We start from the raw sequence: 144,179 nt of genomic DNA, 5'->3' as shown, positions 1-144,179 counted from the left end.
TATTTTTTCGGACTCCCGTGAATATCGATATAACGAGACTTTACTGTAGTTAAAATGTTCTGTTCCAAATTATTTTGCACAGCACTGTTTTGAAATGTTTTATAGATTTTCAACAAACAAAAAATAGTCACGTGTTGCATGTACAAGGTTAGGAGGGTGTCCTTGCAGCACACCAATGATATTTCAATTAAAACATCTGAACATATCAAGTTTTATTACGTCTGTGTAAGCTCTCAGTCGTACAGGAGTGGTCCATCGATGAGAAGGTTTCTTCAGCCGTCATCTGTACAAAAGTGAAGGTTTCGGACGTTTCGCCTCCTATCCAAGAGGCTTCGTCAGCGAACTAAAGTCTGACTGGTCGTATCGGCCCCATTTATATATCCCTGATGTCCAGACCTGGTGGCGCCGGACACAGCTATGATAGGAAACTTTGGCATCATACGATGTGACTTCTCTCTTTACATCTGTCCCAACCCCAGCAGCAGTCTCAGTGGTGAGGACGAGGCTGCTGGCGGATGTTTCTCTGCATGAAAGAACCAAACTGAAACCGGATCACATCTGCCAATTATTAGAAATCTGCCTTAATACTACGTATTTTCAATTTCGGGAAAAATTTTATAAACAAATCCATGGTTGTGCTATGGGCTCACCAGTTTCACCCATAGTGGCTAATCTTTACATGGAAGAGATGGAGAAACAGGCCCTCACATCCTTCCCAGGGACAAAACCTAGACACTGGTTTAGATATGTGGACGATACTTTTGTCATAATTAAGAAACAAGAAATTCAATCCTTCACAGATCATCTCAACTCTGTAGACTTCAACATTAAATTTACTCGTGAGGACATTCAAGAGAACCAACTAGCCTTCTTGGATTGTAAAGTAATTATAAAAGAGGACAGAGCGCTAAAAACAGAAGTCTTTAGGAAGGCTACGCACACTGACCAATACTTACTTTTTGACTCTAACCACCCTTTACAACATAAACTAGGAGTTATCAGAACCCTCCAGCATAGGGCTAAACTAATACCAACTAGCACTGAAGGTAGAGAAAAGGAGTCAAAACATATCAGGAGAGCACTCACTAACTGTGGGTACCCTCAGTGGTCATTCAACAAATGTCAGAAAGAAAGAATAGCGAACGAAACCAATAATTCTCAAGATTCTAAAAGGAGAGGAGTAGCAGTACCGTACATTGCAGGAGTTTCTGAAAAATTACAAAGAGTCCTTTGGCAACATAAAATTCCTACTTATTTCAAACCGATAAACACGTTAAGGCAAAAATTAGTGCATCCAAAAGATAGGCTACCAAATGAAAAACAAAGTAATGTAGTTTATTCCATACATTGTAAGAATGAAAATTGTAAAGAGCAGTACATTGGGGAGACTCAACAAATTCTCAAAAAAAGACTTTATCAACATCGCAGGGATAATACTAGTGGGCCTCAATCGGCAGTACATTTGCACCTAAAAGCTACTAACCACTCATTTGACGACAATGAGGTTAAAATCTTAGCGAAAGAACATAGATGGTTTGAAAGGGGGGTAAAAGAGGCGATTCTTATAAAACAACAAAATCCTTCATTAAACCGGTCTGGTGGTGTGAGGTTCAATTTGGATCGTTCATACAATAGCCTGCTCAGGCAAAACAGGTTAGGCAACTTTCGCAATGCTGATGAGGGTCGTTATGCTGATGAGGTGATACCGGGGGGAGTGGGTGTAATAGGCCAATCGTTAGTCAGGAATGTAGGAACAATCAGTGGGGCCACAGGGGGGGGTCCCGCGCCTCCCCCAACCTGAGAGTAGGGACCTATCATAGCTGTGTCCGGCGCCACCAGGTCTGGACATCAGGGATATATAAATGGGGCCGATACGACCAGTCAGACTTTAGTTCGCTGACGAAGCCTCTTGGATAGGAGGCGAAACGTCCGAAACCTTCACTTTTGTACAGATGACGGCTGAAGAAACCTTCTCATCGATCAAGTTTTATTGTAACTTAAAGGACAACCAACACCTCCGGATAAGTTGCGGCCATGATTTTTAAAATCACTTCAAATGACTTCTATTGACTGCATTTTACAAAGATTCAAAGGCATATGGCGATATTTTACATTTTAAAACTCACGCCGAATATTCATGATGTCTTGTTTTTGAGTTGATGACAATGCTGGGAGTGACGTCACATTTGGTACGCCCCTGACCGAGAAAGTGATACACAGTGCATTTTGGGTACTTTGTTTCATCTGAAAACACCGTGTTGATCGCGAAATTAGAAGGAAAACTACATAAATAATGCGATGGTGAATCATTGTGTGGCAGCCAATTGTGGTAACACGCATAAAGATTGTGTAAGTTTACACAAATTCCCAGCGGACAAACCAGCCATTTCCAATGGACCAGAGCAGTATAGCGCCAGCTGCAGACGAACAAGGAGCTCCCCGCAGTGCACAAATAACCGCTGTCATCCTCTCAGCCTGACAATTGGTAGAAAGTTGCTTCCAGTGGTGAAAGAGAGCAATCACCATATTAGCAGAGCAAACCGAACTGCTGTCATTCATACGTAAGTTCGTAACTCTTCATCTGGAAAGTTTAAACAACTTTTTGCATGCACAACCAGTAAACAATCTGCATTGAAGTTGACATCTTGTAGCTTATTATTTGTTATTCATGTCCTTATATGCCACAATTGATGCTATATTGCTTATTAACGGAGCTTCATATATGCTTCATATGTCGTGTCCCTCACCAGTTTCGTCGCTCACGGCTCGAATTGATATGGAAGGACTTCTTTAATCGATCACAAACACATACTTTCCTCTTCAGAACTATTTGAATCATATTCATATCTGGATGAGTAACAAGAAAGGATGTTTTTCCGAATCTGAACTCTCTGAAGCCATTGTTTTGATTCTGGAGCAAGGCAGTTTGTGAAGGAGTATCCTGATGAAACGTTACGAACTGGGGGCGGGACTTTCTGAATCTCTCCAGTTTTGAGCTCATTAGTGGCAGTTTTGGACAACTTTAAATCATTGGTGTTTTGCATTTGACTAAAAATATCAATTGGGTATTTTAGATGCTATAAAACATTTTTTCTGATGTCAGTTAGAAAACAAAAACATTGTGTTAAGAACTCTTCTTTGATAACTCTGATATTCTTACATACATTGAACTGGTGAGTTTTTGGACTGCTTTTGTTTGAATTCCTTTCCCCTCAGAGTTCCCATTTGGACGTGAACTGCTTCACACTAACATCAAGCGTTTGTTGGAAAATACTTCAACGGTTCTCAATAGGGTTGATCACCGGCGTAGGATGAGGATCACCCACATGTTCCCTCCTATTATGTCTGGAGCCCATCATGCAGAGGAATTTCTTGTAACATAGGATGGCGCACTGTCAAACATCCAAAGATTTTGTTTCGCAAAGTTGTGTTCTCAATTTTGCAGCATGGAAGAAAGTAGCCAGTCACACACTTTGTGTTATTTTATTTTCTCACCTCCAGGGACATGAGAAGGGGCCAACCCAGTCTCTCAAGAGTGGAAAAAAAATGCTTTCAAATATAAGGTCTTATGTTCCAATGTAACAATGTAACTTTTTTGATTCCAGTAGATTTTCATTTGAGCAAATACAACATTAAAAAGTGACAAATTCTTCAACTGACGACTTCAGTTCTTTAGAACTCATACAATATCTTGAAACACTGCTTTGCTTTTAAAACAGTGCATTTAAAAAAGTAAAAAAAAATGTTTTTATTTGTTTTACATTTTAAATATGTTTTTCACGTCGACTATTTAGCACATTTGCCTCACAGTGCAGAGAAGGAGGGTTTGATTCCATTTGAGTTTACATATTCTCCCCGTTGCCTGAGTGGGTTTTCTCCAGGTACTCCGGTTTCCTCCCACATTCCAAAAATATTAATGGTTGGCTGAATGAACACTTTAAATTGTCCCGAAGTGTAAGTGTGAGAGTGACTGTTGTTTGTCTTTGTGTGTCCTGTGATTGGCTGTCAACCGGTTCAGGGTGTACCTTTCCTACTGCCCAAAAATGGCTGGGATTGGCTCCAGCGCGCCCCGTGACCCTAATGAGGAATAAGCGGTACGGAAAATGGATGGATGGATAGATGGATGGAGATGCTAAAAGTTGGTACACTGTATTTTGTGGTATCCACATCTACTTGAAATATTCACCTTTATAAGACATGACATGTTTGCAACCAACAATCAGAAAATGGATGGATGGATGGAAGGAAGGAAATACTTAAGCATTGAAATTTTTGTTTGAAAACCTGAATGTGGTATATTTTCCGTTCAGCCTGTGCAGATTCGCCTACTCTCAGATTTCTTTCTTGTCGGTGATGTCATGCGGTGGAAGTATCACAGTAGTCTTATTGGTCAGAGGTGGGATGAAAACGTTCAACATGAAGAAAACACTAAACTCCATTGGTCAATTAAAAAGGTCTACACAGTCACTATGTGATGAGCAGAATGATTCCATCCCCTGAATGTTCACTCATTTTTAGCTTAGCATGTAGCCAGCCTGAATGTCGCTTGGTTAGGGAAGCTGATGGCTACTTTTTTCGCTTGGGCTCAGTGCATGCCGCATATTCCTCAAAAGCACTGGAATTGCAAGGGAGAGAGGTTAACACGAGTGCACCAAACTGCTACTGGTAACTGGCGGGAGGTGAGCCTTTCCAATGGCAGAAAGACAAAAAATAATAACAAAAAAACTTTATTTTATTTAAAATTATAACAATAATGCAATTATTGTATTTCATTTTTGAGTGTGGTGGACAATACTTTCTTCTTTTATATCGAAGACTTGAATTTAACAGCAAGATGATATTTTGGCAAACTGACCCAAAGGCCCACATGGCCTTGATTTGTGAATAAAATTTGTGTTGTGGAGTATCGTCTGTCATCTGATGAACGCCCTTCATTCTCATTACGGAGAAAACACACTGACTTTCAGATACAAAATAATACAATACATATTGATTTATATAGCGCTTTAATAACAGCTGAAGCTGTAAGAAAGCGCTTAACGTGGATACAAACAATATTAGGAAAAACAAAAACAAAAAATGGTTTCGGCAATTGGTTGCGTTAGCCAGATCATTACAGTGATTCAAGACTGTGCTTCGAGGAAACCTGTTTTCTGCACTAAATTTTTCAGGGTTAAAATGTGTTTGAATGTGTTTCCAAGCATTTGATAATAAATATTTTTTTTTTTTTTTGGTCACATTGAGCATCATCTTGTCAAGACATCAAAACATAACATAGATCACATGACCATCTCAGTAAAACGTTTTACATTTCTTACAATTCTGCTGATGCAATGTCCTGTTCACAATGCCATATAAGAAAGAAAAGTAAAACAAATAATGAAAAAAAACACAAAAAATAAATCTTTTTAAAATGTTTATGGGATCAAAATTTGTGATCGGACTACTGATTATCACATTAAGGTGAAATTCCTTATTTGCGGATGGGCACGGTCCTTCCCCATGAAAAGTGGTGGTTACTGTACTGTAGTTGCTAATTATTTTATCAACGACCAAACAAAAAAAAACACACACGCACACACGCATGCGCACACACACACACACACACACACACACACACACACACACACACACACACACACACACACACACACACACACACACACACACACACACACACACACACACACACGCACGCACACACACACACACACACGCACACACACACACACACACACAAACTCACACAGCTCAAGCATTGTGTATTGCTGTGACTATAGGAAGACCACCTGGGTAGCTTGCAGGCACACAGATGGAGTGTTTTCCCATGTCTTTGTATTAACTTCAAAGTGAAGTGTGAAGTACCGAATGAACATGCAAACAGACGGTGAAGCATTGCCATTATACTCCACCTCGGCTTGTGTCTCATACATCAGACCAATAAAGCTGAATTAGTCAAAGCACAGAAAAAAAGTTTAAAAAAAGAAATTGAAAAATGAACAGTACTGCATAATCCCGGGCCATAAGAGTGATGACAAGTTAATTAAACTCTTTCACACTTCCTTCCCAGTCACATTATTTTTAGAAGTGGGGAGAGAGAAAGCACATGTTAAATGTCATGGAGGTCGGACATTATTCATTATTACCAATACTTACTTTTTGACTCTAACCACCCTTTACAACATAAACTAGGAGTTATCAGAACCCTCCAGCATAGGGCTAAACTAATACCAACTAGCACTGAAGGTAGAGAAAAGGAGTCAAAACATATCAGGAGAGCACTCACTAACTGTGGGTACCCTCAGTGGTCATTCAACAAATGTCAGAAAGAAAGAATAGCGAACGAAACCAATAATTCTCCAGATTCTAAAAGGAGAGGAGTAGCAGTACCGTACATTGCAGGAGTTTCAGAAAAATTACAAAGAGTCCTTTGGCAACATAAAATTCCTACTTATTTCAAACCGATAAACACGTTAAGGCAAAAATGAGTGCATCCAAAAGATAGGCTACCAAATGAAAAACAAAGTAATGTAGTTTATTCCATACATTGTAAGAATGAAAATTGTAAAGAGCAGTACATTGGGGAGACTCAACAAATTCTCAAAAAAAGACTTTATCAACATCGCAGGGATAATACTAGTGGGCCTCAATCGGCAGTACATTTGCACCTAAAAGCTAGCAACCACTCATTTGACGACAATGAGGTTAAAATCTTAGCGAAAGAACATAGATGGTTTGAAAGGGGGGTAAAAGAAGCGATTCTTATAAAACAACAAAATCCTTCATTAAACCGGTCTGGTGGGGTGAGGTTCAATTTGGATCGTTCATACAATAGCCTGCTCAGGCAAAACAGGTTAGGCTACTTTCGCAATGCTGATGAGGGTCGTTATGCTGATGAGGTGATACCGGGGGGAGTGGGGGTAATAGGCCAGTCGTTAGTCAGGAATGTAGGAACAATCAGTGGGGCCACAGGGAGGGGTCCCGCGCCCCCCCCCCCCCCCCCCAACCTGAGAGTAGGGACCTATCATAGCTGTGTCCGGCGCCACCAGGTCTGGACATTAGGGATATATAAATGGGGCCGATACGACCAGTCAGACTTTAGTTCGCTGACGAAGCCTCCTGGATAGGAGGCGAAACGTCCGAAACCTTCACTTTTGTACAGATGACGGCTGAAGAAACCTTCTCACAATGAAGACATTTTTCATAAGCAGGCAGCATTTTGAGTTGGTTGCTTTTAAAGATGTGTTTAATGAATTTTGGCCCTTAAATGTGTGAGGTTAAAATGGAAACTATCATATTATTCTCCATATATTTATTTAACCTTATGTGGTAAATAAAACTGTAATTGTATTATTAGTTATTCACAGACTCTCATAAATCAGTTATACATGTGTGCGTTAGACATGTGTGCGTGTGTGAGTGTGTGTCTGTATGCACACAAACACAGTCACATAGACACAAAGACACACAGTCACACACACACACACACACACACACACACACACACACACACACACACACACGCACACGCACACGCCCGCACACACACACACACACACACACACACACACACACACACACACACACACACACACACACGCACACACACACACACACACACACACACACACACACACACACACACACACACACACACACACACACACACACACACACACACACACACACACACACACATACAGGGGAAGGTCTCAGATGGATAAATCAATTAATCTTGGCTGAAATTAAATGTACATGGCAATGAAGCCAAGAATGAATTAATGATGATCTGAATAAATCGGCTGCATGTGTTTGAAGGCTCCATGACATTAAAGCTGAAAATGGCAGCACCCACTCCTGACCTTTCTCAATGCGTGATTGCCAAATGGACTTACTTCATTTCAGGTGCAGTTGCGTTAACAGCTATATGCATTGACCGGGGTCACATCACCAGCTTTGGTATTCAATCGGCCTCTGTAAAAATCACACCTGCTCCATGCAAAGAAAAGAAGTAGAGCATCAGAAGATAGGGTTCCAGTTATGGCTGTTGGTTGCAGCCAGCATAGACGTGCTGGTAGCTCTCAGCTGTCCGTCGGCTCCTCCTGAGCGTCCACAGAGCATGAGTCCTGTCCGCTCCGATCAGACCACAGAACAAGTTACTGCAAAGGACCACCTGAATTGTCCCGTCCTGATGTCTGCAGACACCCACCCAAGCGAAATGTAGCCACCACCTCCTGACTCTACTACCCCCCCTCGCCTTTCACATACACACACAGAAAATTACTATCAGCGCTTACAAACACAATCCCTGGGACCCTGCATTCCCTGGACACTGTAATCCCCACTCCCAGACTGATCCACCTCTGTGGAATATGGCAATAATGATGCCCACTAATGGCTCAATATGCAGAGCTTTATATGTAGACATCAGCAATGTTTCTCATCCTGATGGACAGCAGATGGGAGTTCATGCTTACAGTTCTTAGTGATTATGCAACAAAATGTAACATTGTCTGGGTGGTCATTGTCTGGGTGGTCATGAAGGCGAAATGTATACATCACTGAAGCAAGTAAGATGGACGGTCATTAGGCTTGATCAAGTTTATGTAAAACCCTCCAAAAAAATCTTCCCTTGAGCTCCAGTGCACAAATAACGACCATGATTCATGTGACAATGGAGTCACCGTGATTTTTCTCCCATTTCCCAGCAGCATGGGACTCACAAAGTATTCAGCAGTATCACATTATTCAAATTAGGCAATTATTTTGGAAAGCTATTTCCGTTTTCAACAAATAGCCGGCTGCACAACAGAAGACAGTGTAATGTCATCTTTGTCGGCTGTTGTTGCTGTGTCGTGAGAAATCCCCATCCTTCATCCCTTGACATGTCATACCTATTTGAAAGGCTCTCTTGGGGAAAATGTGGCATTTTCATATTATAGTAGAGGGTGCCGAGATGAAGGGGGTCACAGGGAGACACTTTCTCTGATCTCACCACTTCCTCTCAGCCAAAAAAGGGCCTGAGAGGGGCAGGCGGAGGCGGCCATCTCTGCTCTTGGCTGGTGCCATGTGAAACGCTCTGTTTCCTCTCTCTTCATTTTCACGGGCTTTGTTTCACAAGCAAACAGTGGAAGTGCCCCCAAGTTGCCCGGCCAAGCTCTGCATCCAAACTGGCACGGGTGAAAAAAAAACAGAGGGAGGGGGGCGGAGCTCAAATTGGAATATAAGAATACCGCAAGTGGGGAGGGCACGCTGGTTCTTTCAGTCCACTGATGTCATGCCTGTGCCCACCGTGGGAGAGCAGCGGCGAGACCAAGACGCCCCTTTCTCTTTCTCCACTACCACTTTTTCCCCCCAAGATGAATGAATCTTTGAGAAGCCGCGGCTCATTGTGAGCCGTAATCGACGGCGATTATGCCGATTTTATGCAGGCTTCCAAGTGCGTGGAGGTTCCCTGAGTATTGGCTTTGAGGGCTGCTGTGATGCAGCCAGGACCACAAGGGGTAGTCCTGGCAACAGTTTGCAGCTTAGTGAGAAGGGGGTGAAGGGGAAGGAGCGCGCTCCCAGCCACATAAACATGAGCAGACACAACGAATGCGAGAAACCCAGGATGGGGTACAACAAAACTCAATGGCAAATACATGAATGTGAGAATAGGAAAAATTACAGTTAATTAGATTGCAAATGTGTCTGTGATCTGCGCTTAATTGCAAAATCCACTTCGGGATATCGACTGTGTAGCTTTGATTACATAATTAAATACCGTAACTAATGAGATTGTATTCAAGTAAGGCTGTGTGAGTGTCTTAATTTCTTGTCAGTTGTACTTCTGAAAAACAAGCACAACGAGGAAGATCTAAATGAGAAGACGCATTTCCCACTAGTGTCTCTGGGGCCCAATGCCCGTTCTCATGACTGGAGCATCACAATATAATGTGAGGTAAAGACAACTGGAGCTGGGCCAGGCTCCGGATATATCTGCCCCCACTGGGCCTCACAGCTACTTTGTTATGTAGTGGGAAGAAATGGGCTCACACATTCTGGCTGCCCAGGAGCTGTGAAAAGAAAAATGAAGCCCTCAGCAAACACTGAGGGTTGTGCGGTGCATGGAAGTGGGAGATCAATTACAACATCTCAAGAAAGGGAGCCTTTGTCATTTTGCCTTTTTATTTCACTTTCGACTCAGAGTGACATGAGTCAAAGTCATTATAGTTATGAAACACTGTCAATTACACCTGCAGGTGTGAGCCTTTGTAGTCAGCATATATCACATGGCTGGAACCAATAAGAAGAAGCAATTCTGCATATAAAAATATGACAGTGATCCAGAGGTAGATCACCATAGCTGTTTGATAAAATGATTTTTCAATCTATCGATTCATTATTTAAATCCGTCATCCACACGAGGGCATACTGGAGCCTATCCCAGCCCCCTTTGAGCAGCAGGCGGGTTTGCCGGCCAAACGCAGCACAAAGACACACCATTCACGATAACGTCCACACCTTGGGACAATTTAGAGCGATCAATTATTCCCCGATCCAATTATTCTTGGAATGTGGGAGGAAACTGGAGAAAACCCACACGGACAAGGGGAGAACATGCAAACAGGAGTATTTTTTTGCAACACAAAGAAAATCCCATGATGAATGTCCTCCAACGTTCTCTTTTGTTTAGCTTGTAATGCTTCTTTTTCCCCGCCCCTAAAATGTATGCATTAAACTGTGTTGCTCTGCTATAATGTCACACAACGGACTGAAAATCTCATCAGCATACCAAGATCTTGCCTTCCTCCACTGTGTGTTTACGGTGGTACGTACCATTGCAGTGCCATGACAATCTACGACATGCTTCTGAGACTGTTAGTGAGGCCAGAATTCAGTACCACGGTCAGTGACTACCTCGTGCTGGAGGAGCCCACCAACTTTCTTGAGGTACAGAAAGAAATTGAAAGATTTAGAGGACAAACATATCCACACAAACTTTACATGCATTGCATTACTGCTCGACCCAAACTTCCGACTGTGAGACTGAGAGTATCATCTACACCAGGGGTGTCAAAGTCATTTTTTTCCGCGGGCCACATTGTAGTTATGGTTTCCTCTCGAAGGCCGTTATGAATTTGGGGAACCCATTAGAATGTTTAAATCCCTTCAAATATTACATATAGAGCACACAGCAAATTAATGAATAACTCGTTTTCAAATCTGAAGTCAAGAATAATGACTTTTATTGTGGTTGACATCCAAAAATATGAAATTTTGGCTCAGATTTTAGCAATCATCATGGAATTTAACAAGTTTAATTTGCTTTCGCGGGCCGAAAAAAATGATGTGGCGGGCCGGATTTGGCCCGCGGGCCTTGACTTTGACACCTGTGATCTACACCAACTTTCAATGCAACATCTCTGCTGAATGTCCCACAAACATGTTTTTGTATATTTTCATTATTTTCATTCCATTTTTATCGTTCAATCCACGAACCGGCTGCCTTTCATCCGGGCGACATATGACTGATGGGTATTTCTCTGCCTGTCAGTGTCCTCAAAATGTACTCTTTGTTTGTGTTCATAATGAGGTAGTCATTAGAGACAGAGCCTCTGGGAATCCTGAAGCTCGTGTTGTAGTCTGTGTCGGTCTCTCGGATGTGACCAGTTCAGCTCTAATTACGTGCTAACGGCCTATTACGCTGAAGAGGGTTTGGGGTAGACTGAATTGGATAATTCCTATTCATTTCCATGAAGGACCAGAGATACGAGAGTTGATAATGTAATCCAACCACAGCCCTCTTCACTGCTGCATCTGCAGTTAAGTGATTTCCAATTACTGTCTGCACATCACTTGACCGCGCCGTACATTTGTTATTTTCTCTTTTGTTGTGGCTGTCGTTGAATCTGAATCCTTCTGGTAGTATTGAGATCAACTTTCTTTTTTTTCCAGGATATTCCTCGAAAACGGTCTTTATTACCCAGATCTGAACTGTTATCAATCTCTGACTGCGGCATAGATAAAAGGCCAATGGGGAAAAGAAGAAAATCCATATTCATGGTTACTTTCTCTCAGCACTGTGGAGGGCTTCCATGCGTACTGCTGGCGTTGTCGTCTCTTTCTTTATAGCTGTACGGCCGATCATGCAAATACAAAGCACTTCTACTATCATTAGCACAAAGCAGGTCTGTGAGAAAAAAAATCTGGCTATACCGAATGGCATCACACAGCTAGTGATGGCTTCAGCCGATTTCCCACAGGAGCTCATTAAATCAGCCAGTAAGGCAGGACTACCCCACCCCTACTACAGCACCAATATTATCCACCACATAACTAAGAGAGAAATGACAGGGGATGATGGAGAGGTGTATAGAAGACAGGGGGAAACATAGAAGGGGGCAGGCAGAAATGCTGCATAAAGAGAAATACATGTTCAACCATGCATGGAGGAAAGGGACAAACAAAAGGGAGCGGGGATGAAAGGTGTGGCTGCCTGTGAATGAAGGGATTGAGAGTTGAGAATATAACTGACATTCGAGAGCTGGTGAAATTAATCATGAGAAGTGTTGCACATGGACAGTTCATTGAGGGAGTCCTTGTTATTGGGTAATCTGTTTGCTATGTAAAGAGCTGACAGCTGTGTTGGTGAGGTCCGCCTGTGAAATGGCATTACCGCGCAAATCTCATTTCATACATCAATAGACTCACCTGCCACAAGCAAAAAGAGACACACGGAAACATCACATGCCTTTACACGGACTCTCTCCCACATTCCCTGCATGTTAACATGTAATTATAGGCAATACATTGCATTGCTCAGCCGTCCACTGTCAAAAATCTCGGTCCGACCTGGTCTCAGCTTCATTCGGAACTTGCCAGTGAGAGGACTAAGGAGGATGGACGTTCTCTCACTAATTAAACACCGGAGTCTGTTGGGACGGAGCGCCACCAGCAGCAGTAGCAATGCCAGGCTCTCCTTACACCACCCCACGGTATTTAGAGTAAAAGCATGCTTCCCCACACATGCACAACTCAAAGATTAAACACACACGCAAGCGCGTGCACACACAAACACACACACACCCTCCGACGATTACTGTGCGAACCCCCGAGGACATCGCACACAGCTTGCTTGAACATGACAAACCCTTACTTCAAGCACGATCATATTTACTGTAATAGCGAACACCACCCTGGAAATAATATTCAATCATCTGCTATTTCTGTTTCCTCTGAGATTTTATGTGAAAGGTCCATAATAACCCACAGGCGAGGCTGTAACATTTACAGATACAATAATTGTACATTATTTATTTTAATTTACACATGATAATAGAACTATTTTTAATCATGATTATTAAACTTTGTTGACCATTAAAATTAACCATCAAACAAAATATTCTTATACCTTTTTCCTGAATGGGGATATTTATTTATTGAGCAACTTTCAGTATTAAAAAGTCAACATATTGCCCATAATGAATTTAATGAATACCTAAACACATTTGGCCACTTGGATTGAGTAACGACTAATCATGGTCCAGCTTGTGAATGTCACATGAGCCATAGTATGTTGTTAAAGTCATGAAAGTCATTATTTGATGCTGAAAATGGCAAAATTTGTGATGTATCCCTTTCACCTTTTCTCACTAATCCTTCTTATGGGGGATTCTCCCACAAAATATTGATATACAGCAGTGTTTTTCAACCAGTGTGCCGCGGCACACCACTGTGCCGCGAGATATTGTCAGGTGTGCCGCGGGAAATTATCCGATTTGTGTGCCTGTGCAGTCTAGCACCTGGCACAGTAATCATGTAGTACTTTTCCATACCAGCAGGTGGCAACAGCGGGTAATTGTGCGTCACTAATTCGCTTTGAGACAAGCGAATTAGTGACGCATGGATAGCGCGGCAAGTGCAGATTGTGGCTAGCGGGACGACGGTGAAAGTGAGTACTCTTTGTTTGTGTTCATAATGAGGTAGTCATTAGAGACAGAGCCTCTGGGAATCCTGAAGCTCGTGTTGTAGTCTGTGTCGGTCTCTCGGATGTGACCAGTTCAGCTCTAATTACGTGCTAACGGCCTATTACGCTGAAGAGGGTTTGGGGTAGACTGAATTGGATAATTCCTATTCATTTCCATGAAGGACCAGAGATACGAGAGTTGATAATGTAATCCAACCACAGCCCTCTTCACTGCTGCATCTGCAGTTAAGTGATTTCCAATTACTGTCTGCACATCACTTGACCGCGCCGTACATTTGTTATTTTCTCTTTTGTTGTGGCTGTCGTTGAATCTGAATCCTTCTGGTAGTATTGAGATCAACTTTCTTTTTTTTCCAGGATATTCCTCGAAAACGGTCTTTATTACCCAGATCTGAACTGTTATCAATCTCTGACTGCGGCATAGATAAAAGGCCAATGGGGAAAAGAAGAAAATCCATATTCATGGTTACTTTCTCTCAGCACTGTGGAGGGCTTCCATGCGTACTGCTGGCGTTGTCGTCTCTTTCTTTATAGCTGTACGGCCGATCATGCAAATACAAAGCACTTCTACTATCATTAGCACAAAGCAGGTCTGTGAGAAAAAAAATCTGGCTATACCGAATGGCATCACACAGCTAGTGATGGCTTCAGCCGATTTCCCACAGGAGCTCATTAAATCAGCCAGTAAGGCAGGACTACCCCACCCCTACTACAGCACCAATATTATCCACCACATAACTAAGAGAGAAATGACAGGGGATGATGGAGAGGTGTATAGAAGACAGGGGGAAACATAGAAGGGGGCAGGCAGAAATGCTGCATAAAGAGAAATACATGTTCAACCATGCATGGAGGAAAGGGACAAACAAAAGGGAGCGGGGATGAAAGGTGTGGCTGCCTGTGAATGAAGGGATTGAGAGTTGAGAATATAACTGACATTCGAGAGCTGGTGAAATTAATCATGAGAAGTGTTGCACATGGACAGTTCATTGAGGGAGTCCTTGTTATTAGGTAATCTGTTTGCTATGTAAAGAGCTGACAGCTGTGTTGGTGAGGTCCGCCTGTGAAATGGCATTACCGCGCAAATCTCATTTCATACATCAATAGACTCACCTGCCACAAGCAAAAAGAGACACACGGAAACATCACATGCCTTTACACGGACTCTCTCCCACATTCCCTGCATGTTAACATGTAATTATAGGCAATACATTGCATTGCTCAGCCGTCCACTGTCAAAAATCTCGGTCCGACCTGGTCTCAGCTTCATTCGGAACTTGCCAGTGAGAGGACTAAGGAGGATGGACGTTCTCTCACTAATTAAACACCGGAGTCTGTTGGGACGGAGCGCCACCAGCAGCAGTAGCAATGCCAGGCTCTCCTTACACCACCCCACGGTATTTAGAGTAAAAGCATGCTTCCCCACACATGCACAACTCAAAGATTAAACACACACGCAAGCGCGTGCACACACAAACACACACACACCCTCCGACGATTACTGTGCGAACCCCCGAGGACATCGCACACAGCTTGCTTGAACATGACAAACCCTTACTTCAAGCACGATCATATTTACTGTAATAGCGAACACCACCCTGGAAATAATATTCAATCATCTGCTATTTCTGTTTCCTCTGAGATTTTATGTGAAAGGTCCATAATAACCCACAGGCGAGGCTGTAACATTTACAGATACAATAATTGTACATTATTTATTTTAATTTACACATGATAATAGAACTATTTTTAATCATGATTATTAAACTTTGTTGACCATTAAAATTAACCATCAAACAAAATATTCTTATACCTTTTTCCTGAATGGGGATATTTATTTATTGAGCAACTTTCAGTATTAAAAAGTCAACATATTGCCCATAATGAATTTAATGAATACCTAAACACATTTGGCCACTTGGATTGAGTAACGACTAATCATGGTCCAGCTTGTGAATGTCACATGAGCCATAGTATGTTGTTAAAGTCATGAAAGTCATTATTTGATGCTGAAAATGGCAAAATTTGTGATGTATCCCTTTCACCTTTTCTCACTAATCCTTCTTATGGGGGATTCTCCCACAAAATATTGATATACAGCAGTGTTTTTCAACCAGTGTGCCGCGGCACACCACTGTGCCGCGAGATATTGTCAGGTGTGCCGCGGGAAATTATCCGATTTGTGTGCCTGTGCAGTCTAGCACCTGGCACAGTAATCATGTAGTACTTTTCCATACCAGCAGGTGGCAACAGCGGGTAATTGTGCGTCACTAATTCGCTTTGAGACAAGCGAATTAGTGACGCATGGATAGCGCGGCAAGTGCAGATTGTGGCTAGCGGGACGACGGTGAAAGTGATGGAGAGGTTTTTGAAGAGGAAAAATGCTGACTCAGAAGTGGAGCCTGGACAAAACCCAGGCCCAAATGAAGGCCCTAGTATGGATGGAGGTCAAAAAAAAGCAAAGACAGTGACGTCGAGCAAAGTTTCTGGCGCGAGGCAATACAACGAAAGCTATGTTTAATTTGGATTTACTTTTACCGGAGATGCAGCGGCACCGACTCCATTGTGCTTGGTCTGTGGTGAAAAGCTCTCCATGCTGGCTAACAAAGCTATTTGACATGAATGATAATGAATTTGATCCATACTAACAGTCATGGCTCTCTACTTTTGTCCCGTCCTTGTCTGGAGCATAGTGTAAGTATGAATGGGTTTTCAAGTCAAGCGCAAAGTGTGACGTTGTGAAGTTATACCCATTTTCAACGCATCAGCACCACCTGATCAAAATTAGGCCTGAAGTGTTGTGCCAACTTGTTGCAGTTAGAAACTGGGTGTTCTAAAATGATGTAGATATAAACACAATGGAACAACGGAACCTGCTTCCTGCATTCCCTTCGGGAGGCCCGAGCGCGGCAAAATCTGTGACGGGATGGAAGCCTTTCCCAATTTTCAGGAGTCAGTGGAGGTGGTCAAAGTGCACAAAAGAATTTGATGAGGAATGCAGACTTCAATGGGCAGATGATGTTATAATCTGTGCAGTGCACATTTGGAGACTGTCTTCCACCATTATAGGACACGTCCATGTGTGAGTACCGCAGACCCACGATCACTTTGCCGCAGCCCAGAGTATTATTTATAATGTGACAACAAAAGGGACATACAGATATTTTCAACCAATTGATTTTCAAGAACAATTCACATGCATCATTACACGCTATTATTTTATTTCTGAATGAAATATGACATCACCACAAGCATTCGATCACCTTTGCCAGGTCCGAACACCAATAAATCACTGGCCTTAATCTACTCATTAGAAACTGAAGCCACTTCAGTAGTGTCACGTTTTGCGAGGTGGTGATGGCGGGTTCGGATCCCAAAAAGCAGGCAGGAGGGAGCAGGAGGTTGTTTGACAAATTGTATTAAAATAAAGTCAGCAGGAACAAAATGTAAAACATCAAAATGATCTGAATGGAAAAAATACAAAGTAGCAAAAGAAGACCGCCAAGGTTAAACAAACACGTACACGATGCATGCTGCAACCAAGCAGAAAACAAACAATGAATCGGCACCGGATGATCATGCCAGGTGTCCTTTTAAGTGTTATTGATTATAACGACCAGCACCTGCGAGGCTGCCGGCAGGGCTGACGTCGCTACCCGCTGGTCGCCAATCTGATCGGGACGACCAGCACCTGTGAGGTGTGGGCGGGGGCGACAACGACCCCCGTTGGTCGTCAACCAGATCATGACAGTACCCCCCCTTCAAGGGGCTGCTTCCAGAAGTCCCAACAGTCTCCCAAAAAGGTCCACTCGCCAGGGAACGGTCGGTGGAGAGGGCAACCGCTGCCTCTCCAGCACACGACGGGCGGCGGCCTGATGGGAACGGGACTCGGCCTGGGGTGGACGAAGACGCGGCACGGATCGTCGTGGGCGTGATTGCGATCCCTCTCGCACATTCACGCGACGGCGCATGGCTCTGCGTGGACGTCGAACTGCCAGGCGCAGAATGGCACCCCGTACGGCCGTATGGGACCAGGTCTCGGCCGGACGCCGACGTGGGCGTGAACTGCCCGGCTCCGGGGGAACGAGACCAGTCCAGAGCCGCTCCGGGATCCAGCGGTGAGTGGGGTCTCGGACTGACATTGACGCGGACGTTGCACGGCTCGTCGTGGATGAGACTCAATTCGTCATGCACGACGACAGCGTGGCTGGACGTGGGCGTGCAATGCCAGTCACCCAGGGTCACCCTGGACGGCCACCTGGAAGGAGGTCTCGGCCGGACGTTTACGTGGACGTTGCGGCTCGTCGAGTGACGCGATTCAAACGCGACGAGGCTTGCGCTAACGTGGACGTAGCATTGCCAGGCACAGGGTGGAAATGAGACGGGTCCGATGTACCTGCGGGATCCGATGGTTGGCCGATTCATTCTGTCACGTTTTGCGAGGTGGTGATGGCGGGTTCGGATCCCAAAAAGCAGGCAGGAGGGAGCAGGAGGTTGTTTGACAAATTGTATTAAAATAAAGGTCAGCAGGAACAAAATGTAAAACATCAAAATGATCTGAATGGGAAAAAAATACAAAGTAGCAAAAGAAGACCAAAAGTAAAAGCCCGCCAAGGTTAAACAAACACGTACACGATGCATGCTGCAACCAAGCAGCAAACAAACAATGAATCGGCACCGGATGATCGTGCCAGGTGTCCTTTTAAGTGTCATTGATTATAACGACCAGCACCTGCGAGGCTGCCGGCAGGGCTGACGTCGCTACCCGCTGGTCGCCAATCTGATCGGGATGACCAGCACCTGTGCAGGTGCAGGCAGGGCCGACAGCGCCCCCCGTTGGTCGCCAACCAGATCATGACAAGTAGAGTAGTGAGCTTACAAGACAAATTCCACGAAATCCCGCTTGACCATTTTTCTACGGAATTTTGGGTGATTAAAAATGGATTCACCTGTCACAGCGCAAAATCTATTTTGTAAATTATTATTTTTTGTTCATATCTGTTCAACGTAATCTTAATGGTTAAACGCAAGGATGAGGTGGAAAAAGTAGGCTATACACTTGCCGTATGGATGTGTGGATGAACGCAGTTTGGTAGAACGAGAGAGAGAGAGAGAGAGAGAGAGAGAGAGAGAGAGAGAGAGAGAGAGAGAGAGAGAGAGAGAGAGAGAGAGAGAGAGAGACGGAGAGAGTGGGAGACAGGGAGAGGGAGAGAGAGATGGGGTGGATGGATGAATATATCCATCTACTTGTGTATATATACTGTAGATCGATAGAGACAGATGGAAGGACGGACGGACGGACAGACAGACAGACAGACAGACAGACAGACAGACAGACAGACAGACAGACAGACAGATAGATAGATAGATAGATAGATAGATAGATAGATAGATAGATAGATAGATAGATAGATAGATAGATCTTAGTCCTAATTAGGCAGTGTAGAACGCAGTGAGCCAAACGCTCCAAACAAAAACCCCTCTGTGTTAATCAGCCATTGAGGCAGAGCACTCTTGGAACACGCCACCCCGACCAGAATAATGGGCCACTTTACAGGCCTCCAAGTTAGTTCACAGAATATCGAGCTGGGAAACCGCTAGCACAGGGTACATGGGGAGGAGGGGTGATGTTAATTGTTTCCTTCGTTTTTGTTTTTGCAGGCCCCTCCACTCCCTTCGCCTTTCACCTCTTTTGGTTCTGAAAGGGGGTTCTGACAGGGTGTTCCGTTGCGCAAGTGGGTGAGGTAAACAAACTAGACAGTATGCTCCATCAACTGGATTGTGGGGATGGTGATAGGCTGAGCGGTGGTGGGTGCACACAAAGTGAAGGATGATTGGTTCAGCATCGCAGGGTGAGATAGGTATAGGCTAAGGGGGAGAGAAAGAGAAGATTAGTGGGTTATAAAAGGTGACGGCATACGCTCCTAGGGTAAGCTTAAAAGGTGGTTATTCCGGAAGAAGTTGGTTTGTGTGTGTGGATGTGTGGAGGGCATAGATGGACGCAGGGGTCTCTCCTCCAAGTGTGGTCATTGTGTTCATTGCCGCACTTCTCATGCATGGAATCCCTTTGGCTTCCGAAAACGTCCACAAGTGATGAAGCACTCCCAAATCTGAGCAGACAAGTGGCAGCTCGTCTCTTTGCTCCCGCAGCTCGAGGCTGTTAAGATTCTCAAGAGCAACATTTATGCCTACCGATAAACAAAGAAGCACACACACCCTGCTCGCAAGCCCATTGCACGCTTAATTGAGGATTTGGGAAGAAGGAAAGGTGGGTCAGGAAAGCCTTGCTAAAAAAAAGACTTACTTATATTATTTAAAAAGTACTTGATTATAGTATTTTAATATTTATTTTTTGAGATGGATAAAAAGCTGTTCTTTGCATTGAATCTTCATCATTATAGATCTTTTCTTTCATGGTTTCTTGAAGGTACATGAAGGTACAGTTTCCCTCTCAAGACGGAGTTTATCAAAAGAGTGTATAATAATTTAATAATTCTTGCTGAGGCAAAAAAACACTTGGGTCCTAAGTTTAGGGCAAACATGTCCAATTCTGGACATGGAGGGATACTTGTTTTCCAGCTCTCCAGGGTGCAACACACCCAATTCGTATAATCGGCTCATCATTCAGCTCTGAAAAAGCATTAGAATAATACTGAATATTTGAATCAGGTCTGTTCATCAGTTACTGTATTTAACGAACTGAATTTGCCACATCTCAACTATTGTAGTTTTCTATTGTATTTTATTTATTCCCCATTCATTCAAGTGTTATTTCAGTCTGCACTGAACATAAACATGAGAACAATGCCTATTACGATATTGTTACTGTACTTGAAGTCTTCTCTTTGTTTTGGAAAAAAATCAATGATGAATCTTCATTTAGTATTCTTGGTTTAAACATAAAGAGAGTATGGTTCCCACAAACTTGCTCTTTGGTGTCAGGAGGGAAAAAACAACAAAATTAGAGCCCCCCCCCCCCACCACATCCCCACCATTTAGCCTCAACCTCTTTTACCATTCATTCTCCGGGCAATTCCATGACTCAAACGGCTGACATGCATTTTGATAGAGCAGGTGCCAAAGGGTTGTGGACAGCGGTTAAAGCTTTCGTCTGCAGTATTACAGTACGACATATACCCGTGTTCAATCTTGCGTTCAAAATTTATGAGTGACTCACTCTGTTTACGGCCAGGAAGTTTGCCACATTTCTCGTAAAAGTGAATTTGTGGTTGAATTGGCATATTCCGGCTTGAAATGCAACATGAAAGGGGGAATACTTTTGCTTCAGGAAAGACAAATGTAAACATATCTAAGCTGCTTTCATTGTTTTTACAATTCTGACAAAAGTTACTCATTCTCAGGAAAGGATGTATGTCTCAAACGTTTGAAGGCACGTTTGATAATGGTGTTGTAGAGTCACAGTTCATTAAAAATATAACCTACCAGTAGTCATTTACATGAATATTTCTTGGACAATTTCATTTCCTTGCCCATTTTTTGATATCCCCCCTCCTGCTAGAAATAATGTCATCTATATTGCTTGAGGGGCAACATGGTTCAGTACTGTTGTGGCCATTTCCCAACACAGAGGTCGGTGGTTCAATCTTCAGCCACCGCAACCAAGTGTCCTTGAGCAAGATATAGAACCCATAGTCGAATGACGTAGCAGTCTGAAGCGCTTTAAGTACTTAAGGTAGAAAAGTGCTACACACGTGATAGCCCATTCAGCAAAGGCGCTTTCACTTTAATTGACAATTTTTCCCAACTGTGAATCATTTCAGTTTTCCATGTGTTTAATATACTATATGGTCATAATGTGAAATGTCTCAGCGGAACTCAACAACCAAGGCTATGTATAGCCTTGATTGCAATATATCCCATATATTATTGTTCATTTTGTATTCTTTGAATGAGGTACTTGCGACTGAGCAGTTTTTGTTGGGTGTTCGCATATGTCCTAAGATTTTCTTCCGGTCTTTTGACAGTGTAACAGTTCACAGAGTAGATGTTTGTACGGCTGCCAAGGGTCAACGGCCACTTTATGACCTGTTCACCAGGGCCTGTTGATCGAGTAGCAATCTGTGCAGGATTTAATCTGCCTTTCATCCTACATCACTTAAAAGATGTTCCACACTGTATTCTGACCTTGCGCAGATATATAAGTCAAGAAAGAATATTAATGTTATGAAATAAGATTTTCATTTATTATCTGTATCTGGTCAGTTAGGTAGCAGTTATCTAATGGAAAAAACTAAAGTAAAGCCTTAACCATGGCCATCAAGGGGGCTATCAGCCTCTGTGGTGAATGCTTGTGTTGTCCTGTTCCTGTGCAGTCAAACAGAAGTGAAGGGAGCCAGGCTCTTTGTTTGGTCAAGCCATGGGAAAGACCCCACTCCGTGCAGACCTCTGAGAACTAAAACACTGATTATATAGGTGGGGACTGCATTGGCAAAATCAAAAAGAAAAAAGAAAAAAGAAGAGGGCACAGCATAGATTGGATGATCCACACGAGGAATCCGGAGAACATAAATTCCAAGAATTTAGACCCAAGCAAATGAGCATACTTTGAAATAGGATCATGTGAATGCAAATATGCAAACAACGGAGAAATTAAAGGAAAGAGAAAAACAATTAAGAAATGTCATTAGTACATGAAAATGAGAAGCAGGACGGGAAAACAAGATGGTGTTGGAGAATGAAACAAGGAGTTGGATGTTACTTTGGCATCTTCCGCGTGTTCCCAGGAGGATTACACAAGCTGCGCAAACCACACAATGACAGGAGGAACTCCATGAATCGAAAGATCGGACATTCGATGATGGTGAATTCTTGAACTTAATTTTAAATGAGGCATATTTTTTCTTCAATCAAGCTTCAATTTAAAAGTTCTGGTTGCCCCCACATGGGTAACATCTTGCACCTGCATGCTTCTTGTGGTATTTTTTTGACCCTACAGTGGAGACGGGCCAGAAGCCTCTCTGATATACATAATAAGTCCACATTCGATCATTTACAGTGAAGATTTCTTCCGATATCTGCATATTTTTTTGTCTCTCCCTCTTTTACACCCACATTTTGTCACACTCTTGCCAGTGTTACATCTAAGTTTTTTGTCTGGCAGAAAAAGTTAAAAATAGGATGAGTAAGAAAAAACACATAGGTGTTGGCTTTCGTAAAGAATAAACATTTAATTGACTCAGTCGTAAATATTGTGTGCAACGTATCCTGTATGATAATCATTTGCAAATGTATTTAAGCTTCATTTGCAGTGTGAAATTTTGATACTACATATTCCTTTTTTGAGGCATCTTTGTTCCCTGACATAATTTACTCTTGGGTGACTTGTGTGCTTCACTCATAGCCCCCTACGTTCGTTCAACTACATCCTTCACACACGCACACACACACACACACACACACGCACACACACACACACACACACACACACACACACACACACACACACACACACACACACACAAACACACAAACACACAAGCACATTCTTGTAAACAGACAAGTTACCCTGAGCAATGTCTACCCTAATTAAAGCACTGTTTACCCAGATGGCTGGCATGAATATGTGGATGCTCCGTAGGGTTGAAATGTTCATATATACTTTTCATATATTCTTTGTTTATTATGGTTGACGTTACCAGCATTTCTGCACATCTAATTTATACACACACACATGCACAGACGCTCTTATACACGAATGCTGCATTATTTTTCTTACATACAGTAAAGTCTCGTTATATCGATATCGGTTATATTGATAGTACTGCTTATTACAATACTTTATTTTCATTTCCCGGCAAATTTCTAGTCTTTTATGTATAATTAGTTCCGTTTAGTACGATACAGGTTATTACAATAATCCAGTTACTATGATGCCCTTTTCATCTCCCGCTAGCCATTTTGCTCTGCTTATATCGATACAAAAGCATCTTAAGATGAATCGATATTTGCTTCAGGATTTCTATACAGTACCACCATTAGCGATATCTGTATCGGTCACACCGTTGGTGACGTGACCCACTTTTGTGTTTTGCACTGTGTAGCAGAGCTGCAATAGCAATTGAAACATACTGTTGTCTTCTTATACAGGATACAGTTGTTCAACACCAATTTCAACCATGGGGAAACATAAGAATTGTGACCTTGGAACGAAGTACAAGGCAATAGTGGCTGTGGAGGAGAATCCAACTAGGAGCAAATCCTCCATCACGAAAGAGTTTGACGTGCCAGGGAATACATTATCAACGTAAGTAATGTAAATGTTGCAGTTTTTGTTTTCCATACATATATTTGATTGTGTTGTATTCAAATATCATTATCGCTTGCAATAATCACTGTTTTTCATACAGTATGTACATGCTGGTGTTCGTGGTGTCTCTCGTGTGTATAGAACAATGTCGAGTGCTACTCAGAGTCACAATTGCAAGTGTGTTATGAAAATAATAAATGACGTTTTTATTTAATGCACACGTTTATTTTTCACTTCACGAGAGTACAAAAGCATGCTAGATACGCAATCCATGAACTCAAGGAGAAAATTATATGCCATATCAAAGATCCCCCATTTATTGCCCCCTTTTAATGCAGTTCGGCGCAGGATCGGATATATCGATAGTATGGTTATATAGATATTTTTTCCGATTCCCGAGAATATCGATATAACCAGACTTTACTGTATTTAAAATTCTTGAGATGCTAAAAGAGCGGCCGGCCCACTCCAGCCTCCCTGTGTGGAGTTTGCAAGTTCTCCCTGGGCCCGCGTGGGTTTTCTCGGGATCTTCTGGTTTCCTCCCACATTCCAAAAACATGCATGGCAAGCAGATTGAACATTCCAAACTGTCCCTATGTGTGAGTGTGAGTGTGAGAGTGTCTGTTGTTTGTCTTTGTGTGCCCTGTGATTGACTGGCAACCAATTCAAGGTGTCCCCCTCCTCGTGCCAGAAGACAGCTGGGATTGGCTCCAGCGCCCTCGGCGACTCTAATGAGCAATAAGCGGTATGGAAAATGGATGGATGGATGGATGGATGGATGGATGGATGGATGGAGATACTGTATTTTGTGGTATCCACGTCTACTTGAAATATTCACCTTTACAAAACATGACTGAATGTACAGTACTGTAAATTCAATAGTAAAAAGGGCATCTATGAAAAGCAACTCATTTGTTTCACAGTATTGTTTTTCTCCTCAATAAAGACTTGTACACTCGGTTTTCGAACGTCTCGGTTCTTGACCAATTCGGTATTCAACCACAAATTTAGTATTTTATGTCTCGGTTTGCAACCAAAAGTCGGTTCCCGACCAAACTGAGCATACCTAAATGCACCACTCCCCTCATCTTCCTTATACGTCACCTTCTCGTGTCGTGTCTCATTGTGATCGACGCATTAGTCTTGTTGAATAAAGTTTTTATTAAAAACCTGACGTGTTAGTCTGAGATCACGGCAAATCGGACGTTATCCTTGTGTAGCGTTACATTCTGAGCAGGCGTGTTTGTACTGTTCAATCAAGATTTTTAAAAAAAGCAGATGTGTTTGTTTGAGACCTCTGCAAATCAGACATTATTCACGTATAGTATTCCGTTGAGTCAACGTATTGCTCAAGATTGATAAAAAAAAGCAGACATTGCTTATAATGGAAAATATTTCAGTTTCACAAATCAGTTTTTAAACAAGTTTCCGGAATGGATTATGGTTAAAAACTAAGGTTTGACAATATTATATTTACAAAATGAACTGTCATCGATGCGATTCGGGTCACTGAACAAATGGTTTTTAAACAGATTTCTGTAACAAATGATGGTTAAAAACTAAGGTTTCACTCTATTATATTTCCTAAATGAACTCCCATTGATGCGATTCTGATCAGTCACTATGACAAACACACATACACAAACGTGCGCACATCCACTCAGATATAGGACTTTTATACTTCAAAATGACTCATCCTGCCTTTCAGCATGTGCCTTGGATGTCTGTGCTCATTCATGTAAGGAGAAGATGCCACAGAACAGTAGTTTAGAGAAATGCCTCTGGGAAAAGGACAAAACGTATTAGCTGCCTGGACACGTTTGAATACAGATTCTCCCGGCAATTACACTGAATGCCAGCGCCCTTCAGACTCCGCCCCTGTGACAAAATGGCCATGGTCCAGCCAGTATGTCTCACCAGGCAGAAGGTCTTCTTAATAATCCAGCAACCACACTGATCCCCTCCATGGACGCATCAATGTGCTGTTGTCGGAAGCATCCACTCACACACCCCGCGCACGTTTTATAAATTGATGAGCCGGAGGTGATCAAGTGATGGTGCCAAGACTGCTGGTTTCCATGGTGACCCGGGTGCTACTGTTGGGATAACGGTAATGTGTATGTGTACGCATGTCTATTGCAGTGAATGTGATTTAAAATGAAAGGGGCCAGCCTTTGGCTACTCGAGGTGGGCAGTTTTATATTGGAAATGTTGTGATTCTTCAGTTGTCTTTGCAGGAGTGGTTCCTCCTTTTTTTCCGTGAATAAAAATGCTTGTTCAATGAAATTGTTATGCACACACAGAAGGCTAAAAACCCTGCAGATTTCCAGTCAACATTTACATTTCACACTGGACATGATATTTTACCACAAACCCACATTGAGCTAACTTGTTGATTATCAGAATGCTCTTCTGCAAAGACAGTGAAATAAGTTATCAGAAAATACACCTTGCTGGAAAGCCAAATTCTATATCATTATGTTGTAACCCTAACAAACAGGTCTACCCGTGGATGAGGGGTGGAGGAGATTAATTTACAAACATGCTTTACTCTTAATATCTAAGTTGGATTTCGGTTTTATATTTAAAATGTTGTGTTGGTTTTGCTCCATTTTATGTTGTCATGTGGCACACACAAATAAAATGAACTGGGTTTAGATACAATTTCCCCCTACATTCTGTACATATAGTCTCATGAATTGATGTAAGAACAAAATGGCAAACGGTGCACACATGTCCCATCTTAACATGTCAACTATGTGACAGCTCATACATAAAGGTTAACGTGCATGAATCATCTGCAACAAATTGCTTGCAATTCTACATGGATGTTTGATCATTTTAAATTAAGGACCCGAGATGGATGAAAGTGTTAACAGGGTCTCTGATGGAATTCAATGCGTCGCGCACCTCGACATCACAATGTGTGCGCTGCAATGGGAGAAAATGGAGCAAAAATACTTGGAATAAATGCACAACCGAATGGGATTAAAATGGTTAAAATATCCATTTGTTGTGAGTGTTTTCGTGTTGTTTGTAGATTATGGCACGCAGCGTGGGTCTAGAATAGCTCAAAAGCAGCATCTTACCTTTATTCCACACCTCAACGGAGAAAGTTTTGGGTGCACCCGCTTTGCAGGGTCTTCTTGCATCCGCGTCACGGAGGCTGAGGCAGCAAAGGCGAGCCACTGCAGTTCCACCACAGGAGCTCTTGACGGAGAGATCGTAGTGAGGGTTTTTGTCTCAGTAGAATCCGAGGAGCTGTGCAGCGAAACGCACCCACGGACAGAGCTATGCCTCACCTCACCCCTCGGCGCTTGACTCCCCTTCTCTCGGCGCCGGCCCCCTCCTCTTTGTGTCCTTTTATTGGCGTTGCCATCTCCAGTTGGTGAATGATGCATCTTATCACATCGCTCCCTCACCTTTCTCCCTCGTGCTCTCGTTTGCATATTCCATTTGCGAGTTGATATACAAACGCAAATGATGACTCGCTTGCGGTACGTCGGAGGTCCTCCAATAAAAGTTGCAGGCGTCCATTTTAAGATCTGCTATCAAGGTGAAGTCCTGAACACGCAGACCGTGTTACATTAAAAATTGGACTTGTTAATTCAAAGCCAGAGGGTTGTGGTTCTTAAATAGCCGAAGGTGTACTCTCAATGCACTGAAAGGAGTAAGCCGAAATTTGAACATACCTAAAAATAAACATCCAAGGGAAAAAGAGGATACAATGACAGAATGACAAAGATCCTCTGTGAAGCACAAGAACAAATGTCTCACTAAAATATCTCCCAAAAAGCAGACAGTGGGTTAAGTGGAACAACTTAATTTTCAGCCCAAACAGTTGATAATTCTGTCAGTCATTTTAAGTTTTAAATACATTTTAATCAATATGTTTTCACAGTGATTCTTTTATTGAAATCAAAGTCAATTACCGTATGTTCTGGTGTATAAGGCACCCTAAGGCCTTGATTTTCTTCCAAAGATGACCCTGCACCTTCTTCGCAGGTGCGCCTTATATGTAAACTAATGACCCACAAGAGGTCTCGCAACTCCTGTCAGCAGCCACGACTCCATTTTCCCCTGTAGAAGTCATGAGTAACCTCTGCCTCTACTGTAATGCCTTATAAAGTGGTGTGCCTCATATTGGAAAAAAAAACTTTATATATTTACCGTATTTTCACGACCATAAGGCGCATATAAACATCTCAGAATTTTTTGAAAATGTGCTGTGCGCCCTGTAGTGTGGACGTATTAGAGGCCACCATGAGGCGGACGTGGTAGAGAACATGAGGGGGGGGGGTATGGGCGTGGTTTGTGTATACAAGAACAGGTATGTGCTTTGTGCAGAACATTGCTGTTTCAACAACTCAGAAAATGGCAAAGAGACATGGTTATTAAGCTCAGTTTAAACTGAAGGCTTTCCAAGGAGGTCCGTCTTGGTGCTGGCGTTTTATAAAATATAATTATATTTTGAAAAAAAATTGTCATTCATTGAAGATGTGCTTTATACTCGGGTGCAACTTTGAAAATACACGATTCATTGATAGCATGCCTGTCAACTTGTACGTTTCCCCGTATTTTATTGTATTTTTTTAGCATTTAAAATAATGTATGGCATACTACAACTTTTATACAGGAAAACAAAATTGTGAACCAATCTAACAAAGACCATTTTGGCTCAAATCCAGTTCGTCTCAACTCCTGGTAGCCAGCAACAATGTTTGAAAACCCATGTGTGCTGGAATCCAGAAGGAGTTCACTTCATGTTGATAATTAATTTTATGTGGACAAATCTTGACTTTTAACTAAATTATTTTTCCCTCTTTTTTCATTCATCCATTTTCCACACCGCTTATTCCTCATCTGAGTTGCAGGGGGTGCTGGAAAATGGTGAAAATGTGTGGTCCGTACACCATTTCAGAGCGGATCTGTTTCGCATAATGTAACATTGAATTTCAAACACGCACCTTTGTGGAGATCTTCACTTTCTAGGTGCCACTCTGAGTTCAAAAAAATTACCAAGCTCTTCAGTGTTTCAATAACAGTAATTTCATTCAAAGTTAGTTTGGTAGCAACAATCACATGCTTTATGCAAATGTAGGACGTGAGTGACACTTTTATCCTTTAAAGCAATACCACATATTTTTCTCATGGGTAAAATCACTGTTGATTGCACAAATCGTAATGAGTGTGGAATTGTGTGATAAAAAGAGAATAATAGTATTACTTTAATTAAATCTGTTCTTTGTTCTTGTATTCATACGGAGCCCCTAAGGCAGGTGTTGGGGTAATTCACGATACAAACATCTCTAAACATCGCTTCCTAATCTTTGTTTTCATTTTAGACTTCCTGATACGTCATATTCTTTCATAACCTTTCTGCTGTGAAATGTAAATTTCTCCACTGCGAGACTAATAAAGGCAAATCCAATCCAATCCAATATCCTGCCTTCCTTTACATGATGTCGCATTTACATTACGTCACATCCTATCACGTCACACACTGTGCGCCGCATAAATACTCCCGCAGTCCGTTCTCTCTCTCTCTCTCTCTCTCTCTCTCTCTCTCTCTCTCTCTCTCTCTCTCTCTCTCTCTCTCTCTCTCTCTCTCTCTCTCTCTCTCTCTCTCTCCGCTCTCTTCAAGATTAAACCAACTTTCTGTTCTACACTTGGCTTCCTGATGATTTAACCATCCTCTGCCGTCAACGCCCGTAGAAGCAATGAATCAGGGACGAACGATAAAAAATTAACCCGTCATTATTGGTGCCGTGAAAAACTCCGGGTCCTAGATGATGACTTCGGAAGAGGGGAAGGAGTAAGCCATGTGTCTCTCTTTGTCCTTCGAGAGTGTTTGGAAAGAGTGGGCCCCCTCCCTTCTGGTGTGCGTCTCTCAGGAATGCTTCACGGGTGAGTGCCGCTAGCATGCAGCTATGTTGAGTGAATGTATTGTGGAATTCTTTCAGCCAAAAGTAATTCTGTTCACGGTTAATCTGCGTATCTCAGGCTTGTAATCCGAATTTCGATCGAGTCAAGGCGGACCATCCTAATTTGAGCCTATGTGCGAAGTTTTCGTACGTGACTAGTTGACGCCATTTCGGGTCACTAAGTTTGCGGCCACACGCCGGCTAACGGACCATGAGACCGGAACTCCTAGAATTTATTTTCTGTGTGAGGGCTGGTGAAAGATTGATTTATTAATTATTGATCGATTAATTTTGATCCAGACGATTAAGTGTTCTTTTTTTGTTTAATTGCAGCTGCAATCGATCGTGGATGACTGTAACATTAATGCATTCACCAACATGAAAGTGTGGTCAGCTTTGCTAGCGATGCAGTGCCACAGGGTTTCCAGGGGACAGAGGGTGGTCGGCTGAGGGGGGGGGGGGGCGTTTGGAGGAGCCGTCTTTCTGTGTGTCTTTTTGTCTATTTGTCTTCCCCTTCTGTGTCCTTTGTCTTTTGTCTTTTTATGTTGCATTGTGTGCTTTCATGTATTGTTGTGTATGTACGCGCGTTGTGTGAGCTTCGCTAAGACAAAGGGGGGGAGGGGGGCTGCCAGCAGAGAGAGCGGACAGCCCAGTCCTTCCTCCTTCTTTCTCTGCCCATAAGAGGGGGGGGTAAATTCACAGCCGCATTCTTCGACAGATTGATTTATTCGCGAATAGGTAAATAAATGGAAATAAAATGAATAAGCGGTTGCGTTAACATTAACAAACGTATTTTGCAAAAACATTGTTCCTGCCGCATGTAATTCTGCCGCCAGGTTTCTCTCTTCTTTCACTGGACGAGAGACTGCCTTGTCATTACAAGAGGGTGCCATGCAGACGACTATCCTGTCTCATCGGGAAACCTGTCCAACTATGCAGCGAGGAGACTTTCGTCTCCGCTCGGCGTCCTCATGAATGACATAACACTGTTTTTTCCCATACCTTTTTGACGAATACCGTCTACTTGAAACAAAAACTGAATTAAATAGGCACGCAAATTAGACTGAGTGAAGAAATAAATAAGCCAACAAACAAATGAATAAACAGAGGCTGAACTTGAGTGAATTTGAAGGCAAAAGTAAAGTATTTTTGTTAGATTGGATAAAGTGTTTTCACTAAGAAAATTGAACACCTTGAAGACAGAATTACAATGTTTTTGTCTGCGATCGGGACAAATAATTTTGAAATCGTGATTTGAGCGAATGCAACATGAAATGGAAATTGTATAAAATGACAGAGTCAAAGAGTGAATTTATACAGTTATAGGATTAGTTTTGTTAGATTGGGATAAACTTTGTTTGTACATGGCTTGATTAGGCCATTTGAAAGAATCCAGAGTTATTTACGATGCCTCTTATCAAGGGTTTTTGTCAGCACAGAGCTTCAAAGAGGGGTTTAAAACACCCAGAGACAATTCTGGGGCCCTCACCTCATTCCACTGTGTTGACCTCTCGTAAATGACAGTTCAATTGGAAAAAGTAAATAAAATAGTCAGTAAATTAAGCTAAATAACAGGAACATTTATCTCGAATTGGATGAAATTGGCAAGGTAAATGTAACTAGATTCGCTGGTGATTAATTACTTACAAGAGATTCACCAGTTGGTATCGGACTTTTCACAAAGACAGGTTTATAGATTTATTGAAATAATGATTGTGACATGATCATTACACTCGTTTTGACCTGACAATTGTCATCCCCCTGAAGTCAAAGAACAGATTATTTGATTCATATATACGGTAGCAAATTGAATTTGATCGGATTCACCTTTATTAGTTTCTGAGCGGAGAAATTAATTTGAAGAGGACAAGATTGATTTGCAAAATTTAGTGACTAAACTTTTTTCATTATGCTTTTATGCAGATTATGTGGACCGCAACAATTCGCAAACAGAGCTGGGAGATGGTGGTTGAGAAATTGTTCAATTTGCAGGACGAATTGATGAACTGTGAGATGCACACGCCACTTGCATCCACCCATCCTGTGATTTTCTAGGGGCAGATGCTGCTGAATCACAGTATCATCCGAACTGAATTTTGATTCTTGATGTCTTTGCAAACAAAATTTAATCTCTGCTTCAATTGTCATAGGAGATCCAACAAAGGAGAGGCCGCAACGGCTGGTGGGATTCGCCTGCACAACTAGAGTTGGCACACCCAACTGATGATTTGGGATCGCTGACAAAGCCCCTATTGAGAATAGTTTTGATTTCCAAAAGTATAGTGTTTGGCATTTATTCAAATGCTGACAATTTTTATTTTTTGCATATATTTCTCATCCAATCATCTAGCGAGCAACGAATTGTTACAATTAGGCTTGATCGTATGAAAAACGTTCGCCATTGGAGATGCAATGGCGGAAGTCCAATGTTTATTAAGACAGCCGCAAATGCTAATTTATCTTCTGTCTGCCTTTGCGTACAGTGATGACATTTGTCAGTTCAAAAGTAATTTATAGTTACGACTAAAAGTGCAGGATAACCTGTCAAGATTGATTTGATTGTGAATTATCATTGTTATTATGAATTGGATGCAGTGCACATTAAAGTAATTGACTGCAGTTCACATTAAAGGAATTTCTCGCCGTTAAGAATGAAATTGGCGCATGAGTTGAGTGGGCACCGATGTCAGTCAGAGATTCAGGCGGAATCAGATATATTGTAGAGGGTTTTCCACGCTAACCAGCTTCTTTCACAATTGGGAGAAGGAGATTCTTCAGGAGAGCTCCTGAGGAGTCCATGCCAGGGTGAGCGGAGATGAAGCTGGGTTGCGCGGATGGATGTCCTATGCAGAAGCGAAACTGAATGTCAACTGGTGCCCTCCAACTGAATGACAAAAGGCGAGTATGATGACCATTTACGCAGATTGCCATAATGTTGCTGACCATGTCAACTTGTGCTGAAGAATTGTGGAAGGTTGTCCACCCCCCAAAATTTGGCCTCCAAAATTTCGGAACAATGATTGACAAATGGTTTATACAAATTGATCATCGGTGCAATGTCAAAGACTAATCGTGTTCCACGCAAACACGTTCCCAGTTGGCAAATTGAGACTTCATGTCTCAACAGGGGGGGAGTGACGATAGCTCAGATCATCATTGCCAAAATTTTCACTTTTGGTAGGGAGTGATATTGGCTGTAACGTCATTCACCAAGAAAGTGGTGCCCTCCAGAAATGCAGACTCACTAACCACTAACATTTACTAACCAACTAACATCTAACAATGTCTGCCATTTCTGTGAGAGAATGCATTGCAGAGCCTTAACGATGAGATAGCCTTTGATAGGGAAAGAAACACCAAGAAAGTGTGATGTGTAGAATGAAACCATCTTTTCGACATGTGACCTGGCACAAGTCTTATTTGGTTCTCCACAGGACGGAGCTGCGATCTGAAGGGAATGAAATGGACCACGCCAACGTGGGATGGACCGGTTGTGGAGCTGCTAGGCGTCTTAGCAGCCACAAGCTTCGTCTGATTCGCGAGGACACCGTTCGTCAAGAAGATTCCCGATGCACGTCACTGGAGCCACATCGACAGATCACACAGCTTTTCCCAGTCATCAGCTCATCCGTACCACACCCTGGGGCCTGCTTGCGACAAATGCTGCAAACAATTTCGTTCCTCCTCGTCGTCCTGGTGATCACCATCCAGGATGCCATGAAGATTTGACTGTTGTAGAGATGACATGACTTTGATTTGAAATTGTTTCCATTGTGATTGTCCTATTTTGTGATTTTCTTTTCTTTTTCTTTCTTTTTCTGTTCACCTCCACCGATGTTAAATACAGTAAAGTCTCGTTATATCGATATCAGAATCAGAATCATCTTTATTGCCAAGTATGTAGGACACACAAGGAATTTGTTTCCGGTAGAACACGCTGCACTAGTATCGTTGTCAAAAAAACTGCTAAGTGGCACTATACAGTTCCATTTTGGCTACTGTTGAATATCCAAGGGAGTCCGAAAAAATATCGATATAACCGGGACTATCGATATATCCGACCCTGTTTGCATGTAATTTTCTCAGTGCGTGCATAGAAATAGTATCGATATAACCGGGACTATCGATATATCCGATATCGATATAACGAGACTTTACTGTATGTTCGTCAGGGGGGAGATGTTGGGGTAATCCGCGATACAAACATCTCTAAACATCGCTTCCTAATCTTTGTTTACATTTTAGACTTCCTGATACGTCATATCCTGCCTTCCTTTACATGATGTCGCATTTACATTACGTCACATCCTATCGCGTCACACACTGTGCACCGCATAAATACTCCCGCAGTCCGTTCTGTCTCTCTCTCTCTCTCTCTCACTCTGTCTCTCTCGCCATGCTTCCTCCTTAGCCGACACCGCGATGTCTCCGCTCTCTTCAAGATTAAACCAACTTTCTGTTCTACACCTGGCTTCCTGATGATTTAACCATCATCTGCCGTCAACGCCCGTAGAAGCAATGAATCAGGGACGAACGATCAAAATAAACCCGTCACAGGGGTGGCCAACCCGAGGCTCGTGAGCCGCATGTGGCTCTTTGGCTGCTTCAATGCAGCTCCTGGGCTTTCACACGACAACCAAAACGCCTATTGAATATGGTTAATGATGACTGCAGTGTACCATCACTGATATGAATATGTTAAATTTGTTGAAAATTATCATTAAGTAAACATTTCAAGTATTTATTCTCACAATTTATTTTGCAGGTTGACATGGCAGTAATTTCTATGATGACTGAAGAACAAATGGGAAAATAAATCACTTCTTATGGTGATGGAATAGCTGTCCTGTTCTTTTGTCAGCATTATACAGTCGTGAGAATGAAATGCTCCTCAAAAGACGAAGAGGCAAAATAAGATCAAGATCTCTGATGTGTATAAATGTATACATATGTTGAAGTTGATACATCATAGATTCTTGCAAAAATTTGCACTGTAGAAACAAAAATAGGTATTTTTCTACTTTGTAGAGTGGCATGGGCACCAGGAAATGCTGGAAGCCTTTAACACAGGGGTGTCAAAGTCATTTTTTGCCAGGAGCCACACTGTAGTTGCGGTTTACTCTCGAGGCCTATATGAATTTGGGGAAACCAAATGTTATATATCCTCTACATTTTACATAATGTGAAACAAATTAATGAATAACTCGTTTTCAAGTGTGAAGGCAAGAATAATGATTGTTATTGTGGTTTACATGGGACAATTTTAAATTTTGGTTCAGACTTCAGCAAGCATCTTGCCACTTGAAATGCTTGATTTGCTTTTGCGCGGCAAATAAAATGATGTGGCGGTCAAGATTTGGCCCCCGGGCCTTGACTTTGACACCATGCTTCAACATGACGATTTTCAGTCCCAAGATCAGCTCGAACGATTCGAGTACAACATCCAAAAGGTGCATGACTTCTATTAACTCCAATTAACTGTTGTTGTGGGCCGGGGGCGACAGGCATCTTGTCAGTCCGATTGAAAAAGCGGTTGAGTTCATCTGCCCATTCTTTGTCTTTTTCGTTCAATGTCACTGGGCTTTTGTGGCCTGAGATGTTTTTCAGGCCCTTCCAGACACCAGCGACATTGCTGTCTTGCAGCTGCTCCTCCATTTTCATTCTGGAGGCCTTCTGCCCCTCTTTGATCTTCCTCCTCAGTTGGATCTGCACGCCCTTCAGTTCCTCTCTGTTGCCCGAACCAAAAGCCCTTTTCTTTTCCTTCAGGAGGGATTTTATGTCGGGATTAATCCATGGTTTGTGGTTGGAAAAACACCACACAGTCCGGGTGGGTACGGTTTTTTGTTCACAAAAGTTTGTGTAATCTGTAATGTGGTCGGTGAATGATTCAATGTCCTCCCCATGAATCTCAGTGAAGAGCTCCCACCTGGTTGAATCAAAGCAGTCCCGCAGAGCTTCTTCAGCTTCTGTGGACCATATTCTGACCGTGCGGGTAACAGCTGGTTGCCTATGGACAAGGGGTTCGTACACAGGCAGAAGATACACCATATAGTGGTCTGCTCTTTCGCGAGGGAAGAAGAAGTAGTTACGTCATTTCAGACGTCTTGCTTGCCTGAAGGATACTCCTCTCGGAATTAACTCTTTCAGGACCAGACGAACATCCTCTTTCCTGACAAGATACCCATGTTCTCTGCACTTACTGGATATCCACCTGTAACAGTGTAGTTATAGGGAATTCTGCAATTGGTTGTGAATAAAGTCAACCAGGAAGCCCAAGTCATCGAACGTTTTTCGACGAAATAGTCCTCTTTTGTTCACCATTCGCTTCAAATGTATTTCACTAATTCGTTAACCATATTTAATCTCAATAACGAATGTAATGTATTTGTATTTCAAACCAATTTTAAAATAAAATTGGATTAAACTCACCAACGAGTGAAAAGGCTCCATGTTTGTTGGTTTCGGTTACCCAGACGATGACCCAGAAGTACATAAACCCGCATTTTTGAAAAAAGATTGAGAGATCTCGCATTGTTCGGGAGTGAATGCGAAGTATTGCGAGGAAATGCAAAGGTTTGCGAGGGAATGCAAAGTTTGCATTGTAAGCACTTGATGTGGAAGGCCTCAAGCATCCTGAGGTGGCGACTGTACAGGGTCTATGCTTCGCAGCTGTAGAGAAGGGTTCACATAACAACAGCCCGATAAACTGCAGCCTTGGTGTGGAGTTTGAGATCTTTGATTTCAAAGACTCTCCTCCTAAGTCTGCCAAAAGATGCTGATGCCTGTTTGATCCGGTTTTGTATCTCTCTGTCAATGCTGCAGTCGGCAGAGAGAAAGCTGCCCAGGTATTTGAAAGAGTCCACTATTGCTAGTGGCTTATTGGAGATGGTGAAGGTTGGTGGATGAACTGGAGGAATGGATGCCCACTGACAAATTACCTCAGTCTTTTCCACATTGACAAAGAGGCCCAGTCTACCATAGGCATCTGCAGCAGCTGAGAGACTAGCTTGTAGTGTTCTAGTATGTGGACCACAACTGCACAGTCATCTGCATATTGGAGTTCGATGACTTGCTCTGATCTTACTTTCGTGACTGCCTGGAGCCTCCTAATGTTAAATAGATTTCCATCAAGCCAGAAAACTATGGTAACCCCACTGTTCTTCTCGATCCTCTCGTGGAGCAACAGTGACACACACAAGAGGAAGATGTTGAACAGGACTGGTGCGAGTACACATCCCTGGCCTACACCATTCTGCACCTTGAAGGTTTGTGATTCATGGCCACCGATAGTCACACGTGATGTCATCCCATTGTGAAATTGGCTCAGGATGTTGATAAATTTCTGTGGGCATCCAAACTTCACGAGAATATTCCAGAGAAGCTCCCTGTTGACCGTGTCAAAGGCCTTTGACAGATCAATGAAAGCAACAAAGAGGTTCTGGTGCAGTTCCCTACACTTCTCCTGAAGCTGCGGAGCTGTGAAGATTATGTCTACGGTGCTCCTGTTCTTCCTGAAACAACACTGGGATTCTGGCAGCAGATCTTCTGTGATGCAGTTTATCAATCTATGTAGCATCACTTTAGCCAGGACCTTAACAGCAACAGCCAGAAGTAAGATGCCACGGCTGTTACCACAGAGGGATTTATTCCCCTTGCCTTTGTAGATGTGACAATATTTGCATCTTTCCACTGCTGAGGCACAGTTTCATGCTTCCACACATTGCTGATGAAGAGGAAGAGGGCACGGGTGCAAAGGTCTCTGCACTGTGAAGCCGGCGTGCTAACCACTCAACTACCGGGCCGCTGCTTCCTTCTTTTTTTATTGTTATATCGTTTTTTTTTTTCAGATATCAGTTCCACACTACTCAGTTTTTCTTCATTTTTATTTCATCCTAAAATGCTTTGCGCTACTTCTCGGGGACTTGGCTGGAAAAATATTTCACAGTGAATGTGTCACTGATAAAAGTTTTCGAACCACTGCTATAGTCGTTTAAATGCAGAGTGTCAACCAGCTCAAGATGTACCCAGTTTGTGGTTCCGTTCTGCCAGAGACAGAGAGAGAGAGAGAAAGAGAGAGAGAGAGGGAGGAAGTGAGAAAGAGGTAGGGAGAGAGAGAGAGAATCCAAGAAATAATATGTTTTGACTCCTTTTCCCTACCTTCAACGCTTGTTGGTATTAGTTTAGCTAAGATAGTTTTTAGATATTTGGCTACATTGTGAGTAGAAGAGTCGATGCTACAAACAATGGGTCTGAGCTATCTTATCTCCGTTGGTTGGTAAGACAGAATATCGCATAGAAAACACCACAAGGTTTGTAGGGAGTATCAAAGACCTCATGGAACCTGAGGAAACATTGGCATTTTACGATGTGACTTCTCTCTTTACATCTGTCCCAACCCCAGCAGCAGTCTCAGCGGTGATGACGAGACTACTGGCAGACGTTTCTCTGCATGAAAGAACCAAACTTAAACCGGACCACATCTGCCAATCATTGGAAATCTGCCTTAATATTATATATTTTCAATTTACGGAGAAATGTTACAAACAAATTCATGGTTGTGCTATGGCCTCACCAGTTTCACCCATAGTGGCTAATCTGTACATGGAAGAGATGGAGAAACAGGCCCCCACATCCTTCCCGGGGACAAAACCTCGACACTGGTTTAGATATGTGGATAGTTTTGTCATAATTAAAAAACAAGAAAATCAATCCTTCACAGATCACCTCAACTCGGTAGACATCAACATTAAATTTACTCGTGAGGACATTAAAGAGAACCAACTAGCCTTTTTGGATTGTAAAGTAATTATAAAAGAGGACAGAGCGCTAAAAACTGAAGTTTTTAGGAAGGCTACGCACACTGACCAAAACTTACTTCTCGATTCTAACCACCCTTTACAACACAAACTAGGACTTATCAGAACCCTATAGCATAGGGCTAAACTAATACCAACAAGTGTTGAAGGTATAGACAAGGAGTCAAAACATATCAACAGAGCACTCACAAACTGTGGGTACCCTCAGTGGTCATTTAACAAATGTCAAAAAGAAAGAATAGGGAATGAAACCAAAAATTCTGAAGATACAATAAGTAGAACCTTACATTGCCGGAGTTTCTGAAAAAGTTCTGAAAGAGTCCTTCGGCAACACAAAATTCCTACTTATTTCAAACCGATAAACACTTTAACGCAAAAATTAGTGCATCCAAAAGATAGGCGGCCAAATGAAAAACAAAGTAATGTAGTTTATTCAATACATTGTAAGAATGAAAATTGTAAAGAGCAGTACATTGGGGAGACTAAAAAAATTCTCAAAAAAAGACGATATCAACATCGCAGGGATAATACTAGTGGGCCTCAATCGGCAGTACATATGCACCTAAAAGCTAGCAACCACTCATTTGACGACAATGAGGGTAAAATCTTAGCGAAAGAACATAGATGGTTTGAAAGGGGAGTAAAAAAAGCACTTTTCATAAAACAACAAAATCCTTCATTAAACCGGTTTGGTGGGGTGCGGTTCAATTTTGATCGTTCATACAATAGCCTGCTTAGGCAACATAGGATTAGTAATACTGATGAGGTTATACTGGTCGAAATGGGGCAATCAGGTCAGTCGTTAGTCAGAACGACAGGAACTATCAGTGGAGCAACTGCAGTGGGTAGTCCTCTGCTCCCCCCAACCTGAGAGCAGGGACCAATCATAGCAGAGTCCGGCCCTGCCATGTCTGGACAGTAGGGATATATATATAGGGCCTAAACTACCAGTAAGACTTTAGGTTGCTGACGAAGTCTTTTGGATAAGAAGCGAAACGACCGACACCTTCAAAAAAGTACAGATGACGGCTGAAGAAACCTTTTCATCGATGGACGACTCCTGTACGACTGGGAGCTTACACAGACGTCAGCATAGCCAGGTTCAACAGCAACTTTTCAAAACAACAACGCTCTCAACGTTTTGGTGTCAACAAATGAACAAGTATCCCGTTGTAGCCAAGAAAGCCCTGGATTTTTTGATACCATTTGTGACAACATATCTCTGTGAGCAATAATTTTCAACGATGCTGGACATAAAATCGAAGAAAAGAAACAGACTTTGCTGTGAAAATGACATGAGAGTGGCACTTGCCAAGGTGAAGCCACGCATATCTGAACTGGTCTCAACAGCAGAAGTCACACTGACTTGCAGATACTATGTAATTTGTTGTGAGTTTATTCATTGTGTTGGTTTTGTTCTTAAAGGTGATGTTCATGCACGGTTCATTTTGTGTAGCAATAAAAACATATTGATGTCTTGAATTTAAAAAAAAATATCACAATTTATTTTTCACACAAGAGGGGTTTGGTGAATGCACATATAAAAATGGTAGGGTTCGGTACCTCAAAAAAGGTTAAGAACCACTGGTTTATTGGTTTGAAATAAGTAGGAATTTTGTGTTGTCAAAGGACACTTTGTCCTTTTTCAGAAACCTCTGCAATGTAAGTTACTACTTCTCCTCTCCTTTTAGTATCTTCAGGATTTTTTGTTTCGTTGCTTATTATTTTCTTTTGACATTTGTTAAGACCACTGAGGGTAACCACAGTTTGTGAGTGCTCTCCTGACATGTTTTGACTCCTTTTCAAAGTCAAAAGTCAAAGTCAGCTTTATTGTCAAATATGCTAATGTGCACGACATACAGCACAGAAGAAATTAATGTCCTCGCGGCATGCAAGGCACTTATAATGTGGCTAAAACGACATACAATTGACAACAGACAATACATGTACTCTACATGTTCTCTACATTCGACGCTTGTTGGTATTAGTTTAGCCGTATGCTGGAGGGTTCTGATCACTCATTGATCACAGTTTGTGTTGTAGTGGGTGGTTAGATTCAAAAGGTAAGGATTGGTCAGTGTGCATGGCCTTTCTAAAGACTTCTGTTTTTAGCGTTCTGTCCTCTTTTATAATTACTTTACAATCCAAAAAGGCTAGTTGCTTCTCTTTCATGTCCTCGCGAGTAAATTTAATATTAATATATACGTATACAGAGTTGAGGTGATCTGTGACGGATTGACTTTCTTGTTTTTTAATTATGACGAAAGTGTCGTGCACATATCTAAACCAGTTCCTGGGTTTAAAATGGACATGCCTTATCACCATTAAATTGCAGGGCACAAACAAACAACGATTTTCACTCACATTTTGACCAATGGACAGTAGAGTCATGCATGTTTTGAGAATGTGGGAAGAAGCTGGAGCATTTGGAGAAAACCAAAGCAAGCAAAGAGAGAACTTAAAGAAGGGGCAAAGCTGTATGGATCAGATCCTTTCAAAAATGAAGCAGATGCACATGCACCATCTTGCTGCCCAGTATGCCACTAAGTGGAAGGGTTTCTCTTTAACGAACGCTGGGTGCTTATCTTTAAAGGAATATGCAAGTGCGCTGATGTGAAAATGTTGCAGACATATTATTAGGCTTGCATTTTACATTTGGACTCATCCCTTAAATAATCAAGGAGCTCTTGAAGATAGAATGAAAATGTAATGTTATTGCCTCCTTTTGCAATACGCAAACTGAGTCATTGAAGCCGGTTCGGTTGGAAGTCATTGATTTAATTTGAGCACAGAAGAGTGAAATGATATGTGAATAATATGCGCCGTTTATGGTTGTGGGTATGGTGCTGCTCTGACCTGGATTCATTTGCTTCATAACACAGACGGTGGGCTTCACAGTGCGGGCAGTTCATTTTGTTTGTTGTTGTAGTTTTTTCCTAATCACGCCACCCATGTATTTCAATCATTCTTTTTACACTCACACAAAGTCCTCCTTTTCTTTATTGAAGAATCATCCTGTTTTTCAGTCTTTCAAGAAAATATGTACATCACTTTCATAAAAGTAGTTAATAGAAAAAAAAACATTACCTTACAATATGCTGTACATACAGTACATATAAAACATTACATCCTCTTTTTAAGGATGAAGTTATTTTCAAGTCAATAATTTCAGACTGATGAAGTAGACATCCTCTAATCAAAGACAGATCAAATTAATTTTAATCTGGGAGCATCCCTTTGCTTGGAGCACTGTGTTGTCCAGTGTTACCCTTGTGCAAGAAAAAAAATGTGACTAAAATTTACAGGCAAAACAAAGTAACAGAAATGAAAAGTAAGTGGTACACAATTATTGAGTCAGACAGTAGTAACATTTCTATTTCATACTACTCTCTATCCAGGCTTTGAAGTTTGCTACATTAGTGTAGACTGTATAGAGTTCAGGATCACACTCCCCTTGGTCATAGCCAAAGCTTACAAGTCCCAAAAGTGTCCATCGTCTCTTCTTGTTTCCTTTTGGGGGAAAGCCAACGGAGGGATTTTCCTTGTTGTCAGCAGGAGCAGGAAGGATAAGGATCCCCCCAGTGTCAGAAGGACAAATGGTAGAGGACCCATAATTCGGCTTCTGGCTTGCACACAGCATGTTGTCAGTAACACTGACAGGCACCCCATTACGGGCGTATTGCTTCTCGCATGGGACGATGTCAGCCAGGTGAACAAGGCCAACTCTTGCCTTTTCCTCTGCACCCAAACCTGAGTCAGGAAGTGGAGACCAACCAGTCACAAGCCCATGTCCAGACATCTCACCCTCGTTCGGAATGTCTGACAGACAGAGGGGTTGCACTTTCTCTCCAACCTTTGCTTTGTCCAGTAACTTGAGGACAGCTATGTCCGAGTCAAGGATATGAGGGTCGTAATTTGGGTGAATTATGATGGCAGCCACCTTTAGGAGCAAAAGAGAATGCATTCATTATTAAATAATGTAATCACCAGACTATACGGTAAAAGTTCATCTTGAGCTTACCCTCAAGTGTTGGAGACCTTTATTTTGATCATCACGATAGTGTTTGCCGACAACCACCTTGATTTTAGCTCCATCTAGAGGATAAACCTTCCCCAGCTGTGTCACACAATGAGCTGCGACCACAACACTCCTTTGATTCACAAGAGCCCCACTGCACACCAGCTGCCAGACAGAACCCCAGATATGATTGCTGGCTCTTGTGCCACCATCTTTCTTCATAGTACCAGTGTTATCTGCCTCGGTCAAATTGGTCCCTGCACCATTGGTCGAGCGACGGTAGATGGCCACTAGCCAAGGCCAGTGAGCCTCTCCTGGCCTGTCAGGGTCAAAGGTTGGATGCTTCCCACACACTGCCAAAGAGGTAGTGACAAGGAGGAGAGGATGGAAAGGGAAGACCATGATAAAGAGTGAGGACACAATAAACATGGCTCACATTGAAGTTGTGTCAACTCGAACTATTGTTGAACCTTTTTTGCTTCATTTGTCTTCTAAATGCCCTTTACTCTACAAGGTAAACAGCATTGCTATTTTAAAACACGTTGGCCAAAATGTCAGTATTTCTGGTTAGGTGATGTTGAATGGATCACAAAAACGTCGTGCGTGTCTCAGAAGCATGAAAGGACCACAACGACCATTTGTTCCTGAACCGTGCACTGTGCACTTGGAACAGCCCTTCTGGCCCATAAAAATGATATCCTCAAACTGTATCTACTTGGTAGAGTTGATTTTAGACATAATGTGAGTTTTGTGAAATGAGCCATGTTGGCTGTGGCAAAGTGAAGCAAATTGTGAATATGGTTCCTTCTTGGAGATCGTCTCGCAAAACACAAAATGGATGGTTTTGATTACATTATGTTATCCTTTCTCAGTTTCAGCATTATATGCAGTTACAGTATACTGGACCTTATACAATATGGCAGATGGGTTGACCTTTTTCTGTGACCGAAAAAAGGACAAATTGTAGCAGTCCTTCCATCACGTCAATGCATTTTGCTGTACTTTGGTCTGAAAACGTCATGTAGGACCAAAAAGAGGCAGAAGAGGGCGACAGAGCTCCATATAAGGAATTAATCAGCCTGTGGAAACGGGCTGATTAATTCCTTACACGGCTTTGTCACCATGTTCTGCCTTTTTTGGGTGCGACATTTCCCACCCCTGATGCCTCAAAATGACACGGAATAAATTCTTTAATCGATTGCAAACATGTATGTTTCTTCTTCAGAACTATTTGAATCACAGTCATAACTGGATGAGTAACAAGAAAGCATATTCTCCGAATCTGAAGCCATTGTTTTGATTCTCGAGCAAGGCAAGACGTCTTGCCGTGACAACACGAACATGGGGGCAGGACCTTCTGAAACTGGCCACTTCCGCTTTCCAATTGAAGTACTTTTTAGACACTTTAAGTCATTTTTATTGGTGTTTTGCATTTGACTAAAAATATAATACTGCGTGTTTTGGGTATTTTAGATGCTATAAGATGTTTTTCTGATGTCAGTTATGAAACAAAAAAGTAACGTCAGTTGTCCTCTCCCTGTTGTAACACACCTGATTTAAATGATCAGATCATTAGCAAGTTCTCCAGACGTCTGACATTGAACCTTTAAGTAAACCTCTTTTGTATTTTTCGTTTGCTTTATATTCACTGATTTTTTTATTTTTATGTCCATGGAAATTTTATGGACATAATTGTCCATTTCTTCATTTCCATTTGGATTCTCTGTATTATTGTGGTTAACTTGCATAATGTCAATATGTAGAAAATAAGTTATTAAGAGACACAATGTCAATTTTCCAATTTCTCCAAACACCAGCAATTTAGCTTGAAGTCTTCCATGATGACTGGAGCGTTGCCACGTCATATTATTGACCTCTGCTACCCTCACCTGGTGAACAAGATACATGACGCCCACTCCATTTGCCCGTCTTGAGGCAAGTCCGACGAGGGCTGCCGTTATGCTGGTAGAACGGAGACACGCAGTCATATTCAATGTGTGTGTAAAGGTGGTGGAAACCCGCAGCCAGCTGTGAAAGCACTGGTGGCCCTTTGGTGGGGGCGTCATACTGGATCTGTCGGCCCACTGCAGTCGAGTACAGCTTGTGCACTGGTGTCTTTCTGTGGGCCACAGGGGATACACCGGTTCAAATCATTTAATTGCATCAATTGTTTCGATTGTGAAGAATGAAATGTGATTCAAGTTTTTTTCCCCGTTCTTTTTTCATTATTATTATTATTATTATTATTATTATTATTATTATTATTATTATTATTATTACTCATCCATCCATCCATTTTCCAGATGCAAGTTTTTGTAATGTGGGACTCGGTAAAAAGCCACGAAGGCCTGTGGAGAACATGAAAACTGCACACAGGGAGGCCAAACCGGGTCTTCAACTCATGACCTCTGCATTATGAAGTGCTAACCACACGACTATTATTATTATTATTATTATTATTATTATTATTATTATTATTATTATTATTATTAATAATAATAATAATAATAGTCGTAGTAGTTGTGGTAGTTGTGGTAGTAGTAGTACTAGTAGTAGTAGTATTAATAGTAGTCGTAGTATTTGATGGAGGAAGCTCGAGGTTTCCTCAATGATGGCAATACTTCAATTTAAATTACATTTTAAAGAAACAAGACCGACATAAAAACAAAATGCAAAAATAAACAAACAAGCAATCAAACAAACAAAAATAAACATACAAACCTGAATGGTGCTTGAGGGGGCAGGATTTTCTGTCTGACCAATTCTGAAACTTTGGGCTCCCGACATGCTGCAACAAACAAATTAAATGTGTTCATTTCAGAAGTTCAAGCCAAAGAGTGATGTTGGTATATTAAAGGACAACAGATTAATTCACCAAGAAGCAGCGCAAATACAGTATATGTCCAGCTTCAGTGAGTTTTTTTTTCATGTCATTATACAGCATCATCCATGCCTTAACGACAAATGTAATATGATCCAATATAAGAGCTGTGCAAAGATCTGCAAACATGACCGTGTGTTATGTGTTTTTTTTTTTCATTCCAGATCGGAACTGAAAGTGAAAACCACAAAGTGCAACCACCATAAATGTTGTCCATCCCCACAGACACCTTATGCATTATGCATTTGATGGTATCATCTTCTCTTGGGTCTGTGAAGTAAATATGATAAAGCATTGTCATTACCTCGAACACATTGGGGCTGTTTGCCACTCCAGGTACCATCTGGTTGGCAGCTTCGTAGGGCATCTCCACTCAGAGCGTAGGAGTGATTACAGGAGAACTCCACTGTTTCAGGCTTGGCCCCTGCCATCATCACGTGATAGCCATGGTAGAGGCGAGGGGGAGGTGGGCAGTTCCTCTCTGGAGAACAGCACTTCATGTTCAAGGAAGGTAAATAAGAGTGAAGAGAAACTCACATATTAACATTCTTTCTTACCAACAAAGCTCTGGTTTACATCCTTCTCTTTTTCCTTCGCCTTTCGATCCATATCCCGTTCTTTTGGTTTCTGGGGAGGACTTGTCTCCACTTTGTCTTCTTTAATTGTTGGACTTTCCTTAGGTATCCCACTTTCCTCACCCTCTGCCCTATAAAGGGTATACTGTGTAATATTGATTCTTGAGGGAATAATTTTCCTTCCTGGTAAAGCTGCTGTATTGTTTTTACTTAAGTCATTCAGATCATCCGTGACTGTATTGTTCTTTGCCATTTCCTGTTCAGAGATCTTGACTATGTTCATATTCTGTGAGGACACCCTCCGCAGTTTAGTGTCGTTTGGTCCAACTTTGTCAGAGTCTTTTTTTCCATTCACTTGCTCCTCTTTTCTTTCCTTCTCGCCTTGTCCTTTGTCTTTTATCACCACTACGTCAGTGGTAGCCGTCTCTGACTTTGCGGACTGGCGGTCGTCTTTATTCCCAGATTTTACTATGTCAGCTTCTTTATTCTCGGCTGTATCCAGGCCAGTGTCTGGGTTGACATTATCCACTTTATCTCTTTTACCACTGCTGGTTTTCTCCCGGCCATGACTTGTTTCCTCTTCATTCCTGTCCTCAGCCAGAGTTTTTTCTGTGATAGTACTTGTGTCGTTTGCTGTTGTACTCCAGAGATCACTTTCTTGCGTGACAGCTGTGTTCCCCTGGATTTTTACCTTAGGTTTGCTGTCATTTTTCTCACTGTATTTGTCTTCTTTAGCTGAATCCGTACCTCTTGCAGTCTCTTTTTCGGTGTCCTTGTCTTTTTCTGCTTCATTGAGTGTGTTATTCACTGCAGACGAAGAACATCGAAATATCACTTTCATCATTTATCATTTTTACTGTTGCCGATATTGGCACACAAACAATTTCTAATTTTACAACAAATGCAAAGCTTTAGCACACTATAATGCCGACATATGATAAACTCTTACCTCCTGGGACACATTTGTGCAAATCTATAAAGTGGAAGGTTGTTTTTCCATGTTACAGAATTGCATAGACAGCCCCAAGGACAACACATTATAAGAAATAAAGAGCTTGCCTTTATTCCAAGATATGAGTTTGTTCATGATTATGTTTGCAAATCTCCTGAGAATAAGCTATCATCATATTCTTTTTTAATGTCCCACTAAGGCTAACAAAAAGACTCCTGCAAAACAAATGATTAACCATGATTGATTGTTTACAATTGAGGAATTCGCATAACATGAGAAATACAGGCTCTAAAAAGGAAAATGAAATATTCCAGTTACTCAACCTGACCTTGGGTACAAACAGGTTGAGTTCCGCTCCAGGTGTTGTTCGGAAGGCAGGTCCTTTGGGAGGCTCCACTGAGTTCAAAGGGCTGATTGCAAAGGTACTGGAGAGCAATTAAAACATCATTGGGTCCATAAACCAAGAAGTGGTCCCCATGTCTGGGTTTTGGTGGTAGCGCGCACAGTCTTCCAACTGAAACTTGAGGATATAGAAAAGGTATCCATTAAATGATGGAACGTTCAGTGAGTATTATTTTCCATTGAATCAATGATGAATAAAGCCAAGTTATGTTTTACCACACTGAGGGGCATGTGCACTCCAGATGCCATCACTCAGGCAGATGGCAGTCCGTAATCCCTGCAACTGAAATCCTGCATCACAGTGGAAAGTGATCTTTGCCCCTGCGTGACGAAACACTCCCTGCGTGGATCCATGGGTGGGCACCGGCGGCCTATGACATCCCACCACTAAGCAAAAATACAAAGCGCATGCTCAGATCCTTTTGAAACAAATTCTCGCTGTAAAGAAAATGCTCAATTGTGAGCAGAGACTGTAAACTTGTTATTTTCCATCCTTCAAACACTGATGAAGTGTACTTGCCTGCTGGAAAATACTGCACAAATCCACTAATGTGTGACCTCATTGACTTCTGTTGCTTATTGGCCACTGGTAACATGTAAACCTCACCCTTGGAGACTTAATCTTTTGTCAAGAATGTCAGCACTTTGAAAGCCGTAAATGGCACAGACTCGTTCTTGAATTGTATGAACAGTTAACAGAACAAATTGGAGCATGTGGCTTGTAAATGCAGAAAAAGATGCAATAAAACGGGTTGTAGGGTAGTACCATTTGCAGAGTATCGATGAGAAGGTTTCTTCAGCCGTCATCTGTACAAAAGTGAAGGTTTCGGACGTTTCGCCTCCTATCCAAGAGGCTTCGTCAGCGAACTAAAGTCTGTCGTATCGGCCCCATTTATATATCCCTAATGTCCAGACATGGTGGCGCCGGACACAGCTATGATAGGTCCCTACTCTCAGGTTGGGGGGGGGGGGGCAGGGGAAGCCTCCCTGTGGCCCCACTGATTGTTCCTACATTCCTGACTAACGACTGGCCTATTACCCCCACTCCCCCTGGTATCACCTCATCAGCATAACGACCCTCATCAGCATTGCGAAAGTTGCCTAACCTGTTTTGCCTAAGCAGGCTATTGTATGAACGATCCAAATTGAACCTCACCCCACCAGACCGGTTTAATGAAGGATTTTGTTGTTTTATAAGAATCGCTTCTTTTACCCCCCTTTCAAACCATCTATGTTCTTTCGCTAAGATTTTAACCTCATTGTCGTCAAATGAGTGGTTGCTAGCTTTTAGGTGCAAATGTACTGCCGATTGAGGCCCACTAGTATTATCCCTGCGATGTTGATAAAGTCTTTTTTTGAGAATTTGTTGAGTCTCCCCAATGTACTGCTCTTTACAATTTTCATTCTTACAATGTATGGAATAAACTACATTACTTTGTTTTTCATTTGGTAGCCTATCTTTTGGATGCACTAATCTTTGCCTTAACGTGTTTATCGGTTTGAAATAAGTAGGAATTTTATGTTGCCAAAGGACTCTTTGTAATTTTTCGGAAACTCCTGCAACGTACGGTACTACTACTCCTCTCCTTTTTGAATCTTGAGAGTTATTGGTTTCGTTCGCTATTCTTTCTTTCTGACATTTGTTGAATGACCACTGAGGGTACCCACAGTTAGTGAGTGCTCTCCTGATATGTTTTGACTCCTTTTCTCTACCTTCAGTGCTAGTTGGTATTAGTTTAGCCCTATGCTGGAGGGTTCTGATAACTCCTAGTTTATGTTGTAAAGGGTGGTTAGAGTCAAAAAGTAAGTATTGGTCAGTGTGCGTAGCCTTCCTAAAGACTTCTGTTTTTAGCGCTCTGTCCTCTTTTATAATTACTTTACAATCCAAGAAGGCTAGTTGGTTCTCTTGAATGTCCTCACAAGTAAATTTAATGTTGAAGTCTACAGAGTTGAGGTGATCTGTGAAGGATTGAATTTCTTGTTTCTTAATTATGACAAAAGTATCGTCCACATATCTAAACCAGTGTCTAGGTTTTGTCCCCGGGAAGGATGCGAGGGCCTGTTTCTCCAGCAGTCTCAGTGGTGAGGACGAGGCTGCTGGCGGATGTTTCTCTGCATGAAAGAACCAAACTTAAACCGGATCACATCTGCCAATTATTAGAAATCTGCCTTAATACTACGTATTTTCAATTTCTGGAAAAATTTTATAAACAAATTCATGGTTGTGCTATGGGCTCACCAGTTTCACCCATAGTGGCTAATCTTTACATGGAAGAGATGGAGAAACAGGCCCTCGCATCCTTCCCGGGGACAAAACCTAGAAACGTCCGAAACCTTCACTTTTGTACAGATGACGGCTGAAGAAACCTTCTCATCGATGGACCATTCCTGTACGACTGAGAGCTTACAGAGACGCATTTGCAGAGTAGTAAACGTTGATTGAATGAAGTGCACCGTGAATACTTGATGGAAATGGAAAATTATCTAGACAGCAACAGTAAATAAACACATTATACTATGATACAAAATGTGTAGTTCCAAACATGCTGAAGTTTTTTAATGCATTGAATACAAAATACATACATTTATAGAGTAGGTGTCTCTGTTGCAACAAATTCTTAATGTCAATAAATTTGATGCGCTGTTATCTTTAACTTGACCCGGTCACGGGTGTAGCTTTATAGATCGAAACCACTCATCACCACAATCTTGTATTTTCCAACACATTCAATTTGCAATATTTTACTCTCTGACGGGAGGGAATGTATCTGGCTAACCACGATTGCAAAAAAAAGGTAAATCTGCAGTTGACTTTTTTCAGGGTTGTGAATGGCTTTTAGATCTGAGGTTTGTCCACCGCGGTTCAAGGGTGGAAACGTTTCATTTTAAGAATGTAACACTTAGACGAAAAAGACAGCTACATAGAGTTATCCTGGCAGCGCGTCAGATTAACACTTGCAGTCCTCCAGCAGTGCAGATTCCTTAGCACTGCAATGAAATATCCTTCACGTTTCTCAAAACTCTCTATCTGATGGCATTGGGACAAAAATTAAGACAATTTCTCCATGAAACGTCAGATAGAAACATTACTCGGGTTCCTGAAATAAAAATGACAGGCTGGAATTCTCAATGGACTACAGATGAATGAACCGCTTGGCATTTTATGGGGAGCGATGCAAGAGAGCAATGCAGACTTGTTTTACCATTTATTTTATAGCCTTGTGTGTAACCCGGAAAATGACACCACAGCAAAACTTCTTTTTGCGGACTCTTCTGGGAGATGTGTAAACTATAAAAACACAAGTTAAGTTCCAGACACCCATTAACGCAGGAGAGCCAAAATGAGGGAGCACAAACTCATTTCTTCCACTGCGTTGGGAGTCAGGGGGACTTTGTGATATTAACAGACCAACACACATTCAGGATAATTTTCCTCTTCCTTTGTGTACTTGCCATATTACTTTTACATCTTTTTTATCTTAATTCTACGACAGCCCATCTCTACCCAGTCCAAACTACAGTAAAAGCCTCTTACCTCTTAAAAAACTTTGCCTTCGAATAGCATCATATTCGAGGGTGGAAAATGAATACATGCGGTAGTAGACTTTGCCATAAACACCATAAAAGAAACGTTGAACAAACCACATTCTGTAAGTCCAAGCGAAAATAAAATAATTTACATTTGGCTATAAATGACCACTTGCCTCTCAGAGTCTGCAAGATTTTTCACTCATAAAATTCATTTGAAGTAAAAATCTCACCCAAGAGGTTTACTGACTTGCCACTATTCAACTGAAATTGACTTGCTGCTGGTTACGTGTGTAAATTATCAGACCCAAAAACACATCGGAGATATTTCTCTTTGGGAGTAAAACATCAACAAGCGTTCATTGTTGAGATAGGTGAAGACTATAGAAACAATGTCCGAAATGGAATATACAGTGATACCTCAATTTACGAACGCTTTAGTTTACAAACTTTTCATTTTACAAACATTAAATTTGCGAGAATATAATCTAGGCATACAAACTAGTTTTCGGCAAACGAACCAAACCACACAGAGCGCCACGGTGGCTGGCGGACTAGTATTCAGCGGTAAAACTACAAACCACACGGTGGAACAAGTGGCTGGCGACTAGTTTTTGTCACCCAGTGTTTTGTTATCGAGTGGAGTACTTTTGCTATTAGACCAAGAAAAAAAAACCACCACAGGCAAGTGGTAAGATGAAGAGGACACAAAAGAAAAGTACGGTTGAGCAGAAGAAGCAGCTCATCAGAAAACACAAATGAGTTGTGCGTTTGTGTGACTTCACTGTCCCAGTACCATTACGCATTGACAACTACCATGACAAAGGTAAATAAAATGACTTTATTATATAGTACAGTTTATTTAGTCAATTACAATAAAATAGCACATTTATTGTACGTAAAATAGGGTATATGTTATGTACTTTAAGGCTTATTTAGTAGAAATTTGTTTTATGGGACCTGGGAACGGATTATTCTCATTTTAATGATTTTTTATGGGAAATAAATGTTTGGCAGACAAAGTTTTAGCCTTAGACACGCTTTCTGGGAACCAATTAAATATGTAAGCTGAGGTATCACTGTATTTCTTATTATGAATTTGTGCATTTAAAATATATGTTTCTTCACCATATTAGCCTCCATGTAAGGATGTTTAAATCCGGTTCTTGAGATTAGCTTGTTCTACATGTTTAGGAGATTAATTGATTTAACCCTTTGAAGCACCTTGGAACCTGATAACATGGTAAACTGCCCACTGTCGTAATCTACTTTCCTGAAAGGATGAATAATAACTTCAAAATTTTAAAAGGAACATACAACATTTTCAACTGTAGGTGGTATTCCATCCATCCATCCATCTTCTGCCGCTTATCCGGGGTCGGGTCGCGGGGGCAGCAGCTTCAGTAGGGAAGCCCAGACTTCCATCTCCCCAGCCACTTCTTCCAGCTCGTCCTGGCGGATCCCGAGGCGTTCCCATGCCAGCTGGGAGACATAGTCTCTCCAGCGTGTTCTGGGTCGTCCCCGGGGTCTCCTGCCAGTGGGGCATGCCCGGAACACCTCACGAGGGAGACGTCCCGGGGGCATCCTAATCAGATGCCCGAGCCACCTCATCTGGCTCCTCTCGATGTGGAGGAGAAGCGGCTCGACTTTGAGCCCCTCCCGGATGACCGAGCTTCTCACCTTATCTCTAAGGGAGAGCCCGGACACCCGACGGAGAAAGCTCATTTCGGCCGCTTGCATCCGGGATCTCGTTCTTTCGGACACAACCCATAGCTCGTGACCATAGATGAGGGTTGGGACGTAGATCGACCGGTAGATTGAGAGCTTTGCTTTTTGGCTCAGCTCCTTCTTCACCACGACAGATCGGTACAAAGTCCGCATCACGGCAGACGCCGCACCGATCCGCCTGTCGACCTCTCGATCCCTTTCACCCTCACTCGTGAACAAGACACCCAGATACTTAAACTCCTCCACTTGAGGAAAAATCTCCTCCCCGACCCGGAGAGGGCACTCCACCCTTTTCCGACTGAGAACCATTGTCTCAGATTTGGAGGTGCTGATTCTCATCCCAGCCGCTTCACATTCGGCTGCGAAACGCTCCAGCGAGAGTTGGAGAGCTCCACTTGAAGGCCCCAACAGTACAACATCATCTGCAAAAAGCAGAGATGCTATACTGAGGCTACCAAAACGGAAACCTTCAACGCTTCGGCTGCGCCTAGAAATTCTGTCCATAAAGGTTATGAACAGAATCGGTGACAAAGGGCAGCCTTGGCGGAGCCCAACCCTCACTGGAAACGGTTCCGACTTACTGCCGGCAATGCGAACCAGACTCTGACATCGGTCGTATAGGGACCGAACGGCCCGTATCAGCCGCTCCTGTACCCCATACTCCCGAAGTACCCTCCACAGAACTCCACGAGGGACACGGTCAAACGCTTTCTCCAAGTCCACAAAACACATGTAGAGTGGTTGGGCGAATTCCCATGCGCCCTCGAGGACCCTGCTAAGGGTGTAGAGCTGGTCCACTGTTCCGCGGCTGGGACGAAAACCACACTGTTCCTCCTCAATCTGAGGCTCGACTTTCCGACGGACCCGCCCCTCTAGGACCCCTGAATAGACCTTTCCAGGGAGGCTGAGGAATGTGATCCCTCTGTAGTTGGAACACACCCTCCGGTCCCCCTTTTTAAAAAGGGGGACCACCACCCCAGTCTGCCAATCCAGAGGCACTCTCCCCGATGACCACGCAATGTTGCAGAGGCGTGTCAGCCAGGACAGCCCCACAACATCCAGAGCCTTTAGGAACTCCGGTCGGATCTCATCCACCCCCGGGGCCTTGCCACCGAGGAGCTTTTTAACCACCTCGGTGACTTCAGTCACAAGGATCGGAGGGCCTACCTCGGAGTCCCCAGACACTGCTTCCTCCAAGGAAGGCGTGTTGGTGGAGTTGAGGAGGTCTTCGAAGTACTCTGCCCACCGGTTCACGACGTCTCGAGTCGAAGTCAGCAGCGCCCCACCCTCACTGTACACAGTGTTAGTGGTGCACTGCTTTCCCCTCCCGAGACGCCGGATGGTGGACCAGAATTTCCTCGAAGCGGTCCGGAAGTCGGCTTCCATGGCCTCACCGAACTCTTCCCATGCCCGTGTTTTTGCCTCGGCGACCACCGAGGCTGCATTCCGCTTGGCTAGTCGATACGTGTCAGCTGTCTCAGGAGTCCCACAGGCTATATAAGCCCGGTAGGACTCCTTCTTCAGCTTTACGGCATCCCTTACTACTGGTGTCCACCAGCGAGTACGGGGATTGCCTCCACGACAGGCACCAATGTAGGTGGTATTGCTAAGCTCTAATGACTTGTAAAGTACACGGTATGGGCAGTGGAGTAAATATTGCTGGTGCAGTCGATGATTAGAATAATTGGGGTTGGGCGGCGGGGTGGTGGTGATCACATTTGCTGTGTAGCCTGCATGGAAATAGGAAATAACAATCTATACATTCAAATATTAGTCAGAATAGGTTTCAAATGAAGTGATGTGTCGGATGCAAAAATAAAAAGTACTTAACGAAGCATGATGATGTAAACACTTAATTGACTATAGAATCGGATTATTATTGTTATTTTTCATCAAAGCCAGACAGAAAGAATCTATCGGAGCTGAGTTTGCCAGCTCGCTCCATCACAGCTGAATTCAGCCTTCTGATGCATCTTACTTCCCCAACTGGTCAAAAGAAGAATTCCCCACCACAGCAGCATGAGAGGATAATTTTGGCACATTTACCTATGACCACTCATGTACATGCTGCAGGGACTATTCCGTCCACAAATCAAGTACGCTACCATTGTAGTGCGCCTCCAGACATCCATCCATCCATTATTGAATAACGATTATTCCTCATTATATAGGGTCTCGGCCGTCTTCGGGCACTAGGTGGGGGACACCCTGAATTTGTTTCCAGCCAATCGCAGGGCAAACAAAGACAAACAACAGTCACTCTCATACTTACCCCTAGGGACAATTTGAAGTGTTCAATCTGCCTGTCATGTATGTTTTTGGAATGTGGGAGGAAACCGGAGGACCCGGAGAAAACCCACGCGGTCCCGGAGAGAACATGCAAACTCCACACATGGATCCCGGAGCGGGACACGAACCAGCGACCTCTGCACAGTGATTCCAGACATTGCCTAAATAATAGCAATGTTGCCATGTACTGGAGACCTAGCGCACAATACACCAAAGACCAAAACCAAGACTTACCGAGCACAAAGCCTTCAAAATCAGATTTTAATGTTGGAGTACGTACATTTTATTTTTCAAAATGGTTCGTAACGATAACTGAACATCTGTAAAAGTTACTCTGAGCAGTCAAACGCATTGTCCCCTTTGGGATTATTTCATCTCATCATCATCTCATCTCATCCCGTGGCCTAGAAGGCCGTAGGGGTGCCATGATGGACGTTTGGGCAGTCAGAGATCTCCAGCGCTCTCGGTCTTCAGCAGTTCGTAGCAGAGTGTGGAAGCTGCAGCCTGTCCATTCCTTAATGTTGTCCATCCAGCACTTCCTCTGTCTTCCTCTTCTCCGCTTCCCTTCCACTGTCCCCTCCAGGATGGTTTTGGATAGTGAGGTATGCCTTATAACGTGGCCAAACCAGGCCATTTTACGACGTTCACCATTGAGAGTCCAGGCTCTTGTTCTCCAGAAAGGGTGGTGACTAGTTGTCTGATGTAGTCGTTTGTCTGGTGTTCCCTGTAAGATATATTGAGCATCCTTCTGTAGCTCTTATGCTCAAACGCCTTGATCCTGCGCTCTGTGTCTGCTGTAAGTGTCCAGCTCTCACAGCCGTATAACAAGGTGGAGAGTACTAGAGACTTGTACAGCCTGACCTTCACTGCAAAGCCGATGGTATTGCTCCTCCAAATTCTGGCCAGTCTTGCCATGGCTGATGTTGCTATTGCCATTCGTGATTTAATCTCCTTTGTGGAGCTGCCATCCTCACTCACAAAGGACCCGAGGTATTTGAAATCCTTCACCACTTCTAAGGTTTGCCCGTTCATTGTGATTTTTGGTGATGTTGTTTTATTGTAGCTATTGACCAGTATCTTGCTTTTCTCTGCGCTTATTTGCATACCGTAACCCCTCGCTACCTTTTCCAGTCTGGAGGTAAGCTCCTGGAGTTCGGCTTCGCTTTTTCCCATCAGATCTATGTCATCAGCGAACCGGAGGTTACAGATTATTATGGTTATGGGATTATTTAAGCACTGTTAAATCAAAACAGCAAAATGTTCTGACATGATGACAGAGGTCGATCGAGCAAACAAGATAAAATGTATTTAAAATGGATAGTGGCAGAATAGAATACATTATCATTGTTTTGTTGTGTTGTGTTTATCGTCCTGGGTATGTTGATTTCTTACAAAAAGAGCAACACTACAGCAAGACAAAAGCAAGACAAAACAGCTAATATTCAAAAAGCCCAGCCTTCACTCACTGAGTAACCAGCTTCATGACCTGACCTCAGCCCCATGAAGACGGCCTCTATCATTTTAATTTTTATACTCATAAAATAAACACTGGGATTACTGATACATCATTATTCATTTTGTACTTTACATGTTCAAGTGCTGATACATTTATTATTGTCTTCTAAAAGGTTGTCAGTTTTAATGACTTGGGCTTAATTTTATGTGATAGACACCATATTAGGTATGTGGGAGTTGTGCCAAATGTTGCTTCGTTGTGACATTTGGACAAATCTGGCAAACATAAACATTCAATCCATTTTAATTCTCCTTATAACATAAACATGAAATATAGATAATACAAACTGACAGCAACATGAATATACTGCACCTGAAATGTTTTGACAAACCCATCATGTAAAATAAAACAGAATAAAATCAGTCCATCTTCTTAACTCATTCACTGTCATTCACAAATGTACTAGGGAATTGAAAATATGACGTAAAGCGCCATTCCCGAATTTGTTCAGCTTCTATTTTTTTCTTGTGTGGGTGCCGATAAAGCCCTGGTCATGGCCTCCAAATTTCAATTTTTTCCCATGTTAGCGCTTTCTTCCAGCTTCAGCTGTTGTTAAAGCGTTATATAAACCAATATTTATTTATTGCATTGTATTTTGGACAGCTGCCCTCATTTTAAGCTCACTACAGACCAATATAATTTAGGAATTAACTTTTTTTCTCATGAAAGAAGAGAGTCTAAGGTTTCTGACCCTGCATTGAATGTTCATGTAGTCCGATAATTCAATATTCTGTGGGTCCTGAAATTCGAGTGGCAATAACAAAAACCCTGGCACGAGAGTGGACACATTTTTTGCATGTCTGGCTATGAATGAGTTAAAAAGCTGAATGCGTGCTGGGAATCCCAAGCAATATGTTGAAAATAATAATAATAAATCGTGAAAGTATTACCTTCACTTTTCTTGTGCCATGCAGGCTTGTAATCAGGAAAATTAGAATTGAGAAAAACAAATGCTCACATTTTGTCAAGGTTTAGGCGGTTGCACCTTTCAGAGAATGTTTGTTCCCCTCGAGAAAAAAAACCTCCCTAAAGTCCTGAAGTTGTAACAATGCACAGCCTCTTCATAATGACGTTGCTAATCCTACGACACGCACGTTCTCTGGCAGCTCCTCCTCTGCAACTTTGCCTCATTTTCCTCCAACACTGCTCTTGTTTACTTGTCTTCTCCTTTCTGCTCAGTCCTTCCGTGACTTTTGCTGATGTAGCTCTCAGTCCACTCAGACTTTACAGACCTGATTCCCATCTTTCATGTGAAAGTACTCCATCTGTTTATGATGTTCACATTGCAACTAACAAACCTCTTTTACGTACAGGTCTACTTTTGATGGTTTTTTTTTTTGTGGTTCTGAACTTTGGTACCTATGATGTTACAAAAATACGATGACCAACTCATATTACTTGATTACCGCCCATCCTGTGTTAGAGCAGCGCTTTACTTATGCAATGGGTCAACAACAACACTGTTCGTAAGCAACAGCAAAGGTGGACAGCGACCAACAAAAACAGTACTTTATGTGTGTGGAGAGAATGGCATCTGCGCGTGGGCAACATGCACCTTTTCAAAACATCACACCAGACTGCAGGGGTTGTTCCTGTGATATCCAATTGACTAATGATGACTCAGTTGACCCAGGAATGAATGTCAACTGTACCCACCCAGCAACAACTAAAAACAGATGTGACTGGGTTTGGTCCATATTTCTGATGTGTTAAGAAACTTACCATTTTCGCACCTCTTGCCTGTATAGCCAACCAGACAGGCACAGTGATATGTGTCAGAGCTGTCGAGGATACAAGTCCCATCATGTAGGCAAGGAGATGAGCTGCAAGCTGTCAAAAATAAATACAGCGTTAGAGTACATAAATCAGGACTGTATAAAAACATAAAACCGTGCTCGCACTGGAGGGTTGGAAGTGCTTGCACCATTTCCAAGTCATTTTCACTTTCCGTTTCTAAATGTGTGTAGTCATGTTGTAAAGCGCTTTTTAATGAGATATGGTTTTACAGTTTGTACACGGAAAGTGTATCCAATTTTGGGCACACTACATTATTGGTTTTTGCCCGATGTCAGCTGTTGTATCTTCGAGCTTCCTCTGACCCTGATCGGGATAAGTGGTATAGAAAATGGGACGATGGATAAGTAATGGAAAAAGGAATGTTGGGGACCCACCTCGTGATTTGACTTACACCGAGCAATATCATGTTGTCTAAAACTGGGACTGAAAATCCAATTAAATTAAACACCTCAAGCTATTTGCAATGAAAGGCATATTTGTTCATTTTGGCTCAAAATGCAATTTTTGATTATGCTCTGAATTCATTGTTTTCATCACATTTGGCATTCCAGCTCATGACAGCATTTTCCTTTTAATGTCCCAAATAATAACTATCCATCCATCCATTTTCCAGGCCGCTTTATCCTCATTAGGGTTGCTAATTGCATACTATTGCACTTTAGTGTTGGTTTAGTGGGAAGCAAATGCACAACAAAGACATACCTGAACTCTCCTGGAATGTAGCAAAGAAGCCATCAAAATTCTTGTAACCATCAGACTCAAAATGAATGTGAAGACTGTTGCCAGAGCTACGAATGGGAGCGGGTCTGTTGTTTCCACAGAACCGACCTATAACACGAGAGTTGATGCTGTCACCATCTCTGACCTCCACGAAGTCATAGTGACAAGATTGATGTACCTCCAAACTCAGCATCATAAACCTGTTGGTATGAAGACCAACATGAATGAAATAAGCAAACAAACACAATGCAACACCTTAGCAATTGTTGCGATCACATTATCCCGTCTTCGGTGAGCACCTGTGTTATCTGGCGGTGTTCCACCAGCTGCCACGAAGTTGCGATGCTTTGAAGTACTCAGAAGGAAAACGGGCGAAAATAGGCAATGCACATGCAGTTACAATTGACACTAATTACACTAACGGCTGCAGAAAATGACTCGAACTTTGAATACATACTTTGCTGTTGTGAAAAGTGACTCAAATGGGTGTTCCATTGTACAGTGGGACCTTGGCTTACGAACTTAATTGTTTCCCAGACAGAGTGTGTCAGGCGAAAAGTGTGTATCCCAAAAAATAATTTCCCATAGGAAACCATTAAAATGAGAATAATGCGTTCCCAGGTCCACATAAAACATAATTTTCTACTTTCTAATTTTCTAAGCCTTAAGACTAGACAAAATATACCTTATTTTAAGTATAATAATAAATGTGATAGAGTATTATGATTAAAGAAATAAACTGTACTATACAATAAAGTCATTTTATTTACCTTTGTGATGGTCGTTAATGGCTTGATGGAATGGATGTCCGGCTGGCCTAACATAATCAGACATCATTATCATAATTATAATAAAAGTCAATTTCATTAAAAAAGTATTTTTTCTAAATATATATATATATATATATATATATATATATATATATATATATATATATATATATATATATATATATATATATATATATATATATATATATAATTATTCTACATACTGTTTTCTTGATGTTATATTATATCCATTTGGTTATGCTCCTTTCAGTGTTGTAGTTTTAGGTCAGAGTTTTTAATCCAATCAGAATTCAGCTAGCTTGTGTCGCCAGGCTGTATGAAATCTGACCGACGCCTTCAGAATCAACAGTGAGGGCGTATGTGCGCTGTACATGAACGGGCACATGTAGTTGATATATAGTTGCGATAGCCAATCAGATCACGAGCTGGCACAGTAAGGCCAGCTAGAGGGCCTCGCGTTGAACATGACATGTACGCGTCCTGTGATTGGATACTCACTTTACCTCAGCCCTCAGCGGAGGCAGCGCTATGCAAATCAACCAAGCTACAACAGATCAGACCCGGAAACTTCAGCAGAAAAAACAAGTATATCTACTCGCTTTTTTAACCCACAATGGCTGAAGGAGAGGACAACTCGCTGTCGCATGTAGGCCTATTCTCAAGAACAAATGAAAAAGATTTGTTTACTTTTATTTTCAACAAATAGTTCGTTTTGTGAACGTTGTTTTTCTTATATTAAACTGACTGTAATTTAGCGTAAAATCTTGTTAAAGATTGCATATTCTTGGTGGACTTAATAAAACTTTGTGGACAAATGATTTTAAATTTCCTTTTATTTTTTAAGTGTTTGCAGTATCACGTACATTGACAAGTTCTAATTGCCGATGCAGATTTATTGATGTGTAATTTCTCCGGAAAATATCCTGTGTTGTAGACGATTAAGGTGATGCCACTGCGTGCGTGTGCTTTTGTAAATGATATCTCCAGCCGTTGTGTCATAAATTATGGTATTACGAGGGATATTTGTTCAAGTCGGACTAAGCAGGACTTCACTGAAGGCCTAGGTGTGAAATGCACGGACCGCCACTGATATATATATATATATATATATATATATATATATATATATATATATATATATATATATATATATATATATATATATATATATATATACATTAAAGTCTCGTTATATCGATATTCAAGGGAGTCCGAAAAAATATCGATATAACCGGGACTATCGATATATCCGACCCTGTTTGCATGTAATTTTCTTCGTGCGTGCATAGAAATAGTATCGATATAACCGGGACTATCGATATATCCGATATCGATATAACGAGACTTTACTGTATATATATATATATATATATATATATATATATATATATATATATATATATATATATATATATATATATAATGTATATGTATAACGTATATGTATATGTATATATATGTATAAAAATGTACAAATGTATGCATGTCTAATTCGCATTCACACTGGAAACATTCCTAGAAGTGCTTCGAAAATTTTCCGATCATTCACCATCCCAAAAAAATATTTTTCATCATCAGTACCGCTTTTTACTGTGAGAGCCTGGACAAACACTTGACTATTGAAAAATGGATAAGTAATGATGCACTGGAAAGGTTATCACTCAGCTGTAAAGTAATTAAAGGAGAAAAAAATCCTGCTGGGTTTTCCAACGCTGTAGACTTTATAAATGACTCATTGTAGAAATATCTGGGCTGAACAGACATTTGATCTGCTGCCAGCAATTAATCACATTTACAGATGGCTAATTCATATTCCAGGGAAGGCTATAATACCAGTGTAGGACAAGTGTTGACCTGAACATCAAGTTGAAACTCGGAGAGGGAAGTTAGAATTGTCTCGGAAAGAGAAGTTTATTTTTCCTTTGTATGCCACATAACAGATGCACCACCATACCTGAGTTCGATTGTGAAAGGTTGGTCCACCTGTATAGTCCACTCGCACCGAGCATTGTTGGGGTAGCTCTCGAGAACTATGTGACCCTGGCGTTTGCGGATCACACCACCACACTCTGTTTTAAGAATGAAAAGGACTTTTGGACACTTTTGGACAATCGCACAGAAACCGATGTCTACTGTTTAACATTTTACAAGCGTTTAAAGACAGCTTTGGACATGTTGGTCACAAGGATGCATATCATTATTAATCCAAAGATCTAATATGTTGACATCCAGAAAAAAGGAAGAACACATCATACTGTACAACAAACATCAATAATCATTTTCATAGATATTGAGCGGTATCTCATCGTGGTTGAAGCAGTGAAGTCCATATTTTACATATGAAATGGTATCTTAAGTTTTTAATGTCAAGAAGACTTCTTGGGCATGGTCATTCTTATCAGAAGGCATAGTCATACCAGATGTAGAGGGAAGGAAAAAGCATTTACTTCATCCCACAGAAAAGTGGGAAAAAATGTACAGTCACTCACTCAAGCAATTTCCACCAGACCATCCGGGTCGACACTCGGCACAGTATTGTCCACGAATGAAAAAGTCATCTTTGGGACTCCATGTCCCGTTCTTGCACCGCTTACAGTTCTCAAAAATACTGCAACCTGAAAGAGATCGAATGGGATCAAATAACCTAATCAACCAATGTATTTTTTGCTGGCACAATGTTACCCTGAAAGACCATTTGCGTGTTTAAAGAATGGCTCATTTGCAATGTGGGAGGAAACTGAAGCACCTGGTTAAAATGTACACAGAGATGGAGAAAAGCAAATTCTGGAATCCTAATGTGAACCCATGCACAACCTCTGAACTGTGAGGCGGATCTGTCAACCATTTCCTCACCGTGGCACCCGAAGTGAATTTGTGTCTTTCAAAAAAATTTTTGGACTGGAAATGATGTGAACGTGGCAAAAGACTAAAATAATAAAACTAGATACTAATTGAACAAAATAACATCCACTCAAACTAGAGGAACACATAACTGCTACTCTGGCATCGCTTCACTGGCTCCGTATACATTTTAGACTTCTTTTCAAGCTCTTATATGTTTTAGAATCTTTAAATGGCCTCGCTCCTCCTTACCTCACAGAGCTCATCCACCCCGAGACACCTTCCCCGCGCCTCCGGTCTGCTGACCAGACCTTATTATATGTGCCAAAAACTAAACGGAGGCTCAGAGGGGATGGGGCCTTTCCCGCTGCGTCCCACTCTCTGGAATGACCTCCACTGAACATTCGTCAAGCCCCCTTGCTACCCATTTTTAATATTTAGAGAAATTGACATTCGACACAAGGATTAGAAGTGCTGTGAAATGCTCAGAAGATAGCCGTGTTCTAAAAAGAAGTTGTTGACTCTGCATGGTTGTCCACCATATGTGGCCAAAGTTGGGTCACGTGCCTTGCACTCGTACAGAAGCTAATATGGGGTGCATTCATCAACCTGCTCTATATGAATATAACATACGTATTATCAAATGATTTCACAATGAGTCATTCAGCATTCTTTCTTCTGGTCCTTGAATGTGGGCAAGGCGCTCTGTCAGATAACAACAATTGACCGATTTCGGATGAACGAACCATAAATCCACCAAACATTCAAAAAATTGAGTTAAAAGTCTACCCAAAACAATGGAAGCTGTATTTATATTATGTTTTTCTTTAGGTTACATTTTTATTTTGCTCTATTTTGACTGCACCTGTTCCTCTGTTCTCGTCATCCAGGTCCCTAGTGTTGAACCAATCGCCACATCAACCCTGTGTGTCTTGTCCAGATGTTTCTCGTTGTCTCGTCACTTTTCTTGTATTACGTTCTCTGGGTTCTGTCAGTCTTTGTTGGATCATTGTGATTGTTTGTGTGCTCCTGTCATAGTTTGCGCCTTTAAAATATGTATATACTGTATATATGTATCTATTTTTTGCTACTTTTGTTTCTTGTGATTTTCAGGACTTTTTTTCAAGTACAGTAAAGTCTCGTTATATCGATATTCTAGGGAGTCCGAAAAATATAGATATAACCGGGACTATCGATATATCCGACCCTGCGCGCATGTAATTTTCTCCGTGCGTGCATAGAAATAGTATCGTAATAAGCGGGACTATCGATATAACCGATATCGATATAACGAGACTTTACTGTACTTCAGTTATTCTTTTCCAGCGTACTACTGTTTACGCCAACCTGCTCTCCTCTACCTCACTGATTACTTGGGTCCTATTCATACACTATGCAAAACAAACAAGTCAATTCTATTTTCAGTTCCTCAAGGAGTAGAGGGTCTACAGTACCTGTATATGAATACATCATGTCTAAAATGAGCTAACCTGACACTTGAGAAGGCATGGAGTTCATCAAATGATGAAAATACAGTGATACCTCAGCTCACGAACTTTTTGCATCATGAATATTAAATTCGCGATCATATAATATTTCCTGATGGGCTACTTTTCGGCAGAGGAACACTAAACCACACGGTTGAACAGCGCCACGGTGGCTGGCGGACTGGTTTTCGTCACCCCCTTTCTTTGAGTTGGACGTGGTTTGTTATTGAGTGGAGTACATTTGCTATTATGGGACCGAAAAAGACCCCATCACAGTGTAGTGTTAAGCCGAAGAGGACACAAAAGAAAATACACGAACAAAGTGTGCGTTTGTGTGACGTGCAAGAAACCTATTAATGGTGCGTGTATGGCTAAGGGTATTTCCGTGCTGTCTAAGCAACGGTCTCAGGCAATAAAAGAGGTTAAAAAACTTGGATGGAACTGGATTACCGAAAAGCAGCTAGCACGGGACAGTGTGAGTGAGGGTATTACTGCCGAGAAAGCACTTTGCTGCTGTGAAATGTAAATTTATCCACTGTGAGACTGATAAAGACAAATCAAATCCAATCAAATCCAACTTCACTCAGATATCATCAAGAAGCAACTACATCGACCATCACAAAGGTAAATAAATCGACTTTATTATACATACAGTTTATTTCTTTCATTACAATACAATAGCACATTTTTGATACACAAAATAATGTATATTTTGTGTAGTTTAAATGATTATTTAGAAGAAAATTATGCTTTATAGGGAACCTGGAAAGGATTATTCTCATTTTAATGGTTTCTTATGGGAAATAAATGTTTGGAAGACGAACCCTTCACTTTACACACACTTTCTGGCAACCAATTAAGTTCGTAAGCTCAGGTATTACTGTAGTGGCAAATGCTACAATGCTTCTGGAAAAAAAAGTAAAAATTTGTGCTAAATGCCTGGCAGCCACTTATCACCTGGATGGATGATGCAGGGGTCACACTCATTGATAGCATTGCGGCAGCAGGGTACAGCGTAGCCCACCGAGGTCCCCTGCAATGGGCATTTGCAGCGTATCACATCATACTCGCAGCATCCCCTGCACATGACGTTCCACTCTGGTCCTGGGCAATGGTCGTACAAATGCCTGTAATCTTAATAAAATACAGAACTTCAGACCGACAAGCAACATTTTAAACCACTGGGAAAATATCCACAAAAGGACTGTGTCATGAATATAAAAATGAATATAAATGAATATAAAAACAGAGAGGTATATAATTGTAGTTGAAATTGAAAAAAGGTGTCAAATAGTGACATTTGCTTGAAGAGACTTTGACACTGACAGCTCCTTTGTTAACTGTTCTTATGTTTATGTGCGCTGGTTTCGAACGACACTATGTATATGTGTGTGCGTGTGTGTGTGTGTGTGTGTGTGTTGTGATGTCATGAGAGGCCAGCTCTCAGCGGGAGTGCAATGGCCGACAGTTTTGAATGCAAACAAAGATTTTAATAAAGGGTTTCAGGGGGAATTCACAAGCAAAAAAGGCAAGAATAGCGTCCCTTCCAATCTTAAATCATAATAAAGTCTCTTCTGAGGTGAAACTGAAGACGGAGTTCTGTGTTTCTAGGCCTCACCCCTCTTGAGATCCTTCCTCGGTAGCCTAGCCACCATTATCAAGGTTTCAGATCCGGTGTTCCGTGCCATGGTCCCAACTGGCGACGAGTTCCATGCAGCGATCAGTGTCTCCCCGGCCACACACTCAGAGGCTCTCTGGCCTTAAAGCCTTGCATGCCAATCAAGCCGTGATCAGCCACAGGTGTGGGCTGTGGATTGCTGCCCTCTACCAGATGGGGCCAAAACTCTCTCTGGGTGGAGCCACATAGGGGAATATATTTCCCCTCCAGGACCCAGCCTCTCGTGTCATCACACATTACCCCCCCCCCCCCTTAAAGGCCTGCAGACTTAAAATCCACCTGGTTACTCTGCTGTTGGTCTCTCTGTTTATGGCCATACATTGTAGAGGAGCATGATCAGAGACCACCGTGAAACGTCTTCCCAGGAGATAGAAGCGCAATGACTCCAAAGCCCATGTAATGTCAAAACACTCCTTTTCCACTGTGGAATAGTTCTTTTCCCTGGGCAACAGCTTTCTGCTAAGGTAAAAGATGGGATGTTCCTCTCCTCCATGTACTTGCGAGAGTATGGCCACCAGACCAACTTCAGATGCATCAGCTTGAACAATGAAGTCCTTGCTGAAGTCTGGTGCCACCAGGATCGGACTGGAGCACAGCCCCTGTTTCAGATTGATGAAGGCCATTTTGGCCTCTGGGCTCCATTTCACCAACCAGGAGTGTTTTTTGGTCGTCAATTCTGTCAGGGGGCTGCTATAGTCGAAAAGTCAGCAATAAATCGTCTATAGTAGCCAGCCAGGCCTAAGAACGACCTCACCTGCTTTTTGGAAAGGGGCCAATCTTGTATGGCCCGTAGTTTTGCTTCTTGATGCTGCACCAGGCCCCGTCCTATAGTGTAGCCCAGGTAGTCGGTATCGCCAAATACCAACCTGCACTTTTTCGGGTTTGCTGTGAGACCTTCTTTTCTGAGGTAGTCAATCACAGCTTGCACTCGGGGTAAGTGACTCTCCCAGTCGGGACTCTGTGTGACAACATCATCCACGTATGCTGCTGCGTACTTCCTGTAGGGCGTGATAATCCGATCTATTAGGCGCTGAATTGTGGCGGGTGCTCCATGGAGACCAAACGGGAGCCTCGTGTACTAGTAGAGTCCCTCTGGTGTGGCGAAGGCTGTCTTCTCCTTTGATACCGAGGTCAGGGGCACCTGCCAATAACCCTTTGTGAGGTCGAGAGTGATTACGAAACGTGCCTGTCCCAGGGAGTTGATAAGATCATCAACACGAGGCATTGGATACGCATCAAATTCAGGCACCTCAATCAACTTCCGATAGTCAATACAGAATCGTATTGACCCGTCTGGCTTGGGAAACAACACAATCGGACTCGCCCAGGGGCTTTGGGACTCCTCAATTAACCCCAGGTCCAGCATCCTCCTTATCTCCTCTTGAATAGCTGCCTTACGGGCCTCCGGCACATGGTATGGATGCTGGTGTACCGTTTTTCCAGATGTGTTGCACATCTCGTGTTGCACCACCTCTGTGTGCCCAGGTATGGAGGAGAAGACATCTTGGTTACGCTCGACCAATTTGAGGATCAGCTGGCGTTGGGGTGGGGACAAACTTGGACCCATCTGAACTTCTTCTCTTGCCGGTTCCTTAGCCTCGCTGGGAGGGAGACAACTGAACAGCGCCTCCATGGCATGCCATTTCTTTAGTAGGTTAACGTGATAAATCTGCTCATGTTTCCTCTTACTAGATTGCCTCACCAAGATGCCAGGAATTTGCATTTCACGGTTGGCACCAAGACCAGCACTCTGACCCCTGGCTTTACTCTCGAGATTACTGCTTGCTGCTGTCGTTGGGCCACTTCCATGTGCTCTCGCATTATAGGATAAATGGCCTTCATTCTTTGTCTCATGTCTCCCACATGCTCAATGAGGGTACGTTGTCGGCACGGCTGCTCATCCCAAGCCTCTTTGGCGATATCCAGCAGTCCCCGGTGTCTGTAAGAGTACAACAGCTCGAAGGGTGAAAAACCAGTGGAAGACTGTGGTACTTCCCTCACAGCAAACAACAAGTACGGCAGCAGTTGATACCAGTTTCGGCCATCTTCTTTGATCACTTTCCTCATCATGGCCTTGAGTGTCTTGTTGAAACGTTCTACCAACCCATCCGTCTTTGGGTGGTAGATGGAAGTTCTCAGTTGCTTGACCTTGAACAGGGCACATAGGTTCTTCATGACCTTGGACATAAAGGGGCTTCCTTGGTCTGTCAGTATCTCTTTTGGGATTCCCACCCTGCTGGCGAGAGCAAACAGTTCCTTTGCATTCTGCCCAGTGGTAGCCTTTCTGAGGGGAACAGCCTCTGGAAACCGAGTAACATAATCGATCATAACTAAGATATACTGGTGTCCCCTAGCACTTTTTGGTAGCGGTCCAACTATATCTCAGCCCAAGCCTCTGAAAAGGGGTCTCGATGATGGGTAAGGGAATGAGCGGGCTTCTGTATGTGGGCTTTGGCGCCACCTGTTGGTACCCGACAATAGTTCTCCACATCCCTGTGCACCCCCCGGCCAGAATAACCGTTGCAAGATTCTCTCTTTTGTCTTTTGTCTTTTCTACCCCTAGGTGTCCCCCTAGCAGGTGTGTGTGTGCCAAGTCCAGTACTGTAGCTCGGTGTGGCTGTGGCACGAGAAGTTTTTCACGTACCTCATCATTTTGCTTCGTTACCTAGTATATTAACCCCCGGTCAACAGCAAAATGGGGGTATTTGGGACTTTTTCTTTCCCCCACTACTACACCCTCTAAAACCTGCACATTTTTCATGGCGTTGGCAAGAGTAGGATCCTGTAACTGGGCTGTACCATACCGGCCTGTTAGAGGAGGCAGCTTCTGGGTCCCTGGGTTCTCGGCACCACTGGAAGCCGGGAGATTTTCTGGGGCTGGAGTCTCCTCGGCTCTTTCTGGGGAGAGTGAATGAGGGTACCCTCCTCATTCACTCTCCCCTTGAGTATTCACTACAAGCGTCTTACCTCTCCCCTTCCGAGGTAGTCGGGCCAGTCTTTCCTGTGTTTCTCTCCACAGTGGGTGAAAGGCCGGGCAGTCGCATCCAATCAGGAGGGGGACAGGGAGAGAATCAACCACACCACCTACCGTGCGGATGATTCCCTTGGTTGTGGTCATGGTGAGTTCAGTGGTGTGGTACTCTCTGGTGGCTCTGTGGACACAGGAGACTGGAAGGGTTTTCTCTCGAGACAGCCTGGTTGGATCCACCAGCGTTTGGCGCACCAAGGTGACCAGGCTTCCGGATTCAATCAGGGCTTCAACATCCTATTGATTCACTGTCACTGGACAGGTGGGGGGGTCTCGTTAGTGAGCTGTCACTCAACCCCAGGAGGGAGGCATAATGAGCAGGGTGGGCACTGGAAAAGTCAGCGGTCGGCATGGACTCTTCTGTTGGTTTTCCACACTGCCATGAGATGTGTCCTGTCTCTCCGCATCTGTAGCATTGTTTGGGCACAGTGCCCCTGGGTATCCGCCACTGCGTGGGGGGGGGGCTTCTGATGCCCCCTGGAGCCATCTTGGCTGTGTTCGTAAGCTTAGGCACCTTTGTGGGGGCAATTCCGGTCCGGGGTGGGGATGTGTGGCTGGTTTCCTTCCTGGTCGTTCGCAGCATCTCCGCTGTGGCCTGGTACTGCTCCACTGCTGCCACTGTTTGACAGGAAGTAGTCAGCGACTGATGATCTTTTTTGCCTCATAGGGCAGGGCCCATAAGTAGCGACCACCACAGCTGCAGTGTTCCTTTCCGGTTCCAGCCACTTCCGGGCGATGCGGGCCAATTCGTGCATCTGTGCCCGTGGAGGCTCTTCTGGCTGGAATGTCCAGGTGTGGAAGCCCTGTGCCATCCCGAACTTGGTGAGCCCATGTCTGCTGAGAATTTCAGCTTTTAGATAATCGTAGTCTTCTGCTCTGTCTGCGGTCAAGTCGCGGACAGCATTCAGTGATTCCCCTGTCAGAAAGGATGCTAGCAATCCCACCCATTGCTGCTTGGGCCATCTTTCTCCAGTGGCTGTTGCTTAAAATGTATGCAGGTACGCCTCAATATCATCCGTCACCCCCATCTTGGCTACAAAATCACCCGCCTTCACCCGGGGCATGTTCTTGGCGGCAATTTGTTTTTGCAAGAGAAACTCCTGTGACTTCAGTTCATTTGCTCTCTTTTGCTCCTCTCGGAGAGCCAAATTGGCCTGATATTGGGCTTCCTGACTTGCGAAAAGGGTTTTCAAGATGCCTTCCATTTTTGAATTTGTAATTGAAGATATTGTCAAGTTGTAAAAAATAAAACACAAACCATCTATGTCCATGTGTAACGGAGTTGTGCACTCGATTATTAAATTATGATGGAAGTGACGCAACGGCGCACAGTGTGGCACCAAGTCCCGCCCATAGTTTCCAGAACAATCTGGACGAGATTCATGGTGAGTCGCAATTCTCTGATGATCTGGATTAACATGCATTTTCATGACAATATCTTATTTTGTTTCCCCTTTTGTACTGTCTAGTGTTATCTAATTAGTTCCCTTATTCATTTCGAGTCCAGATTACTTTTTGTGTCATTATTTAATTCACGTTTTGTCGAGTGGAACTTTGAAGCACATTAGCTTCATGGTGCTTTTCTGTTGCGCAGTTAATCACAAGACGAAACCCATGCGACTTCACCCATCCCTTCTGCCATACTGTGTTGCAGATAATAATTGCTTCATTTCGTTTTTATTGTACAATATTTAGTTTCTTGTGTCGTGTTTCATTTGCCCGTGAATGTTCGTGGCAGGTTGAACTCTGCGCCCTTGCAAGCGCACCGCGTGTTCTGCAGAGTCTCCCGTATGATGCGTTCAGGGACATTATGTAAATAACATTGAACCTGTGTTGTATTCTCTTTTTCTGTAAATAACCACTATACGATCACACGTTGTTCATTCTGTTTTGTTATCTACAATGTTTTGCATATCCAGAACAATCTGGACGACATTCATGTTAATCACAAGACGAAAACCATGCGACTTCACCCATCCCTTCTGCCATACTGTGTTGCAGAAATAAAAGAAATACAAAGACACATCCACGAGTCTGGTCTTATTCAGACGGCAGCATCGTGGAGATGAAGACAGTCACTGTTGTGACACCCGTCACACATGCACTTATTAACGCTTGTCCAGTGCCCGCATTCTCCACCATATGTGATGACATGAGAGGCTAGCTCTCAGCGGGACAGGACAAGGAGTGCAATGGGCGACAGGTTTGAATACAAACAAAGATTTTAATAAGGGTTTCAGGGGCAATTCACAAGCAAAAAAAGGCAAGAATACTGTATCTTCCAATTCTTAAATCATAATAAAGTCTCTTCTGAGGTGAAACTGAAGAGACTTTGAAGAAACCTCCAGGACCATGCCTCTCGTCACATCACAGTGTGTGTGTGTGTGTGTGTGTGTGTGTGTGTGTGTGTGTGTGTGTGTGTGTGTGTGTGTGTGTGTGTGTGCGTATGCGTGTGCGTGTGTGTTCTATATGAAATCCAACATCAAGCAAGCTGCTACAATAAGAAATTTCAATCGGTGAATCAATTAGACAGTTCTGTTGACATTCTACTGTAGATACTTTGGGCATTTTTCTGTAATTGTGTTTAGGCTTTGTGTTTAATTTGGCAAACAGAAAGTCATTCCTTGTGGCAGAAGGAGAATTAACAGATCCAGCACTTGAAAGTTGGCAGAGTGTTCTTTCAACTCTTCGTTCATCATTTCAAGTCTTAGATGACATATCATTTGTACATTAAAAGCAGGCAAAGCCCCTTCAAATGCTATATAATTTCCTAATTTACTCAAAACCTTCCACTATTTTTGCTCAAAAAGCATTGGTACAAATGTGTCCAATCCTGGTCCAGAAAAGTAAAAACCCCATCATAGTGTGTTTATTGTCGCAGGTTTTTCTGCTCAGCCCGAAAGTAAACTACCTGACACCACTGTGATGACACAATTAATTTGATATTAATCACCTGCAATTGGGGAACTGTATTTCCCATATGTTAATTTCCTGGCAGGCATGGCAAATTTTATGCTTCGTAAAGCTGCTTGCTGGCTTTATGATGTTTTATATCATCTTTCCCCTTGCCGAACGTATTTTTTTTATTTGACGACGTGGGTTTGGTTGAATTAGTGAGCGGAAGCTCCACCAGTCTTTGACTACATCTTTCTGCCTTCTCAGGAATGAATGTCTCCAAATACACACACACACACACACACACACACACACACACACACACACACACACACACACACACACACACACACACACACACACACACACACACACACACACATACACATACACACCCACACACACACGCATGCACACGCACACACATGGATGCACACGCACACACCCATCCATCCATCCATCTTCTGCCGCTTATCCGGGGTCGGGTCGCGGGGGCAGCAGCTTCAGTAGGGAAGCCCAGACTTCCCTCTCCCCAGCCACTTCTTCTAGCTCGTCCTGGCGGATCCGAGGCGTTCCCATGACAGCTGGGAGACAGTCTCTCCAGCGTGTTCTGGGTCATCCCCGGGGTCTCCTGCCAGTGGGGCATGCTCGGGAACATACTAATCAGATGCCCGAGCCACCTCATCTGGCTCCTCTCGATGTGGAGGAGAAGCGGCTCGACTTTGAGCCCCTCCCGGATGACCGAGCTTCTCACCTTATCTCTAAGGGAGAGCCCGGACACCCGACGGAGAAAGCTCATTTCGGCCGCTTGCATCCGGGATCTCGTTCTTTCGGACACAACCCATAGCTCATGACCATAGATGAGGGTTGGGACGTAGATCGACCGGTAGATTGAGAGCTTTGCTTTGTGGCTCAGCTCCTTCTTCACCACGACAGATCGGTACAAAGTCCGCATCACAGCAGACGCCACACCGATCCGCCTGTCGACGTCTCGCTCCCTTTCACCCTCATTCGTGAACAAGACACCCAGATACTTAAACTCCTCCACTTGAGGCAAAATCTCCTCCCCGACCCGGAGAGGGCACTCCACCCTTTTCCGACTGAGAACCATTGTCTCAGATTTGGAGGTGCTGATTCTCATCCCCACCTCTTCACATTCGGCTGTGAAACGCTCAAGCGAGAGATGGAGAGCTCCACTTGAAGGCCCCAACAGTACCACATCATCTGCAAAAAGCAGAGATGCTATACTGAGGCCACCAAAACGGAAACCTTCAACGCTTTGGGTGCGCCTAGAAATCCCGTCCATAAAGGTTATGAACAGAATCGGTGACCAAGGGCAGCCTTGGCGGAGCCCAACGATTCCGACTTATTGATTCCGGCAATGCGAACCAGACTGACATCGGTCGTATAGGGACCGAACGGCCTGTATCAGGTGCTCCTGTACCGCATATTCCCGAAGCACCCCCCACAGAACTCCACGAGGGACACGGTCAAACGCTTTCTCCAAATACACAAAGCACATGGAGACTGGTTGGGCGAATTCCCATGCACCCTCGAGGACCCTGCTAAGGGTGTAGAGCTGGTCCACTGTTCCGCGGCCGGGACGAAAACCACACTGTTCCTCCTCAATCTGAGGCTCGACTTTCCGACGGACCCGCCCCTCTATGACCCCTGAATAGACCTTTCCAGGGAGGCTGAGGAGTGTGATCCCTCTGTAGTTGGAACACACCCTCCGGTCCCCCTTTTTAAAAAGGGGGACCACCACCCCGGTCTGCCAATCCAGAGGCACTCTCCACGCAATGTTGCAGAGGCGTGTCAGCCAGGACAGCCCCACAACATCCAGAGCATTTAGGAACTCCGGTCAGATCTCATCCACCCCGGGGCCTAGCCACCGAGGAGCTTCTTAACCACCTCGGTGACTTCAGTCACAAAGATCGGAGAGCCCACCTCAGAGTCCCCAGACACTGCTTCCTCCAAGGAAGGCATGTTGGTGGAGTTGAGGAGGTCTTCGAAGTACTCTGCCCACCGGTTCACGACGTCTCGAGTCGAGGTCAGCAGTGCCCCACTGTCACTGTACACAGTGTTAGTGGTGCACTGCTTTCCCCTCCTGAGATGCGGGATGGTGGACCAGATTTTCCTCGAAGCGGTCCGGAAGTCGGCTTCCATGGCCTCACCGAACTTTTCCCATGCCCGTGTTTTTGCCTCGGCGACCACCAAGGCTGCATTCCGCTTGGCTAATCGATACCTGTCAGCTGTCTCAGGAGTCCCACAGGCTATATAGGCCCGATAAGACTCCTTCTTCAGCTTTACGGCATCCCTTACTACTGGTGTCCACCAGCGAGTGCGGGGGTTGCCACCACGACAGGCACCAAACACCTTACGGCCACAACTCTGATTTGCCGCCTCAGCAAGGGAGGTACGGAACATGGTCCATTCGGACTCAATGTCCCCCACCTCCCCCGGGACATGTGTATAGTTCTGCCGGAGGTGGGAGTTGAAACTCCTTCTAACAGGGGATTCAGCCAGACGTTCCCAACGAACCCTCACAACACGTTTGGGTCTTCCAGGTCGGACTGGCATCTTCCCCCACCAACGGAGCCTACTCACCACCAGGTGGTGATCAGTTGACAGCTCTACCCCTCTCTTCACTCAAGTGTCCAAAACATGAGGCCGCAAATCCGATGATACAACTATAAAGTCAATCAGCGAACTGCGACCAAGGGTGTCCTGGTGCCACGTGCACATATGGACACCCTTATGTTTGAATAAAGTGTTTGTTATAGACAATCCGTGTCGAGCACAGAAGTCCAATAACAAAACAGCACTCCTGTTCTAATCGGGGGGGGTCAGATTTTTCTTCTTTCATATAAGGTAAAAGACAATGGTCTAAAAGTATGTGAAATACGGAATGATATGACATGAAAGGCCTCAGAGTGAGCATGGTAATGTGGGGTGACCCACGGTTGGTTTCACCACAGCTTTATCATATTTGCAAGAGATGTGTTTTTACGCACACACACGCACGCACACGCACGCTCACATACACACACACACAAAAACATGTGCACACACACACACACACGCACACACGCGTGCATGCACACACACGCGCACGGACGCACACACACATGCACGGACGCACACACGCACACACACATATACACACAAGTAAATAAATAAATACATAAAAACAAAAATGTTAAAGAATCTTTGAGATTGTAAGATCACATTACTTTTTCCGTACATATAGAAAATGTGTAGTATGTCCAAAAAGAAAAGTGAAATCAAAGAATTTGTATCATTGAACTATTGTCCTCTCTTTCGAAGCCAGGTGCAGACTCCACAATCTGAGATCCAAGGCATTTTGCCATTCTGCATAAATGAAGTCTGAAGGGCGGCTGATGTAGACTCCATCACGTCTGTCACCTCACTGAGAATAAGGGTTGAATGTTTCGCCTTGACTAACACAAGTTGATCGCTGTAGTTATAATAATGTTTTGGCATGTCCACTGATGATGACAGTGTACTCTCGCTGCTTTGTAAAACAGCACATGGCGGGGGGTCATCCAAGTTCACACCTCGACTTAAGAAGACCCTTGCATATAAACAATTGTGTGAGGAATTTCAGTTTGTGTTGTGCGAGAATGATTCCTTTGATTGTGTGCACATAAATGGAATGTTACATGAGCACAGAGTTTAAAAAGAAGTACTGGTTTTAAAGTTATTTGAAGCAAACCACACAATTAGTTCATAGAGCAAATTAGATTATGATCTATATTTAACGGAGAGTTCTTATAATGTGTTCCTTTACATTTGTAATATGATAAAAGACAGTGAACTGCATGACCGAGGCTAGTGGTTTTTACATATGTAATTTGCAGGTAATGTCAGACAGCTAGCTATAATGTGATACCCTGCCGCACCCTGCCCACCACCTTTTCCAGCTACTCCCCTCAGGCAGGCGCTACCGATCCATGCGCACCAAATCCAGCAGACATTTAAACAGCTTCTTCCCCCAAGCCATTAACTCTTTGAACTCTTCAACAGTAGCCAAAATGGAACTGTATAGTGCCACTTAGCAGTTTTTTTGACGACGATACTAGTGCAGCGTGTTCTACCGGAAACAAATTCCTTGTGTGTCCTATATACTTGGCAATAAAGATGATTCTGATTCTGATTCTGATTCTGATTCTGATTCTGTTTCTGATTCTGATATGTAGGGAGAAATATCCGTCACTGATCTTTTGGAAAACATCCAAATTGTCAATACTTTTGTTGTTTGATGTTTTTATGTGGTTTATTCAATGCAACCACAAATCCAGAGTTATGTGGAAGCCTGCTGGCATCAGTAAAGAGCACCCAAGCTCTCATAAAGACATTCAATTTGTTGAGATCTTTGGTCTATTAATGGTCAAATTATTATTTCTTGGGGCAAGGGAGGATTTTTCTTTCAGCAAATTGTATTAGTAACTTTTTTTCACTTGAGGAGTATAACCCTGGTGGAGCATGATCACCAAAACCATGACAGTTAGATTCTGAACCTACAAAGTTTGCAAGAGATATCGTAGTATCTATAAAAATGTTGAAAAAAGAATTACACGAAAGATTTATGTTACAAGAAACAACATGGCAGAGCTGGCCAAAATCATATTAACACTCACCGCAACCCCAGTGACAAGATACAGCACAATGCATGGAACAATCAATTCCATGGAAATAATGTTGTTTTGGGATAAATGTATTATTTTATTTCATGACCCATCGCTGTTTATTTTTATGGTTTTCTTATTTTGTTTCATTGCACAGATATTTATTACTGTGCAGTCACTTGGACGCTGAATGTATTTGTTAAATTGCATTCAAGTCACAATCTATTGGACAGAATCAAAACTCAGGTCGCACATTCCTTTGCAGAGTCTGTGCTTTTGTTGTTTTTCACCACTTAGACTGGGCTTTATGTTCATATCTTTTGATGTCAGACCCAAATGTTCACAGCAAAAATAAAATAATCTGCAACACCTTTCCAATGTATTTTGAGCGGAGTGTAGTTCAACCCCTAGTCAAAGTCAAATGCAACTTTATTGTCACTGGAATTATGGTAGTTTCCACTTCGACTTGAATGTAGATTGTATGTTGTGGTGGCTTCTTGAAATGGGGAAGTGCTGTTTGTTCCCTACTCTATACAAGCATGTGAAAAAGTAAGATAAAGACAAAAAATAGGAATTGTCACTCTCTCCCTCACCAGGTGTAGACTTTGTGGCATCTGGCAATTGGATTAAAAAAAATGAAAAAAAAGGGAAAATTTTGAAAAAAAAAAAAGATAAAATAAAACAATTAGCATCTGCAACTCAGTTACGCACCTTTAGATCTAGCACTGACATAATTGCTGACACAGCTGGGAAGTGGTCATGGAAAATGAAAACTTTGTGCCGTGGAACAGTCTAAACCCTGACCTCTGTTGTCAACAACCATCCATCCATTTTTTAATCAGTTTATTCTCATGAGGGTTGTGGACTCACTGGAGCCTATTCCAGCTGTCTTTGGGCAATAAGTGTGGTACGCCCTAAACTAGATGCCAACCCATTGCAAGACGTCACTCTAACGGCAAATAAACCTTTATCCTCACACTCTGACATAGGTATAATTTAAAGTGGTCCATTAACCTACAACACTTGGCTTTGTTATGTGGGAAGAAACTGGAGTACCCAGAGAAAGCCCACACAGGCATTGGGAAAACATGCTTCATGGAGGAAAGACAATTTTTTGGGATTGAACGGACTGACCAGTTGAGCACCATGCTGCTCTGTCGACAACCCAGTGATGGAAATAAAATATTTTTGAGGTTATGATACGTTCTGTCTAAATGACTAAATTTTCGCTTGTTTTACTTGTTTTGCTCCTCGTTCACATTTTCGTGATTGACTGGCTTGAATGGCGATTGTGGATTCAGAACCAGATGCAGAATTTGCATTTGCTTGACCCACAGATTTGTACTGGTTCAATAGTTGGCTTTCACATGAGATGAAATTGCAATTTGCATATTTCCATACTGATACCCAATTGCATAGTAATGCCTCTGTGCATCTCACTATCTGTGGCATATGCAGCTGTGACCATATCGTTTGACGTTTTCTTGCATTTTCTTACCACCATGTCTGATTTTGCATGGAAACTAAAAGATAGTCATTTGATACTGGATGACGTCAAAGTGACATGTTGACAAGCTGTAGGCCAAAATATTGACAAAAGAATAGAGTAAATTGCCCACAGAAACCGTCATGAGCTATTTAGGCCCTATCCAAGTAAGTATATTCACAGAAGTACTTTTTTTCATATGATGCAAATGTTATTATCATTATGAATATATTATCGACACTGCCTCGCGAAACCGTAGTTACATTATCGTACAATACATTCTACGCAGGATCATGGGGCCAGCTGACTTTGTGTAAAAGACAGATTACATCAAGACTTGATTGCCAGTCAATCGCCAATGAGAGTGGAGAGCACCAATAACTCACAATCACACCATAGCTATATGTATTTTTCTATCGATCCATGCATTTTCTGAACCGCTGTATACTCACAAAGTTTGCAAGGGTGCCGTAGTCTATCCCAACTGTCTTTGGGCATTAGGCGGGGGACACCCTGAACCGGTTGCCAGCCACCTAAAGGAACAACCAGTCACTCTCACACTCAGATCTAGGGGCAATTTGGAGTCTTCAATCAGCCTGCCATGCATGGTTTTGGAATGTGAGAGGCAACCGGAGTACCTGGAGAAAACCCGTACAGGCCCATGGCGAACATGCAAACTCCACACAGGGAGTCCAGAGCTGGCACTGAACCTGATACCTCTGCACTATGAGGTGTGTGTGCGTGCGTGCGTTTGTTTTAATAAAAGAAAGCTTCAGATGACTATATTTTTATGGTATAATTCTGAAGGCATAATAGAATTTTATACTCACTTATTTTAATTGCATAATTGATATTTACTTCATCCTTAAAATGCATTAAAAAATATTTTAATTAGTTCACTTGCATCAATGATGTAATCATGTAATGCATCATAGCTTTTCAAGGTTGTAATTACGGCTGAGGGTGAATTACACTTGATTTGCACCATCACCGCCGTGTGTCGAGAAGAGAGAATTTATTCTGAAACAAAACCTCATTCAAAACTGCCTGGTCAAGTTCAGAACATTACACAGTTATGATTATTATGCATTATACAATTAAACCATTTCCTCAATACATAATTGTGGTTATTCTAACCATGACATATTATGGAAAATGTTCAGCGTGCAAATTTGAAAGTGTACGGTTGCCTTCGTGTAGTCATCGCAGCAGCTGCCTGGTATTTTGAGGTCAGTGTGATTTAACTATCATGGACCAAGAAAACTCCCAAGGGAACATTGTGGGCACTGCAGATCTAAGTGTGGGCTTGCCCGACTGCTCATCCTGTTCATTTCTCTCATGTACTTCCTTTGGTCAGAAAACCCACAAACGAAGTGTACAGTAATATCTTTTTATTATTCACATAAAGGTATGAAAAGTTTAACATGCTGTATTAGGTTGTGCTGCAGTGCCTGGGATTGACGTTTCTCTGTTGTATGGTGATCCTAAAAGGATCCCGCTGTAAAGTTGAATTGTTCTGTTTAACTTCTGTTCATGCTGACATACAGCACAGGAAAGCACACACAACACTTTGCAGTTAGTAAATGACCCTGTTCATGCACTCACTTGAAGGACATTGTAAACATTTGCATTAAAATTGTGAATAGAACATTCTCTTTGCCGCTGCTGCATTGAAAAAAAACAATAAAAAGATAAATACCCAAGAGTATTAAATACATATTGTATTCTCCAGAGTGACTCAGCTGACAACACGCTATTAAAGAGGGAAGGCGCTCTTTCAATGACTCCCAATGAACACAGACGCACGCGCTGGCCAACAAAACTTTATTGTGTTTTGACTGCTTGGAGATTTGTAATGTGGGGTCACAGGATAGAGGAGACTTTGGGACACGCATATCTGACAGTCAGCTTGATCGATTCAAACTTTGCTTGTGAACTCCTGGAGAAGTCATCAAAGGGGAAATCATGTGAAACCACTTTGACTTTCAAGGGGAAATTGTTGCACAAAGACGTGTACCAAGTCTAAACAGTCTCATTAAAGGAATGTGCCGCAAAGGCACTTTTTTGGTTCATGTAAGACCAGATAACCAATCTCACACAATCATGAATGTACTGTATGTACCAGATTATACTAAACTCTATATCTCATCTTTCTAAGAGGTGATAGACAAATTAATTCACCTTTGTTATCAACAGTGTCAAATTCCGAAGATTTGGGTTTTCCAGACTGGCTTTTGTGCTATTCAGGGATGTAAAGATAGACTGGATCAAGACAACGATATTGGCTTTTTGAGAACAAAGGATCCACACTGAAGAAAAGTAGTGAATTATACAAGTAAACTTGCTCTCTTACTGTTGGGCCAGGAGCTCCCGTGAGGTACGAAGATCCAGATGAGGAGGAAAATGAGAAGGAACCAGCCTGCTCTCCTGCTGATAATTGTGCTGGTCCCAGGAATTGCGTGGGAACCCCCATCGGTTCGCCCCAGCTGTAGTCCATGTTCCGCAGACAGCATGCTGCAGGATGGAACTCTGTTTACTTTCTGAACTTAGCTGACATCACCATCGCAAACTTTTTCAAAGCTTCCTGCCCCCTCCTACTAACTTTCTCTTGGGCACTGTGGCGGTAGTCTCCCACTCTCTCCGTCTCTCTCTCTCTCTCTCTCTCTCTCTCTCTCTCTCTCTCTCTCTCTCTCTCTCTCTCTCTCTCTCTCTCTCTCTCTCTCTCTCTCTCTCTCTCTCTCTCTCAATCTCATTATCTTTGGCTTCAAGTTACAGTCCAAGTCTCCAAATGGTCTACCCCATGACTTGCCATACTACCCTGCTCTTTCGACACGGAGGACCACTACCATTACTCTTAAATGAATGCAGCCACTAACCTTTTATGCTAAACCTATTGTGACTGTCATTCTTTTGTTCACACACACACACACACACACACCAACACACACACACTCACACACACAATAAAGCTGCGCACATGATGTGGTGGAATTCATGTCTGGTAGACTACTCAAGTGAAAAAAAAAAACTCTCTTTCTCTCTTTCTCTCTCTCTGTCTCTCTGTCTCTCTGTCTCTCTCTCTGTCTCTCTGTCTCTCTGTCTCTCTGTCTGTCTCTCTGTCTCTCTCTCTCTCTCTCTCTGTCTCTCTCTCTCTCTCTCTCTCTCTCTCTGTCTCTCTCTCTCTCTGTCTCTCTCTCTGTCTCTCTCTCTGTCTCTCTGTCTCTCTGTCTCTCTCTCTGTCTCTCTCTCTGTCTCTCTGTCTCTCTGTCTCTCTGTCTCTCTGTCTCTCTGTCTGTCTCTCTGTCTCTCTGTCTCTCTGTCTCTCTGTCTCTCTGTCTGTCTCTCTGTCTCTCTGTCTCTCTGTCTGTCTCTCTGTCTCTCTGTCTGTCTCTCTGTCTCTCTGTCTGTCTCTCTGTCTCTCTGTCTCTCTGTCTGTCTCTCTGTCTCTCTCTCTCTGTCTCTCTCTCTGTCTCTCTGTCTCTCTCTCTGTCTCTCTGTCTCTCTCTCTGTCTCTCTCTCTGTCTCTCTCTCTCTCTCTGTCTCTCTCTCTGTCTCTCTCTCTGTCTCTCTGTCTCTCTCTCTGTCTCTCTCTCTGTCTCTCTCTCTGTCTCTCTCTCTGTCTCTCTCTCTGTCTCTCTCTCTGTCTCTCTGTCTCTCTCTCTGTCTCTCTCTCTGTCTGTCTCTCTGTCTCTCTGTCTCTCTGTCTGTCTCTCTGTCTCTCTGTCTCTCTGTCTCTCTCTCTGTCTCTCTGTCTCTCTGTCTCTCTCTCTGTCTCTCTCTCTGTCTCTCTCTCTGTCTCTCTCTCTGTCTCTCTGTCTCTCTCTCTGTCTCTCTCTCTGTCTGTCTCTCTGTCTCTCTCTCTGTCTGTCTCTCTGTCTCTCCCTCTCTATCTATCTATCTATCTCCCCCCCCCCCCCCCCCCTCTCTCTCTCTCTCTCTCTCTCTCTCTCTCTCTCTCTCTCTCTGTGTTTCTCTCTCAAGCCACCACTGATTCAAATGTACTATCATTGTTTCATCCGTGTACCTTCCATTATGCTTATTCTCATCAGTATCAATATGGTGCTGGAGCCTATCCTCATTGACATAGGGTGAGAGGCAAAGTACAAACTGGAATGGTTGCATTCTTTTAGCAAAATTAAATTCATAATTTAATTTAAGGTCTTGGTCTTTTGAAGAGTATAGTTTGTTTGTTGATCATTGTCCTTCTCTGAGGTCATCATTTGACTCAGCTGTCATGGGAGCACGCCCACGATTGCTGCTGACAAGGCCCCGGTGTGTTTAATCAGCCTTTCTGGCGGCAGGCCAAATTATTCAAGGAGAGAAGAGTTGGAAAATAATTGGATTGACTGATTACACTGCTTGTGTAATTGAGTGGAGTGAAATGACACTAATGTGCAACAAATCTTTTATATGAGGGTATGTACATCTAGATATTTCTTGGTCTTCTATATTTTTTTCTCTTGTTCGAGAGTCTATAGATTATAGTATATTATAGATGTTATATTTTATATGTTACATGTTATAGAGAAAATGTACTTGGTAATAGGTTCACGTTGGCTTTATGTTTGGGGACCTGATGTAGAATAAATAGTCAAAGTCAGCTTTATTGTCAAATATGCTAATATGCATGAAATACAGCACATATGAAATTAATGTCCTCTTGGACCCAGCATGCAAGGCACTTATAATGTGGCTCAAAAATACAGACAATTGACAACAGACAATACATGTAATTTCTGAATGTAAAGTGAGGTAGTGTCATATGTAAAGTGAGGTAGTGACGTATGTAAAGTGAGGTAGTGTTGTATGTAAAGTGACGTAATGTAGTAATGCAAAAACAAGCAAACAAAAAAAGGGTTGAAGTGAGGTCTTGCAGAAAAAAACGAGAAAAAACGAGTTCAGGATGATAGTACAGCGCGTAGTGTGTACTCAGAGTTCGATGAGTGTGGCAGTGGAAAGGGGCAGGGGGGGGGGCAGGGCTGGGAGGGAGTTGAGTCTCCTGACTGCCTGGTGGCAGAAACTGTCTTTGAGCCTGACATCTTGGCTCAGAGACTCCGCAGTCTCCTACCCGATGGCAGCAGGCTGAAGAGGCTGTGGGAGGGGTGGGTGGGATCGACAGCAAAAGAAAAAAGGCGGGTGTTGTAAATGTCCTGAAGGGGGGGAGAGAGACACCGATGATCTTCTCCGCTGTCCTCACAATGCGCTGCAGAGTCTTACGGCAGGACACGTTGCAGGTGCCATACCACATGGTGATACCGCTGGTCAGGATGCTCTCGATGGTACAGCGGTAGGAGGAGGTCGTGATGGGGGTCGGGGCTCCAGCTCTTCTGAGCTTGCGGAGGAAGTGCAGGCGCTGGTGGGATCTCTTGGCCAGTGATGCCATGTTGTGGCTGCAGGACAGGTCTTCAGAAATGTGCACTCCCAGGAATTTGGTACTGCTCACTCTCTCCACTACAGCACCGTCGATGGTTAGTGGAGCATGCTTGGGGTGCACTCTCTTGAAGTCCACAACAATCTCCTTCATCTTCTCCACATTCAGACAGAGATCGTTGTCCTTGCACCACGTGGCCAGGCGGCTGACCTCGTCCCTGTAGGCTGTCTTCTCATCATTGTTGATGAGGCCCACCACAAATATTCACAATCACTCCAAATGTGATCTTATTTCCTTCATGGATGCTCATTCAATGTCCAATTGTGAATATTTTTGAAAGATTTTATTAAGTTGGGTGTGTCAAAACACATTTTCCCCCTCCCTATTCTACTCAGAAATCCTTCAAGGGTGAGCAATGTTAAACATGTTCAATATGTATTTTTTTATTTGAGTGTGTCTGAGCCATAGATTGTGTAGAATGTTTATATGTGTCTCCTAAGTAATTAATAAAAAAAAACAAAGAAAAAAGTTTGTAACCGCAATGCAGTGAGCAGATAGATCTAAAGTTTATACACCTTGATAGGCACTGAGTTTGGGGTATATATCTTGTGTGTAGTGTGCTGTATTGGTCATTGCAAGTGCTGTTTAAAAAAAAAATCAAATCAGTAGTGTTTAGCTGTTTTTTTAACAGTTTACACAATGTCCTTCATTGGAATCGGGGTTTGTACAAGTCACCTCATCACAATTTCCTTGGGCCACCCTTTGTAGTCATGGTAACATAAGCCATACTCTGTGTTGCCACCACAGTATAGGATAGGCGGTAGGAATGTTCAGCAGTTACTCAGTTGTATGAGGATAAAAAGTTCAGAAACAAGTTCAGCAAGGAGCAAGTCATTTAGATAACTTCAAATCCCCCATGAAACCCACCTGATCAAAATGGCTTTTCTTGCATTTCTGTTGTCTGTTTCATGATCTGCTTTCTTTGTTGTCGTTGTTTTTCCCTCAAGTGTCTGAGCATCCCTTTATAAATGAAATGTATAATTGTTATTATCAAAGGTGTACAGCGAAATTATTGATCCATTTCTTTTGATAAAGTCTTTGGCATCCCTTCTCACTGGCTTAACCGGTTGAAATGAGTGTCACAAAATCCAAAGAAAAAGCAAACTGTATGTACAGTTTATCCTTTGGCTACCAAATATGTTATTGTCTCATATGAGGAGGTGCAAAATGAAGGACCCTCAAAGCACTGAAATGTTTGATACATTTTATGACTTGTAGGAAATTCAAATGTGTCACCGTAATGTAACACCGTACATAAAGAGCACAATAGGGGTATTTTTTTCCTTTTCATTATTAATGTGCTGGGAATCTCGAATTAAACAGTTTTCTCTTTTAGACAGGTCAATTAGGAACAAGGTGGCGACAGTTGGTCAAAGCATATCAACTCATTACCAGGCACAATTATTTCAATTTAGACTGATTTAGCTTTTACACAGCCCCAATGTTGCTCTTAAAAGTATCATTATATTTGTCGCAGCAAAAATCATGTCACCTTGTGACTGATGTTACCAAGGTGTCAGTCCAATTCCAAATGGCTGTGACCTGATCAATGAGGAGTGACTCACTTCCAAAGAAGAGAACTTGGTAAGACTTTGTGACTGGCCAAAGGATAGTTCATTTCAAGTATTAAAGACTCACATTTGTCAACAGAATGGCCAAGAAATTTTGTATAAATGGAAGCCACATTTCAAGGATAAAGCAGTGGTGAGGCTGGTGCAATGTGCCAAAAATGTGCAGGTTGATTGACACTCACCAAAAGGCCACTAAACTGCCTGTATGACGATCAGCTTTGCCCCAAAATGTTCCTGCTGTGGCTCGGTGGAGACTGCGTCTGCACTGAAGCACACATGGAGGCTGATGGTGGCCCACATGTGCCTACACTTAATTTACCAGTACTGGAGGAAGAAATGACAGTAATGCTCTCAATAGTGGATGTGATCTAAATGGTGCGTGTAATAGACTGATGAAGGTAAGACACGATTGATTTTCTAAATTTGTGTAAGATGTATAACAATCTTAATAATAAACTGTTTGAAACAGCAGTAGGATACAGATATTATTACGTGTTCCATAAGTTGTTGTAACAATAATGACACGTCAAGTGCAATGTATTGTTTCTCCTTCATCCCCGGAGCATAAGCGAATATGCACTCAATTCAGTTGGAGAATATGCAGAAGGCTAGATTTGACGGGGAAGACCCACATTGAATAGTTGCTACACCCAGAGAACCAATCTGGACTGATATACCACTGCCTACCAGTAAGAGTGCAAGAGACTGTGAGCAGACTACGAAGAAGTGACCTGTGCAGGGGACAGCGGGGTGCAAAAACGGAAGAAGGGAATATTCTGCTGCAGAGATATGTACTGCAGATTACTGCTGAATAGAAAGCCCATTTCTAAAAGTTCATAATCGGCTCATGGTCTTCTCCTGATCATTCAGCAACTCAACAGGTCCCTAAATGAGAGACTTAAGTGATTGGGAGAATCCTTTCCATCTTCATCTCTTTACCCCAGCCACTACTCAATGACTATCATCATCACTGTCACTTAGCAAGCATTCTTCCAAAGCCCCTCTTCCGAGCCAGCCTTTGAGCAGTGTGTCTCTTCAACCATGTACCTCTCTTACTTTGGTTACCCTCAACACCAGATGAAGAAGAGTCATTTTCATTACCTTTAGTTAAACATTATATCATAATTTACAGCCTATTGCAAATCAATGACAACTCTCCTCTGCATTTGATCCATCACTAGCATGCATGAAGGGGATTTTTATTATCTATTTTTTTTGGAAGGACAAATCTTTAATTGCTCAATATCAAAAGTAGATGTTAACAACGGGTCAAAAGGTCTGTGTAAGCTCTCAGTCGTACAGGAGTGGTTCATCGATGAAAAGTTTTCTTCAGCCGTCATCTGTACTTCTTTGAAGGTGTCGGACGTTTCGCTTCTTATCCAAGAAACTTCGTCAGCAAAGGATATAAATATATATCTGGACAGTAAGGATATATATAGGGCCTAAACTATTCCTCCACTAATTTCTCCACTGCGAGACTAATAAAGGCAAATCCAATCCAACTACCAGTAAGACTTTAGTTTGCTGACGAAGTTTCTTGGATAAGAAGCGAAACGTCCGACACCTTCGAAAAAGGACAGATGACGGCTGAAGAAACCTTTTCATCAATGGGTCAAAAGGGATTTTTTTTAGTTTGTTCTTGTTCTTTGTGTTTTAGCTGTTGGTTTTTTCCAGACTTGAATGTTATTGTGATGTGGCGCAGTGTAGACTGGTTAGCACGTTTGTAGATTCTTTCGTGTGGATTCTGCATGTACTCACGGTGCCTGAGTGGATTTTCTCCAGGTCCCTCAGTTTCATCTCACGTTCCAGAAAACATACATGGCAGATTAATTGAACTCTTTAAATGCCCCTGGGTGTGATTGTGATTATGGATGATTGTTCATCTATGTGTGCCCTGCGATTTGCAACCGGTTCTGGTTTGCACTGCTTCATATGGACAAACGGGTTAGATTACAATCGAAGGATAGGAGAGCTCCCTTGCAAAGTTCTGAATTCTTAATTCAAATTAGTTGTGAAGTTGGTCAGAATAATGTGACTTGCTAGTTGAAGATTCAGTTGATCCAGGCTGAAGGCACAAAAATACCTGAATCAACAATACTCTATCCTGTTAATTACTGTCACGTTTTTCAAGGTGGTGATGGCGGGTGTGGATCCCAAAAAGCAGGCAGGAGGGAGCAGGAGGTTGTTTGATAAATTGTATTAAAATAAAGGTCAGCAGGAACAAAATGTAAAAAATCAAAATGATCTGAACAGAAAAACGTATCAAAAGAAAACCAAGTGTAAAAGTCCGCCAAGGTTAAACAAACACATGCACAGCATACAATGCATGTGATTGCAGACTAAGCATGCAACAAACAATGAACCGACACCGGATGGTCGTGCCGGGAGTCCTTTTAAGTGTCACTGATTAAAACGACCAGCACCTGCGAGGCTGCAGGCAGGGCTGACGTCGCTTCCCGTTGGTCGCCAATCCGAACGTGGCAGTCCGCCACTGATTGGGACGACCAGCACCTGTGCAGGTGCAGGCGGGGCCGACAGCGCCATCCGTTGGTCGCCAACCAGATCATGACAGTACCCCTCCTTCAAGCGGCTGCTTCCAGAAGTCCCAACAGTCTCCCAAAAGGTCTACTCGCCAGGGAACAATGGTGGAGACGGCAACTGCTGCCTCTCCAGCATACGATGGGCGGCGGCCTGATTGGAACGGGACTCGGCCTGGGGTGGACGAAGACGCGGCACGGATCGTCGTGGGCGTGAGTGCGATCCCTCTCGCACGTTCACGCGACGACGCATGGCTCAACGCGGACGTCGAACTGCCAGGCGCAGAGTGGCACCCCGGACAGCCGTATGGGACCAGGTCTCGGCCGGACGCCGACGTGGGCGTGAACTGCCCGGCACCGGGGAAACGAGACCAGTCCTGACCCGCTCCGGGATCCAGCGTTGAGTGGGTCTCGGACTGACGTTGACGCGGACGTTGCACGGCTCGTTGTGGATGCGACTCAATTCGTCATGCACGACGACACCGTGGCTGGACATGGGCGTGCACTGCCAGACACCCAGTGTCACCCTGGATGGCCACCTGGAAGGAGGTCTCGGCCGGACGTTGACATGGACGATATGGCTCGTCAAGTGCCGCAATTCAAACTCGACGAGGCGTGGGCTAACGTGGACGTAGCATTGCCAGGCACAGGGTGGAAATGAGACGGGTCCGTTGTACCTGCGGTATCCGATGGTTGGTCGGTTCATTCTGTCACGTTTTGCAAGGTGGTGATGGTGGGTGCGGATCCCAAAAAGCAGGCAGGAGGGAGCAGGAGGTTGTTTGACAAATTGTATTAAAATAAAGGTCAGCAGGAACAAAATGTAAAACATCAAAATGATCTGAACAGAAAAACGTATCAAAAGAAAACCAAGTGTAAAAGTCCGCCAAGGTTAAACAAACACATGCACAGCATACAATGCATGCGATTGCAGACAAAGCATGCAACAAACAATGAACCGACACCGGATGGTCGTGCCGGGAGTCCTTTTAAGTGTCACTGATTAAAACGACCAGCACCTGCGAGACTGCAGGCAGGGCTGACGTCGCTACACGTTGGTCGCCAATCCGAACGTGGCAGTCCGCCACTGATCGGGACGACCAGCACCTGTGCAGGTGCAGGCGGGGCCGGCAGCGCCACCCGTTGGTCGCCAACCAGATCATGACGATTACAGAGTAGTTTTCTCAGTTTGACCTCTATTCCTGAAGAGGCAATGCAATTAAGCAACACAAATTAATAATCATGTTGGTCTTCATGCATCAAGTTACTGATTACAATTCTGACACTTTAGATAATGTATTTTAATCGGAAGATAAATCAAGACAGAAATCAAACACGTGTTAAATAATATCTGTAGGCCCAAAGATGTTCCACGTGCGTGATTTTCTCAATGCAATTGTCCCATCATCATTTTCCAAATTTAAAATGGATTTTGTGCTGATTTCCAACAAGATTTCCAACAAAAACAGACAAAATGATGAAGTGGTTTCAATGTCCAGGAAAATAATTACATCACATCTCACCTGTCTCTATGGTAATGCACCAGACAAAGAATAAACATCGGATATTCTGCACTGTCTTGTTAGAGCTCAGCCTGCTAACATCATTATATTGGTGGAAACTGTCCAGTTAGGTGACATGAAAGACGGAAGCCTGCAGCAGGCTTTTAGCCAAACCAGTCATGTTGTTTCCCAGGAGTGAGCCATGACTGGTAGACGAAAAATGCAGAATGAGATGCAGTCGGTACTTTGAAAAATAAGAGTCTATATACTTTGTCTTCTTTTAAGCCACTTTCAAAATTAATCATATCTTACTCTTTTCAATTCACAATTTCTTTGTGCATAAAAGTATGAGTTATCCTCACCACAAAATGTCTGATATGTTTCTTTTTTTTCTGACAGTCAACGGGAGAGTGAATTTGAGCAAAATTAAATACTGTTTGAGTTGTACCGGGTGTAGGAACGTAGAGGAAGGGCAAGCCCCCGACAGGGTCTGATTGCCCAGCAGCATGACGAGGAGGAGAAATGTAGCATCCTTGCTTAAGGTGTTGGCTCTATGGGCCCACTTCCTGTGGTAGTGAGATATCAAAAGTTATGAGGAATCACAGTATCAAATATCACAATTAGCCCCTGTTAAGAGCAGTTTGAAAAGCCTCTGCCAAAGCTAACCATATATTTACGTTAGATTTGAAAAACATTTCTCAATTTACAGTGCATATATACTACTACTACTACTACTACTACTACTACTACTACTACTACTACGAATAATAATAATAATAATAATAATAATAATAATAATAATAATAATAATAATAATAATAATAATAATAATAATAATAATAATAATAATACATTTAATTACGAGCGACTTACAACAAAAACAAAGCACAAAACAATACAACCAAAAGTAAAATAAGTAAAATGATAAATAATAAAATAGCTGATTGAACGAGACCATGAATGCAATTTTAAATAGATGGGTTTTGAGGTGGGATTTGAAAGTAGGGAGGGAGTCAATATTACGGATGTTGGGCGGAAGTGAATTCCAGATTTTGGGAGCAGAGCGGTTGAAAGCTCAGCATCCCATCGTGGTGAGACGGGCAGAGGGCACATAGAGGTGAAGTTTTGAATTCGATCTGTTGTTTAACAGGGAGTCAGTGGAGCTGCTGGAGGACAGGGGTGATGTGGTGAGAGGAGGGGGTTATAGTGACGTTTCCGGGCTGAAGAATTTTGGACAAGTTGGAGTTTATGGAGAAATTTCTGATTGCCACTGAAGAGAAGTGAGTTACACAATATATATATATATATATATATATATATATAGGGAGAATGAGAGTTAGCTGAATAGATAGTTTGATAGATTTTTTTTTGGTAATTGTCTTTTACTTTTATTTAATTTATTTTTCACCCATCACGTGCCACGTTGCGTGCCTCTAAAAAAATTAAACATCACGGCACTAATGAAGCACATTCATTATAGTTGAGACATCAATGCTTAAACCTATGTAAGTGAAAGAAATAACAACATATGGGAAACTATGCAATTAATTGTCATGAACGTTTTTACTTTCTCACCTGAAGAATTATGGCTACGGAACAGCCACTTTTCAACTGCAACAGTGAACTAAATTTGTAAAAGAACATAAACTCTATTGCGGACATCACCACAGCTCATTTCTGATTGGTCAAACTGACAATGTTCGAACGATGCCTTTGTTCCAACGATCCCCTGTAATCCCTACTCTATATCATCCAAACAACGTTTCTTGTTTTGGAAAAGAAAAAAGGTTTAACCAAGGTTACTTGTTCATGTCCTCTTACCAAATTAAAGACTGTAAATCTTGAAGAAGCCATGTTGACACGACAACTTTGGATTCTGCAGCACTCTGTGGTTCTGTGTTTTTTGAGTCAAACTGCAAATTCTTGAGTTGTTTAGTCAGCTCCCTTCTTGAAAGATGACGGCACATAATGAGCAAGATGTCATTCTTGTAATGCCATATTTCATACTGAAGCAGAAGTACTGTAAATGTCACAGAGCATTTCCAACAGGTCTGCTCACATGTTGCAACGTGGAGCTGTGAGGTCTCTGACATGACACATCCAGATCGCGGCTTTTTGTTTGTCATTCACTTCCTTTCCGTTGTCCTTGTTGACCATTAGGTGACTGTTGCTGGGCAACTGACGCAAATAAGAGCACATGAACACAGCACCATACAGCTACTGTATCCCACAATGTCAATGTGTTGTTTGTGAACCATGACAACCAGCAGTTTGCAGTGGGTCTATTTTTATCCTCTTCTGTCCTCCACCAGCATGCCATCATCAATGCTGTATCATGATGTTGGAAGGTGTGATGTGTAGAGAAAGACATGAGAGAGACTGAAGTAGAGAAAGAAGATCGGGCGGTTGATGTGATTGAGAACCAGAATGTGGCCCATTGGGCCACTGTAAAGTTGAAAAACACCATCTCAATGGCCATGAGCAAAACTATATATTTTAGCACATCATCTCCTAATTCCAGTCTTATTACTTTGGTCCAACAGTGCCACTGGAAGTTAGTGTACACTCCCCAAGCATTCTTTGCCATCTGCATCAGAACCTACAATTCTCAAGGAGTCTCCAGATACAAGCAATGGATCCCAATTGTTATTTAAGAGTTGTGCAAGCTAGGTTGGGCAGAAAAAAACACTTTAATCAACAAGAGGTCACTCATCAAGACCTTACACAGAAAAGAAACTGGAGTGGAGTGCCATAGCCATGTCATCTTACTGGGTGTGCCCAGGAGCTTTATTATAATGTGCTTCAAGGACGGTTTTGTTTGTCTTCGTATTGTCTGTTCCTCAATGATTTAAAAAAGTATGTAGTATGAACAGGGGGAAAATGAACACATGGGACTGGTTGTGTGTGTAAAATTGACACAGAGTCCGATGATTGGTAGATTCATAAATAGTCAGACGACTTTAGTCATGCGGCATTATGTAAAAATGTCATCCAGATGGTCCCTAAAACTAAATTGTTTTCATTTATTTCTGTTTGTTTTTTATGCAGTTCAGTTTTGCTGCCTTTATTTTTAGTTGTAAAGCAAAAATTAACTTAATTTCCTAGATAGAAACATAAAAGACTACAAATTCATCATTGCTCTGGTGAAGGCAACACGAAATACTTTAGTTTTATTCAAGCTTAGCCTGTGACTTTATAGACAGGAGATTTTAGCCTGCAACCTCAATAATTAAAGCGTGCACAAAGTCTCTTAAATCTCTTTTTAGTACCTGACAAAGTATTTTATAGCCCACTGTGCATGCTCCATCAATATGTTAAATACTCAGCAGACATGCGTGACACGTTTTCAGGATGAACATCTGTGTTATTGAATGGATGTGACTCATTTTGACCTCAGTGGCTAACGATAATAATAATAATAACGATAATAATAATAAGCTACGTAATCTGTGAAGAAAGTATGGAAACTAATGTTCTGTTTTTTTTCAGAAACTTTTTCAGTGCAATTCTAGTGTTAGCTCATCCGAAGAGAAAAGCATCTGAATTTACGTAAACCAAGATGCAGTTCGTATACAAACAGAAATAAAATGTTAAGTACCTATCTATAATTTTATTCGAGACTAGGTAAATCCAAAATCTTTCCAAGGAGGAAAGGTATAACATGTGCAGTGGGTGCTTGTGCAAGTCACATGCAATATGGGGCACTGAATTCCACTGCCCACATCCAAGAACATTTAAACAGAGTTACCGTTAAAATTGACGACATTTCCTTTGGCTGAGTGGCTCTTGTCTCCGATGGTAACGAGTCCAATCCAAAAAAGTCTGCATGGAGACATGGTGGTAGCCTTGCGCAGCCAGGCTTGTCAAGCTGAGTTTTCTTTTTGTATTGAATTTAGTGAAATTACCTAAACACATTTTGCGAAAGTTATGTGGAGCCCGGGCCACATGGACAAAGACAGTTGTGGTAGATTTATGATCTTAAACAGCTGTGTTTACCATGGTTATAGCAAAACACGATTATTTCCAATAACTTTATCTGTGAGGGGTTGTGAGTTTGATGCCCATGTAGATGTCACATAGTATTATTTTTTTGTCTGAAAAAAAAAAGAAATTCCTCATTAGTTTGTCAACGGAGTGAATGTTACTTGTTGAATGATATTGCGGTCCAACACCCAACTCCACCACTACCACTTACAACACAGGTATAATAATAAATGCAATAAAACATACCGGTAATCCACCGCAGCCACCATTGCATATGACAACGCTAATTATTATTAGAGTGGGTGTAGTTTGTTGTGTTATAAAACAGCACTGTATGATTACAAGGTACATGATGCCATAGCAATCATTTTGATGATCGAGTTTTTTGGTCACAGCTAAATATTATCATATATACATTTACAGCATTTCCAACCATCCATCCATCTTTGGACAGGAGTCAGGGAACACCCTGAAATAGTTGTTTGTCAGAGGGTATCATGAATGCTTGAACTTTTAAGGTCACATACAAGTCTAACTTTGTGAAGAAGAGCAGACTCTTGTGGCAAAATATGGAAACTGTCACGGTTTGCGAGGTGGTGATGGCGGGTGCGGATCCCAAAAAGCAGGCAGGAGGGAGCAGGAGGTTGTTTGACAAATTGTATTAAAATAAAGTCAGCAGGAACAAAAAGTAAAACATCAAAATCATCTGAATGGAAAAAATACAAAGTTGCAAAAGAAGACCAAAAGTAAAAGTCCGCCAAGGTTAAACAAACACATACACAATGCATGCAGCAAACAAGCAGCAAACAATGAACCGACAACGGATGGTCGTGCTGGGTGTCCTTTTAAGTGACAGTGATTATAACGACCAGCACCTGCGAGGCTGTCGGCAGGGCTGACGTAGCTACCCGTTGGTCGCCAATCTGATCGGGACGACCAGCCGACAGCGCCCCCCGTTGGTCGCCAACCAGATCATGACAGAAACAAAAACAACAAAAATACAACACAAAAAAAATGTTGCTCAGAAGTGCTAATATTCTAAAAGGGGTTTTCATGTTGATACAGAAAATTCATACTACAGTGTCACAAGTCACTATACTCTCAAATGCATACTTTATTTGATTCTTGTTTGTTTTGTTTTTCAATTAAAGATCAACCGTTGTGAAAAAAAAAATACATTTTATGCATAAGCGCCTTTCAAAACTCTCAAGGACACTTTACTGTCAGTTTTTCTGCGGGTGATCAGCGGCAGCGACATGCGCCAGCGTTCACTCAACCCGGAAGTAACACACACACACAAACACATACAAATACAAACACAAACACATCCACAATAACTCAAATTATTTACTGTGGTCTAACCTTTTGACAGTACAAAAATTTCGCATTTAAGCGCTATATAAATCAATATATTGTATTGTATTGCCTACATGAGCTATATTATACAAAAGGCTCAAAAATAAAAGGCCTGATATGTACAACCTGCACATTTATTAAAGCCTTTACAAACATGATAAAGCGCTTGAGAAATTATGTGATCATGTGTCAAACAGAGATACAGTATTTAAAAGCGCTGGAGATATGTGCCAGAAATAGCAGCACGACATGCTCTCAAGGAACAAAACGAAATTATCCAGATAACTGCGGATTTATTTTATCTTTCTGATTTGCATTTGCAAATGGTTACGCCAGGCTCAGCCTACGAGTCAATTATGGTGCTGCCAAGTTTTTTGGTGCCAACCACAAGCCTTTTTATTAATGCGGTAGGTTGTCGGTGGACATCCTCCTACGCAACTCAGCAATAAAGGGTCATTTGTCACAGAGGCTGTCCAAGCACAGCTGCATATAAAAAGTTGTAGCTTGCATAAATGAACAAGCATTCCCGCTCATGGAAATTAGACAAATTTAATTATTGACCCTTTGAAACGCATTGACATTCGCAGTAAAGAGACCACAGGGACTTAATTTTTCAAATAGCCCTGGGTGGACGCTGAGATTTCAGCTAATGTTAATTAAAGGTCACGTTTAATCAGCAACATGCAGCTATAAAAACGTTCTCCCGAGCACGATTGGAGATTTTTATGATGTTTGACTCTCACGCTCTCCCTCTAGAGGGAGGCAGAGACTATAAATCTATAAAATGGCCTTCACTGGTTCATGAGCAGAATCCTAAACAGCATTGAATTGTAAATAATCCATGCCTTGACTTTTATCCTCCCATAAAAATATTCACTGATCAAATCCATAAAGAAAATAATGCAAGCAAGCACACATTGTACAACTCCATATATCTGTTGATATTTTCCCTCTTTCCGCCATCTGTTACAGCCAATAAGGGCAGGAAAGCGGAAACAAGAGATTATTATCGCAGGCTCGCAGCAAGTGAAAAAGGTATTTCTCACTGGACAACAAGGTAGCATATCTAATATCTTTGATTTCATTATTTCTACTTCTATCCCCTTCTGTCTGTGCTGGCTGACTCTTTGCTCAATTCTCTCCGCCCTCCTTTTATCAGTAAAGAGCCATGTACTGCCTCTGCCCTCACCCTTCATTTATTCAATTGGACCTTCTTTGCTGTTAATAGAAGTGATCACTCTTTCTTAAACAGCATGCCTGTAACCTATGTTCTGACAGCCAACATTGACACAAGCTTTTCTCGTGAAGCACAAGTGATATTCCGGCCACATGGGAAGTAGAATAACTGCAACACCTACACTTCTGGGCAAAGGCTCGTTCCACAGGGCCCAAACAATAAAAGACACAAAGCTCCCAACCCACCACCCATCTCAAGTGAAATAAAGCAGATTGCAATTGTTCAGCAACCTTGTGTGACAAGATGTAAAAGCATTTTACATTGTGTTTTCAGAATCTGTCAGATTTAGTGATGGAACAAGGGAAGTGGAATGTCAAGCATGCTGCGTTTTTCAGAGGGATAAAGATTGAATAATCAGCCATGTGGATTCCTCCTGAGCATTTTTGTAAGCAGACAGCTCGACAACATTTATATTTAGCGGCACTGGGCAAATTCATTTACTGTAGTTACTTAAACGACTTTTCCATGTGGCTTGCTTGTTTGCCAAGTGCTCGCCTCAATGGGGGCTGTCAACACAGTCCACCTTTTAGGTCAAAGGGGTCATGTTTGTGTTCCCTCAGAGTTGCTCTTACTTTCCTCAATTCATCATTAGGAGAAATGAAGAAAAATAAAAATGCTGAGCTTTCGCATCTGTATTACGTTTTGTTCAAATGTTGTGCTTCATGTACTTGATTTGTGCGCTGTTATAAATGCAAGCCATTAGTTAATAATAATAATATTTTTTTTTTTAATCGACTTAATTCCAATTATTCATCTTGTATGCAATGACGTATATTGTTGAGTTCTGGACCCTTTTGTTATACTTTATATGTTGTTTGATTAGCCTTTTCAGAGTATTCATGTTGACAATATAGTGGGCAGGTGTGCCAAGTGTCGATTGTAAAATGAACGTCTATTTAAAGGGAGGCACTTAATTCGACATACAAACACATTTGCATCTTTCCCCATTCAGGGACTATTAAAGGTTTTCTGATTATGATTCTGTTTTGTTGTAGTCAACGTTTGTTGTCTTAATTACAACTTTAATGACTATTTGTGTTTTTTGTGTTGTGTCAGATTATTTATTTATGTTTTTATTTTTTAACTTCAAGAGTGGCTGCCTTTATAGCAGTTCCTGTATTTTGTGTATTTACTTCTTTTCCCATCCTCTCACTTTCATAACTTTGCTGCTGTGAAATGTACATTTCTCCACAGTGAGAATAATAAAGGCTAATCTAATCTAGTATAGGCGAATCTAATCTAAATCATATATTTGCCATACACAAATGTGGGACTTCGAATGCCCGTTTGAAAATACCATTTCAACAAATTGGATTTGGATAGAACAGGCCATGCTCATGCACATGTATGCTGGTCAAAATTAATAATGAGCACCAGCATATGTTTTATTTTTTTCATTTTAAAGCAACACATTGTTTTGTTTTGTTTGTTTTTTTTACATTTTTGCAAGTACCTGACCCGCCATGCGCTGGTGAGTCATCTAGTATATAAACAGACATACATTTTTGCGTGCTATGTTCATAACTCAGTCAAGGCAAATGGCTGTATTCTACTTAACACGTTAGTTATGTTGTGGCCCTTCTGGCGTATCTCAATAAATGTAAGATGTCTGCATATATATTAGACAGCAAATCATGCTTTTCTGCCTGAGCTCCTTCTGCTCCGAGTGTAATTTATGGTTGTGGCTGTTCGGGTTGAAATTTACAGAAGACAGGAGGAACAAAAGATTAGGCAGCACATCAAGATTCATTCAGTTCTTATATGATGAGAACAACGCTTCATGCTGCTCGGCCATTAAGATTCCTGCTGAAACATGAGTGCTGAAATGTTAGAACGACATGAGATCACCATCTCAAATTCAAAATCATGACACGGTGCATTTTTATCTGTACAAATGCTTGAACAACTCTATTAACACCCACTCTCAACAGTCCTTTCGACACACGAATTAAAACAACACACAAAGCGTACTCGAGTCAATAAGGCATTTAACAGGAAGGTAGAGTCGAACAATTCACAGATTTATTTAACAGGGCTTTGGCATGAAGGTCAAGGGGTGAAATCCAGGAGATTGGACACTGATTCTTTAATCAAGTGGGTGGATGCTACACGCTCTTGTGATTTCTCAAACATGAAAGAGCCCCCACGTGCATCGGAATGACAATCGGTCACTTTCCCGTGACTCGCCAAGTGTACTTAGTGCCACTACAAGACAGCTAAATGCATCCTGCGTTTTCCTCCATGACTGGAGGAGTAATACAGCATTCAGTGGCATCTCGATTTTCATTAGCGACCATTAATAGATTGGTCATCAGCTCGTGTTTGAGAAAATTGCTAAAGACACGGGACTGAAATTGCACAGGATGGAAGGAGGAAATGGACAGATTTCCATTTGCTGTGAGGCAAACACAAGTCCCAACAGAGCAAAATTGCTTGAATATTCATAGAGGACTCATTCTCATCACTGGCTGAGAGACTTTGTGACAGGTTGTAAAGTATCTTATTTCATATTTTGGTTACATTCGCGTAGTTCTTGGTGCTAATGATCCAGGGCTACTTGTACCAGTTTTAGTACTAAAAGGTGACCAGCAACAGTGTCCTATCATAGGGTTTAATGTCATTGAGCGTCTTGTGTTAGATAGCCTCTCTAATGAGACACAAACAGGGGATACAGAAAAGCTCTTGAAATCGGTTAGACTAGCTTTTCCCCACCTTAAGCGCAATAAAGCTGCCACTTTCATAAAAGCAGTTAGTGTGGGACAAGCGCATGAGTACCGTGTAAAAACAACAAATGAGAGATTCACTATAGCTAGGCATAGCTCACTTCTTATTCCATGCAAAGTACAGGCTAAGCCCTTTAAGGAAGATGTTACATTGATTTTTGAGCCATGTGAAAACCCACAGTGGCCAGATGGCCTCGAGTTTTGTGACTCGTTGGTCTCAGTAAAGGCAGGTTCTATCCCTAGGATAGTCGTTAGTGTCCAGAACCCTACTAACCATGACATCAGGTTTCCAGTAAAGACTATTATTGGTACACTGCAGTCAGTAGGGTCTGTCTACCCAGCGAACATATTTAAAAGAGACCTTCCTTCAGCGGTTGTCAATGAGGTCCATGTCCAGGATACCACCATCCCTCTCAGTGAGCAGTGGGACCCCCCAATTGACCTTTCTCATCTGGACGAAGATAAAAGAAAGACCGTTCAGCAGATGGTGAGAGAGGAATCAGCATCATTTTCAAAAACGGACGACGACATAGGGTGTGTGGAAAACCTACAAATGGACATTTTGTTAAAAGACACTGATCCTGTTTCAAAGACATATATGTCTGTCCCAAAGCCACTGTACAGAGAGGTGAAATACTATTTACAGGACTTGATAGCGCAGGGGTGGGTGGAAAAGTCCACTTCCTCCTACTCATCCCCTGACAAGATGCCGGAAATGGATCCGGAAGAGGATGATGAGGAGGATGAGTATTATCCAGTGTGGCATCGCCAGAGCACCCGACCAGACTCACCAGAACTGCGGGACGTGAGCTTCGTGGAGACAACCCACCATGATGACAATCAACTGGGGAATGAACTGCCGGGGACAGAGCCGGGAGCCTCAGGAGGGCAACATTGGTCCGGAAAATGATTCACCTGGGACGGTGTGTCCCCCTTTTCCCCAGCCACCCCCCAGTAATCCTGATATTGGGGGAAATCAACGGCCACGACGAGAACACAGGAGACCCAAGGTATTCACGTATGATAGCCTTGGTACGCCATCTTGTTACAATGTAGGGACAGTACCTTGTTATGGTGAACAGACAATGCCTTGGATGTATGGTGCTCACCCCTATTATGCCACGGAGTACTACAGAGATGGTTAATCGACACTTCCGTTTGATAGCACAGTGAGATGGAAACAAGAAGACCCGATGAGCCCTGATGTGTATAATTAAAACGGAATGTATGAAAGGAGTTCCAGTCTGTGAACTGTTGATTGTTATAATGTAAACAGAATGTATGAAAAGAGTTCCAGTCTGTAAACTGTTCATTATTATAGTTCATATTTGGATGCAGTTCATATTACTGTGCGTAATTGTTTTGGGCATGTCGTCCAGAGCATTTATGTATTTACTAGTACGTATGTTGGGGACAACATCTATTTTGAGGGGGAGTATGTGACAGGTTGTAAAGTATCTTATTTCATATTTTGGTTACATTCGCGTAGTTCTATTGGTTTACAAATGATATATATCGAAAATGTTTATTTAAACAAGGAACGCCTGCTTCGGTTAGTGTTACGTGTCGGACCGATTTAGATCGTTGGACAGGAAATTGTTGTGCGCATACGTTTGCATTACATCTGGGCATTCGAAGTAAACCACTGTTGAGTCAAGACGTATCGCACTGCTTGTCTTGTGGTTTTTTTCTGGATCCCACAACACCGTATCTCCCTTACCATAGTGGAGAGCGCAACAACTTCAGCTTCTACCTAGTAACAGCAGACAGGAGCCTGGTTTTAAGATAGTATTAGACACTGCATTGAGAATGCAACTCGAATGAAACAACTACGTAATTGACTTGGAGACTAGTGCATTTATTCCTCAGTTAAGGCACTTTTTTTGCAGTAGTCATTCAGATGAAAAGAGTGCAAATTCAAGGATATAGTGTCAAGCAGTCTGCAGCCATCAAGTCTTCAACTCTTAGAAACTGGTTTTCATTCCGTCCTAATTAAACACCCGTCGAGAGAGACACATTCTCCCTTCAAGGTTGCCCTTATCTCTTATCAGTTGGGTCTCATTCTCAAGGAATTTAGCCCTTAACTTCCTGAGTCTGTCACGGTTTGCGAGGTGGTGATGGCGGGTGCGGATCCCAAAAAGCAGGCAGGAGGGAGCAGGAGGTTGTATTTGAGAAATTGTATTAAAATAAAGTCAGCAGGAACAAAATGTAAAACATCAAAATTATCTGAATGGAAAAACAATACAAAGTAGCAAAAGAAGACCAAAAGTAAAAGTCCGCCAAGGTTAAACAAACACATGCACAGCATACACAATGCATGCAACAAACAGCAAACAATGAACCGACACCCGATGGTCGTGCCGGGTGTCCTTTTAAGTGTCAGTGATTAAAACGACCAGCACCTGCGAGGCTGCAGGCAGGGCTGACGTCGCTACCCGTTGGTCGGCAATCTGATTGGAACGACCAGCACCTTTGCAGGTGCAGGCGGGGCTGACAGCGCCCCCTGTTGGTCGCCAACCAGATCATGACAGTGTCACGCTGGTAATTTACGAACATTGGAATGAAACTCAAACTTAGGGAGATTTACAGAGCATTGTTCACAGACGATATGAAGCAAACGCAAGTACAGCAAATAATAAATGAATTTAATACACACCTTTTAAAACTCCTTGAATATTTGATCAACATAAAAAACAAAGGAATGCCTGAAAAAAAACCAAGATTTTCCAATTTTGGGTTGAGCCAGACCATGTGTGTCAATCTTTAGGGGAGAGGGCAAACAAAGCACAGGCACAAGACTAAAACAAAACGCTTTGAGTAAATGCAAATGAAAAAAAAAGATACATTTTTTTAGTCCAAAATAAAATGTGTTCAGTTAAAAATACACTGGTGCTTTGAGACACGAGTAAACCAAATTAAGAGTTTTAAGGTTTTAAATGATCCAATGGAAGCTGTTCTCAGCATTTTATAATTTGTCGTTTGTATGTCGTTGGCGCGTCATACAAAAAGATATTGTGGAGCATTGTGGAATCGGAATAGGTGATGTTTTACGGCGCATTTTATTGAAGTCACATTTGTCATTTTTAAGCATATTATTGTGCCTTTTTGATGTCTTGTTTTTGTACAGGTGTCGTAAAATAGTTTAAATCATGTGATTGTGTGCAGTTAAATTATGGCTAATTTTGGTCACATTGAATCTTGCAGTTTGATTTTCAATGCTTGTGATGCAATTAACAAGACCCTGGTCTCTTCTGGCACAAGGGAACTATTAGTGTGTTTATTTTATTTAAAGAATAGCTTTTTCTGACAATAACAGCTAGTGTATGCTTACGTTTTGTTTGTTGTTGTTTTTTTCCTGTCACAGGCCACCCCAATGAATCAAATACTGGCTATTACTTTTGACATATGTGAGGTACACTCAGAAGCTGCCCCTAAACCTTCATTCTTTGACCTCGCAAGTGGTTTCATCATTGTGGGAATAGTTGTGGGAATGTTTGTGTGGAAGGAGTAGACGTGGCTTTCAGTACCATCAAAATCCTTTCGGATGAACTTTGACAGAGCTTGTGAAGCATTAACTTTTGAATTGATAACTTTTTCTCTTTAAGTATTGCAATCACAAAAAACAGACAGGTCCAGTTAGTTCGTAAAGTGGTTTCCAAGTGCCCACTTCACGACAGTTATCTGTGATGGCCCTAGCCAACTTTATATCATCCACTCATGGGGATATATGCTTACAGTTTATCATCATACTTGGTTTCTGCATGTTCTTCATGCCCCTACCAAAAAAAAATGGAAAATGTAGAATACCAACAAAAGGTAAAGGCCGCAAATGCACATGGTTAGACTGTGCTTTGCGTCAAACTTGCACTGGGCACAAAGATAGAGCCAATGGTGCCGAAGCATACTCGCCAGTAGTGCAAACACAAATCAGTGACTTCTTTCTTACCAACCCAGTGTTCATTTTACAAGCTACAAAATAGATGCAAAAACACTTTTCACACCATTTTTTTCAATAACAATAAAAACTTCAAGACTATGAATTCATCCCAATAGGTTACCCCACACGCACTAACCCTATTCTAAATCCCAGAGCAAGAATTGTCAGGCCCTGTGAAATAATTGCCGCTTTCAACCCTAATGGAAAATGTGCACATTCATTATTCAGTCCAGAAGATAAAGTGCTGCAAAGTGCCAGGGGACCTATGACTGACTACTTTTTGTGAACTAACCTTAGACTGTAAAGGAAGCAACACAGATCCCGTGAACTCACTCTCCCTCTGTCCTGTTCCCCAATGTCTTATGTCCTCTCTTCTGGCCATCTGCACAGGCATAGCGACACCACGCAGAGAACCCGAGACCGCATCACAGCTGTGGCGTGTTCAGACCGCTGTTGATGGGCCCACTGCATCTTTGCAGACAGAATGACAGACGGCCTGGCCTCTCTTGTGTCACTATAGCGCTTGACCACAGGCGGCAACGGCTTGTGGAGAAAAGCCAGCCCAGCATTAGACGGTTCTCTGGGGAGCGCTGTAGGTTTTTATGAGGAAACGTGGGGCAGGAATGTGGCACGAGGGGAGGTTGTGCCAAGGTTTGCTGATCTGCAAGATAATCAGAATCAGAATACCTTTATTCGTCCCGCAATGGGGAAATTTGCAGTCCACAGAAGCAATTGAAGAGGGATGGGGTTGGGTGGGAGTGTAAGGATAGAAAACAAGATATTCTAAGCATAACAAAATAAAAACACTTGTCAAGAAACAGATAGGCTTGATATGTGAGCATGCCCACACTTGCGCTGAGGGAAAGAAACACCAGAACCTTGGCTGCTGCTGCACATGGATACTTCGAAAAGCCAACACACATCAGACGGAATTCCAGCAATGCACTTAAGCCTTATTCATTTCCCGTGTCTAGTACCCAAGAGACTGTTGTTGTACTTTAGCTACTTATTTAGTTACAAAGCAACTGAACCAATTTGAAGCAGGATTTTGGAGGGCAGAAACGCATATGAAAAAACAAAGAAAATAAAACATGCATAAGCGACCTTGTCTTCATCACTTTTCACACACAATGTATTGAAAGTTCCTTGCTATCAATTTATTTGGGTCAAAGACGAAATGCGGATTAATTTAGTTAAAACAGATCTCAAAATTAGATTGGGGTGATTTAAAAAAAATCTCCTGAAGAACGTTTTTTGGGGGGAACCATGTTAAAAAAAGTACAATCTGCGGAATACTCAAGATTTCATCACAAAGATTTGAGTGCTAAACAATAAATGCATTACTGTACCAGCAAGGCTTCTTCCATTTTCTATGCTGCTACTTCTCATTAGGGTCACATGTGAGCTGGAGCCTTGCTCAGATGACTTTGGACAAGATGAAGCGCACAGCCTGAGAAGTTTGTTAGTTGATCACAAGACATATGGACACAGAACCACAATGCTTTTCATTAAAAAATGAATACTTTTTAAAAAAAAAATCAATCAAATGCTCAACCAAAAGAAATAAATTACCTCCTTGCGCATATCTGATCATTTACATGCTTAGAAAGGGAGCTGGGAGAGGTATAAACGTATGTGGCACATTCATTCAATTGTTATTTGATTACCAATTTTCCAAAAATACTTTAAAATATTCATACACCAATTTCTCTCCATAGGATAACATATAAAATGATGTCCTGTGATATATAGCATATGTTTCGGTCATAGTAACCACATCTCTTTACTTATTTGCAGTTATCCCTATATTCTAGACTTCCTCTGTGCAAACAACTCTCTTCATATACGTATTAAAGTCAACATACATATTATTCTAGCATTGCAGCAGCAGTTTTAGAAGGTTCCAATGTATTTTCTGACAAACTATGCACTGGCCTATATATATATAAAATTATTATTCTATACTGTTTTTTTATCTGGAGAGTTTTATGTGGGTGAAGGATGAGGTAGATATGTGCTGAATATATTTCACAAAACTGCTGCTTTAAAGTAAAATGATGAAAAAAATAACGACACACTCAACGACTCAGATCGCACTTGTTCCACTCCTCCCTGCTCCGTGATGAATCTTTTTCAGAAAACAGCTGCTCTTAAATAAAGTGATTAAAAAGTATCTTCACTCACACGCATACACACCCAGGCACATACTCAAACGACGCAGAGTGCACTTGCTAAACCCCTCCCTGCTCCCTCTCCTCCGCACGACCCTCCCACCAACCCGGGACTGAAATCACGTGTCTCGCAGCCAAGCTGCTCAACCAGCCAACACTGCCACAAATCAAACATACCCAGCACCGGTTTCCTTTGAGAAGAAAGAAAGAGAGAGAGAGAGAGAGAGAGAGAGAGAGAGAGAGAGAGAGAGAGAGAGAGAGAGAGAGAGAGAGAGAGAGAGAGAGAGAGAGAGAGAGAGAGAGAGAGAGAGAGAGAGAGAGAGAGAGAGAGAGAGAGAGAGAGAGAGAGAGAGAGAGAGAGAGAGAGAGAGTCAGATTATAAACCGTGAGTTGTTCACGGGCAGAGAGCCACTCCATCTCAGAGTAACGATGACGAAGGTTCAGTAGAGGACAAATCCAAAATGCCTCAGAATACCCGGGACGTTTGATAAGGATCTGAGATGAGCGGCACACCGCTTTGGAGTCTCATTCTCAAGCAGTCCGACCTGCAGTCACTTGATCCGGGGGCGCACAGGCTTTTCTTTCGCTACAACTCAACCTCGGATTGAATAGAAGCGGATCTTATTTGATTTGATTTTTTAAATGTTTTTTAAGTCTTCGCCATGAGGTTTGTGACATCCAACTTGTTCGCGGTGCTCTTGATGTGCGCGTTCGCGGGGGTTTTCTACGTGTGGAGCTCACTGGAGGACCGCTTGGATCGACACAAACGAGACTTCGCCGTGGCACGCGCGGGGTCGTTTTACCCGAAAGTCCCCGTGGATCTTTCGGCGAAAACTTTCCGGACTTTGCTTGCTGTCCCGGCGGCGCACAAAAGCCAACACGAGGCTCACAACCTTCGTGAGTACCCAGTGGGAAGTCGCCATGACAACGTGAATAGGAACCAGACGACTCGACAAGAGGGGCTCGTCAATTTGGACCCCCCCGTGGAGGATGGTATATTTTGGAGCGCATGGCTGGAGGATTTACTCCCAGTGGCCTTTACGGAGGAATACGCCCATGCTTGGCGAGACAGGGCAAGGTTGGCGCGGGTCGTGAAGCTGGAGCCAGGATGCGGCAGGACATCCAATCAGCTCGCCACCTTTGCGGATGGCTCCAAAGCGTGCGTGCGCTACGGGATCAACGCGGATCAGGTGCAAGGTGAAACGTTGACCTATTATCTCGCTTGTTTACTGGGCATCACAAACGTGCCCCCGCTGATATTGTCCCAGCTCGACAGCTACAAGGAACAATGGGGGGCGGTGAGGACGCGCCTCGGTGGACTACAATGGAGCGACCACGCCGTGGTTTCTCTCACCGAATGGGTCTACAACCTAAGCGGGGTGGTCACGCCTGCTCCGCTACGCCAGGTGAGCAGCGGGCTGCATCCCAGGCTCCTAAACAAGACCACGGCAGAGCTTATGGATCTCATGCAGTGGAGCGACTTGATCATATTCGACTACATGACGGCCAACTTTGACCGGCTCGTGAGCAACCTGTTCAGCCTGCAGTGGGACGCTCGTGTCATGGAAAGAGACACAAACAATCTCCTGAAAACGCCGCGTGGGGAACTCGTTTTTATCGATAACGAAGCGGGGTTAGTGCACGGTTTCCGGGTGTTGAACATGTGGGAGCAATATCACCGGAATGTGCTGAGCTCCGTGTGCGTGTTCAGGAAGAGGACCGCGCAGCGCGTGGCCGAGCTCCACCAGCGCAGAGACTCCAGGCTAAGGTTGCTGCAGCTCTACAGAGACAGCGAGCCTTTGTCAGCCAAACTGGGCTTCCTTTCAGACGAGCATGCCGCTGTCCTCCAGGACAGGATACACACAATATACAAACACATTCTACATTGCAAAGAGAAGTACGGCCAGCTATGAGCATCCACGGTGGACTATGTGGTCCAAAGAAATAGCCAACTGAACTACCTCATATGGATCTACGTGACACCTACTGTACTTGATAGCTATTTGTGCCAGATTAATCCCTGCTGATTCATCTCACACCATGAATACACACTTGACTCAAACCACATGTAAAGATTACAATAATGACTGCATGGGGTAACATATAACCCCTTGTTTGGATTATTGTTGGATTGTTTTAATCTAGATATGATAAACTCCCAAACCTTACTGTTGACAGTTAAATATTTAATACTTTATTTCGGTAAGCATATGGTCAATTTTCTAGAAAATTATTTTGCACAGTTAAGTTGCTGGACAGGCAGTGTGGCACCTCCATTTTTTTTCAGCCTTAAAAGTGTAGCATTTCAACTGTACACGATGTAAATATTGCTAGCCAACTTGTTTTGGCAAGTCAGAGGTCCACTAATTGAATGTGCATTGTAACATTCCAAACTATCTTGTCCCTTTTTCTCTTTTGAAATATACACTAATTTATGTTGAAACACTGTGTGTTGTTGAACCGTCATTATGGTGCGTCAACCATTTAGCAGCCTGCACAAGCCACTGTGCCGATCATTACAGTGCTCTCATTGTGTTGTATAAATGCGTGGTACTGGCATGAATGTTCCCACTGAGATATCCTGCCAGCCAAAGGCACGCTACAATGGGAAACGCTAATCCTTTATAATCTTACCAGGGATTATGGAGGAGACAAGTGATATCATTTGATACGTTTGTAAAAGGATTTCATATTTCTTAACTATGTTGAAATGTGTTCTCATCTCTGTTTTTCACCTGATCAAGAGCTTGATTTCATGAATTTGTCTATTCAGTTAAAGAGCAAAAAAAAAATGCAGGCTTTGCTCACTGTTTTTCAAAAGTTAAATTTGAACAGTAAAATGGATTCAAAGCGCACGAGTGCCTTAAGGTTAACATGACTTCATCATTACGCTACAACACTGCAAGCGTTTATTTGACCGTTTAAAAAAAGTTTAATTCTTTATTATTTCCTGAACAGATTGGACTTCTCTGATCTTCAAAGCAAAAACCAACTATGCATGTTAAGAGAGCCCTATCTCAGCCTCGCTATTCTGCAGCTGGTATCTTTTACTACTTCTGTATGTTCGGCCAACTCCAGGGTGCATCACTATTTGTAGATCTCGTGGTATGAGAGGTTTTGCGTATGTTATTCGAACAGTGATTCTATGTTTGGAACACGTGCAAATGATTTGTGGTTTGGCCTGGTGGGTCGCAATGGCAGCGACGCGATGTACAGGGTCAAGCAGGTAAGAACGTTTTCACCCGGTGCAACCACCTGCTTCAACCGCTTAGTAGATCAATATGTGCCCTAACTCTGGGAAAAGGAGGTCACGGTAACGAGTTAGCCGCTGGTTCGACGTTTAATATGTCGACTTGTGTTTCACTGGAGTGGGGGTGGTGGGTTCTTACGTGGATTGTGCGTACAGCTGGGCACCATCTAAGCATGCTTGTTCATGCTGAACCCTGCAGAGAGATTTATGACGGGTTGCAGACACCAGGGATTAAACACAATGATTAACTGTGGTCTGCATGTGTAAACCAGACTCACGACCCTCCTGCTTTTTTTATGTCTGACATGATTTGCCTTACATCTTGATCTTTGAGGTTCACATCTTTTGTTCACCGTGATCTTATTTCAGTAGTTATTAGCTATTGGTGAAAATATTTTGAATGATTCCAAAAATGGGCACTTTATAAATCATATGTAGCCCTTTTATGCATGTCTCACACTTTTTTTTTTTTTGGTTCAAGATTTTTAAGTCTACCCCCAATTCTCTTCCACAGGAAACCAAATCTCATGACACATAATGAATTAAACTTTTTCTATCGCTCATGGCATGAAAGCAGTAATGTGGTACTTAATTACAGCCACGGAAATGCCAGTGTACTGTGGTTCTACTCACACGTGGTGCTTGTTTGTGCGTGTGTGTGTGTGCTTGTGTGTGTGTGTGTGTGTGTGTGTGTGTGTGTGTGTGTGTGTGTGTTTGTACGGCTATACTTGTGAGGTCCACAATGATTTTATACCATACGTAGTGAGGACATTTTTGACTTGTGAGGACCGTTAGGTCGGTCCTCACAAGTTTTTCATTGAAAAGGCTTCTAGAAGGTCTAATATGCATCTCTCAAAGCTGCTCACCGTCAGAATAACTTAGCCTGTGACTGTAAAGTGTCCTTGAGAGTTTTGAAAGGTGCTCATAACTTAAATATATTTTTATGATTATTTTCAGGGAGGTCCTCACAAACGCATCAACATTCATTTTGTGTGTGTATTTTTATTTCACTTGGATACACACACTTTGGACTCTCTACCGCCATCTTTTGGATTTTTAGATATTTATGTTCCAGCAAAATTCAAACTGGAGAAAACAGTCTCATGGGGTTATTAGAAAGTAAAACTGATTCATTTTCATTACATGTAATATTTGTCTAAGTTTAATTAATTTTTTAACAAAACATAATGTTCTGAAATAGAAGTCGTTTTGTGAACCCAACATTGGAATATGGCCTCAGACCCATCCAAAATTATACCTTAAGTCAAACCACTGAAAAAAATACATTGAATGAACAGGTTTAAAAAATTAGATAGAGTGGAGAAATTTACATTTGCTTCATGTTCATTCCATGAATGACATACTGAGCAAAGTTTATGTTGTCATTTTATAACTCCACATTTGTAATTAGAAGTGTACATTTCTAACAGTAAGGTAAGACCTATGTGAGTATTTTACTGGGTTTTATATTCTGATGTATGAGTGATGGAACTATTATTTACCCTTATATTTAGGGCATCAGTCTCATCTTTTGCAAAATACATACAAGGACAGAGGTGGCAGAATAAATGTGTACTCAACTGTCTTGTTACTTTTAAAAAACATCACAGAAAAAAGGGGCACTTGAGTAAAAGTAAATACATACATCGTGAAAGAAGCACAAGGACTGAGTCATTGGTAAGTAACTTCTTGTTTGTATTCAAATTAGCACATTAAACAGAAATAGTAAAGTGATATTCTATTTCAAAAGTTGTCCCTGGGTGCGAGTGCGGATGGACCTTAAAGCAATAAGTTAAATAAATAAATAAATAAATAAATAAATAAATAAATGGATGTGTGGGGCGTGTGGGTCGATGGATGATGAATGAATGAAGTGACAGCTGTAAGCATATTTACACCCTTTGGCGGTCCCAATGATGATCATGTAGTTCTCTTGGTCAACAAGATTGGGGCCAGAGTTGAGGGAGCATTTGCTGACATGTTCAGTTGGGTCTTCTGCGGGTTAAAAAAATATATATAAGCGAGAAAGTTGTGATGAGATTAACATGATAAATAGCACAATACGTAATAATACGTTTCAAAATTGTACAGATGACGGCTGAAGAAACCTCATCGATGGACCACTCCTGTACGACAGAGCTTACATAGACGTAATAATACGTAATAAGTAAAGTGGTTAACCACCTCTCCCAGAACACACAATAATATATTTTGGCTGTTAAAAGAATAATTTGCACGTTTCAAGCAGCATGTGTGTGTGGTACTTGTCGAGCCATTCAAAATGAAATAAAGACTTACCTTCAAGATAAGCAAGAGGGCCTCACCTGCATTTCCCAGCTTCTGCAAAGGTGCAACAGCTGATGGTAACAACCCTGGCAAAAACAGCATATTCAGATGTTGGGGGAGGGGAAGAAAAACTATTTGAACTATATCATGTTAGTCCTACATAAGCATGATTTGTGCCAAACAGCAATACAGACCATTACTGGATGAACTGCATTTTTTTATCAAGACATTACGACTTTCTTATGACAGTACAGTATATATAACCCGACTGCACTCAAATAAATACTGATATATTTATTCACAATGAATGTCTTTTGTGGTGGTTTTAAATTGATTTAGCAGTTTTCATAAGCTAGAGTGCCTGACAAAAGTCTTGCTGCTTATCCAAGTTGTAGGAACAACAAATAAGAACTTGACTTGGAGTTCATCAATTGGAATCACAAATGGCTTATATGAAAGGCAATGCACATTATATCAAAATAAAGTTTTGGACAGAAAGGTCAGATTTTGCTTGGACAAAAGTCTTGTCGCATACAAAAATAATGTAGAAATTATACATATATTTCATTTTGAATACACAAATATGCTACAATAACGTCAGAACATAAAGTCTTGATGCATTAGAAAAAGAATTCATATTGTGTATGGCTCTTGTGAGCTTGGAGGACTGCATACATACGTCTCGGCAAGGACTCAATTAATTTATTGATGAAGTCATCTGGAATGGCAAACAAAACAGTCTTGCAGGACTCCCAGAGTTCATCAAGATTCTTCGGTTTCATCTTCCAAGCTTTCTTCATCTTACCCCAGACATGTTCAATAACATTCATGTCTGGTGACTGGGCTGGCCAATCCTGGAGCACCTTGACCTTCTTCGCTTTCAGGAACTTTGATGTGGATGAGAAGGAGCACTGTTGCAGAATTTGCCCTCTCTTGCAGTTTGGAATGTAACGAGCAGCAAGAATTTCTTGATTCTTCATGCACACCCCCATACTGGATGTAACCCCAAACCATGATTTTTCCTCCACCAAACGACTGTTTTCTAGGTGAATCTTGGATCTAAAGAGTTTGATGTTTCTCTTTATTTGTAAGTAGGTTCGTTGTGAGATCTCCCAGGCAGGTGACATGCAGAGATTGATCATGGCGTGGAGTCGAGCAAGTCGTGCTGTCAAACTCTGTGCGATGCTGAGCAGGTGTCTGCGAGCTGCATGTGTCTGGGTCTGAGAATGTTCTTCTTCTTGTTGCCAGTCAGCGAGTTTAGTGGCAGGGCAGCCTCGGCACAGTTCGGGATGAAGCGGCGGTAGAAGTTTACCATCCCGAGGAATTGTTGTAATTGGGTTACCGTCTCGGGTGTGGGAAAGTCACGGATAGCCTGCACCTTGCCAGGTAGAGGACGTACTCCTTTGCCATCGACTAGGTGGCCGAGGAACTTGATCTTGGGTTGCCCAGAAACGCACTTGTCGGAGTTGACGACCAGGCCGTGCTCGTCCAGACGCTTGAAGACCGTTTTCAGGTGCTGCAGGTGCTCCTCTTGGGAGTCGCTGGCGATGAGGATGTCGTCGATGTAGGCACAGCAGAAGTCAAGACCGCGGAGGACAGAGTCGATGAAGCATTGAAAAGTCTGAGAGGCGTTCCGGAGGCCGAATGGCATGGGCAAGAACTCCAACGAGCCAAATGGGGTGGTGACGGCCGTCTTCGACACATCCTCTTTCGCGACAGGGATGTGGTGGTAGGCTCTTACCAGATCGACGGTGGAGAACACTGTTTGTCCGTGGAGGAAGGACACGCAGTCGTGGATGTGAGGAAGAGGGTAGCGGTCAGGAACTGTGACGAAATTCAGCGCACGGTAGTCACCGCGGGGACGCCAGTCGCCCACCTTCGCCATGGGGACCATGTGCAGCGGGGAGGCCCATTTACTGTCCGATGGACGGATAATACCGAGCTGAAGCATGTGGTTGAATTCGGCTTCAGCAATCCGTTGTTTCACTGGGGCAAGGCGGCGAAAGCGTTGAAACTTCGCGGGACCAGCGGTCACCATGTGGTGAACAATGACGGGGGCAGGTAGGGTCGTCCGACTGGTGTTGGTTAGGTCGGTTGCGGCTTGGGCTGCACTCTCGAATGGTGATTACGGCAGCGTTCTCGACTGTGGCTGTATTCCCGGATTTCGGTTCGCAGGGCACGCATCTCGTCGATGAGCAGTTGGAGAGCATCAGTCGAGGGCCCTGGCATCGGAGGAAGCTGCATGGCAGAAACGGTAGGCTGCCGCGCGTACGCCTCTGCAACTTTGTCGGCGAGGGCGACCAACTCCTGCAAGGTGGAGTCAGGTGATGTTGTTGCCAGGACTGCTTGGATCATCGGGGGCAGCTTCTCTATGAAGATGTTCCGCAGGAAAAAACGAGCCGGATGCGCTCAGAAGAGCCGTTAGGAGGTGAGCCGTTCTGGGAGGTGCACACGTCTGCCGCTCCGGGTCGTTCGGCCACACGGAAAGGCCAGGTACAAAGAAGGTCGATCACCAGACATGGGGGGCATTGTTGGGAAGGTGGTCGACGTCGATGTTCGAGAGCACGGGGCAACGTGTGCTCTCCGACTGCCGGTTTGAGTCAGTCGATGGAGACTGTATCCTCGCGGCCGTTGATTTGAATCCAGAACGTCTTCTCACCACGGGAGAGGACGGAATACGGGCCAACGTAAGGGGGCTGGAGGGGCTTGCGCACCCGATCACACCGCATGAAGACATGCGTACATGTCTGGAGTGCGGGATCCACCTGCGTCGGTCGGTACGATGTTCGCGGCGGCCAGGGCCGCAGAGCCAGCGCAAACTGCCGGAGGCGGGTGAGCAGATCATTGACGTCGATAGTCGTTGCGTCGGTCAGGTTGAGCAGCTCACCAGGCAGTTGTAAACTGGCGCCATATACCAGCTCCGCTGGAGTCGAGTTGATGTCGGGTTTTAGCGTGGAGCGGATGCCCAGCAACACTGGAGGCAGGTTATCCACCCAGTGTTCGGCATTGTCGGAAGACATCAGGGAGGCCTTCAGTTGGTGATGGAAGCGCTCAACCATGCCGTTCGCAGCTGGGTGGTAGGCCGTCGTCCGGTGTCGTTCACATCCCAGAAACTTGCACAGCTTGCCAAATAGTGCAGACTCGAACTGGGCTCCACGATCGGTGGTGATGGACTTCAGTGATCCAAAGCGGGCGACCCAGTGTTGGAGGAAGGCACCGACAACAGCTTCGAACCCACAGTCGGACAAGGGAAGGGCTTTGCACCATCGGGTGAAACGGTCAATGCAAGTCAACAAGTACCGGAAGCCACGGGAGGGGGGAAGGAGTCCGACAAGATCTATGTGGACTTGACTGAACCGGCCGTTCGGCGTGTCAAAAATTCCCACGGGTGACTTCGTATGGCGCTGGTCCTTTGAGCGTTGGCATCGTAGACAGCCGCGCACCCAGTCTCGCGCATCCCTCTGCAGTCCTCTCCAGGAAAACCTTTTCGCCAGCAACTTGGTCGTACCACAAATTCCAGGATGAGAGAGACTGTGCAGAGAGTTGAACACCTTTCGCCGGAAGGAGTCTGGAACCAGTGGTCGAGGGACGCCGTCGGACTGGACGTACAGGATTGTGCAGCCAGAGTTAGGGAGAGGGACAGCGATGATGTTGGGGTCGTTGGCATGGTCGGTCAGACCTTCTCGTACCTGGGCTGCTGCCATCTCGTCGTAGTCAAGACCGTCTGGGAACTGGATCTCGTTGATCTCAACCCAAGAAAGGGCATCTGCGACCTCGTTTTGAGCCCCCTGGACGTGGCGAAACTCAAGGTCAAATTGCGAGAGGTAGTCCAAGTGCCAAACTTCTCGCTCCAGGTACTTCGTCGATGCCGAGGGGATGGCGGAAGGAGTGGCTTGTGGTCGGTAAAGATGATGACACGGCCACCCTCGATGAAGTGCCGGAAGTGCTTCACGCTAAGGTAGACGCCAAGAAGTTCCCGGCCAAAGGTGGAGTACCGGCGTTCGGCCGGCTGGAGGGCCTTGGACAAGAAGGCGATGGGTCGAGAGTCACCATTAAAGCCGTCGTGGAGAACCGCACCGATTGCAACCGTGGAGGCGTCAACCATGAGAGACAACTGACCATCGGGGCTTGGGTGAGCTAGGAGTGTTGCATAGGAAACGAGATCCTTCAGCCGTTGAAAAGCCTTTAATTGCTCGGAGAGGTCGACAGCAATGTTCTTCTTCTTGTTGCCAGTCAGCGAGTTTAGTGGCAGGGCAGCCTCGGCACAGTTCGGGATGAAGCGGCGGTAGAAGTTTACCATCCCGAGGAATCGTTGTAATTGGGTTACCGTCTCGGGTGTGGGAAAGTCACGGATAGCCTGCACCTTGCCAACTAGAGGGCCTACTCCTTTGCCATCGACTAGGTGGCCAAGGAACTTGATCATGGGTTGCCCAGAAACACACTTGTCGGAGTTGACAACCAGGCCGTGCTCGTCCAGACGCTTGAAGATCATTTCCAGGTGCTGCAGGTGCTCCTCTTGGGAGTCGCTGGCGATGAGGATGTCGTCGATGTAGGCACAGCAGAAGGCCGGAGGCCAAATGGCATGCGCAGGAACTCAAACGAGCCAAATGGGGTAGTGACGGCCGTCTTCGACACATCCACTTTCGCGACAGGGATCTGGTGGTAGGCTCTTACCAGATCGACGGTGGAGAACACTGTTTGTCCGTGGAGGAAGGACACGCAGTTGTGGATGTGAGGAAGAGGGTAGCGGTCAGGAACTGTGACAAAATTCAGCGCACGGTAGTCACCGCGGGGACGCCAGTCGCCCACCTTCGCCATGGGGACCATGTGCAGCGGGGATGCCCATCTACTGTCCGATGGACGGATAATACCGAGCTGAAGCATGTGGTTGAATTCGGCTTCGGCAATCCGTTGTTTCGCCGGGGCAAGGCGGCGAAAGCGTTGAAACTTCGCGGGACCAGCAGTAACAATGTGGTGAACAACGTCGGGGGCAGGTAGGGTCGTCCGACTGGGGTTGGTCAGGTCGGTTGCGGCTTGGGCTGCGCTCTCGAATGGGGCCGCGTCCGTGATTACGGCGGCGTTCTCGACTGTGGCTGCGTTCCCGGATTTCGGTTCGCGGGGCACGGATCTCGTCGATGAGCAGTTGGAGAGCATCAGTCGAGGGCCCTGGCGTCGGAAGAAGCTGCATGGCAGAAACGGTAGGCTGCCCCGCGTACGCCTCCGCAACTTTGTCGGCGAGGGCGGCCAACTCCTGCAAGGTGGAGTCGGGTGGGTTGTTGCCAGGACTGCTTGGATCATCGGGGACAGCTTCTCTATGAAGACAGGAAACTCTGGTCCTTGATGCTGTTGCCCGCCACCGTCTCGAGGCATTGCAGGAGCTGGGAGGGCCGGCTGTCTCCCAGCTCGACGTCATGCCTCAAGGCTGTGTACCTCATGTGTTCCATGAGGGTGGTGTGCCTCAGGATTTCCTGTTTCAGGGCCGCGTAAGGATTCTCGGCCGGAGGGTCAAACGACCAGCCAACTCCGGAGTGAGGGCTGCGACCACATAGTGGAATTTGCTGGTCTCCTGGGTGATGGCACGGTTGACGAATTGGGAGTCAACCACTTGGAACTCCAGAGCTCCATGTCATCGTGCCTGGGGGGAAGGGGGGGGGGGGGGTTTGAGGGAGACGGCGGAAATCTGGTCTCTTTCCATTAGGAGAGTTGATTGGGCTGAGGAGGAGAAGAAAAAAAATCCTCCTGGCTGGCTCGCCAATAAAGATGTTTCTCTTTATTTGTAAGTTGGTTTGTTGTCAGATCTCCCAATCTCCCAGGCAGGTGACACGCAGAACTTGATCGTGGCGTGGAGTCGAGCAAGTTGTGCTGTGAAACTCCGTGTGATGCTGAGCAGGTCTCTGCGAGCTGCGTGTCTGTCTGGGTCTGAGTCCGAGATGAGTCTGATTCTCTCTGTCCCGCAACGGCTACTTTTATACAATTTTCAAGCGTGTGACATGTGTCAGGCTGAGACGCACTTCAAGGAGACCAAGGGCTTGAAAGACATCAAAGCCGCGGTGCGCACCGGTGACGCCACAGGTCCATGTGGGTTCCAACAGGTCTTCTGCAGTATTTGCGGCGATTGGGATGCAGTTCAATGGACGATTCATCAGAAAAATCAACCTTCTGCTACTTTTCCACTGTCCATCGTTTCTGCAAGCTGTGGGCTTGAGCAAATGCAACACGATTGTTTCGTTGTCTTCTGTTTAATGCTAGTTTCTGAGCACAAACTAGGCCATAGAGACCACTGCGTGAGAGAAGTCCACAAACTGTCCTTGTAGATCAGGGGTGGGCAAACTTATTGACTGGCGGGCCATAATGGGTTCTAAAATTTGACAGAGGGGCCGGCCAGGCCAGGAGCATATGGAGGCAGTGTTTGGGCCGGATATACTAAAGCATTAAATGCAGTGTGTGCGAACCTCAGCACAGTAAGCACACTACAACCCAATTTATTAAATGTCTTTCTAACGTGGAAAATAGCCCTTAGCAGTTCAAACATTTGCCTCATGGAATATGCAAGATATGGCATTTACATACTATTTCGCGGATACCTGGAATATAAGGCCAGCAACTTTTCAGAGTTGTCTGCCCTGGTGTCCGCTAGCTTTTTGTCATGAGTCAGTTTTTACTATAATTTGGCCAAGTTCGGTGGGCCGGATTAAAAATCCTGACGGGCCGTATGTGGCCCGCGGGCCGTCGTTTGCCAATGTCTGGTATAAGCCATAATAATCAAAATTCTCACAAATAAAACCTCAAAATATCTTGCAAATCATGTTATGAGTAAATAATATATTCATTTCACCTTTTAAATTGAATCACTTAAACGAATGAATGTTTTCACAAGATTCAAATTTTCTGAGTTTTACCTGTATATGATCAACTTCTCTGAAACAAGAATATGCGTCAAGGATCCTCAGTCTTGGGCTTGACCTTGCATATTTCTTGGAGTTTGATGTGGTCTTGTTGGCTCTCTGTAATTTGTGAAGCTAGAAAAAACCCCAAGCAACAAATTTAACCATCAAAAGATGCAGTGTCACTGGCCATTGTGTCAATTACTATTTGCCACTTAAATTTGCTCATGCAACATTGATACTAAGGCCTACATTATCCAGGAAAATTAATTCGTAAAAAAAGCTTCATTGTCAACAATCCACAACATTGTTCAATTATGCAACACTGTTCACAAACTATGTAACACAAGTAAATATTAGATTTAGATTTAAGGCTAGCGTTGGGCTGAAATCCTAAAGTCAAAACGTAACTAACATTCACGTCTATTAGACAAAAGTACTATTGCACTCGAAAATACTAAATGAAATCCAATACACCTCTCTATAAAGTGCTATTGTGTAGATAGATATGCATACACACTGCATAGATAATGATGTAACTGTTAATGCTAACGTTAGCTGAACACACGTTTTTAGCTTGCATGAACCTAATTTGAATGTCGAACTTAGCGTTACCTAATATAGCAACGCGGGTGTCAATATATCGCAAAAGTTAAACGGAAATTACCTTTTAATATTCCGGCTGCGATGTGATCCAGTCCATCTTCTTTCATGTTGATAGTGATTCTTTTCAGGAGCGAATGATGTGTGTTGTGTTCACCAACGAGCCGGCTCTCTGTGCGTGAACGACGGGGAGGCGGCTAATTTTTTTTCAAATGAAAGTGAGATGGGGCCTGTGTCCGAGGTTCATGATCTACACCAGTGGTTGTTAAACTCAAATTCAAAGAGGGCCAATATTAAAAAAAGAAAATTGTCGAGGGCCAGACCATTTTTTTCAAAATTAATTTGTTTGTTTTTATTATCTTTAACATACAGTCAACTAATGTACTTTATTAACTATCCTAATAAATTACAACTGAATTTTTGCTTAAATACTGAAATCAGAATAGGTTTAAGAGAATAATAAAAACAAAAACTGAAAAAAACATCAGGCTTCTATATCTTTAACTTTATTCATTCTAATTGTAATTTAAATCATTTCATCACAGACATCACATCAAGGCCAACACCTAAACTATATCTCTTTCAACTTTGAATAGACGATGCCACCAGTAAATAAAATAATATTTATCCATTTTAGTTTTTTTTTCACTGCTCAGTTACTCTGGTGATGCACAAGTATACAAGCTGAATACTTGGCATCGCTTTTACATGCAAGTGCATCAATTTCTGGAGTCTGGCTCTGCACAGAGAATTCAAATTGTAGACACCTTTCGCGGTACATGTGCTGTAACATGGGGCGGCGGGCCAGATGTAATACATATTTGAAATCATTTCGCGGGCCAAATATAATTGTAGTGCAGGCCAAAATTGGCCCGTGGGCCTGAATTTGACATGTCTAATCTACATGATTTGTCTGCAAAACTGAGGGATTGCCTATGAAATGAATGTGCAAACCATGCTGTTGCAGACAAATGAGTTGTGCTAAATGGTGCTAAATGTATTGAATGGTGATGTGGTAGAATTTGGACTGATTAAGAACATGTATCTTGTCCATTTTATGCTGTATTGTTTTGAATATCAAACATTTGAAACTGTACGCTTTGACAAAGAGTTCATGGCAGACAAAGTTGAAGTCTTGCTCAGGCCACCGAGTTAGTAGATGTAGAAAACCTTGTTAATTTCAACTCATACTCCACATTCGATACTTGTCAAATATTATCTTGGGATATCATGGCATATTAGATGTTCAAATGTGGTACAAGTTATGAGATGAACAATGATTTTCAACCACTGTGCCGCGGCACAGTAGTGTGCCGTGAGAGATCAAGAGCTCACATTTGAAAACACATATTGATGAAAAGGTTTCTTCAGCTGTTCTTCAGCATTTCGCTTCATGCCGGACGTTTCGCTTCATCTCCAAGAAGCTTCGTCAGCTTCTTGGAGATGAAGCGAAACGTCCGACACCTTCAAAGAAGTACAGATGACGGCTGAAGAAACCTTTTCATCGATGGACCACTCCTGTACGACTGAGAGCTTACACAGACATCTCATCTCATTTTCCGTACCGCTTATTCCTCATTAGGGTCACGGGGGTTGCTGGAGCCTATCTCAGCTGTCTTCGGGCACGGGGCAAGGGACACCCTGAATTGGTTGCCAGCCAATCGCAGGGCACACAAAGACATACAAAAGTCACTCACACTCACACGTAGGGACAATTTGGAATGGTCAATCTGCCTGACATGCATGTTTTTGGAGTGTGGGAGGAAACCGGAGGACCCGGGGAAAACCCACGCGGGTCCGGGGAGAACATGCAAACTCCACACAGGGAGGCCGGACCGGGACGCGAACCGGCGACCTCTGCACTGTGAAGCCGGTGTGCTAACCACTCGACTACCGGGCCGCGCGCTTACACAGACATAAAACACATATTAATCATTTTCTGCAATCATTGTCATTGTCCAGTGTCCATGCTGTAAACACTAGGGGGGTAATTAAATATTTGTCCATGTGGCAACATGTAGCCGATCGTCTCGTTCCTCCGAGAAACTTAATGATGCATGTGAGAGGTCGTGGTGACAGTCAAGGAGTTAAAGGAGTTAGGAGTAAAAAGGGCAACTGCAAACTCCGAATTGGGTTGTGTACAAGATTCTGACCCGGATGAAGGCCCTAGTATTAGTGTTGGGGAAAATAAAGCAAAGACGATGACCTTAAGGCAACATAGTGAAAGCTATCTTTCGTATGGATTTATTTTGATCGGCAATGAGACAACACCTTCTCCATTATGCCTGTTGCGTGGCGAGAAGCTGCCTTTCCAGCAGCTCATGTATGTTGTTTTTCTACTTTCATTCCTTTCATCACTTTGCTGCTGTGAAATGTAAATTTCTCCACTGTGAGACTAATAAAGGCAAATCCAATCCAACAGCGCCATGGTGCCGAGCAATTTGAAAGAGTAGTTGAAACTAGCCAAAGAGTAGAGGTGAGCATTTGTGAACAGCAGTATGGGTTCATGCCAAAAACGAGTACGGCAGATGCAGTGCTATGTGACATTGTTGTTACGAGTTATTAAAAGTTGATATTGAACACAATTTATCATACCCCCCTTCAAAACAGACCTCAATCAAAGTTTAAAAAAAGCTGTGGCAATTTTGATCATCAGTTGAGGTCTGTTCTCACGCTCTAACCTTACTGTCTTCCCCTACGCCACTCCCGCCCACTTTCTGCAACTGTGTCTGTCTCTAATTCCCATCCCCCACTCGTTTAGAAATCAATGAGCAGACTGCCAACAAGCTAAAAACAGTCACTGCTTTGGACATTGAAACTGTATCTTATGAATTGCATCTTATAAATAAATATTTTCATTGCACTTCCATCTTAGCGTTGGATAATTATGCTGCTCTAAGAATAATTATACATTTTCATGTGAGTTTTTAAACCATGATATTAAGTTGAAAAAATGTGTAGATTATGTTGTGGGTCATTTTTACCTGTATTTCTACAGTCCAAACCATCTCAGTCTGGCCTTTCTGACATTCTCTCCAAGGCCTCTAATATGGCTTGTCCCTCTGATAATCTCATTCCTGATCCTATCCAACCTGTTCACTCCCAAAGAAAACCTCAACATCTTCAGTTCTGCTACCTCCAGCTCTGCTTCCTGTCTTTTCTTCAGTGGCACTTAAGGACCAATTATAATTTTCCATGTTAGTTTAATACATATAGTTTTATTTGCTGTACCTATGTTAGAGGTATGTGACATTGGAGTTCATATAGTTTAATTAAAACACGATGTTGCTCAAAACGTATCGTTCTCAGCCTTAAAATATACCTCAATCAAAGTTGAAAAAATACCGTGGGAGAATTCTCAGTGAGACTTGGTGACTGTTGCACTACCCCTCCCCCACTTAATTAGTGACACAGAGACTGTGCGCGTCTCCCCGCCTACGCAGCGCGGATGAAGAAAAAAAAGATTCTGCACTCTATTGCAATGCCGAAATAGTAGTTGAAACTAGCCAAAGAGTAGAGGTGAGCATTTGTGAACAGCAGTATGGGTTCATACATCTTATGAATTGTCAAGAATAATTATAAATTTTCATGTGAGTTTTTAAACCATGATATTATGTTGAAAAAATGTGTTGATTAAAGAAAGAGTAGTTGAAACGAGACAAAGAGTAGAGGTGAGCATTTGTGAATGTGTTCATGCCAAATGTGAATGTGTTCATGCCATAAAGAATACGGCAGATGCAGTGCTATGTGACATTGTTGTTACTAGTTATTAAAAGTTGATATTGAACACAATTTATCATACCCCCCTTCAAAACAGACCTCAATCAAAGTTTAAAAAAAGCTGTGGCAATTTTGATCATCAGTTGAGGTCTGTTCTCACGCTCTAACCTTACTGTCTTCCCCTCCCCCACTCCCGCCCACTTTCTGCAACTGTGTCTGTCTCTAATTCCCATCCCCCACTCGTTTAGAAATCAATGAGCAGACTGCCAACAAGCTAAAAAAACAGTCACTGCTTTGGACATTGAAACTGTATCTTATGAATTGCATTTTATAAATAAATATTTTCATTGCACTTCCATCTTAGCGTTGGATAATTATGCTGCTCTAAGAATAATTTTTTTTTTCATGTGAGTTTTTAAACCATGATATTAAGTTGAAAAAATGTGTTGATTATGTTGTGGGTCATTTTTACCTGTATTTCTACAGTCAAATAATAGTTGACATCAGCAACAACTGCATCTGAGATCTTGTAAATATACTTGAAAAGAAACAACATATTTTCTATCCTCTTCTTTTCCTTTGGGCTTTTTCCTTCAGGGGACGCCACAGCAAATCGGTGTCCTCCATCTAACCCAGTTTTGTGCATCGTCTTCTCTCACACCAGCTATCTTCATGTCCTCTTTGACAACATCCAGAAACCTCCTCTTTGGTCTTCCTCTCGGTCTCCTGCCTGGCAGTTCAAGGCTCAGCATCCTCCTCCCGATATAATCACTGTATCTCTCCTCTGGACATGTCCAAACCATCTCAGTCTGGCCTCTCTGACTTTCTCTCCAAAGCCTCTAATATGGCGTGTCCCTCTAATGTACTCATTCCTGATCCTATCCAACCTGGTCACTCCCAAAGAAAACCTCAACATCTTCATCTCTGCTTCCTTTCTTTTCTTCAGTGCCACTGTCACCACGGTTTTATACACCTTTCCTTTCATCCTAGCTGAAACCCTTCTATCACGCACCACACCTGACAAATACTGAGGAGAGATCATCCCCACAGCTTCAGAAATTTACTGGGAAGTTCTCCTGAAGTTTATCTACACATGGCGGTAAATTGAATTTGTCACGTGATATAATGACTTTGCAGTCTTTCATTCATCTTCACTACCATTCATCTTCAGACTTTGCAGTCTTTCATTCATCTTCAGTACCACATGCGTCCTCTGATTCTTCTCAGATGCTCCTCCAGGTAGTCTTCCAGGATAGACTTGCATATTCCATGCATAACTACATTTTACATCATAGGCTGCCCACATTTTCATGGCATATTTGCCAGGTTTATTGAGCAAGTGCTGTCTGAAAGTTGTCAAATCAGATCACATGAGATGTGTGGAATTTCTTTTGAGACATTGTTTCTTGAAAGATTGGCTTTACATACTCTTCATCCCACAGACATTCAGTTGCTTCTCCCCATGACCTGTGCACTCTGGCTAATAACTGAATTCCAAGGTATGCATGCAAGTCAGTCTGATCCAATGGCTTCAATTTCTCTTGAAATACATGCTTCCCCTCCAAATTTGTCTTTTCCTGGAGAATCTTTTCTATTGGTGAGGACATGGACAGCTGAAATGCTGATTGAAGAACATCAGGTGTAATTTTGGTCACAACAGAAGATGATATTCTGCCTTGACTTTGGTGTGGTGATGTTGCATGACCATTTTATCTCACCATCCTTGTCCCCTCTGCGGCTGATGATTCCCGCTTTCCTTGGTTTTTATCGAGGAGAGAGACAGCAGTAGAACTGTCCTCTGTCATCCTTGTCGTTGGATGCATTACGAAACTTATTCAAACTCTGCAATGTAACTTATTTTGCTGTACATCTTGTGAAGCTTGTTTTGGTGTGTTGGTCGAAGAGATAACATTGGATTGGATTGAATGTACCTTTATTCGTCTCGCAGTGGAGAAATGACATGAGGATGGTGACACGTCAAATCAGAGAATGTTCCTGCTCTCTATACATCTGGCTCTCTGGCAGTTAAAACAAAGTACTGTTCATCAAATAGACATGATTTTTGGGATATGAACAGCTGCTTGCTCACATTGCAGTGGATGGGTCAAAATGCTTTAAGAAAAGCTGTGTCAATTTTGATAATTATTTTTACCATTGGTCATGAATGTGAGGCCTATTTTCACACTGTAAAACCTTCGGTTCAACTGTGTGACTGTCTGCAATTCCCATCCGCCATAAAACTGCACATACAAAAAAAGTCTATTGTTTTATTTTGCCTTGGACATTGAAACTATGAAACTAACTACTATGTATATCTTATGAATGGCATTAAATAAGTAAATAATTGTGTTTCATAACACCCCCATATCAGCGTTTGATAATTATGCTTCTCTAAGAATAATTATTCTTTTTCGTGTTAGTTTAATACATATAGTTTTATTTGCTGTATTTATGTTAGAGGTATGTGTGATTGGAGTTCATACAGTTTAATTAAAACACAATCTTGCTCAAAATGTATCATTCTTAGCCTTGAAATACAATAGACCTCAATCAAAGTTGAGTTGAGTTGAGTAAACCTTCACTGTTAGACAGAGTGACTCTGCATACCCCTCCCCCACGTATTAGTTGCTCTGAGACTTTCTGCAGGATGGCGCCCACACTTTGATCAAGCAATTAAGAGCGCTCAGGCTCCAGGACGCCATGCGCACTGCGCATGAACAAAGTTTTGCAGCCCTCCCCCCTCGCCCAGGACACTGACAGTGCGTGTTCATCAATTTAATAAACTGCGAGCGCACAACCAGCCCATCAGCCCAAAGGAAAAGTGAACAGTGAGCGAATAAGATTTCGGAATTAAATCAGGTAAGGAATTCAAGTTTTGAATATTTTTCTTACAAATGTGTCATTCTAAGAAATTACTACAGGATTCGAACTTTCGTGTTTTATCAGAATGACAGTGAAAGCGTCGTCATGTTAATTGAGCAGAGAATAAAATGAAGCTGATGTAACTGATGTAGTAATAGTGTAATACGTATTGAGTGAGAAGCACGTAGCAACGTAAATCGAAACTTAAGTCCGGTCAGTATTTCAGAAGTGCCCATTTGGTCCCAATCGTTGTCGCGTCGGGCCAGCCAATAGAACGTAATTTAAACGTCACACATAAATGTAGCACAAGCGAAAAAAACGCACAGCCAAATTTGGAAGCACGATAAAAAACAAATGGCACACAATAAAAACAAAAGCACAGCTACGGTGATACCAAATGACATTTGATTTATTTACTTTGACCACCCCTGGTCACGTGTAGAGGATTTCTTTGTATTATGAGTTTTTTTTAAATACCACGTGAAGGAGCGTTATTTGTTAGATCACATGATTCACGTTGAATTCAAATGATAACCCATTTGAGCTGTACTGATGACTTTTTTTAATCCCACCACCTGAATTTTTTTAGGTTATCAAAATATCTTATATTATTTTGGATAAGGACCTGGAGAATAACATCAAGAAAATGACTACCCAGGTATGTTTCAGGACAATTTCGCACACTTTTTATTGGAATTGATAGTTTAGTGTAAATTAAATGCACTATCAATTTGAACGTGACCATCATTCTTATTTTGTTTGTGTTCCGTTAACTGACATTGTTTTTCTTTAGCACCTGAATATTAATCTATTTACTTTTATTGCATTAGGCCCAGCAAGATGATGTCAACACAGCAATTCAGGTACATTTCAGTATTACTATTTTGTTGCACACTTCCATTTAATGTGTATCTACTGTGTATCTAAGTTTTTTTACTTGTTGTAAATGCTTAATACAGTAAAGGAATGTTTTCTTGGACCAAAATATTAACGACAACAAAAACAATTCAAAATACTTGAACACATGCACTATTGGATGAATTTCAAAGTTTTGCTAATAACAAAAATCACTCCATACATTCTTAACAATAGCTATGACGTTTTACTGTGAAAAATGGTGTATTTGAGTATTCCATGCTATCTTTTATTTCAGTGATTCACTTAATACACTTTTTGTAGCACCAGACATGAAAATGAAAATGAACATAAAGAAAACATGGTGGTGTCAAATTTTCTTCCATGGCTATATGCGCCTGTGGTTACAGCCAAAGACAGTGTCTTACCATCTATGTAATGTAACGTTGCAAAAACACAACGTAAAATACAAATCAATTTCCAGAACACAAAGTACTTTGGACAAATTACTATATTGCGACCCCTTATCAACACAAAGGTTATATGGATCAACAAAAGCTCTGCATTTAGGCTGAAAAAACTTATATTAGGTGAGATGCATATTGTCAAAGTCAAAGTCAGCTTTATTGTCAAACGTGCTAATATGCATGACATACAGCACAAATGAAATTAATGTCCTCTCGGACCCAGCGTGCAAGACATGCAAGGCACTTATAACGTGGCTAAAAGACATACAATTGACAACAGACAATACTTATAATTTCCTTATGTAAAGTGAGGTAGTGTCGTCTAGAAAGTGAGGCAGTGACGTATGTAAAGTGAGGTAGTGACATATGTAAAGTGAGGAAGTGACGTACATAAAGTGACGTAATGTCGTAATTGCAAAAACAAACAACTAGAAAGGGTTGAAGTGAGGTCTTGTCTAATGAGAAATAACAAAAAATAGAGTTCAGGATGATCGTACAGCATGTAGCGTGTAGTCAGAGTTCGGTGAGTGTGGCAGTGGGAAGGGGCAGGCTGGGCAGGGCTGGGAGGGAGTTGAGTCTCCGGACTGCCTGGTGGCAGAAACTGTCCTTGAGCCTGCTCGTCTTGGCTCGGAGACTCTGCAGTCTCCTACCCGATGGCAGCAGGCTGAAGAGGCTGTGGGAGGGGTGTGTGGGATCGCCAGCGATCCTGATGGCTCTGCGGGTGAGGCGGGTGTTGTAGATGTCCTGAAGGGGGGGGAGAGAGACACCGATGATCTTCTCAGCTGTCCTCACGATGCGCTGCAGAGTCTTACGGCAGGACATGGTGCAGGCGCCGTACCACACGGTGATACAGCTGGTCAGGATGCTCTCGATGGTACCGCGGTAGAAGGAGGTCATGATGGGGGTCGGGGCTCCAACCCTTTTAAGCTTGCGGAGGAAGTACATGCGCTGGTGGGATCTCTTGGTGATTGATGCCGTGTTGTGGCTCCAGGACAGGTCTTCGGATATGTGCACTCCCAGGAACTTGGTGCTGCTCACTCTCTCCACTGCAGCACCGTCTATGGTTAGTGGAGCATGCTGGGGGCGCACTCTCCTGAAGTCCACAACAATCTCCTTCGTCTTCTCCACATTCAGACGGAGATTGTTGTCCTTGCACCACGTGGCCAGGCGGCTGACCTCGTCCCTGTAGGCTGTCTCCTCGTCGTTGTTGATGAGCCCCACCACAGTCGTGTCATCCACAAACTTTATGAAGAGGTTGGAGCTGGGTGATGATGGTGAGCAGTCGTGCGTGAGCAGAGTGAAGAGGAGGGGGCTCAGCACACACCCCTGGGGGGCCCTGTGTTCAGCGTGATGGTGCTGGAAGTGTTGTCGCCAACTCTGACTGCCTGTGGTCTCCCCGTCAGGAAGTCCAGCAGCCAGTTGCACAGGGAGGTGCTGATCCCCAGTTTGCTCAGTTTATCGGTGAGCTATTGGGGGATGATTGTGTTGAATGCTGAGCTGAAGTCGGTGAACAGCATTCTGACGTAGGAGTTTCTGGTCTCCAGTTGGGTGAGCGCTGTGTGGAGAGCAGTGGAGATGGCATCATCGGTCGAGCGGTTGGGCCGATATGCAAACTGGAAGGGGTCATGGCTGGGGGGGAGGGCAGCCTTGATGTGGTTCATAACTAGCCGCTCGAAGCACTTCATGAGGATGGGAGTGAGTGCGACCGGGCGGTAGTCATTGTGGCAGGTGGGGGACGACTTCTTAGGGACCGGGATAATGGTGGTGGCTTTGAGGGAAGTGGGCACAACAGCCTGGCTCAGAGATGTGTTGAAGATGTCCGTGAAGACATCTGTGAGCTCCACAGCGCAGTCTCTCAGAACACGGCCAGGAATGCCGTCGGGACCCGGGGTTTTTCGTGGGTTGGTCCCTCTGAGGGATCGCCTCACGCTGTCCTGGGACAGTGTCAGCACCTGTTCGCCGGGAGGTGGTGCGGTCTTCTGTGCTGGAGTGCTGTTGTCTGCCTCGAAGCGGGCGAAGAAGTCGTTCAGCTGATTCAGCAGAGTGGTGGAGTTCTCACAGGTCTGTGGAGAGGGCTTGTAGTCTGTGTAGTCTGTGTAGTCTACAGTATATGTTTGTTTAGCTTTTCGTTCTTTTCTGGCATCTTTTTAATGATAAATTGCAGTTGTGGCACTCTATTGGCCAGACAGAAATGAACATACGCTTTAATTAAAAACAAGACATAATACGCTGAAAGAGTTAAAATAAATATTGTAATTATATACAGAAATTGCCGATTAATAAATCTATGAAAATATTGCCCTGAGTACAGCTCACATGGAAAATTGTTTCCTCCGCAATCCATACCAGCCATCATTGTTATTTGTTTGCAGAATACTTGGAAATCAGTCTCTTATTGTGACGCAGCTAATTCGCTAAATGTGTAGTGGCAACTAACTACCATGGAGGACTTGTTAATATATACGATTAATATTTTATCCCACAGGCAGTCCTCATTATGACCTATCTCATCATATAAACATAAATCAGTACTACTTAGTAGTATTATTTGCAATGGTATTTTCGGATCTTTTTACTTTTTTATATTTATAACAGATGGACAATCCCACTGAAGAGAGCGATTTTTCTGACTTGGACAGTCATTCTGGATCAGATGTGGAATACAAACCTACCTATACATCATCCACTGATTCGAGTGTTGATGAAGAGATATCCCTTCCAAAGGTAAAAAATATGCCCTGTCATGACACATACAATGAAGACTCTACAAGTCAACAGACATATGGAGCAGACCAGCGTAGAGTCGCGTCTGCAATTAGAAAACAAAGTAACCCATTAACCTATGTTCAACGAAAAAACAAAAAAACAAAAGATGAGCAAAGAAGATCCATCTGTAACCATAAAAACGTGTTCAAGAAAAGAAGGCAAACGCGTTTGGGACAAAAGGCATTATTGTTTCTACTGTGGCCAATCAAATTTGAAGATGGCAAGACATTTAGAAAGGAAACATATGGAATTTAAAGAAGTTGCTTTCACGTTCAGCTTTCCATCAGGATCCAAAAAAAGAAAGTCCCTATTGGAACAGCTTCGGAACAAGGGAGACTTCAAACATAACAGCACGGTTCTAAAAGATGGACAAGGGGAACTTGTCACATGGAAGCAGCCAACCGATGCCGCCTCCACCGATGATTATTTGCCCTGCCCATCATGTTATGGGTTGTTTTTAAAAAATGTCTGTGGAAACATCATTCAATTTGTAGAGCAAGAGAGCTATGCAAAGACGACAAGCGAAGGAAAGGAAAGAGGGTCCAAAATATTGCTGCCAGTCTCCTCCCAACAGCCGCATCATCAGAGGGATGTGAAACAATTATCAATAACATGAGACAAGATCCTGTATCGTTTCACATACGAAAGGATTTCCTAATTTGCAAGTATGGCGAATCACTGTATTCCAAACATGGCCGTGTCAAGTCCAAGCACCAGTACATTGCGCAACGAATGAGGGAATTGGGACGGTTCATGCTTATTGCTAAAAAAATGGATAAGACCATCGCGGGTCTGCAGGATTTGTGTACGCCTTTAAAGTTTAACACTGTTATAAATGTCGCAAAGAAACTCACTGCGTTCAGTCCAGGGGAAAATGAATATGGGAAATCCTCCACAGCTCTTAAATTAGGATTTTGTTTGAAAGGAGCAGTGGAAGTCCTTATTGGACAGACTCTGATGGAGGACCTGGCAGAGAGAAAGGCAAAAAAATTTCTGGAACTCCTCGAAAAAAAACTGGAAAAACCATGTATCAGTCAGTGCTCATCAAACAATAGATGAAAAAAGATGGAATAAACAAGATGATATTCCTCTTACCAAGGATGTCATCACACTCAGGGACCACCTTAGAGTGGTTGAAGAGGAGGCAAAGGCCGAATTGACCCAAGGGATGAGTTTAGGTGCTTTTCGTAAATTGAATGAATCTGTTCTGGCACAAATGATTGTTTTTAACAAGCGGCGTGAAGGGGAAGCATCACGTTTGACTTTCGAGACCACCAAAATGCCAGCACAAATCCAGTCAATCAGGACATTTTTGAAACACTTTCACCATTGGAAAAAGAGTTAAGCAAGCTCTTAACTCGCATTGAAGTCCGGGGCAAAAGGGGCAGAAAGGTCCCAGTGTTTTTTACAGAAAGAATGTAGGAGTCCATCAACGTTTTAATTCAAAGGCGACAAGATGCAGGGATACCTGCTGAGAATCCTTATCTTTTTGCAAGACCAGGTGCAATGACAAATATCCGGGGATGTGACTGTCTGAGCAAATTTGCGAAAGAAAGCAACGCAGAAAACCCTCATTTCCTAAGGTCTACCAAACTGAGGAAACAGGTTGCGACACTGTGTCAGCTGTTGGAGCTTAGTGAACAGGAATTGGAACAAGTCGCAAGGTTCATGGGACACGACATCAGAGTGCACCGAGATTTTTATAGACAGACTGATAAAACTTTTCAAATTGCAAAAATCAGCAAGCTGCTTTTTGCAATGGAGCAAGGCACTGGAACACTTAGTGGAAAGAATCTTGACACCATTAAATTATCTTTTTCTGGTAAGCATTCACTGAAATGTCATCATATTTAAAAAAAAAATCATTTTGAGACTGGCATATGACTGTTCGTATGCCAAGGTAAAAGTTTCAAAAATGTAACGTTCGTAAACCGAAAATTGAAAATGTCTTTGGTTTATTTCAAATGGTTTTGTATACTTTGGCAATCTAGTTAAATCAGGCCCTATCAATTTTAGATTTTGACCCCTTTTCAGACACAAGGGGGCCACTTTTTTTAATTTCCCAGATGCATCCCTGTAGAATTCCAAATGATTCCTTTTGAAATGGCTCCCTGTCCCACCATAACAAGTGCAAGGTGTCATTTTGCTTGTTTTACTTTAAGGTGACGTGACAAAAAAAACGAGCAAAGCGCTGTCATGGCAAACGGAATAGAACTTCTGACTCAGATGGTAAACTGGAAGCTTTTTTTGGCTATTAGTCTTACCTTGAGGTATTGGTTCGCACTAACTTTTAATTTTGGATCCAGAAATATTTTTTTTTTCTCCATAATTTAACAAGTTAAAATGCATGCACCGTATTTGCCCATGAGTGTCAAATTAGCAATGTCTCCTTTCTTTGTAGATTTGAGTCCAAGAAAAAAAATTGCTTCCAAAGAGCATGAAAAATCAAAGTCAGAGAAAAAGAAAGGTAAGTCTATTTATTTTATGTATATAATCCACACTGTAATGCTGCCACAAGTGGTCTTTGTGAGTATCATTAAATTGCAATTGTCATCATATTTAGGGTCTCCCAGAGTAAATTTGAGGAGACCGTGGAGTGAAGAAGAAAAGGCTGCTGTGGAAAAACACATGAAGAGACTGATAAAAGGGCATCAAGTGCCTGGGAAAGAACAGTGTACTGACTGCATTAAGAAAGAGCCGCAGACTTTGGCTCAAAGATCCTGGAAAGACATAAAGAACTTTGTCCACAACAAAATTGTGACACTCAAAAGAAGATCCACTTCTCGGGTTCTTCAGTTTTAATGATACAACAAATTTGTTTTGATGTGCATGCCTTTTTCTTCACAAATATGCACTTTAGTACATGTTCTAGTTTCTTACAAGAGTATTTAATTTTGTATTATATTCCCTTTTACTGTTGTTAAAAATGTTTTGCTTCAGGACAGATTTCATGTTGACATCATGTTAAAATAAAGTTTTAGTTTATTTGATTTGGTTATGGAAATTCATTGAGCAAAAGCATGAGTCACTTTACCAAAGTAGTTATGATACAGCAATCGACCAGACCAGCTTCCGATTGATATGAACATATAAATAAGGAATTCCATTTATTTTAAGTTAAAACTATCAAGTTATTCATTAAACAGTCTCTCTCTCTCTCTCTCTCTCTCTCTCTCTCTCTCTCTCTCTCTCTCTCTCTCTCTCTCTCTCTCTCTCTCTCTCTCTCTCTCTCTCTCTCTCTCTCTCTCTATATATATATATATCGATACTATTTCTATGCACGCACGGAGAAAATTACATGCAAACAGGGTCGGATATATCGATAGTCCCGGTTATATCGATATTTTTTCGGACTCCCTTGAATATCGATATAACGAGACGTTACTGTATATATATACACACAATTAAAATACAAAATGTCTGCCGTGTAATTGTAGGTGATAATGAGAGGTAAAAGTTGACACAAAAAGTGGTTTGAAAACTGAACTGAATCAACCAAACAAAAAAATTAAATAAATAAAACGATGTTTCGAACATAATTCACTATATGAGTGAGGTCCCGGGATTTACCCATTCGGACCTCACTTGTCTAGTGATTCCACTCTCAAGTCCACTTCTTATTGCTTTGTTTTTTAAACAAGTTGAAGTGGGAAATGCAGTTAGGGGGACATCTAGTGTTCAAATATAACACTGGTTCTTCTCTAAACTTATCAGAAAGGGTGGTCCTCACTCCTGATGTGGAGTTACCCGGACCTCACAAAGTCGTTCAAACAGGAATGTGTGTGTGTGTGTGTGTGTGTGTGTGTGTGTGTGTGTGTGTTTACAAAGAGCCACAGGCTCCGACGGTCATGCAGCCTCAGGCGCACAGCGTGTCCCAGCACAGATCTCGGCAGGTACTTCAGCTGATCTTCCTCTTTTTGTGCACATAGCAAACATTCCAGAGGAGCAGAGGGAGGATCATCTCCATGGACACACATGCACGCAGCGAGTCCTCCATCAGGAAAATGTAACAGGAACCAGCTGTGTACACAGACTGCCTTTAATGTTGAAGACTTGAACTTTGATCGTTTTATAACCCCCAACAGAATGCGACAGTTTATTTGGATAATCATTTTGATAACCATTTTTATGAGAATAAAAACCAGCTTCACAATATGATTGGCACAAATAAACAAAAATTTAAATTAACATGTCAATGTTTTGTCATTAGATAAGTGACTAACTCAGTCTCGCTCCCCCTCGCCACGTGTGAGTAGATTGACATAACTGGCATTCTTTCAAGGCTACATAGTGCAGTGGACTTCCTGTGCATGCCTGAATAATTTCATTATAAAACACGGCACATAGGGGGAGTCACTTAGTCACCGCTGAGTGGTTACCGTTCATAAAGGGTCAATCGTGGGGGGAGGGGGTTGGGGCAACGACTAGAGGCTTTTTTTTGCATTGCGTGCCGAACATCCAAGGGCTGGTGTGCTGTGAGATCTGGCACAAAGCCTGACATTGTTCAAACCAGGGGGACAAACATAAGGTCAGGCCCTTTGGGTTTGTTCCTCAAAAGTTGCAGTCAGGCAACAGAGCAACACATTTCTCAGGCGAAAAAACAAACAAACCCTGATGTCTGAATTACAAATATTTGCCCGAAATCCTGTGTTGTTTTATAACGACAGACATTTCTGGTCGATATTTCATGCGATCTCGCAAGTTTAAGACTGAGCTTGGAGCAGGAAACACTCGAATGCATTCATCTACTGTAAATGCAGTTTTACAGTTTTGTATTTTGTGGAAGTCACAGAGCAAAATGAAAAATGATAAAGAATGTTGTGTTGAAGAGGAAGACCTAAGGACAGCTGTTGTCCAATCTTTCTCTGGAACATGCCTGCAGATTAAGGAAAACATGACTCCCTACTTATCATTCTTCCTTATATACATGTTTTTTTGCCTCATATCCCAGTTTAGTAATTCATCAAAAGTACTTTTTACATTGATGTAAATTTCACAAACAGCAAACACAATTAGGACAATATTTCTACCCATTATAATGCAGTGGCGAGCCGTGCATACCTTCAGTAGAGCTAGGTCTGAATCAATCCACAGCAGAGACTGAAAATAAAAAATGTGGTGTTATTTACTAAAGGGTCCCGTTAGCCAGGAATTAACTTGTGGAGAAAGAAATACTGTCATTAAACTGTTCCAGTCTTTACCATGAACATGGGGATTCACACCGCAGAGAAGATTGGACAACAGGATGGCGAAGCATAAATAACAACCTCATAAATCTGCAATATTATTTGCTACTTTCTGAGAAATTCTGAGCTGTGCGACCTTTCTTGATGATTTCCATTTTTTCCTGAAAAGTCCGTCTTGAAAGCGGGAACAGTAAATCTGCAACCAAAGCCATTTCTTCGCCCTCACCTAATGTGGGTTGAAAAAAACACCATTAAATCAACACAACAATGTAATTGTTGTGTTGATTTAATGGTGTTTTTGGACACTCTGACGAAGGCGGAAGTGGTCGCCGAAACCTGTCAGCTATTTGAACACCTACACTGTCTGTAAGGAAAGAATCTGCTTAATATTAGATATCAAGTAGACAGGATGAACTTAGTACAACAACAATGTAATTGCTTATGCAGCTACCTACAGATACAGTGAGCTAGCTCTGGCCAGTATGCTCTTGTTACCACCGGCTAGTAATACTACTATGATTGACTGGTGACTAGCTAGTCATAGTTTTCAAAAACTCTGGCATTCCTTCGAGGAGACCACACCTGATTATTCGCCTCACTCAGTACATTTTTAAAGGAAAAACAATGTTGTACATACATAAACCGCACCTGTCAATAAACCCCATATGCCCAAATTGATACGAGGTGTTTAGAAAGAAAGACGGTACACGGAAAAGGTTTTAATAATGTACGTCAACCTTTGTTTCAACACAGTGGCTGTTTCGCGGCAGCAATACAACAAGCAATACGGTGGCAACACAGCCCAAACAGGGCTGGTTAAAAAATCATGCCGGTAAAGTCACTGAGACATACGGCAGTAAGAGCAGCACTTGCTAAAAGGCATGGGTACAAAAACATACCAAGTCACCGAGACACAAAAGAAACACGTTAGCACTCACTAACAGGGCTAGTTACAAAAACATAGCAAGTCACTGAGAGCCATCCTCATCTTCCTCCTCCTCCTCAAAAGTTTCTCTTCCCATACGGCCGGTTTTGGTAAACAATTTCTCGCCTCTGGTTATCCAAGCCGCCCATTCAACTTGGAGGTCCACTTTAAATGCACGATTCACACGCGTAGTTACAGCCGTGTCTCATTCTTACCTTTATTGCATAAATTGGCCGCATCGTTGCATAAACCGCAGCGTTGAAAGTTTGCGACAAAAGTCGCGGTTTATAGTCCTGAAATTACGGGAATGAAAAGAAGCGAAAAGACAATTTGGAATTATTAAATAAGAATTCGTGGACAAAATATAATTAAAATCAGTCAAAATCAGTGTGATTCCGATATTTTTAGACCAGCAGAGAAGGCTTGGCAGACTCTGATTTAACCACTGTTAAAATGTATCTTGCAGTATGTATCAGTCAGCAAAAACCTGTGTCCTAGTAATCCCAAAAAGATGTGCATGAACTTGATTTGTGAGTCCTCTCCCCACACCCACTCCTTAATATGATTTAGTTGATGGTTTGCACAAAAATGAATCCCGATTAATTTCATCATGCAATTATTTCCTACTTTGTACCTAGCCTATGCGATAAAGACAGAAGAAATCTGTTGTAAGCATTGTCTAAATTAAACCTTAAACCACTATGGTGATTTAGTGAAGGGTTCTGCTGTTTTACAAAAAATCTTCTTTTACTCCCCTTTCAAACCATCTATTTTCTTAGGGCCAGAGTTACCAGCACAATTTAGTTCACTGACGAAGCTCTTCGGACAAGGAGCAAAAGGTCCAACACCCTCAAAAAAGTACAGATGACGGTTGAAGAAACCTTTTAATCGATGGAGCACTCCTGTACAACGGAGAGCCTACACAGACGAGATGTCCTGGAGAAAGTTTAAATTCTTATTGAATTGGATGTTCTCTGGGTCCTCTGGTTTCCTCCCACGTTCCAAAAACATACATGGCAGGCTGATTGAACACTCCAAATTGTCCCTTTGTGTGAGTGTGAATGGTTGTTTGTGTCTGTGTGCTCTGTGATTGGCTGGCAACCAATTCAGGGTGTCCCCCACCTAGTGCTCAAAGACAGCTACGATAGGCTCTAGCACCCCCCGCGACCCTCTGAGAATGAAGCGGACTGGAAAATGGATGGACGGATGTAAACATGAACACTTCACATAGAGAAAACAGTGTCACAAAAATCCATCTTGACATAGAGTAAATGTGCTGATGTGACAGGATTCAATAAGAAATATACTGGATTCATTTCCATGAGCACAAGAGCACAAACACAGCGTATGCAAACATCCATTCAATGGCCACTTCAAGAGAATGATGAATTCTGCTATAAGGGAAACATGCATTGTTGTCACCTTTTAAAACAGTTACTTGGTGTCTTTATGGACTGTCTCAGGTGTTCTTGTCTCTAAATAAACACAGTATAAATAACTGCAGCATTCTTGTTGGGCTCTTGTAGCACAGTTGATTATGAAATTATGTGGTGGTAGAGGTGATGAGGGCAACTCTGGCGGCAGTGCAAGGTACATCATATCCGCTCATGACCAGATTACCACTTGTTATAAAGTAGCCCAAAGTCTCAAGAGATATGTGGGCCCCCATGGTGGTGCCATTCATCGAGGCACCACTTAATCACTGAGCTTTATTTGTCGATCTGTATGCAGATGTGTGCGTGTGGCACATCACCAAATATCCCCCACCTCCACATCCACAGTCCTACTGAACAGTGGTTGAGAAGCTAATGCCAATTATCCAGTAATACTTGGAACGACTCGGCACTTTGACATAATAGGGCTTTGGTTTCCTCCCCAAAAAATGGCAGAACTTTGCCTAGTCTGGCTGCTCAAAACATAGTCTGAGGGGAGCAGTTTCTAAACTTGGCCAGGAGTCACCAACCATTTTGAAAGGAAGAGTGACTCCATGGCGATTGATTAGAGCGAAGGGATAGTAATTCAATAATTCTGAGACAACAAATTAGCTCAAATTACCTTTGACCTATTGGGAGGTTAAGCTCAGGGGATGTCATTAATATTTGTCAACTGTGGGCTTGTTAAACCCTTTGCGTATTTTTCACGATTAGACAAGACAATGAATACATATTCATTTAACAGCTCCAGCTGTCGCAAAATAGCAGTAAAAATACCTTTGATTAGACTTAATATGGGGTCTTATTGATAACACTGCATTTATATTCATCATTAAGTCAGTTATCAGATTAATGATTGCTCCAATAGTAAAGAAACAGAAAACAATCACATGGAACACCGTTTTCATAAATCTCGGCTTGTGTTCTCATTTTAAAAAGACCATTTCTTAAACACCCTGAGAAAAATTCCAATGTCCTGTTCCTGGTGAGCTGTTTTAGAACAGCCCCGTGAGCTACGCATGTGGTCCTCGCAGTCCATTTGATGCCACTGGGCACCACATTGATAACCCCTGAATTAGGCACAAGTTAAATTACAATTTAGTAAAATTTAAAATGACTCTCTCGGAGACATGTTTTTCCCACAAAATGCTAACACTATCAGTGACTCATATTCTTGTCAACACCCAAAAAATGCGGAAAATTGGCAGAAAATACTATTGCTTTCTTTTAGCATTGTTTCTTTTATTCACAGAATATGTTTATTAGTAAAACCACTTATTGTGGCTGACATTTTTTTTTTACTATTTATGACATTGGATTGACATTCATTCATTCATTCATTCATTCATTCATTCATTCATTCGTAGGTTTTGAAGTGTCAATGTTTTGCTCCCCTATGATGACACTTTCAACAGCATGGTCATTTGCATTACGTTCATCTCCATGTAAATGAGAATTAGTGTACTTATGGAAATGACCCTTGAGTTTTCTTTTTCATTCTTTTTCACAACCACATTTCATTTGTGGAATTTGTATAAAGACCTACCTGCACCTGTGCATTTCTGAACTAGCACCATGCAGTGGTTTCTGACTAAATATTAATGCTGAAGAGAAAAGTGCCAAATTCAAGGCCTCAGGCCAAGTCCGCCTCGGCACATCACTTCCTACTGCCGACAATAGACTTCATGCTTCTTTGATGGTGAGATATTGCAGGCATTTTTGTTGTTCCCCCTTTTAAAATACATGTATTAATATAATAAGAATAGCACAATTTTACTGACCTCCAATTACAGAACCAGTAATTCATCAAATTAATTTACAACACAACACATTCATGGTCTATATTGTTCGCGTCAGGCCCAAACCTCAAATGTCACAATATGGAGAATTCAATCTTTTTTCCACAAATCTATATTACTGGTCAGTCAACATGTGTGAGTGTTGTTGACAAATCATTGATCGATTGTTTTAAACAGCTTCTTCCCCCAAGCCATTAACTCTTTGAACTCTTTCAACAGTAGCCAAAATGGAACTGTATAGTGCCACTTAGCAGGTTTTTTTGACGACGATACTAGTGCAGCGTGTTCTACCGGAAACAAATTCCTTGTGTGTTCTACATACTTGGCAATAAAGATGATTCTGATTCTGATTCTGATCGATGACCCGTGTGCCCTTTTTGTCTCCGTCTGTTCTCGTCGTCCGAGTCCCTTGAGTTGAACCAATCACGTCTATTGACCTTTTGTGTCTTGTCTTCTAGTTTTTCGTTGTCCCGTCACTTAGTTTGCATTTAGTTCGCTGAGGTCTGCCCGTTTTTGTTTGGATCATTATGTGTTTGTGTGCAGCGGTCATGTTTTGTTTCCCTCATCGGTTTTTGTTATTTTTGTTTCCTGTGGATTTCAGGATTTTGTTTGTGTACTTCAGTTTGTTTTTACCATGTACAGTGTACTGCAAGTATTTTGCTCAGTTCATCCAGCTCCTCTTGCATTCCTGTTTTTTAGCGTCCTCATCTAACATTATGCAAAAGGTGACACAAATGAAAATATGGAAAATGTCATGACAAAGTGGTATTATCCAGATAATGTACATTATTATAAAAGGGCTGATTAATTATTACAAAAGTTGAAATGCTTACTCACATACTTTGCAAAAAATATTGTTATGTGTTATAATAACACACTGGCATTTAAAAATAGGCACTGCATTACTTTAGAAAGATCTAAAGCCTATGGTGTGACACCAAAGGCCGAGACTCCAAATGGCCAAAAATATACATCAAAAGGAAACTAAACATACCCCAAACTTGAAAGAAGATACACATACTATATGATACAATGAAAAAAAAACCACTCTAAATATTGTCTAAATATGGTACATTACAGTTGCTCAACCCAGCTAGTGGATTAATGCGGAAATGGACGGACCCCTTCCCCCCCCCCCCCCCCCCCCCAAAAAAAAAAAAAAACAAAACAAAACAAAGAACAAACAGCCATAAGCCCTAAATTTGAATTAGACTCAGAGCCTTAAGACATAAATTGGCGTTGAAATGCTTGTTTGACAGACTTTATGGGTTTTGTGATTTGCTCAGTTTGCTGTGACAAAGTCATATAGGCTTTGTGCCAGACATGCCTCAAGTGCCGGGGGAATCAATATATAGAAGGACACAAGGACGTGTGACGACAAAATTCTTCGACCCTGCTGAAAAAGCATATTCCTCTGGGCTGTCTTGATCCCTTGCTCTGCTGGCTTCAGAGTATAACCTATCCAAGGTAATGCTCTTGAATTATAGTATCCACTGACAGTGCCGGAACTCTGTAATTTGGTCATTTGCATGTAAATTGTGTGTTTGTGACACCATCACAGTCTGTTGTGATGCAGCACGGCTTTCTATGCCCGACAATGTTGGACTTCCACACGAGAATGACCGAAGCTGTGGGAAGACGTTAGAAGAGCCAAGAGCCAGTCGAGAATGAGTATAAATAGAGAAGCAGGGGGCACTCAACCATGCAGCGATGAGGACAGACATTAATGGTAGCTGTTTAGGGTCGGCGGCGGCATCTTTCCCTCAATATCAGTGGGAAAATGCAACAGATCGCCTGAGGCAAACAAGAAGAGGCTTATTGCTAACGCCACAGTTTCATTGTCATAGGAAAACGATGGAACATGCCTTGCAGAAGGCGAGGGACCACAATAGACTGTGGGTAATGTCATAATAGTGGCACGGTAATCCAAATATAGCTTCATGAAGCTGATGCAAGTTGATGAATATTCAGCTTTGGCTTGAGTGCAAAAACAGACCATAAACTACAGTTGCTGTAGCCTGCAAGTCTCTGAGGGGAAACAAGAGAAGTACTTTGTTTATAAAGGTCAACAAGTTGGCCAAAAATCCTGCTCGTTCTGAAGTAATTCATTACCTTTGTAAATATCAAGGTTACAATGTCCCTTGACAATGATGGCCCATTTTGAGTCGGAGAAAATAAAACATTGGGTGTTGTCCCTGTCACCATCCTAAAACTTTGAACACTACATTTTTTTTTAGCCCTGCATCGTTTCTTTTGTATTCCAGGCAGCTCCAACTCTCACTCTCCTCACCTCTTTTGGCACATTAAATAAAGTGGTGCCAGCAAAATAAGTCAAAACTTCAAAGCATCTCCACAAAGCAATAAATAACCTTTCAGAAGCTGAATCCCGTTCTTTTATGCATTCCATGGCTATTTGTAAGATTTCACCGTCATCATAATTTCTCTGACCCAATAAAAATAAGTGTGGAACAACAATCACACAGGCATCACACATTCAGGAATATCCAGTGATTTCTCAAGATGTTTAAATACAAATGAAATGAGTTACTATTTTGTTTGTGTTTTTCTCAGACTTGACAGCAAAAAAAAAAAAAAAAGAAATGCAAGTGACGTATGGTGGCAGTGAACTCAATTCAACTCACTCCACAAGCTGCAGCTAAGCTGATAATGCACAATTCTTCTTCAAAAAACAATGCCACATGCGTTTTACTACCATATGACATTCATTGTCATATGGTAGTAAAACACATTGTCTCTTTAATCGAAACACTTTAACTCTGCCTTACAAAAGCCCACTTAGCTTAATGCTAACAAATAACGCAAGACACCAAAAACATGGGCTGATCGATGATAATAATAATAATAATAATAATAATAATAATAATAATAATAATAATAATAATAATAAATTTCATTTATAAGCGCCTTTCAAATTTCTATATGGCAGTGTCATAATGCTTTAAACTTTTTAAAGGTTGGAGTTGGCAGTTTTCCAGTTACGAGCAAGATTTATATGTATTGTCACCATTCATTTATGTATGGCAAGATGAATTCTGATGCATGTTTTATAAGTTATGTGTGTTATCACAAAATAAATTAAAGTAGCATCTCAATGCAGCTGTGTATGTTCAAAAGTATTGGGTTAACAATAGTTTGATTTGGATGACCAGTCATTTTGACAGAGTAAAATAGTAAGGCGCAGACACACCCCAGGAATGGGATTTGGCAAGGAAAAAAAAAAGAAAAAGCAAAGCCAATTTCCATGATATTTTTAAGTGCTTACATTTGAGCAATGGTGGGCCGTCAGAGCCAGCAAGGCCTTCTCTGCTGGCCTAACATCATCAGACATCATTATGATAATTATAATAAAAGTCAATTTCATTAAAAAAGTATTATTTTCTAAATATATATATATATATATATATATATATATATATATATATATATATATATATATATATATATATATATATATAATTATTCTACATACTGTTTTCTTGGTGTTATATTATATCCATTTGGTTATGCTCCTTTCAGTGTTGTAGTATTAGGTCAGAGTTTTTATTCCAATCAGAATTCAGCTAGCTTGTGTCGCCAGGCTGTGTATGAAATCTGACCGACGCCTTCAGAATCAACAGTGAGGGCGTCTGTGCGCTGTACATGAACGGGCACATGTAGTTGATATATACAGTAAAGTCTCGTTATATCGATATCGGTTATATCGATAGTACCGCTTATTACGATACTATTTCTATGAACGCAAGGAGAAAATTACATGCGCGCAGGGTCGGATATATCGATAGTCCCGGTTATATCGATATTTTTTCGGACTCCAGAGAATATCGATATAACGAGACTTTACTGTAGTTGCGATAGCCAATCAGATCACGAGTTGGCACAGTAAGGCCAGCTAGAGGGCCTCGCGTTGAACATGACATGTACGCGTCCTGTGATTGGATACTCACTTTACCTCAGCCCTCAGCGGAGGCAGCGCTATGCAAATCAACCAAGCTACAACAGATCAGACCCGGAAACTTTAGCAGAAAAAACAAGTACAGTAAAGTCTCGTTATATCGATATTCAAGGGAGTGCGAAAAAATATCGATATAACCGGGACTATCGATATATCCGACCCTGTTTGCATGTAATTTTCTCAGTGCGTGCATAGAAATAGTATCGATATAACCGGGACTATCGATATATCCGATATCGATATAACGAGACTTTACTGTATATCTATTCACTTTTTTTAACCCACAATGGCTGAAGGCGAGGACAACTCGCTGTCGCATGTAGACCTATTCTCAAGAACAAATGAAAGAGATTTGTTTACTTTTATTGTCAACAAATAGTTCATTTTGGAAACGTCTTGTTGTTTTTCTTATATTAAACTGACATTTTGTAATTTAGCGTAAAATCTTGTTAAAGATTGCATATTCTTGGTGGACTTAATAAAACTTTGTGGACAAATGATTTTAAATTTCCTTTTATTTTTAAGTGTTTGCAGTATCACGTATAGGGACAAGTTGTAATTGCTGATGCAGATTTATTGATGTGTAATTGCTCCGGAAAATAGCCTGTGTTGTAGACGATTAAGGTGATGCCACACCCAGTACTGCGTGCGTGTGCTTTTGTAAATGATATCTCCAGCCGTTGTGTCATAAATTATGGTATTACGAGGGATATTTGTTCAAGTCGGACTAAGTAGGACTTCACTGAAGGCCTAGGTGTGAAATGCACGGGCCGCCACTGCATTTAAGTGACGTTTTCGTTACAGCTTCAGATAAAGCATTGAAGCATCAGTTCGGGCCACTTATGTTCCGTATTTTCGCTCTCTTTTTCTTATTGTTTAGTGTTTTGCTCAAATTGTACCGGTCTTAATTTTGAATTAGGCAATTTGACCCACATTGCATAACAAAGCTAGTAATTCCCCACCACCCGAAAATCTGATTGGATCAGCTCAATGTTCAGTGGGCCTCACCAAGAGTGAAAGCACTGGCTAATTCTCCTGTAGAGGTCAAAGCGGTGGTGGTTTGAGACACACTTGGTGCGTTGTGAAGCCTTTTTCCATATACAATACTGAAGTCTTCTGACTTCCCCCAATTGCCAAGTGAAGCACATACATGTTGTCACGCTTTACTGACTTGTCTCAAAAAGGAAGTCAGCCAGACTCTCTCCCAGGCAGACCCAGCTATTATGACACACCTGCAAGGCAAGTCTAGAGTTTTACCAAAACCTAGCGTTACCTTAAACAAAAGAAAACCAAGAAGTATAGTGACGCATTTCCTAACCTAAATAGTTGTGGCAACTATTAAGGCGCCTTGTGCACAAAGACCAAATGTCGACCCATTCAACAAGTCTGTATTCAAGAAGGTAACACTGTGTCATTTTCAGCTTTCAATATCCTTCTGTATATGGTCACATCTGTTTGTCCTCCACAAATATATCCTGTACACCGTACAAATATTCTTTGGCTGGAAGGAGGTGCTAAACCCTTTGGTACGATCTAAAGAAACAAAATACGTACGTTTTATTGGAAGACGATTGTATTTTTACATTACCAAAGGTGCCATTGTAAACAAAATGTTTCTTTAAAAAAGGCAATCACCACTCTTTTCTGCTTTCCTCTTTTGCAGGTCTTTTTGGGGGGGCTGGGGCTGGCTCGTGTAGTATCATTTATCTTTAAAAGAGGAAAAGAATGTTTTATTGAACACCTGGGGTGTGAAAAGTGGCAAGTATAGCTGGTTGACAAATAACTATAAGGGCATGTCACATTTCATTGAGTGACATTGGGTTTGTCCTGTCAATGGCTGTTTTCCAGACATTTATATCAAAAAATGTTATGAGTATTGAATACCGTTTGATATGTAAATAATTGGGATACATCATAATTACACCATTAACTAAACAAATTAGTTGCTTGCAAAGACTTGTTATTTATTGAATTTGAATTGTTCAATCAAGGCATGGTTCTACATTTCTAACAGCAGTATGCCATGTTTCCCCAGTATGACAGTGATCCAAAAAGACATGCTTCAATTAATTTGATGTTTGTTAATATTTTTTTTCTTTCCTTCAGTTAAAATTTTAAATAGCGGGGAAAACAGTTGTTTGTTGTGTGTGGGGTGCTTTCTTGGAAGTAAAGGGATGGACTGTATGAGGGGGGTGGCAGAATAAAAATAAGCTCAGGAAAAAATAGGACAAAAGTTGAAGAATAAGAAAGAAAATGACAGGTAAAGCAACAATGCCAAATAACTTCCAGATGATGTACAGTACATAGTAATGGCATCACATTATAGCCAAAATAATCAAAAGAAACGAATCTTTTTTTATGTGTTTTCCTTATTGACCAAACCAAGAAATATGGAATCAAGGAAGGAGATCAAATATCAGAAGGCCTCTTCAAACCGAGTTGGGGTTTTTACATACGTCACTGCCTCACTTTCCAGGCGACACTACC

The 144,179-nt window shown here is 42.5% G+C and overlaps 3 protein-coding genes and 1 long non-coding RNA gene across 9 annotated transcripts in view; 2 read left to right on the top strand and 2 right to left on the bottom strand.

The window, feature by feature from the left end:
- LOC148898239 (excitatory amino acid transporter 2-like) overlaps positions 1 to 27,678 on the bottom strand; it is a 47,156-nt gene extending 19,478 nt beyond the window's left edge. The window contains exons 1-2 of one of the 5 annotated variants that reach the window (XM_088997347.1): positions 27,539 to 27,678; positions 27,326 to 27,446 (exon numbers count right to left, since the gene is read on the bottom strand). Coding sequence is in view for 3 of the 5 variants with exons in the window: in XM_088997345.1 (XP_088853471.1) it covers positions 7,896 to 7,933 (38 nt within the window). In the remaining 2 variants the exon portion in view is untranslated. The other 4 variants (XM_088997346.1, XM_088997345.1, XM_088997348.1 and 1 more) reach the window with 4 other exon arrangements.
- A 14,280-nt stretch (positions 27,679 to 41,958) lies between these two features.
- pamr1b (peptidase domain containing associated with muscle regeneration 1b) lies at positions 41,959 to 80,852 on the bottom strand. 2 transcript variants are annotated; one of them, XR_016115068.1, is made up of 15 exons: positions 80,591 to 80,852; positions 65,459 to 65,635; positions 62,663 to 62,788; positions 62,128 to 62,242; positions 59,365 to 59,582; positions 58,588 to 58,695; positions 48,021 to 48,191; positions 47,731 to 47,922; positions 46,433 to 47,257; positions 46,180 to 46,356; positions 45,716 to 45,782; positions 44,884 to 45,113; positions 43,222 to 43,347; positions 42,998 to 43,159; positions 42,778 to 42,916 (listed from the first exon to the last, which is right to left on the bottom strand). XR_016115068.1 is itself a non-coding variant. In XM_088997331.1 (14 exons), exons 1-14 carry the CDS (start codon positions 80,748 to 80,750, stop codon positions 42,350 to 42,352), a joined length of 3,483 nt encoding a protein of 1,160 aa, XP_088853457.1. In that variant the 5' UTR covers positions 80,751 to 80,852; the 3' UTR covers positions 41,959 to 42,349. The 2 variants fall into 2 exon arrangements, 1 of the variants encoding a protein (XP_088853457.1); XM_088997331.1 differs by having other exon boundaries at positions 41,959 to 42,916; positions 42,998 to 43,347.
- Positions 80,853 to 105,044: 24,192 nt separating this feature from the next.
- On the top strand, positions 105,045 to 108,476 carry fjx1 (four-jointed box kinase 1). The gene has a single exon (XM_088997330.1). The coding sequence runs from the start codon at positions 105,346 to 105,348 to the stop codon at positions 106,594 to 106,596; it is 1,251 nt and encodes a 416-aa protein (XP_088853456.1). The 5' UTR covers positions 105,045 to 105,345; the 3' UTR covers positions 106,597 to 108,476.
- Positions 108,477 to 119,617: 11,141 nt separating this feature from the next.
- LOC148898236 (uncharacterized) lies at positions 119,618 to 131,638 on the top strand. Its single transcript, XR_016115067.1, has 5 exons — positions 119,618 to 124,285; positions 124,878 to 124,946; positions 125,119 to 125,151; positions 128,206 to 130,843; positions 130,940 to 131,638. It is a non-coding gene; the product is annotated as an uncharacterized LOC148898236 (long non-coding RNA).
- The last annotated feature ends 12,541 nt before the right edge of the window (positions 131,639 to 144,179 follow it).

The sequence above is a fragment of the Hippocampus bargibanti genome, linkage group LG05 (assembly GCF_051943395.1).
Source record: "Hippocampus bargibanti isolate YZ-2025 linkage group LG05, ASM5194339v1, whole genome shotgun sequence".
In the NCBI taxonomy this organism is placed as follows: Eukaryota; Metazoa; Chordata; class Actinopteri; order Syngnathiformes; family Syngnathidae; genus Hippocampus; species Hippocampus bargibanti.
Note: the sequence above shows the minus strand (reverse complement) of the source record. Positions and strands in the feature narration are given on the sequence as shown.

Bases quoted from the DNA above. Each gene is read 5' to 3' on its own strand.
- pamr1b (XM_088997331.1), bottom strand. From the start codon at position 80,750: ATGCTGTCTGCGGAACATGGACTACAGCTGGGGCGAACCGATGGGGGT. The intron at 62,243-62,662 runs GTGAGTGACTGT...TTCTTAAAACAG, and splicing joins GTCTGGTGGAAATTGCTTGA to AGTGTGGTGGTGTGATCCGC. The intron at 46,357-46,432 runs GTAAGAAAGAAT...GCTGTTCTCCAG, and splicing joins TGTAAACCAGAGCTTTGTTG to AGAGGAACTGCCCACCTCCC.
- fjx1 (XM_088997330.1), top strand. From the start codon at position 105,346: ATGAGGTTTGTGACATCCAACTTGTTCGCGGTGCTCTTGATGTGCGCG.